The 144,179-nt window shown below is 48.2% G+C and overlaps 1 protein-coding gene across 1 annotated transcript; it reads right to left on the reverse strand.

Annotated features, from left to right (window-relative positions):
- Nucleotides 1–29,484: 29,484 nt before the first annotated feature.
- On the reverse strand, nucleotides 29,485–104,723 carry LOC147662738 (uncharacterized). The gene is made up of 2 exons (XM_086950937.1): nucleotides 104,545–104,723; nucleotides 29,485–32,797 (listed from the first exon to the last, which is right to left on the reverse strand). Exon 2 carries the CDS (start codon nucleotides 32,086–32,088, stop codon nucleotides 31,246–31,248), a length of 843 nt encoding a protein of 280 aa, XP_086807063.1. The 5' UTR covers nucleotides 32,089–32,797; nucleotides 104,545–104,723; the 3' UTR covers nucleotides 29,485–31,245.
- Nucleotides 104,724–144,179: the final 39,456 nt, after the last annotated feature.

The following is a 144,179-nucleotide window of genomic DNA, read 5'->3' on the forward strand; positions in this document are numbered from 1 at the left end:
AGGGGTTGAGGGTGAGTGAGGATGAGGGGTTGAGGGTGGGTGAGGGTGAGTGAGGGTGAGTGTGAGTGAGGGTGAGTGAGGGTGAGGGTGAGTGTTAGAGGGTGAGAATCATTTGAATGGATTTCATACCACTTCTCATTTTAGAGAGCTGCAACGAGACTGAAACGTATTAACCCGCAAATGTCCCATGCCGCCCTTGTTGACGCTGCTGGCTCTTGATGGTAGCTGATGTCGATTTAACAAGGAGCTGTGGTTTCTCATTGTGCATCGGTACTTGGCCGCATGTGGTATGGCCTCGTAGGTGCTAGGAATGCCAAAGCATTCAAAATGAGGTGGCACTCCTCTAGATCAGCAGTTAGCACAGGCTCACAAATTGCTGCATGTATGGGATGTGTAGGAAGGCTAATAGGGTATAGGCTTCAATCTGGGAATGGGGAATCCAAAAGCGTTACTTCTATTAAATCGCAAAATGATGGCTTTAAAGAGGAGACGTCTACTTCAAGACTTTAGACTAGCGTGATGCACCACGTTGGGTGGTTGGAAAATGACACGAAACATACTAGATCACTGGTTCACACTTCTCCATAAGCAGTGCTCTTCGCTATGCTTGGAAGACGATCAGAGTAAAGAAACAATGTCAAATATGACCCTGCACCCACTGTCATTTAAGCAAAGTTAGCTTCTTCAAATTTGTAGAGTGGGAAAGTTAAGACTGCCCAACTGCAGAAAAGGTTGCCAGCTTTAGAAGGTAGAAAATCTGGGCCATTTTCGCAAGTTTTTCAAAAACTGGTAAATGGTTCGCAAGTACTGAAGACAAGCCGGAGGGAAGAGAGGGGAGGGGGGAGGAGAAATGCGACACGGCGGGAAGGGGAGGGGGCGGAACGGGGGAGGGGGCATCGACAGGCGAGACCTAATAAAAACCTAATAATAAAAATTATATGTTAAAAAAATACTGAACTGTCTGAACAAGTACATTCGCTTCAGCAGAGAATGGGGGGCCCTTCACTACTGACTTGGGTTTGAGCTCTGGGTTGGATTCGAGTGCCTGGAGAAGAGATGCCTCTCCATGACAGCTCAAGGCCCACATCCAACAGTGGGAGTGTTTACCGCTGTTCTCGTCTAACCCTCTCTTTCATTGAAAGATGGATGCAGGCCCGCCTTTCACATTACGGATCTGCTGCTTGATCGGATTACCAGCCCAGGCTTGTACACAATTACAAGCGGCCTCGAACATTGTTCTGACATAAAAACGTTACCAGTGATTCAATACTTTCGGACTGTTACACATTTACAATTATGCAATCAGCTCCGATATAAATAAAAAAAAATAATAAATCAAAACTCAGCACCACTACCGAGTCATAACGCGGTCTTTCCATATCATACCGTATGATGTTAAAGCGAAAAATGTATTTTTAAGAGGTCTCCGCTTTCTAAAGAAACCCTCCGGCTGAAAGCAATTAATCATACATTCGGTTATCTAAATGTTAATCAAAACCGTATCTTTCAAAGAGTGTACGCTCAGGATCACAGGCGGCCTCAGCACAGAAAAGGAGAGGGCGGGTCGGCATGACAGCTGCTGGTATCATGCACCCAGATGACCCAGGTAACACAAGCTGGAGGGAAGAGAGGGGAGGGGGGAGGAGAAGTGCGACAGGGGAAAAGAGGGGAGGGGGGAGGAGAGCGAAAGGATCGGAGACACGGCGACACGGCGGGTAAAATAAACAAAAAAAAAGCCGGAGGGAAGAGAGGGGAGGGGGGAGGAGAAAAGCGACACGGCGGGAAGGGGAGGGGGCGGAGCGGGTCAAATAAACAAAAAACAAGCTGGAGGGAAGAGAGGGGAGGGGGGAGGAGAAGTGCGACAGGGGAAATGCGAGACGGCGGGAAGACGGACATGCACGCGCCCGTGACTTTTAAGGTCAATGCGCATGCGCATAAGCTTAATGCGCATGCGCATTGACCTTAAAAGTCACGGGCACTGCAAGGAATCGCCACGATTCCTTGCAGTGCAGATAAAGAGTGGATAACTCGCAATACTCTCGCCTTGCTTGATGCGCATGCGCATCGACAGGCGAGACCTAAAAACGAAGCAGCTAACCAAGATTGTTCCATCAAAGAGGATACTAACAGTTCTTGCCCGACACAGTGGGAGAAAGACTTACTAAGCAAAAATTGCTTGTCCAGCGCAGCAGATGAGTACAATAGCCCCGCGGCATTGGCCATAAAGAAACAAATAGCTTAAGGCAGACAGGCGGGGGCCCCCGGCCCCAGCGGCATTCCACCAATGCTGTTTAAACATGACCCAGAATGCTGGAGTAATTATTATTATTATTATTATTGCATTTTTATTGAGCGCACAGCTACCCGGAGGTTTCCCGGCGCTTACCTTGGGAACCCGTCCTGGCTTTTTCCCTGTGAGATAGCCCCTAGAGGGCATCCCCAAGGTGAAAGCCAGGCATCCCGCCGCAGGGGGGCCGTTGTGGAGATTAAGCAAGCTTAATGCCCAGAGTTGCAGAGTGAGGACCCATGATTAGAGCAGGCACCGAAGCGAGAATTATCAAGTCCATGGACATTTGAGCTCAAGACCCTGCCGCATCGGGAATTGAACCCTGGTCCCGGGTCTGACCTCAGCTTCCGGGTCTGCCTGCTCTACACCGTGAGCCACACTTCTCCACAGGACTGGTACCAGTCTTTAGATTTGCTTTAAGAGCTCACACGCTTCCACAATCATGGAAAGGCTTAATTATCAGCCCAATATATAAACATGGCGAGAGGTCCACCCCAAATAATTATCGGCTGATAGCCCTCATAGACACTGAGACCAAATACTATGCAGGGATCATCTTAAAAGAAATGGCCAATTGGGCCTCAGAAAACAAAATCATTCCCATAACGCAAACAGGATTTTGTCAAGGCCAAGGCACAACAACTAATATCATGGCCTTGACCATGCTTATGGATGCTGCAAAGGAGGGCAAATACCCTGTACCTTTGCTTCATAGATTAGCAGCAGCGTTCGACCATGTTGATCGCACCAAGCTCTGGCATAAGCTGGCCAGCCGGGGGATACCAACTTCTCTCTTAGATCAACTTAGATTCTTGTACACCAACACGTGGATCAGGATAAAAACCGAATCTCAAACAGAATTCCCACAACTAAGGGACTCAAACAAGGGTGCGTCCTAGCCCCACTGTTATTTAACCTTTTCCTAGTGGAACCTACCGGGGGAACTGGACAGTTGTTCATCACATGCACCGAGGCTAGGATGCACGACATTGACAAATCTGTTATATGCGGACGATCTAGTCCTGATCAGCCGAACCCCTATTGGTCTTCAACATCTCTTGGACGCGACCTGTAACTTTTCTCAACGGAATGCCTTAAAAATAAACCTTGCGAAAAGTACAATCATGATGGTAAACTTCCACAAAAAGATAAGCCCCAGCTGGTATCTTGACGGGAAATGCCTACAGCAAGTAACAAGTTATAAGTACCTGGGAATACTTTTAGACCATAACAACTCCTTCAAGCCCCAGCTGGAGTTGTTGCGAAGGAAAGGTGCAATGACTTACCTGGCACTTAAACCCTTGAAAAAGAAGTTGCCCGACTTGTCACTAGACCCCTTCTTAAAAGTCCTGCGGGCTAAATTGCATCCCACAATCACCTACGGGAGTGAGTCGATGAGAGGAAGAGATGGAGCAACTTTAAACAGCATAATAACAACTTCCTTCTGAGTGATATTTCAGCTCCCTAAATACGTTTCTCCGGCCCAAATGCGGTTGGAATTTGGCTTAGAAAATCAGGCGACAGAGAGAATGGGAACCTATGTAAAATGCTGGCATAAAATCAGAGCTGCCGAGATTGGTTCCCTAAATAAACATCTCTGGGTTGAACTAACGCCTACAGGGAAATCAACAGCTAACAAATACTTTTTGTCCTCCATCAAAGCTCTAGGTCTGACAGATCTTTGGAATACCCCGACGGCTCACTGTGTGTTCAACAAACTAGTCACAAAGTCAACAAGACTTAAATCTATTGTTGAGTATAAGGAAGTATTATCGAAGCGAGCACATGGTTGGGTAGTGCTCAACAATTACGAAGCCTGCAAACCCCAACCCTACCTTAATGCAGCAATAAAGTTAACAACTAAAGAAAATTTCTTAAAACTACGCCTGGGAGTTGGTTCAATTAACCCATTCTTACCACCTTGGGAAAGCAGAAGAGGTGATCAGCTATGCAGGCTTTGTGCCCGTGGAGTCGGGAACCTCATCCACATCATTTGTATTTGCGACAAACTAAAAGACATAAGGAAAACTTTATTAAAACCATCCTTTAATCAGCACGGCATCAGGTCCTGCAGGCAGGCGGTAATCCACTGCTTTAATCCAATCTCAGTACAGTTGAATTGCCGCTTCATAAAATTCCTTGCTCTCACTGACCAGAGACTGAAAAAATGCATCCTTGAAGGCAACGCCCTAGCTCTACAAGTTGAGCTCTAAGGGGATCCCATGGAGAAAAAGATAACAATCCACAGAATAAAAACGTTGACAAAGATTAGAAGGACTGACTGCGTAATAATGCAAAGTACTTGAGATCGATTTTTTACTTGATTAAAACATTGAAAGCGTTATACAGTTTTTATGTAAATCACAATGGTTAATCCCTTTTTTATAGGGAATTATTTTAGCACTGATTAACTCTTTTGTAGTAGTGGTTTTGATTTTAAATATCATTTAATGTATGCAACGGTTTTAATTAATCATGCATAATAAAAATTACCTTACCTTACCTCACTCTCATCCAATATACCTCACTCTGCTCCATCTTTCTAGACCACTCTCCCATGCCCTTGCCTCTCTTCAGTCTCTGTACCTACATCTATATCTATCACTCTTAATCCACGCTCCCTTACACAAATCTCTCTACCTCATCCCTATCGCTGTACCACACTTATTTTGTTTCTCTATGACATCCCTGTTAGAAATGGGGATCTCTGGTTGGCTAAGGCTTGCGCCAAAGCCAGGCAGAGACTCCACTCTAGTCAGGGCAAGGGAGTTACACGCCAAAGATAACCCCTGCCCCCCCCCTGGTAGATTGGCACAAGCAGTCAGGCTTGTCTGGGTGGTGATTTGCACAACACACACAGTAACAACCTGCTGGGCACACCACAAAAGGAAATCCACACAAGGTTATATATAAAAATAGCCTTAGTATTATCATAAAACACATTAGATGGTAATCACACAATATACACTGTGCCAACTGGCACGGGCAATATTTACAGGGGATTATTTACACATGACCGGGCCACGTGGGCAACCTTCAGAGGCATCACTTGATAAAGATTAGTAAAAGTCAGAACACACCATAATCTTAGAACACAACCAGGAATCACTGACAAGACACTATACTCAGCGTCAAACTGTAACATAAATCCTAACAGGCACAGAATCTTATAAGGCGAGATCTCTATTCTGTGCCAACCTCATAAGTCTGAATGTAGCAGACCTCAATCTCCTAAACATACCTTGCATTAGAAAATAAACGTAATTACATAACCTGAAATAGGGAATAAATCCAACCTAGACCACAGTAGAGAACCACAATAAAACCCAAGACAGTAGGTAAAACCTGACAAGCATTAAAAGCACATCTATAATCATAAATGAAGGTGCATAACACATACTATGAACATCACATTTCCTAGCACCTATATAACTCACACAAGGTAGGGCCTTACACCCTGTAAACCTAATAGTCCCCTGGGCCAACTGGCCATCTCTAAGGGGCTCAAATGCCCTCTGTCCAGAGTCAGGGCGCGCTGCCAATGCTGGCCCTTTAAGAAATGTGGCCTTTGCTGGAACCACACAGGGCTCTGAAAGTAATTTATGTGAACGTTGGAGCCATCTGGCTCTGGAGTAAATGATGCACCTGTTGGAGCCCTCCTGGCTCTAGAAGTCAACTATATCCCCTAGGCTATAAAGCATGGGTTCCTCTGGGCCTCGGAACATAATTATCGCTAAATGGTTGGAGCCACCTGGCTCTTACCAGGAATGAGCCATCACCATTGGGGCGGCCCGCTGCCAAGTGGGGCCGCCCGAGACACAATCAGGGACAACCCCGAGCCCCCTCCTTACCGGGCTGCTCTCTCTCTGCGGGGGCTGTCTCCTTTCCGAGAATAGCAGGCGAGACTCTGCTTCTGGGGCTCCCCTCACTCCTGGGATCCCGGCCATAAAACACCAGGAGCCAGGATGGGGCGCATCTTCACCCGGTCCCCCATATCGGGAACGGGACTTTGGAGATAGCGCCCGTGGGACACTGTGTGGCTTCTCCCCGGCCGCGGGGGGGAGCGTAAATGAAGTGCCCTAGGCCCGCCCCAGTCAGGCACGGCAGCCTGGCTTCCAGAACCGGCCAGCGCAACATCAGCGGCTTTGAAAGGGGTTAGAACGCGGCTCGGGCCGCGACGGTGAAATGTGTGGTGGGCACCCGCGTTAGAGATGAGGTCTGCAAGCAGCCATAAGCGGGGTGGGCACCCACGCTGCATCAATAAATGCGGGCAACGTCGCGGGGTAAGCACCCGTGCAACTCACATAGGGACAATCACGGTGACCATGCGGGGTGGACACCCGCAACGATCAAAAATAGAACTGCCATAACGCAGGGTGGGCACCTGCAGGAAAGACATAATTGAGTGGGGTGGGCACCTGCAATGAAGGGGCCACGGGGAACCAAAGCAGAGTGCTCACGGGGCGCTGGGAAGCACACGGAGTCCTGGGGCAAGAAAAATGGACCAGACAGCTCCCTGTAACAAGAGTCCCCCCCAGTCATCCTCAGGCCAGGCAGCAGGGTCCCAACAGAAAGAAGTCCCCCAGACATCCAGGGGCTGGGCAGGGCCCAGGGTGGCGAACCTTCCCCTGAGCCCCAGCAGCAGCACGCCCCTGGTAGATTCAAGTCCACAAACAAGAACATCCTTATGGGGTCACAGCCCCTTCTTTTATACAGCTAAATCCTTTGTTCTCAAACTTGCAGGCAAGAGGAGAACCAGATACAACTGGTTCTGGAGCACTTTGTTTTGCTCAGCTCCCCTCTCTATTCACAGGACAGGCCAGGGACATCAGACACACCACAGGGGGTGGAGCCAGCATTGTGGAGGGAAGGCCCAGCCCTACTCAGGTCCCAGGTGCAACTCCTCCCTCCCATCTACATGCAGATCTCCCTAATCACCACCGGGAAGACTCATCCTGGCTCCTGGAGCCAAGCACACCAGCCAGCCCCTGTCACTCACAAGCCAGACAGGCAATTCACATCCCACAGCACACAGAAATGCCAACTTCTAAAAGTGGCACTTCTCTACTAGGCACAATAAATCTACGCACACCATCGCGCAGCATTTATCCTCACGAGTTCACACATACCAAACTCGACCCTGCTCTCGCCACATATCAGGACCTACCATGGACACACATATCCCCCATGCATTCCTTTGGGAGGGCAGGCCACTCTCAGCACACGCACTCAGAGTGTGCACGCACTTTACACTGGGCCTCAGTGCTAACGTGCGCAGAGGCCTAAAATCGCTACCACCATGCCAGAGGCTAAGTGCAAAAAGTCTGGGGGTGAACCTGCAAAAAAAAAGGCCCTATCCAACAATCCCTGTATCTCTCCTCATTCCATTGCACTTCTCAGACAAACTCATCTGTCTGTAGCTTTACCTCACCTCCATCCTCTCTTCACGTCCTTTTACCTAACCTCTCTCGCCTTCTCTCTCATCCCTTTCTGTGCCTCATCATTCTCTCCTCCTTTCTAGTTCATTTCTCTCTGACTCACCTCTCTCTGCCCCATTCATCTCCTCACTCACTGAATACATTTTAGATTTAGGTCCTTATTAGTTCACTGCCTAATCTCTCCACCTCCCTTTCTCACCCACTACATCTGTTCCCTTTCCTTCACATCTCTAAATATCTTACTACTTTCTGGCTACCTCTATTGCTTTACCTCAACCATTAACTATTCTCTCTTTCTCTCTCCCTCACTCGATCTTTCACTCAGAAATACATCATTCTCTGGACCTCCTTCTCCATTTCACCTCACCCCCTCCATCTCAACTATCTCTCTCAAACTGTATCTGTACGGATCGCTCTACCTAACTGTCTCTTCCTCTTTAATTTTCCCACAACTCGATATCTCCATATTAACATCAACTCTCTTTCTCTTGTCCAGGGGTTCCCAAACTTTTGACTCCTGAGGACCCCCATTGACTCAACACTGGAGGCCAGGGACCCCCAGCAATTTGTATGTTAAATTTCAAACAATGAAAGAGTAAAAAATAAACACACATATGCACACAAAACGAACACTCGAATTACTAAGGATTTTTGCATTTTATATTGAAAGAGTTTGCAAAAAACTGAAAACTTTAATGGGAAGGTTGGTGCTGCATCTCCGTGATTAACTTTTAAAGGGTTCGTTTTATTTTGCAGCACAAGGCTCCTGCTCCTGCCAAGGCCAGAGTGGAAACCCAAAGCAGCCCTGGCAAATGTGTTCAGACCAGTCCCCATACAGTGCACCCCAAAGTGCAGTGAGTGAGCCTGACCACTACAGAGGGGGCTTTGGGAGGCTCTCTCCCCAAGAAAATTTAGGATACAATGGTGCATTCTAAAACACATGTATCATTATATATTGAATTGTATTATCTTTTATGGAATAGTAAAGGATGGCCTTACTATTCACCTGGGTACAAAAATCTTTGTTCGGGTTCTTCAATGATTCCCTTATTATCACCCTTCAACAGTGCCTCTCCTCTCTCCATATCCTCTCTGTCACATGTATTTCATTTGTTTTATAGCATCTCTCATACCATTGTATGATGTCAGAGCACTTTCATGGTGGGGGCGTGGCAGCAGTAATCCGGAAAAATTTACAACTCATTTCCACCTCCTCGCTTGCTCTCCCAGCAGTCGATAATCTTGTGATCAACTTGGGCACGAAAGAGGGTGCTGTCACGCTCATGGTGCTATATCGTCCCCCCCACCCCATGCCCCTCTTTCCCTCCTCCTTTGCTGAACAGCTGGCCAACCTCACCACTTCTTCCACCCGTGTGGCCATCTTTGGGGACTTTAATTATTGGTTCCAGCATAAGGATGCTGGCCCCCAGTTCACTGAGCTCTTCGAGGCCTTATCATCCCTCAACTTAAACCAACATATAGATGCCCCCACACATACTGGAGGTCACATTCTTGATCACATCTGGACCCACGGGGTCAAGCTTTCTCACCCAGTGATCACTCCCTGCATCTGGTCCGACCACTTTTTGGTCGAGGCCACCCTTACCATCACTGGCCATATCAGGGTTCCTCCCTCAGAGGGCGGCATGGCACGAAAATGGAGGGCTGTAGACACCCAGGGCTTTCTTGACCTCCTTTCAAAATCGCGTCCTCCCCTCACGCATGACCTCAGCACTGGCGAGCTGGCCAATGACATCTCCCACTGGCTGGTATCGGGCAGCGATACCCTGGCCCCTCTAACTAAATTCCCTCGGTCCCGGTACAGTCATTCCCACAAGTGGTACAATTCTAGCTTAAAACAGCAACACCTTGAACTTCGCCAACTCGAGCGCAGGTGGAGAAGAGACTATTGTACCACGAGTAGGGACATTTACCTGGCCGCGCGTAATAAATACAAGAAAGCTATCATCGCGGCCAAATCTGCACACATCACTGAAAGAATCCTCTCCGCACCTATTAAATCAAAGGAGATCTTTAAAGTCATTGGGGAACTCACCACTGACACCAGGACTCTTCCCACCCAGGCCCCCACTCAGGAATCTTGTAATGCCCTCAGTTCTTTTTTTGTGGACAAAATTGTTATGATTAAGGACTCCATCACTGCCTCCCTTCCTGACGCTAATATCACTCTTGTCCCCTACAATACTTCCTCACTCTCACACTTCCCTACCCTTGACTCTACCACCCTAAAGAAACTAGTCACCCGGGTCAAGTCTGGTTCCCCAGATGATTGTTGTCCCCCCTCTATTTTACGAAACATCTGCTTGACCCTCCCCGAATGTACCCTCCCTCTGCTTAATTCCTCTCTCTCCTCGGGTACGGTGCCTGGCTCTTTCAAGGAGGCCGTTCTTGTGCCTCTTCTGAAGAAGCCTGGGGCTGATCCTTCGGTCCCAGCTAACTACCGACCCATTTCCCTCCTCCCCTACCTTTCCAAAATTCTGGAAGCCCATGTCACTGCTAGCCCCTCACAGTTCGTCGAAAGCTCGAACTTCCTGGAGGCCAATCAGGCCGGCTTCAGACCCGGCCACTCCACGGAGGCAGTCATCTTGGCCGTGCTCGACACTCTGAGAGGCAATGCTGACAAGGGCATCCCCCAGGCCCTGGTACTGCTAGATCTGTCGGCTGCGTTCGACACGGTGGATCACAACATTCTTATCCGCCGTGTCGAACAAGCCGGCCTCCAGGGTCCGGCGCTGGCCTGGGTCCATTCCTTTCTGTCCGGCAGGTCTCAGTCGGTCAGTTTGGGCACCTTCCGTGGACCCAAAGTACCTTCCTCCTGTGGTGTCCCCCAAGGTTCCTCTTTGTCCCCCCTTCTTTTCAATCTTTATCTTCGCCCCCTCTTTCTTTCTCTGAGGCAGTGGGACGTCACCGTCTTCAACTACGCTGACGACCTACAACTCATCTTCCCTCTCTCTACCCCCTCCGCTGTCTCCAACTTTCACGCCGTCATGTCTCACATTCTCCTCTGGATGAGCCAAAACCAGCTCAAATTGAACCCTGGAAAGACGGAGCTCCTTCTTCCAGGCAAGAGCTCCATCCATTGGGGTCCACACTTCTGGCCCACAGGGCATGGCCCTCCCCCCGCCCCTGTTACATCCGTAAAGAGTCTGGGAGTCATCATCGACTCCGAACTCTCACTCAAAGCCCAGGTGGGGGCGGTGGTCTCCTCCTGCATGCACCAGCTCCGCAGGATCAGGAAGGTCGCTTATCTCCTGTCCCCCGAAGTTTTGCTCCAAGTCATCCTGGCCTTGGTCCTTTCCCGCTTGGACTTCTCAAATTCCTTATATCATGGTCTGCCCAAAACCTTGCTCTACAGGCTGCAGATCGCTCAGAACCAAGCAGCGCGACTGGTCTTCAGGATTCCAAAATGGCAGTCGGCCAAGCCTCTCCTTGCCAAACTGCATTGGCTCCCAGTCAATCTCAGGGCAGCCTTTAAGATCGGCTGCATAGTATTCAAATCCCTGACTTGCCCCTCCCCTAGGTTCCTGAAATCCCTTATCACTCCGTACTGCCCCCCTCGCAATCTTAGATCATCCCATCTTCATCTCCTTGCCACCCCCTCCTTCAAACTCGCGAGGGTTGGAGGTCGGAGTTTCTCATATCTTGCTCCTACACTTTGGAACTCTTTTCCCCTCTCTCTTAAATCTGTTAACTCACTCATCCGTTTCCGCAAATCTCTCAAAACTTGGCTCTTCCCCCAATCTGGTTAATCTCTATCTGCTATCTCACTGAATCCCAATCAGCGCCAGGAAACTCACGGTGTCAGTGCACTTTAAAAGAACCTCCTAACATAACATAACATAACTTTACATCACACACATATAGAGAAAATGAATCATACGGGAAAATTAATGTATAGAAAATGTTACATAAGGCAAAGGGGACTACAAAGTGTAGGATTCACATGTCATTCATAATGGTAGGCATTTTTAAAGAGTGCTTGGTCTGGAAAAGCACAAACTCAGAATTCAGAAATTAACACAGTGGTTAGCATTGACTTTAACAATAGAAATCTATTTCCACCAAATGAAACCCCTTTAGCAGCATCAGGATAATGAAAGACTGGGAAAAACGTAAGTTACTCACTTGTACCATGCAGTGTGTAAGCAGCTCTTCGATGGCAGTTTATAGGTCACTGTGCTAGAATATGTTTGTCTCTTATGAGCTGCATAGTAACACAAGAATATCTGTGACAAAAGAAGTAGCCCACTGACCTATGCACATAAAATACTGTTTTTTAAAATGCATGGTATGCGTTCTTTACAGCAGGCATATTAACCCTCTGTGCTACATTAGATAAGTCAAGCCTGCCACTGGAAAAAACTCTCATCGACCCAGCAGGTACATTAATCACTGGTGTTATCTTGACACTTTTATTGTTGCTCGAAAACTGCTAATTCTACAAGGAATTTTTCAGAGCTTTTAAAACTGCTGCCTGATGACCCCCTGGGAATGTGTCACAGATCACAGTTTGGGAAACACTGCTCTAGTTCATATATGTTTTCAAATTCCTCGTTTCTCTCTACAGCAGATTCCTCTTTCTACACTTCACCCCTCTCCGCTCTCGTTACCTGAAATGTTGGGCTCTACCTCTTCTCACTTTGCACACTCTATCGTGCATCGTCCACTTCTTGCTGCTTTTACCTCTCTCTAATTCACCTTTTATCTACATTGCTTCTCTCTCTTCACCTCCCCCTTGGAATACTGTCCTCTTCTGCTTCTCTACATCACCTTCTCCTACCTCACTCTAAACTCTACCTATTTCTCTACCTCTCTTTAACATCTTCCTCTATCTACCACTCTTCATCTTTCCATCCGGCTTCCTCATATTTTTCTATATTCTTTTCCTCTCCACCTCACATATCTTTCTACATGATTTCCGTCTCTCCCTTCCACTTCATGTCTCTCGCTCTACTGTTCTCTTTAAGTCTCTGTACATCTCCTGTGTCTCATTATCTTACTCAGGAGGCTCACAGGTACCTGCCAAGCTGGAAAGTTTCACATATATAGAAGTGAAGATGGACAAGGCAGGGGAAGAGAAATGAAGGGGAGTTATTAGATGAGACTGTAAAAATCCTCAGAGCAGTGCATTGATTTTTCGTTGCTGTAGCAGGAATGCCAATGGCAAAAGGGCTATATGTACGGTAACAAATTTTCTGCAACTAAAGCTACAATTTCAAGTGTTATATGCATTTGTCTTTTTATTGTAATATTATGCACTAGTCCACTAAACATAGCAGGTTTCACTGAAATAGGAATAACAAGCTGGCTGGATATCCACATAAAATGTTTTTGCATGTAAAAGATTTAGACACAAACTCAAAAATAAATATATCTTTATCAATGTTTGCTCAAGCTTTTTTTGATAGTACTTGGCTGGTGGACTCTAAGCAGCTTGGGCTTTTAGATGCTCTTGCCGGCTCCGGGTTGTGAAGGTTTAACATGATTAAATCTTTTTTCGGCATCACAGGGACTTCAATTGAACCTAAAAGTGGTAATAAATTCAAATGTATTCCTAATAGGGAGCCACAAATATGTGTTGCCCGGGGCTCTACAAACCCTTAATAGCTCAGTGAACTGTAAGTTATAGTTTCATATGCTGGTTTGAACAAGCGTCGTCAACGGAATGCAAAACAACTGCCTCAACACAGAAAAAACAGAAGAACTGATCTTCGGGAACACTGACTCTTGGGTGGTTTGCTGAACTAGGACCCTCACCCACTCCTACAGACCATGCCCGGAACCTCTACATCCTCCTGGACAAACTCAAACAAAAAAACACATCAACACAGTCTCCTCCGCCTGCTACTTCACTCTTTGCATGCTCTGAAAGATCTTCAAATGTCTCCCAATCAGCACCAGACGCACTATCACTCAAGCCCTCGTTACCAGCCGCCTGGACTACGGCAACACCCTATGCAGGAATTACCACACACACCCTGAAGAGACGGCAGACCATACAGAACTCAGCGGCCAAGCTCAGCGTCAACCTCCCCAGACATACCCACATTACCCCACACCTCAAGAAACTCCGCTGGCTCCTCGTCCACAAAAGGTGTCAATTCAGGACGCTGAACCCCAACTACAAAGCCCTGCAAAACCAAGGACTAGCTTATATCAACCACCACCTAAGGTTCCACCAAACCTTCAGACATCTGCGCTCCACCTCCCTGTCTCACACCGCTCCGCATCCACCGAAACAACCGTAAGGGATGCTCCTTCTCCTACCTCGCAGCGAAGTCCTGGAACAGCCTCCCCCTCCACCTCAGGCCTCAACCTCCATTCAGGGAGGGACTCACGACCTGGTTGTTGAATTGATCCACCGAAGCAGCATGGCTACCAGTGGCTGGATACCTTAGTGGGTAATTAGCTGGGCTTCATAAATCTGCTTCGATAAAACCCTCACAACTCTTTGGAGAAGAAGGTTTGGACATCAAAGAGTTTAATGTATAGAACTGTGAGCAAAAGAGCTTAGGAATGTATTAAAAAAGATGAAACTAATATTTTTCTGTCAAAATATACTTTTGTTTCCTCCTTGCACAACTGTTAATCCATTAGAATGATAATCTCCCCCAAATAAAAAATTAAAAAACAAGCATTTTTTGTGAAAATTAGTAAGAATCACAAATGGACCCATTCTGGAACCTTTCCCAATATAAAGGAGTTTAAACCCACACACTGAGACCAGATTGAATCTTTGATGTACTATAACAAGGTCACAAAGTGACCCCATTGCACAGTACACCTTAAGTCCTAACTTTTAGCAAGGAAACATAGCATTCTGGGACATGTAGTTTGGGTTTAAGCACTGTTAGTATGGGTGCAAAAATATCATAATGCAATGTGCTGTTAATGACCCATGGCTAACTGAAGGGAGTCATATATACCAGTGGGCCATGTAGACTCACAATTATTAAACATCACACAACCAAGTGAGCTGGGCACAAAATGAAAAGAGTCCTCCAATCACAAAAGGGCGCTGTCTGCCGCTACCTCGGGCTCTGAGTAAGGACAGCAATTTATTTAATCAAGACCAAAATGGGGAAGATTGCCCATTCATTTCTGCCCCAAACAAAGGGGCTGCAGAGGGTGCGTGTGCGCAAGGTTAAAGAGTGAACGATTCTGCATGAGAGAGCAGAGTAACGGTGATGATTTACTGAGAATATTTCAATTAGAACCAGAAAGTGCAGTTTAACCAAGTACAACCTGGACCAACATTTACACTAAGCACCCCAGAATCCCCAAACAGTAAGCAGTGCTGGGCAGCCCGGGGCCCAGATCCGTAGAGCCACATCCACGGTACTGACCGAAGCTAAAGGACTGAAGCATAGTGTGGGGTTGGGGGTCCGTTTCACTACGACTGCAGGATAGTTGACCCGTGGGATGAGACATCTGCAGACAGTGGCAAGGCTCAGTCTCCCACCCACAAGTCTTCCAATGATCCTGGCTCTTGCTGAATATAAAGAGCAGCACCCTGAGGAACTGAAAGAGAAGCACCCGGGGGAACTGAAAGAGAAGCACCTGGGGGAACCAAAAGAGAAGCACCCGGGGGAACCAAGAGAGAAGCACCCGGGGGAACCAAGAGAGAAGCACCCGGGGGAACCGAAAGAGAAGCAACCGGGGGAACTGAAAGAGAAGCACCCACGGGAACCAAAAGAGAAGCACCCAGGGGAACCAAAAGAGAAGCACCCAGGGGAACCAAAAGAGAAGCACCCCGGGGAACCAAAAGAGAAGCACCCGGAGGAACCGAAAGAGAAGCACCCGGGGGAACTGAAAGAGAAGCACCCGGGGGAACTGAAAGAGAATCACCCCGGGGGAACCGAAAGAGAAGCACCCGGGGGAACCGAAAGAGAAGCACCCAAGGGAACTGAAAGAGAAGCACCCAGGGGAACCAAAAGAGAAGCACCCGGGGGAACCAAAAGAGAAGCACCCCGGGGAACCAAAAGAGAAGCACCCGGAGGAACTGAAAGAGAAGCACCCGGGGGAACTGAAAGAGAATCACCCCGGGGGAACCGAAAGAGAAGCACCCGGGGGAACCGAAAGAGAAGCACCCAAGGCAACTGAAAGAGAAGCACCCAGGGGAACCAAAAGAGAAGCACCCGGGGGAACTGAAAGAGAAGCACCCGGGGGAACCGAAAGAGAAGCACCCAAGGGAACTGAAAGAGAAGCACCCAGGGGAACCAAAAGAGAAGCACCCGGGGGAACTGAAAGAGAAGCACCCGGGGGAACTGAAAGAGAAGCACCCAGGGAAACTGAAAGAGAAGCACCTGGGGGAACCGAAAGAGAAGCACCAGGGGAACAGAAAGAGAAGCATGCCAGCTCCCAACCTTATCATGGTAGTGCAGGCCTTCCGCATACAGAGGTGGGTGAACCTACTGGGACCATGGTGAATCATCCAAGCCACTTCTTGGAGCAGTGGAGATAGAGGCGAGTGGAGGAGATGAGCTATGTCCAGAGCAGATAAAACTTTGAAAGCGGGAGGGAAGTGCCTGGAGTAATGAGCTGGCTAGCTCTCGTCTGGTGTGGTAAAACTGTAGAGTGCTGGTCGACCCGACGGTTCACAGGGCTGGTCTGGATAAGACCTGTGGCCCCCCTGATGCATGTTCAGCCCCCACCAGTGAGCCTTGGGTGGCACACCCCTAAATGAACAGAGGGAGGGGCAGCAGGAGGGGGACAGAGAGCCTTTGACCCCAGAGATACTCCAAGGGCCGATAACCCCACAGTAAATACCCCTTCAGAGAGGGTTACTATGAGAGCTGGCACCACATGAACTGCGTTCACACTTCATAGATTGCACGATGAGTGTGAGAGGCTGATGGCATGCACACTACATCCAACGCCTTATTTACCCCGCTGTGGGTCGTACGACTGTGAGCATTATGTGCTACCCCCTGCATCTCACCCTGAGTCATAGCACTTCACATCTGTATGAGCTCATGTGCTGCACCCTGCATCTGACCCCGAGTCATAGCACTGCACATCTGTATGAGCTCATGTGCTGCCCCCTGCATCTGACCCGAGTCATAGCACTGCACATCTGTATGAGCTCATGTGCTGCACCCTGCAACTGACCCCGAGTCATAGCACTGCACCTCTGTATGAGCTCATGTGCTGCCCCCAGCATCTGACCCCGAGTCATAGCACTGCACATCTGTATGAGCTCATGTGCTGCACCCTGCATCTGACCCCGAGTCATAGCACTGCACATCTGTATGAGCTCATGTGCTGCCCCCTGCATCTGACCCCGAGTCATAGCACTGCACATCTGTATGAGCTCCTGTGCTGCCCCCTGCATCTGACCCCGAGTCATAGCACTGCACATCTGTATGAGCTCATGTGCTGCCCCCTGCATCTGACCCCGAGTCATAGCACTGCACATCTGTATGAGCTCCTGTGCTGCCCCCTGCATCTGACCCCGAGTCATAGCACTGCACATCTGTATGAGCTCATGTGCTGAGCCACTGCTGCAAACAGGGACTGCAGGAGACCTGGTGCTGCCCCCTGCTTTGCTGCTAAACTCTCTGCACCCACTGGTTTTTGTTTTTTAGTTTTGTATCGCGCCAACTAGGCCCGCCCCCTCCTCCTTCCTCTGCCTCTGGCCCCACCTCCCCCTCACCTCTGCCCTGGGCCCTCCTCATCCCTCTGCCCAAGCCGCCCTCATCCCTACTCTGCCCAGGGGCCTCTTCCCCTTTGCCTGGGCCCCTCCTCCCCCCTCTGCCCGGGCCCTCCTCCCCCCTTCTTGCCCGGGCCCCTCCTCCCCCCTCTGCCCAGGGCCCTCCTCCCCCCTCAGCCCCGGCCTCTCCCCCCTCTGGTCCGGGCCCCTTCCCCCCTCTGCCCCGGCCCCCCCATCCCACTTCTTCCCCGGGCCCCTCCTTTCCCGCTGCCTGGGCCCCTCCTCCCCCTCTTCTGCCCCGGCCCCTGCACTCCCCCTCTTCTTCCCTGGCCCCTCCTCCCCCTCTTCTTCCCCGGCCCCTCCTCCCCCTCTGCTCTGGCCCCTCCTCCCCTACCTCTGCACCAGGCCCACCTAAGTCTCATCCTTTCCCCTCCCCCCCTTCCTTGCCCCGGGCCCCTCCCCCCTTCTTCACCAGCCCTTCTTCTGCCCCAGCTCCTCCCCCCTCTTCTGCCCTGGCCCCGCCTCCCTCCTCTTTCCCCCACCTCTGCCCAGGTTCACCCAAGTCTCACCCTCTCTCCACTGCCCTGGGCCCTCCTCCCCCCTCCTCTGCCTCGGGCCCTCCTCTACCCTCTTCTGCCCTGTCCCTCCTCCCCAGGCCCTCCTCCCCCTCTGCCATGGACTCTCTTCCTCCTCCTCTGCCCTGGCACCTCCTCCTTCTGCCCCCTCCTCCGCCTCCTCTGCCCCTCCTCCCCTCTCCTCTGCCACCTTCCTCCCTCCACCTCTGCTTCTCCCCTCTCTGCCCCCCCTCCTCTGTTCCCCCCTCCCTCGGGCCCTCCTCTCCTCACCTTCCTCTGCTGTAAGAAACTGAACAGTTTCACTTCCGAGTCGGCACGCGCTGCTTCTCCCTGGCCTGTGAGAGTGTAGTAATCACTCCATCAGTAATACAGCCCCAGCAGGAGCAGCCAGCAAGGCGCTCAGCCCTTCTCCAACTGTGGTTTTCATACAACAACATTCCATGTTACATCATCCTCACAGGGCTCCACTGGTGGAGAGATGGACGATACAAACTACAGCGTAGCTAAGATATAATCCATGTTACATCATCCTTACAGGGCTCCACTGGTGGAGAGATGGACGATACAAACTACAGCGTAGCTAAGATATAATCCATGTGACATCATCCTCACAGGGTTCCACTGGTGGAGAGATGGATGATACAAACTACAACATAACTAAGATATAATCCATGTTACATCATCCTTACAGGGTTCCGCTGGTGGAGAGATGGATGATACAAACTACAACATAACTAAGATATAATCCATGTGACATCATCCTCACAGGGTTCCACTGGTGGAGAGATGGATGATACAAACTACAACATAACTAAGATATAATCCATGTTACATCATCCGTACAGGGTTTCACTGGTGGAGAGATGGATGATACAAACTACAACATAGCTAAAATGTAATCCATGTTATATCATCCTCACAGGGTTCCGCTGGTGGAGAGAAGGATGATACAAACTACAACATAGCTAAAATATAATCCATGTTACAGCATCCTTACAGGGCTCCATGGGAGAGATGGACGATACAAACTACAACATAGCTAAAATATAATCCATGTTACATCATCCTAACAGGAGTCCACTGGTGGAGAGATGGATGATACAAACTACAACATAACTAAGATATAATCCATTTTACATCATCCTTACAGGGTTCCGCTGGTGAAGAGATGGATGATACAACCTACAACATAACTAAGATATAATCCATGTTACATCATCCGTACAGGGTTTCACTGGTGGAGAGATGGATGATACAAACTGCAACATAGCTAAAATATAATCCATGTTACATCATCCTAACAGGAGTCCACTGGTGGAGAGATGGATGATACAAACTACAACATAACTAAGATATAATCCATTTTACATCATCCTTACAGGGTTCCGCTGGTGAAGAGATGGATGATACAACCTACAACATAACTAAGATATAATCCATGTTACATCATCCGTACAGGGTTTCACTGGTGGAGAGATGGATGATACAAACTGCAACATAGCTAAAATGTAATCCATGTTATATCATCCTCACAGGGTTCCGCTGGTGGAGAGAAGGATGATACAAACTACAACATAGCTAAAATATAATCCATGTTACATCATCCTAACAGGAGTCCACTGGTGGAGAGATGGATGATACAAACTACAACATAACTAAGATATAATCCATTTTACATCATCCTTACAGGGTTCCGCTGGTGAAGAGATGGATGATACAACCTACAACATAACTAAGATATAATCCATGTTACATCATCCGTACAGGGTTTCACTGGTGGAGAGATGGATGATACAAACTGCAACATAGCTAAAATGTAATCCATGTTATATCATCCTCACAGGGTTCCGCTGGTGGAGAGAAGGATGATACAAACTACAACATAGCTAAAATATAATCCATGTTACATCATCCTAACAGGAGTCCACTGGTGGAGAGATGGATGATACAAACTACAACATAACTAAGATATAATCCATTTTACATCATCCTTACAGGGTTCCGCTGGTGAAGAGATGGATGATACAACCTACAACATAACTAAGATATAATCCATGTTACATCATCCGTACAGGGTTTCACTGGTGGAGAGATGGAAGATACAAACTGCAACATAGCTAAAATGTAATCCATGTTACATCATCCTTACAGGGTTCCACTGGTGGAGAGATGGATGATACAAACTACAACATAGCTAAAATATAATCCATGTTACATCATCCTAACAGGAGTCCACTGGTGGAGAGATGGATGATACAAACTACAACATAACTAAGATATAATCCATTTTACATCATCCTTACAGGGTTCCGCTGGTGAAGAGATGGATGATACAACCTACAACATAACTAAGATATAATCCATGTTACATCATCCGTACAGGGTTTCACTGGTGGAGAGATGGATGATACAAACTGCAACATAGCTAAAATGTAATCCATGTTATATCATCCTCACAGGGTTCCGCTGGTGGAGAGAAGGATGATACAAACTACAACATAGCTAAAATATAATCCATGTTACATCATCCTAACAGGAGTCCACTGGTGGAGAGATGGATGATACAAACTACAACATAACTAAGATATAATCCATTTTACATCATCCTTACAGGGTTCCGCTGGTGAAGAGATGGATGATACAACCTACAACATAACTAAGATATAATCCATGTTACATCATCCGTACAGGGTTTCACTGGTGGAGAGATGGAAGATACAAACTGCAACATAGCTAAAATGTAATCCATGTTACATCATCCTTACAGGGTTCCACTGGTGGAGAGATGGATGATACAAACTACAACATAGCTAAAATATAATCCATGTTACATCATCCTCACAGGGTTCCACTGGTGAAGAGATGGATGATACAACCTACAACATAACTAAGATATAATCCATGTTACATCATCCTCACAGGGTTCCACTGGTGGAGAGATGGATGATACAAACTGCAACATAGCTAAAATGTAATCCATGTTACATCATCCTTACAGGGTTCCACTGGTGGAGAGATGGATGATACAAACTACAACATAGCTAAAATATAATCCATTTTAGATCATCCTTACAGGGTTCCGCTGGTGAAGAGATGGATGATACAAACTACAACATAGCTAAAATATAATCCATTTTACATCATCCTTACAGGGTTCCGCTGGTGAAGAGATGGATGATACAACCTACAACATAACTAAGATATAATCCATGTTACATCATCCTCACAGGGTTCCACTGGTGGAGAGATGGATGATACAAACTGCAACATAGCTCAAATGTAATCCATGTTACATCATCCTTACAGGGTTCCACTGGTGGAGAGATGGATGATACAAACTACAACATAGCTAAAATATAACAGAGAGTAATAAAGACAGAGTCTGCAAATGAAGAGTTTCACTTCCGGGTCAGCGGCGGCAGCGACAGATGAGCTCTCCTCAGGTCTGTGGGTGTGATAGTGTGGGGTCATTTGTGGCAGAGTCAGCACCAGCAGCGGAGGATGAGCTCCTCTCTTCCTGTCAGTGTCATCCTGTCCGGGTCAGAGGGGGCAAGAGTCAGCACCAGCAGTGAGTCCTGTTCTGTCCCAGCCTCCTGCAGGGGGAGGGGCCCCTGAGGGTCTGTGCCTCCTGCAGGGGGAGGGGCCCCTAAGAGCCTGTGCCTCCTGCAGGGGAGAAGGGCCCCTGAGGGCCTGTGCCTCCTGCAGGGGGAGGGGCCCCTGAGGGTCTGTGCCTCCTTCAGGGGAGAGGGCCCCTGAGGGTCTGTGCCTCCTGCAGGAGAGAGGGGCCCCTGAGGGGGGAGGGGCCCCTGAGGGTCTGTGCCTCCTGCAGGGGGGAGGGGCCCCTGAGGGTCTGTGCCTCCTGCAGGGGAGAGGGCCCCCAAGGGTCAGTGCCTCCTGCAGGGGAGAGGGGCCCCTGAGGATCTGTGCCTCCTGCAGGGGGGAGGGGTCCCTGAGGGTCTTTGCCTCCTGCAGGAGAGAGGGGCCCCTGAGGGTCTGCGCCTCCTGCAGGGGGGGGGGGGGCGGCCCATGAGGGTCTGTTCGTCCTGCAGGGGAGAAGGGTCCCTGAGGGTCTGTGCCTCCTGCAGGTTCTGTGCCTCCTGCAGGGGGAGGGGCCCCTAAGGGTCTGTACCTCCTGCAGGGAGAGGGGCCCCTGAGGGTCTGTGCCTCCTGTAGGGGGAGGGGCCCTGAGGGTCTGTGCCTCCTGAAGTGGAGAGGGGCTCCTGAGTTTCTGTGACTCCTGCAGGGGGAGGGGGCCCGAGGGTATGTCCCTCCTGCAAGGGGAGGGTCCCCTGAGGGTCAGTGCTTCCTGCAGTGGGAGGGACCCCTGAGGGTCTGTGCTTCCTGCAGTGGGGAGGGGACCCTGAGGGTTTGTGCCTCCTGCAGAGTGGAGGGGCCCCTGAGGGTCTGTGTCTCGTATATGTGAGAGGGGCCCCTGAGGGTCTGTGTCTTGTATATGTGAGAGGGGCCCCTGAGGGTCTGTGCCTCCTTCAGAGTGGAGGGGCCCCTGAGGGTCTGTGTCTCCTATATGTGAGAGGGGCCCCCGAGGGTCTGTGCAGGTATCTTCATTTTTAGACCCTCACAGACCTCAGATACTCCTCTCCCCATTCAGAGCCAGGAGGAGAGCATAAATGCCAACATTTCAGAACAAGAACTTAAGTGCCAGATTTAAAAAAGAAATCAGGAGAATGTATTTCCCCCATTGACGTCTATTGAAGCAGAAGCAATTTCAAGAGCGACGCAGCTAAAAAAAAAGGCACTTTGGCTTAGAAAATCTGGAGTCTCCCGCCTGAATCAGGTGTATTGCCATATATGCGACGGGATTTGTAGAGAGCATGGCGCCCCATAGGCATCGCAGCAGTAGTATGCGAGGAAGAAAGACTGGAAATGCCTGCACGGGGAGGAGACGGTTAGCACCTTCGGCTGTTTGTAAAAATAGACTGAATAATCCTGGAGCAAATCTATAAGTGTTGACCCCTGATCCTATTTCTTTGGCCCCACTTTCCATAGCCTGTCTCTCTTCCTCCCCTCTCCTCTGCCACCTTCCTCCCTCCACCTCTGCTTCTCCCCTCTCTGCCCCTCCTCCTCTAAGTGTTGACCCCTGATCCTATTTCTTTGGCCCCACTTTCCATAGCCTGACTCTCTTCCTCCTCCTTCTGCCCCCTCCTCCCCTCTCCTCTGCCACCTTCCTCCCTCCACCTCTGCTTCTCCCCTCTCTGCCCCTCCTCCTCTAAGTGTTGACCCCTGATCTTATTTCTTTGGCCCCACTTTCCATAGCCTGTCTCTCTTTCACTTATTTGCCTCTCTACAACATACATTTATTAAATTGATCTTTTTATTAACTGTTTAAACAACTGAGAGAAAAAGCGAGAAACTAAAAAGTGACATTTACATATATAAAGACAAATATTAGGAGTGAGAGCCAGAGTGCCGGGAAAATTATCGAACTTTGCATCGAACTTAATAAATCTGTCAGTTTCCAAAGTCAGCCTTAGAGGATTTCATTACCTCCAGTCCCTCTCGCTTATCTCCATTACGCAATGAGGCCCCTGTGCCTCGTAGACACACCCCCTACCAAAATAAAAAGGAAACGCCCCCTCCACAAGACCTGTTCTTTTGTGTCTGTAGACATGTTGGTTTGGGTGCGGCGCGCTCGCTCCAGGGTAGGTTTGTTGTTTTGGTTGGCGTTATCGTAGGCTGCCTTTTTGCTGTGCGGTGCGGCGTGCTTGTTCCGGCTGTGTTGTGTGTTCTGGGTTAGGGCACCCACTGTACGCATGCTCCGGTGTTCGTGATGGCTCTGTTTCTGGCCACACGGTGCTGGCGGTCATGGGGAAAGGCTTCCGCGTTCTCTTCTGGCTTGCTGGTGACCATGTCATTTCAGGTAAGGGGAGGAGTGGGTCTGCCTAAGGGCGGTGGATCGGGGCTCCTCCCTCGTTTCATTTCTTGCTGGGCCAGAGGTCTGCGCTGCTTGCCTCCGGCCAGCTTGAGGGCATGTACCAGTGCTAGGGAGTCTGTCTCCTCCTCTCTGTTGGGAGGCATTGCTGATGCTTTGACATATTCTCCCACGCTTTGGTTGCCTGCATATTTTCACTTTGACCGTAGGTCGATGGTGCTCACGTCCGGTTGGGGTGGGCCTGTGCTGTTGTCTGGGCTGATTTCTGCCAGGCGTAGGTTTGCTGTGCCTTTCTCCGGCCGGGGTGTGTGTCTGACTGTGTGACGGCTGCACGGTGGGCCGTTGGGGGCTCTTCCATTGCACATCCGTCAGCGTCCGCTTTACGGGGCCTACGGCCAGGGTGCAGTTCTCTCGAGTGCCGAATGTGTGCTTGTTGATCTGTGGCACCTCTCTGTTCCTGCTGTCGATGCTGTGGGGTCGGAAGCACGGTTTTGGCATCTCCCAGCCTGCTGGTTCCCTGTCAGGACGCGCGTGGAGGGGGTGCCTGTCCCCAATTTTTCTATAGCCAGGGGTGCTGTATTGTGTCTCCTGTGGCCCACGTGGGGGGGGGGGGGGTGTCTGCTTGTGGTGCGGCAGATTTCTTCCTGACTTTGTCCTGGTTTTGTTCTCCCAGCTGGAGGCCTGCTGTGCCTTTCTTCAGTGGGGCAATGTTGCTGGCTCTCGGCTTCCCTGTCAGTGGTGTTCTAGGGAGTGTTTCTGCCTGGCACCGGCTTATTTCTGTTTGGTGCGCCATGGTGGGATGCGTTTGTTTGCCTGCTAGCAATGCCGCAGCCTTGTGTGTTGCTTCTTTCCTCTGGTTTTCACCTGGCCGGTGGGCTGCAGTGCCTTCTCTGGCCTGAGTGGGCATTTGGGGCCTTGGCCCTCTGGTGTCTGCACTTTTTCCTGTGGTGCTTTTCTGTCTGCTATGTGTGGGCTCACTTGCAGCCCTCTGCTGTGGCTCCCTGTGTCTGGCTCATGTGTCCTTCAGGGGCTTGGTTTTTGTGCCGGGGGTCTCAGTCTTGCCACAGGGGTTTGGGTGGGCTTGCTCCTCAGCATCTGGTCTTTGGTGTCTGGCCTCTAGGGGTGGGTGCCTGGGCCTATGGTTGTTCCACCCCGAATCACCAGTTCTCAAATATTAAGCAGGGTCGGTCCTGGTTAGTACCTGAATGGTAGTCCCCCAGGAGAACCTGGTGCTGTAGGCTAAAAACGCTGGCTATGGATGGGGTTGCTTTGCTGCTTTTGGCCTTGGGTGTTGTCGGATCGTTTTTGTGGCATTGCTTTGTCCGCTTCTTCTGGATTTCAGCGCGTTCGTTCTTTGTGGGTGCTTGTCCCCTGGCCTAGGCTGCGGAGGATTCCCTGTATCCTGGTGGTCCAGTCTGTATGTGGGTTCGGCTGTGCAGTGCTTCCTGTGTTTTGGGGCCTCCTTAGCCTATGGTTGTCCCTGGGCTTGTTGCAGCACTTTGGAGCTGTGCTCTGGCGGTCGTTGTGACTAAATAAGCACCTCTGGGCAATTGCTGCTGGCTTTTTGGTCCTTCCGTGCTCCTTCCCGTTGGTAACTCAGTCCCTCTGGGTTGGACGACTTTTTTTCGTTTTGTGTATAGCTGTGCTATGTCTTTTGTTTTTGGGATGTTTCCTGACCTGTGGGCTCTCTTTTATCCCATTGACTGTAGGTTTTCCTGTGTTATGTCTCAGCGTTTGCATTGTGGTGCTCACAGGCCTGGTGCTGCCTTTTCGGGGGCGCCTCACAGGTTGATAGGTGCCCTTGATGAATGCCGGGTGGTGTTTTGTGCCTGCCCTTCTGCTATGTTTCTGTGCCTCCGCTGTTCTTGGCTTCCTTAGGGTTGTGGCGGTAGGTGCATTTTGTGGCGTGTGAGCTCCCGCCGGGTCTCCCTGTTTGGTGCATCTGTGTCTGTTTATGCTGGTGCGCCTCCTTCTGGGGGCTTCTCTGTTGTGAGGTTACTCCCCCTTAGATATGGTGATAGTGTCTGTGTTCGGCTTCCCCTGCAAGCTGGTTGGTGGGGTGTGTTTGTTGCTTCTTGCTGCCTGATTGTTCCATCATGGTTCCTGAGGAAAAGTGTTCTTCTCATCGGCATCATTTGTACCGGGACATCATTGCTTTTTCATTGCTTTTTCATTGCCATCTCGTGTCAAACACTTCCACACGACCCACCTGGTCTTTTTTGCTGATGCCTGAGGAAAATTCTAACTGACACGACAAAAACCATCTTGCAGCCTGTATTTCTGCCCAGGAACTGTCACACGCCCAACCCACCCTGTTCTCTGCAGTTCACCAGAAAGCCACGAGATACTCACACCCTGATTAAATGATTTATTTTCCATCTCCTGCTCCCAGTCTGGTAAACATCCTTGATATCGTGATCAGGTTATCTGGACAATGGTCTGACTGCTGCACCTTCATCAGGGTGCTTAAACAATGACTTGAAAGACCGGGCTTTGTTAAAGGCAATTGAACAATGACCTGAAAAGACTAAACCTTGATCAAAGCCGAGTGAACAATGATTTGTGTTTCAAGCCTTGACCAGGTCACCATCTACAAACGTCGTCTGGATCTGGTTATCAACTGCAAACACTGTCCTGATTAAACAATGAACTAACAGCCAACAGACTGGGATGAAAAAGTATAAAAGGCTTGTAAGCTACAGAGTGAAGTAGCAGCCTCCTCTGTATTGTCTCTGACTAGCTTGGGACTCTGTTCCATAGCCTGGGCTATTGAATAAATCTGGGTTCCTCCTGCAGATGAAGGCTCCTGTGTCTCCTTTTACTACGTATGAAGGGTATGGAAGATTTGGGCGGTTCCCCCGCCGTCGGGACCCAGTAAGTGGGTTATTCCGGTTCTTCAAATGGCGCACGAATAGGGACTCCACGAGCACGAAGGTCAGGCCTGGTGGATGTGAGGAGGTGCACAGAGAGACTCCGACGGAGGTACCCTACCCGAGAGATTCTTACAATCCGGTAAGCCGAACGACTCGCCCGCTGTTCCTCCCCACCCAGTCTGGGCCACTTGACCGCGTTCTCGCTGGAGTCCCCTAGTAAATAATTTCTGGAGCAGGACACAGCCCTATGTCTGCAGAAGAGAACTACCCCTGTAAGGTAAGGGTGGACTGATCACCCACCAAGTCTGTATGATTCTGTTATTGACTTTCGCAAAAGCCAAGCTGTTATTGACTTTTGCCAAAGCCAAGCAAGTGAGGTGAATATTTAAAAACCTGCTGGTGTCTGTCCTGTATGATTCTGTTGTTATTGACTTTTGCAAAAGCCAAGCAAGCGAGGTGAGTTTTAAAAACCCGCTGGTGTCTGTTCTCTGTTTTTTAAGCATGCCAGTCAGTAGTAAGTTCAAGAAATTATGTTGTTGTATGTGTACACAGGACTCCCAGCTGGAGGTGGCTTGTCCGCTTCCTCCAGAAGGGACCCCTGGCCGTACGATGTAGGTTAAACATGGCCCTTCTGCCATAATGTTTTCCTCGTTCAAGGTCAAATATACGAAACAAAGTGATGCGGAATTACAGTGGCTACATTATGGCTCCTTTAATTCCCAAGTTCCCAACAACTTAGAGGAACAATTAATGAAAAGAAAAACGCGCCCGTCTATGTTTGAATTTGTCCGATTTTGGAGGAAAGAGATAGAGCAGAGAGCCAGAAAGCAAAAGGCTCAAGAAAGAAAACAGGAACGTATGTCAATGGCCGACCACCGCAGAGAAAATTTACAAAATCAAATGACAAAGTTAATAGAAATAGCCGATAGGGAGCATGGGGCCCGGGTACAAAAATGTTATCCAGTTCGTGAAGAGAAAGGCAAGGGCCATATAGAAGGGGGAGAAGAAGGTGATTCTTTGTTTGATACCATGCTAGAAAACCCTCCTGCATATGCCCCAATGTACCTTGCCCTGAAGCCTCACACCCCGCATGTCCCCCCGCCACAGCCCACTCCTGCTCCCATTGCCCCTCTTATGGTTAAGCCATCTCTCCCAAAACACACAGACTGGCTTAATTCAGTATTAATTTGAATTTAAAGAGACTTATAAAGCGCACATACACTGAATCAGTTTCATGGCGAGGTCACTGAGTGAGAGCAAGAAGAGAGCTAGGAGCCGAAAGCCTGCTGGAATAGGAACGTTTTTAGTGACCTCCGGAACTCCGTATAGGAAGAGGAGAGTCTTAAAGATAGAGGGAGGTCATTCCAGTGGGTGGGTGCAAGGACAGCAAACTTCTGCCCTCCTGACCGTTTCTTTTTAAAGCGAGGCGTAGTTAACAAGGCCAGGCTAGAGGAGCGAAGGTCCCTGAGGGGAACATAGGAAGAGATTGCCGAGTTGATAAAAGCAGGGGCTGTGCCCGCTCTTGCTTGAAAAGTCAAACACCCCAACTTAAACCTGGCCCGTTGTTTTATCGGCAGCCAGTGTAGGCTTCTGAGCAGATGGGTCGAATGATAGGACCTGGATAAACCAAAAACCAGGCGGGCCGCCTGATTCTGTACCAACTGCAGACGTTGCAGGGCATAGGCAGGAGCTCTATTATAGATGATATTGCCATAGTCGATCTTTGACAAGACCATGGCCATTAAGATCAGCTTTAATGCAGAGGTGGTAAAAAACCTGGCAACTTTCCGAATGACTCGTAGTGTAAAAAAACAGGAGGAAACCACCGAATTGATATGTGAATGAAGAGTTAATTGATTGTTGAGCGTGATCCCAAGTGTTTTAACTGAAAAAGAAGAAAGAGGAGGGGACCCAAGCGAGAGGGGCCAAAAAGAGGGGGACCAGGGGTTGGCAGCACCGCCCGTCGCCACTAGTTCTGTTTTATCCGGATTAAGTTTTAACTGATTGATGTTCATCCAGTCTCGGATAAATAGCATGACGGACTGGAAACTGCCAACTCCTGAAGGGGAGGATAGGTCAAAAATGAGTTGTAGGTCATCTGCATAGTTGTATACAGTGACCTCCATGTTCTGTAAAGCAAACACCAGTGGAAGAATATAAAGATTAAATAATAAAGGGGAAAGAGCAGACCCCTGGGGAACACCACAGTTGACATTACACAGAGGAGCCGAGAAGGTGCCTAGGTGGACTGTCTGAGTGCGGTCCATCAGGAAGGACTCAACCCAAGCTAATGCCGGTCCCCTATTCCCGCCGCCCTGACACGTGACAAAAGAATGTCATGATCCACAGTGTCAAAGGGTATATAAGCTTGAAACTCAAAAGAAACACACAATGAAAAACTGATTCTGGAATTTGTGGGAAAGGTATAATTTACAAAATAACAGAGGGTCCAATGATTAAGGCAAAAAAAACAACGATGTCAAGCTAACTACTTGACCAGAGTAGTCATAATGACTAGCTTCCTCCACTGTTGAAAATCGTGACCTTTCGGTTTGGACAAAAGAAGGCCCCAAAAGGACAAGACCAGAAACTGTGTTTATCGGGACAAACTCGGGCCCCCGGCTTCCAAAGCTCTGAATAGACACTGGGGCCTTTGACTCCTCCTTACCTTCAGGGATTTTGCTCGATGAGGACTTTAAAAAACAAAAAACATCTCTTTCCATACAATCAGCAGTCAAATACCATGAATGCAAATACATTTTTTATTACATATCAAAAAACATACTTTTGTTAGTAATATGTAAAATCTAGTCATCATTGTGTACAATTCATAGCATCATGACTGTTCTTGCTGTATCATAATTTAGTTCATGTTAACGTTAAAAGTAAATTGAGTTTGATCCTGGTATACACCTCTATAGTGTGTTTTTTTAAGGCTCTTGGATGTCCATACATGGGTGGTGTTTGGATGTTTGGTTATGTATCATTAATATAGATTTATAAAGTATTGGGTTTCAAATGTATTATGCCACTAATGTCTATACAAACCACTTCTTCCTAAATATAATTTGTTCAGGTTAGAACTTGTTGCTGTTAATGTGAAAGTAAAGTGAGTTTGACCCAGGAGCAAATCCCTGTAGTGTGTTATGTATAAGGATGGGTGTGCTGAAGAGCAGTCTCGTTGCTGTTCCTCACTGGCTGTGTGGTGGTGATGATGATGGTCGGCAGCAGGAAGAACTTCCCGGACTCGGCACTTTGTTAAAATTACCTCGGTGGAAGGCAATGTTATCTTTTGTGTTCCCTTACTTCTGAATCCAGATTTATTTTCCAATGCCATGGTACAAGAAATGTAAAGCAGGGAGTCGATAGTTCAGGACTCTAAGAGCTGGAATTTTTTACTGCTCAAGATTCAATCTTTTCCTAACCCTCAAGCTTTCAGAAACCTATTCAGAACTAAACTTTTCAACAGCTCTCTCTCTGATCAATAATTTTGCCATCATGCACGGATTCTGTCCTTTCACCAATTAGGAGTTGGTTGGGTGATTCTCTGTAAATAAGAAACATCTAAAATATATTCATATGCAATTAATCTCACCGTGAATCATTTACATAGTCAGGGGGCGAGTCAGCAAATTTCCCAAGGGTCCAGCTTGATATTGGACACCTCTGGGGAAGTGCCGCTATGGTGGGTGCTTTTACATATGTATGTGATGATGGAAATGAGCATCATTTTTTCCTGCGTCAGAGCATTGGAGATAAATGTTGTGCACTGCAAGCATTTACTCTCAGAGTTACAGGTCACATTTTCCTACTTTGACTTCTTGTGCCTTTGGACATTGTTCTCTAGCAGCTGTCATTGAACCAGTTGTTGTACAAAACGACCGGACATCAAAACCAGCTACAAATATTCTCCAGTCTGTGCTTGTTAAACTTATTCAAGTGTGTTGTGTTTATAGGTTTAATCACTAATCCCTGTGTAAAGCTGAAAATCCTTTCCACAACTACTTCCAAATCCACTGCAATGGTATGGTTTCTCCCCTGTATGTTTTTGCTGATGTCTTCGTAGAATTGATAATCGACTAAAGCTCTTTGCACATTCAGTGTACTTGAATGGCTTTTCCCCTAAATGTGTTTGCTGATGATTTCCTAATGTTGAAGGGTCACTAAAACGACTTCCACATTTACTGCAGTGGTATGGTTTTTCCCCTGTGTGTGTATGTTGATGATTCCTTAATGCTGAGTAACGACTAAACCTACTTCCTCATTCACTGCAGTGGTAGGGTCTTTCACCTGTGTGTGTTCGTTGATGTCTTTGTAGGTCTGATAATTGACTAAAGCTCTTCACACACTCACTGCACTTGAATGGCTTTTCTCCAGTGTGTATTCGCTGATGATTCCTTAATTTTGAAGATTCCTTAAAACTACTTCCATATTCGCTACAATGGAATGGTTTCTCCCCTGTGTGCGATCGCTGATGTATTTTGAGATGTGATAAAAGACTGAAGTTCTTCACACATTCACTGGTTTCTCCACTATGTGTGTTCGCTGATGTCTTCGTAGGATTGATGATTGACTGAATTTCTTGTCACATTCATTGCAATGGTATGGTTTTTCCCCAGTGTGTGTTCGCTGATGTAGTTGTAGGTGTGATAACCGACAGAAGCTCTTCACACATTCAGTGCAATGGTATAGTTTTTCCCCTGTGTGTGTTCGCTGATGTTTTTGGAGACACGATAACTGACTGAATCTCATCACACATTCACTGCACTGGAATGGCTTTTCTCCTGTGTGTGTTCGGTGATGATTCCTGAGAGATGAGGAATCCCTAAAACTACTTCCACATTCATTGCAATGGTATGGTTTTTCCCCAGTGTGTGTTCGCAAATGTGTTTGTAGATTTGATAAGAGACTGAATTTCTTCAAACATTCACTGCAATTGTATGGTTTTTCCCCAGTGTGTGTTCGCAAATGTGTTTGTAGATTTGATAAGAGACTGAATTTCTTCACACATTCAGTGCAATGGTATGGTTTTTCCCCTGTGTGTGTTCGCTGATGAACTTGGAGTTGTGATAAATGACTGAAGCTCTTTACACATTCAGTGCAATGGTATGGTTTTTCCCCCATGTGTGTCCGCTGATGATCTTTTAGGAGTGCTAATTGGCTAAAGTTCTTTACACATTCATTGCAATTGCACGTTGCTTCTCCTGTGTGTGTTTGCTGATTGCTCTTTAGTGATGATAACAAACTAAACCTCTTGCTGCTTGGGTATGATTTTTCTTTCTTGGTTAGTGTCTCTGGGTCGGGTTCATATTTGTCTGCAACCCATGAGTGCGTTTCCTGAGGAGCTAACATGGTTGATAAATCACTTGTGTTATTCTCACACTCCTTGTATGTGTGTGGTATTTTGGATGGTTTATTTCAGATTTCACAACGAAATACAAGACTCACCAACTACATACATTATAATTGTGGCAAGTAAAGCTTCTTTGTATGTGGTTATTTCTTTAGGTTGCGGAATGGTTTTGCATATTTACAAGTGAATTTTAGTCTTCCTTCAGGTTGATGCAAATTGGGACAGTCTTGTAGATCAGAGACCCTCTTTTTCCTTTACCCTTCAGTTGTCTGGCTCCACTCCATTGTGCTTTTCTATTGCTCCTGTGGTTTAGCCAGAAATAGTTTACAATATACCTAGCACACTGAATGGTGGTCTGCCATCATTACAGGAAACAGAGCAATGCTGTATCCACCTCACACCGATTGAATGATCAAAGCTTGGAGACTTGTTTATACAGGCAGTGGTTAGTTATTATTGTTGCGTTAGTTTTGTCGAGGTCATTTCTTCGTCTTGTGGTGAGGAGGTACACAGCTCAGACTCTTACATCCACTGAATTGCTCTCGACTGCTTCTTCCAGGATCTATCAGTTTATGTTCAGGTTTCTCAGTCTCTGACTGTGCAGCTCTTTTCCTGAATATTGGAGCTCATTTTTTCCTGACGTTTTTTTTGCAGATTTACACGATTATTGTCATTATTCATAATCATTTGTGCATTCAAGGCTGGATCCTGTTGGATGTAAAGAGATGTATCACTAAATAGAAATGTAAGAGAATGTAAATACACAATATTTAACTATTTGTAAATGACATCTCTTTTTTACCATTTTTTAAAGTAACCAAGAGATATTTCACCATACAAAGATATGTAACTAAACGTTCTATTGAACATGCCGCATCTTAATTCAGAAAAGGAGGTGATAACTTAGTTAAGAAAGGGCACTCACGTAGCACCCATTCGCTAGAGGTATAGCTTTAAGAAGACGCACATAGTCAAGATTTCATTTAAACAAGAAGACATTGTGGAAAAAGAGATGGATCAGCTATATGCTACAGTCACTTCAGTTTTAACAACGGTAATTCTTCAGGAAGTAAATAACAAAGGAAACTCTTCAAGATGTATGTAATAAAGGTAACACTTCAGGAAGTATATAACAAATGCAGCTCCATTCACACTCTTCTTGACAATACTTTCCTGTTCACACTGGATCAGCTGAAGTTCTAACTCCTGTCTTTACTTTGCTGTTTGTTAAGTTATCTTTGCCGCATTCCTCGGGATGGTTCAAGCAATTGTTGGAAGATTGCAGCATTTATAATAGAGATTTCATCACAGCCAGTGATATACCTTCGATATCCCTGCCGCCAAGAAGTGTGCGCTTTTTGTCTTTTTCTACCTTACCATGGTATCTGACTTAATGTCTTACGTTTGCTTTAACTCATCTAAGAAGCTGTCAGACGGTCGCGCGCTGCTCCTGGAAGACATACGACTATTTTGTCATCACTGAATATTTAGTGAAGGCTCCCAACATGTGACTCCAACCAGCTGGTGGATGTCAATCGAGCCGATAGATGACACTTGTTACAAATGGGATTTCTGGTTGGCTAGGGCTTGAGCCTTATCTAGAAAGAAAGTACCACTCTAGTCAGGGCAAGGGAGTTACACGCCAAAGATAACCTCTGCTCACCCACTTGGTAGCTTGGAAAGAGCAGTCAGGCTTATCCCGGAGGCCATGTGTGAAGCATTTGCGCAACCCACACAGCAACAACATACTACGCACATCACAAAAGGATCTCCACACAAGGGTTTATCAAAAATAGCCTTTGTATTATCAAAACACACATTAGAATAGTAATCATACAATATACACTGTGCCAACTGGCACTGGGCAATATTTACAGGAGATTATATACACATGATAGGGCCACCTGGACCACTGTCAGAACCATCACTTAGTATAGATAGTAAATGGAGAACATATAATATGCATAGAACACAACCAGCAATTACTGGCAAACACTGAACTCAGCATCATCCTGTAACATAAATCATATTACGCACAGTATCACATTAGGCGTGAAATATATCCTGCGCCAACCTCATTAGCCTAAACATATTAGACCATAACCTCCTAAGCATAACTCACCTTAGGAAAAAATCTCACAAGCATAAACCACAATAGAGGATAACTTAAACATAAATACAGTATGCACAACCTCATAATCATAAACCACATTTAGCGGCATAAAACAGGGTGCATAAATCATACTACATAAATCACATTTCCTAGCACCACATGCATCACATTAGGGCCCTACAAACCTAACAGACCCCCTGCCAACCGGCCTTCTCAAAGGGGCTCAAAATGCCCCATGTTTAAAGTGTCAGGGCGGCTGCCAATGCAGCAGAATCCATGTGTGCAATTGCGCAGACCTGCTGCACAGCTGTGAAAGTACGGGGCTTAAAGGCGGGCACTCAGCGGCACAGCTCCTCAGGTGCAGCGACCCACAGCAATAGCAATGATTTTTGTAGTATTGCAAATGCGGGAAATCAGCGGCACAGCTCCTCAGCTGCAGCTGCCCACATTGGTGGTAGCGATGATTCACGTAGGATGGCAAATGCGAGCACTCAGCGGCACAGCACCTCAGCTGCAGCGGCCCACAATAGCGATAGCGATGATTCTCGTAGGACAGCAAAGGCGGGCACTCAGCGCCACAGCTCCCCATCTACGGCGGCCCACAATAGCGATAGCGATGACTTTGGTAACACAGGCAAATGCAGGCTCTCAGCGGCAACAGCTCCTCAGCTGCGGCGGCCCAAAATAGCGATATTGATGACTTTGGTAACACAGGCAAATGCGGGCTCTCAGCACCACAGCTCCCCATTTACAGCGGCCCACACCAGCGATATTGATGACTTTGGTAACACAGGCAAATGCGGGCTCTCAGCAGCAACAGCTCCTCAATTGCAGAGGCCCAAAAGAGCGATAATGAGGACTTTGAAGACACAGGCAGATGCGGGCTCTCAGCGGCAACAGCTCCTCAGCTGCAGCTGCCCACAATAGCGATAGCGATGATTCTCGTAGGACAGCAAAGGCGGGCACTCAGCGCCACAGCTCCCCATCTACGGCGGCCCACAATAGCGATAGCGATGACTTTGGTAACACAGGCAAATGCAGGCTCTCAGCGGCAACAGCTCCACAGCTGCGGTGGCCCAAAATAGCGATATTGATGACTTTGGTAACACAGGCAAATGCAGGCTCTCAGCAGCAACAGCTCCTCAGTTGCAGCGGCCCAAAAGAGCGATAATGAGGACTTTGAAGACACAGGCAGATGCGGGCTCTCAGCGGCAACGGCTCCTCAGCTGCGGTGGCCCAAAATTGCAATAACGATGTCTTTGGTAACACAGGCAAATGCAGGCTCTCTGCGGCAACAGCTCCTCAGCTGCGGCGGCCCACAATAGCGATAACGGTGACTTTCAGTCCGCGTTACCTGCAGTAGAACCAGAGGATCTGGAATTCTCAACAGAGGCCTCACCTGAGAGGCTGATGGGTGAAGTCTAATGTCCCTTCAGCAGGAGGCAAGCTCAATTCAGGCCCTTGGGTAGTTGCTTCAGCAAGATGGATGAAAGTTTCAAAGTCCTTTCCCTCTAGTTACATGGACAGAGGTTCGTCTTCGCATCCAGAAGTAACACGTTCTTCCTCCAGGAAAGAATTAAAATATAGCGCTCACCGAGCGCAGGGAGCCATAGCTCCAAAAGCAAAAGTCCTCAGCAATCAAGGGGGCAACGCAGGGCCCAGGGAGGCAAGCCCTCATGGCAGTTCCTCATGGGCAGCAGCATGCCCCAGCAAGATCAGGAGCAGCACATCATCCTAGAAGAGCACCATGGAACTGAAATATTTCATGGGGTCAAAGCCCCTTTACTTATACCACCAAAAGACTTTCAGCCAGATTCATGAAGGTGAATTGCGCTCGCAAAGGGCCAGATTCTCAGAATCTGGCCCTTTGCGAGCGCAATTTTTGCATTTGGGATTTATCATCCCAAATGCAAAAATCGGTAATAGCGAATTCGCAAATTTGCGAGGAATTACATTTAAGGAATCTCTATTTGAGATTCCTTAAATGCAATTCATCATCCAATTTCAAATTGCGAAATCGCAATTTCGGGCCGCTATTTACCGCGAGGTCAAACCTCGTGGTAAATAGCAAAAACGTAGGAAAATGCTTTTAAAAGCATTTTTCTAAGTTGCATGTTGCACACACACATGTCCTTTGGACATGTGTGTGCGCAACACCTGTTTAAATTTGCATTTAAGGGGTGCTACAGGGTGTTCTCTGGACACCCCTGGCACCCTTTAAATCGCTATCTTATTTGCGATTAGCTAATTGCTAATCGCAAATAAGGAATACTCCCCATTCATTCCTATGGGCCTTTTGGCCCAAAGGAATGAATGGGGAGTAATTCCTTATTTGCGATTAGCAATTTGCTAATCGCAAATAAGGAATGTGTAGGAATCGCATTTTATTTTGAGATTCCTACATGAATCCCGTTTTGTGAGTCTGTAATAGCGATTCCTTATGAATCGCTATTAAAGACTCGCAAAGCGGGTCTTTGATGAATCAGGCTGTTTGTTCTCAAAAGTCACAAGTCACTGAACCCAGCCAGCACCAGTTCGGTGTGGTCCTGGAGCACTTTGTTTACAAGGCTGCATCCTGCCTTTGAGGAAGAGGGGGTCTGCCATCAGCCGCACAGTGGGAGGTGGAGCCATCATTCACCTTGCCAGGCACAGCCTGCTCAGATCAAAGGGTCACCCCTTCCCATACCCCAACTACAGATCTCTCTATTCAACCCACTTCAGGCTCAGCCTGCCCTGTCCCACCAAAACCAGACATGAAATTCACATCAGGTAGGAGCACACATAGCACAAAGAAATGCCAACTTCTAAAAGTGGAATTTTTCACATAGTCATAATAAATCTGCGCACACCATTGCACAGCATTTATTCTCACAATTTCATACATACCATGCTTGACCATACTGCTACTCTCATAACAGGATTTACCACTGACACACACTGAGCAGGGAATCCCCCATGCATTCCTATAGGAGGGCAGGCCACTCTCACACCCACTAAATGTAACAGAGAGCGCACGCAGAATACACTGGACCACAGGGCTAAAGTGCCCAGCGGCCTTAAACCACTAACACTACACAGAGAAAAAGGCTGGAAGAAAAGCAAAACGTTTAGAGGTGAACCTGCAAAAAGGGCCAAGTCCAACACAAACACCTTCCAGTCAAAATGCAGGGTAGACCAATCACTACCTTGATGGGCTTCCCTGCTTCGGTCGATAGAACATGGACGCGGGCCTGCACTGCAGGGACACCCTCCAGTTCTACGACACTCTGAACCCACGTGGTTGCCTCTGAAAAAAAACTCTCAGGCCCAACTAGGCTACCCCACTGGTACTCCCTAGTTGTCCACGGCCAGGACCAGACCCTAGGCCATCCTAATGTCATTGGTCATTGCCAAAGCACAGAGTGGGGGCAGTAACCCCTGGCACATAATAGCCATTCTCCACTCTCCCTCTCAGTGTAGTTCTAAACTACCACCGATCTTTCAACCTAGGGTCGGCTCCCTCAGGCTGACCAAAGGTCACGGGCAAAGCGTTACCTCACCCTACCTCTCCTTCTGGGGTTCCGCACTCTCCCAGGAGAAGCACCCACAAGAACACTACTCTCCCACCAGTTCAGGACCTCTCTCCATTAATTATACCCTCCATTCTGAAGAGCAGGGTCCCTTCACTTAAGATGGGCCTATCTATTCTCAGGGTAGTACTACCACACTCAGCCAGGGACCCTAAAGATCCCGACTAGGCCTGCACCAACCCTCTGGAGTGGTACCCCTAGAAGGCAAACCGGTCAGGACACTGATTACAGTTGCCCTGACGTCCAGGTCAAAAAACACTTGCTTCTGGCTCCCCAACCCAGGGACGGTACCCTTTGGATAGATGCCCGGCGAACCAGGAGTTCATGGGGAGTACACCTTGTGAAAAGTTAGCCTGGTATATGATGTCCACTATTCTAGTGGGCACCTTGCAACAGTCTAAACGACCCTTATGGTGGTGGTTGTAAAGTCAACCTTATAGACAAGCTATCCTAGTGGTAGCATGGACCAGCAGTCTTAGGCTAAAACTTCAGAGAACATGGGAAGCCAGTTGTTTTACCATATATAATCCCTTGAATACCAAATGAAAGGACACCACACAAGGTATATATTTATTTAGTTATTTGATTAATTTTGACATTTCTAGAGCGCGAACAAAGGCCCATGGGCGTCTCGGCGCTGAGATATCTGTAATATTTAAGCTGAGAGGGGGGAGCTGAGTTTAATGATTAAAGAGCCAGGTCTTAAGTTGCTTACGAAAGGACCAGAGAGAAGGACTGGCTTTAATCGAGTGGGGCAGCGTGTTCCATAACTTTGGAGCTGACACCAGGAATCTTCTGTCACCCCATGAAACAGTTTTGGTACGAGGAACCACAAGGTCAATTAGACTTGAAGAACGTAGTGTTCTGGACGGACAATAGGGAATCAGATTTTGAACGAGATAAGCTGGTCCCAGGTTATGCAAGGCCTTGTACACAATACAGAGAGTTTTAAATTTTATTCGGTTTCTGATGGGTAACCAGTGTAACTCTCTGATGGTGTCGGAGGCGGATTGATATTTGGGAATTTTTCCCAGGAGCCTAGCAGCTGAATTTTGTATAATTTGCATTTTGTTTAGGACTCCTTCTTGTGCATTAAGGAATAAGGCATTGCAGTAATCCAGGGTGGAAAATACAAGGGAAGTGACCAGGGTTTTACCAGCTGTGTCAGGAAGGAAGGGGAGGATTTTTTTGATGAGTCTCAGTTTGTGGAAGGCTGAGGAGGTAATCTGGTTAGCATGTGGATGAAAAGTGAGGCGGTCATCGAAGATGACTCCCAAATTCTCACCTTGCTGACCGGCTCGGGAGGAGAGCCTATTGAAGATGGCCACCAATTGGATGACCATTCTGGAGTCAGCTGTCCGAAGATGACTACTTCCGTCTTGTCGGAATTTAATTTTAGACAATTGGAAGCCATCCAGCTCCCAATTGCTACCATGCCTGATTTGAGATCTTCAGCTATTTTATGGCCGTTGTTCTTAATGGCAAGGACCAACTGTGTGTCATCTGCATAGGAGGTAAGGCTCATCCCATGTGCACGAATGATATTGGCTAGGTCCGACACATAGATGTTAAAAAGTGTCGGACTTAGGGATGAGCCTTGAGGTACTGCACATGGCAGAGACAAGGTGGAAGAGTGAAAGGATCCCATTGTGACCACCTGGGTTCTGTCGGCCAGAAGTTTCCTGGCATTATTCTGGACATCCATGTTTTCCACACGGTCGATCAAAATAGCATGATCGACCGTGTCGAAAGCTGCCGATAAGTCAAGCAGTATCAAGACTGCTGCACCCCCAGCGTCGCGGATGGATCTAATATCATCCGCTCCTTTAATCAAAGCTGTCTCCGTCCCATGAAATTGGCGGAAGCCAAACTGGGATTCATCAAGTAAATGATGTTGCTCTATGAAGGCGGAGAGCTGTTGATTCAGAGCTTTTTCAGCTATTTTAGCCAGAACAGGTAGGCTAGCAATAGGCCGGTAGCTCTTTGGTACTTCCATGTCGAGATGTGGCTTCTTTAAGAGTGGTTTAATGAGGGTTTTTTTAAAAATATCAGGGTAGGTGCCTGTACTAAACATGGCGTTGCAGATAGAGGTGATGGCAGGAAGAATCACTTCGATAACAGGTAGTAGTACTTTAAATGGACAGGGGTCAAGTGCAGAGCCTGATCTAATGGTGGATATAATGTCCGCAATCTAGGAACTAGAGATTTCTGCAAACTGAGAGAGGATGGGTCCAGTATAAACGGCAGTCGACAAGTTAGAAGGGAATTTAGTATTTTTAGCAAAGGCAGAGTAGATGTCATTGACTTTACTAAAGAAGAAGCTAGCTAGGGCGTCACAAAGAGGTTGTGAGGGAGGTGGAGTCAAATTTGGAGAGTAGCCTGCTAGCTGCTTAGAGGTTTCGTACAAAGCCTTATTGGAATTTTTGGCCATTTCGATTCTGTCGCTAAAGAATATTTTCTTGGCCTCATCTATCATAGTTTTATATTTGGCTACCGTTTCTTTATACTTAATTTTGGCCTCTACCGAGTAGTCTTTTCGCCAGTGCCTCTCCTTATTCCTACACTGTTGTTTTTGTTTTCTTAAGGGCTCCGAATACCAGGGGGCCGACGGGGTAGATCTATTACGAGACCGTTGTTTAACTGGGGCCAGGGAGGATGCCGCTGAGCCCACCGACTCATAGAATTGAGTAGTGGCGGTGTTAGGGTCGGTTGATAGGGGGGGATGGAATTGGTTAAGAGAGTTTCCAGGCTGGAACTATCAATGTCATTCCACGCCTGGAAGGACTGGCGAATATTAGAGGGTAATGTGGAGGCACCAGTGTCATGTGTGGTTAGTGAAGCCAGGATAGCATGGTGGTCTGACCAGGTGACAGGAAGAATTTGAGAAACATGTAAATCCTGTGAGTTGGTGAAAATGCCATCCAGTATATGGCCCCCGTCATGTGTGGGTGATTTGACCAGCAGTGGGAGACCAAAGGTTGTCATATCCCCTAGAAGCGCAGCAGTGTCTTTGTCCTCCGTTTTATCAAAATGAAAGTTAAAGTCACCGAGGACAGTGAGAGAACTATCAAGGGCTGACGATTCCAGAACGGACCTAAAGTCGGAGATAAATCCGGTCCTTGATCCCGGTGGGCGGTACAAAAGGATCCCTTTAAAGTTATAGGAGGGAGTCAACTTGATAGAGAATTGCAGAGTTTCACAGGATGGTAGTGAGATCATGTTGGTTCTGACAGTGAAAGTGTCACGTACAATGACGGCAATCCCACCACCTTTCTTGCGTTGTCTGTCCAATCTGTGGATAGAAAAGCCTTTTGGTCTGCAATCACTATGTCTGGATCGGACGAGCTGTCCATCCAAGTTTCTGTCATAAATAGCAAGTCTAAACTATTGTCCTCCATCAAGTCAGCTATGTCCTGTCGGTGTTTCCCGAGCGAGCGGACATTAATAAGGGCAAGTGAAAAGGATTTGGGTGATTTAGACTTTGTGGTAGGGGGAGGATTTAGTTTGAGGGGTATCCGTGATTTACAACAGGAACAGAGTTGAGCAGAATCCCCATCAAGTAGCAGCGGGTCGAGTAGGAGACATGAGTGATGTTGGGGGGTCGCAGAAGCAGTAGCGCATTGGACGTATATGGTCCTCGTGGGACATGGGGATCTGGACCAGGGGGACTGGCCCTTGGCCCGGTCCAGGCGCGGACGGGCGCAGACGGGCTCGCCTTTGGCGCGCCCGCTGTGCCCGCCCGCTGCGCGCACGGGTGGGTCTGTTGTTTTTATCCATGGTCGGGGGTGGGAGGAGGGTGGGAGGAGCGATCAGCTAGACCGCCAGCCTTCCCCTGCCCAAGATGGCGGCTGAAGTGGCTGAAGTGAGTAACCAGCGCCTAATAGCGGCGGCGCAATGTCAGGTAGGCAGGTCGGGAAGCAGCCTTGGGCGACGCAAATCTCGCACCAAGGTGGGGGCTAAATTTAAGAACTGCAAGTTAAAATATTTACAACTTTTAAAAAATCTTTATTTTTGATCAATAACAGACGCGCTATTCTAATAAAGCACAAGAGAGCGCAGAGATCCCCCGGCTCCCGCCTCAGGAGTGAAATAGACAAATACCTCAATGATATCTGTATTTATTACTAACACAACCCATCTGCACTCTTTATGAGGTCAGAGATCAAAATACATTACAATTTACTTTAAGTTGCACAAATACAATTCTGCCCTGGGGCCTCACGAACCGTAAGTGGTATAAGCACCACTTCAAGAATAGTGAATAGGCCTAGGGCCTAGGGAATCGCTGGGGCTACACTACAGAACCAAAGGTTAGGAAGTAGGAGACCCACGGACAGCGCCTGCAGTGTCTAAACACTGGTGTGGGTTCTCATTGACTTTCAATGGAGAACGAAGAAGTCACAAAGTTACTGATTAAGTGCACTTCCGAGTGGACTACGACAAAACCCCTTTAAACTAGGACACTTGGATAGTCAATACCCACAGGAGCACCGGGGTACTCTAGTTACCTCACCCAGGGTGGCCGGGTGCATAGGAGTCTTTTTGTGTCGGGTTTCGTAGAGGCTTTCAATGGAGACCTGCAAAAGAAGTGCTGCAGGCAGCCGAAGGAAGAGTGTCCGGGCGGATCTTAGGGTGGATCGAAGAACTGAAGAACCTGAAAGCAGAGAGGACAGAGTCTGGATCACTAGCCAGTGACCAGGAAGGAACCAGGATGGAACCAGGTGATGTTGCGATGCAAACCGGTGAAGAGGTGAAGTTTGTCTCTGCAGGCACAAGGGCCAGGAGGCGTCGACGACAACCAGGAGCTGGATTCGAGCTGTCCCACGAAGGATCTAGTTGACTGCGGTGTTGGTATCCGGATTGGACCCAACAAGCCTTGGTAACCGCAACCCACGCAGGAAGTGAAGATTGGCTTCAGATCAGACCAGCAAGGTCAGAGGTGTTTCTCTTTTTGAGGGAAGCTAAAGCAAGCCCAGAGCAACCAGGCAAGCACTGGAAAATAAAAGGATCGTCTTCAGAGGGCTCACTAGCCAACGGGCTAGCAACCAGGAAGACGCGTCGAGCTGAAATGCAGGAGCGGGCCTCACGCGGCTCTCGTGGAGTGAGGAGGGCTGAGCTCTGGTGCAAATAATGCTCAGGTCTGGGGCTTCTCTTACCCCAATGCACAACTGCGAGGGTGCCTCAGTCGTTGCACAATTAGCAAAGTGCAGGTAGTCCAGGATAACCGGTCCCACGTCTCTCGTGTCCGCCATGGGTCTCAGCTCTGATGTGGATGTGGATCGAAGTTGGAGAAGTCTGGAAGTCCAGTTTCTGAGTCACTGAGTTGTCGGAGTCCCGCTGGAGCATCGACAAAGCAAACCGGCAAGTTACTGGTGGTGCTTGTTTGAACAGGGTGGTCACTCCTTGACCACAAGGGAGATATTCTTCAGTCTTCTAGTCAGCATAGAATGTCGAAGCCCATGAGTTCTATTTCGTAGTTTCTTTCCAGGATAATCTAATGTCTCAAGACAAAGCTCCTAACTTTTACTAAACTAAGGGTCTGGATTACCTGCTAGGTCCCTCCTATGGGTGGACCTGGGGAAGGGGGTGGTTACACCCCTTTCCCTTTGTCCAGTTTCGCGCCAGAGCTCGGGCTGGAGTACCCCAGCAGCTGGTTTGAACCGGGCTATGCATGGAGCACCTTGTGTGCCCCAGGCAGTGTCTGGAAAAGCATCTTTCCATTAAACCCACCCTGCCTCGATACACTACAGGCTGTCTGGGGACGTGCCAGCACCTTCCTCGACAGGAAACCTATTGTCCAGGCCTCCCTTGCTGGAGTTTTCCCCAGTTGCAGGAGGTCAGACTCGTGTCTGTGGCAGCAGCATCCATTTTGTGATGCTGAGGCTCTGTTTAACTTTAACCGAGTAAAGCAGTAACATACATGTCTTTTCCCTCTAGAAGGGTGGAATGCTACCCCCGCCGCCAGAATTGGCGGGGGTAGTATTCCAAAGCGTTTCACACCTTACACAACATGTTTTGATAAAGCCAAACCAAAGATAGCATTTAACCGCGAGGATTATAATGCACTTAAGAGTATATGGTATGGCTATATCATAGAACAGCTATAAGGACATGGTTCCAAAAGCTGCAGAGGGGCTCAGCTCATGCCAGAGCACCCTCTCACATAAAACCAAGCACTCAGCCTCCAGGATTGTCGAGGCCTGCCATAGGAGTGACTTATAGGTGCATATGTGTCTATATATAAGATTAGATATAGGAACACTATATCTAAGTAAGGGGTGATTACACCACCTTACCCAAGCTGAGTGATCAGCCTGTGGTGTCAGTTTGGATGGCCAGCCAGGGGTGGCATAATACATGCTGCAGCCCCTGGTAGGCCTGGGATGCACCTATGCCCGGTGTACCTATGGTACACTATACAGGGGCTCACAGAGGTGACCCAATACCCAATCAGGTATGTAATTAAAGTACATGGTATCAATTTAGAGAGAGAACAGTTGGGCTGATGGCCTGATTAGCAGGCCCACAGCCACACTAAAGTCGAAAATCCAATAAATCACAGCAAAAAGTGGGGGTGACCATAGGAAGCAGCCCCTACTCTCCTACACACCTACCCCTCCCCCCCTAGTGGGGCACATAACTAATGTGTTGTGTGACAGTCACCACCTGCACTGACCCCTGGACCTCCTCAAGCATAGCAGCAACCTAACGGAAGACATCAAGATCTTCAACAACTGGATCACCACCTGCACCAACACCCTGGCCCCCTTCAAGCATACAAGCAACCTAACAGAAGACATCAAGAACTTCAACAACTGGATCACCACCTGCACCAACACCCTTGCCCCCTTCAAGCATACAAGCAACCTAACAGAAGACATCAAGAACTTCAACAACTGGATCACCACCTACACCAACAACCTGGCCCGCCTCAAGCATACTACCAGCCTAACGGAAGACATCAAGAACTTCAATGAATGGATCACCACCTGCACCAACAACCTGGCACCCCTCAAGCATACCAGCAACCTAACGGAAGACATCAAGAACCTCAATGAGAGGAAGAGCTTAGCGCGCATCCAAGATGGTCGCGTGAGCACAGGGCTCCCCGGACCCTCGCCACCCTTCGCAATCTATCCTGAAGTTATCCTGATTTCTCAGACGGATTCTTTGAGATGAACCTCGGCTGAGTTCATAACTCTTTTCAGAACTTAAATCGGACTCGGGCAACCGAAACTGCGTCGATCTGAACTTCTTGGGCCCACCTGGAGGCGAGCCGGGGACTGGGCGACTTGTGGATCCGGGACGGAGTCGAACAACAACGGCAGTGGGGTCTCCTTGGTAGCCCCATCACCACTTTCGGTTTTGTTTCTGGATCCCGACACGGTTTGATCCCTCGGCTGGGGGCCAGTCCAGCCTCCATCTAATGCAAGCACTGCTTTAACTTCACAGCCTTTTGGATCACTTTCGTGATTTGGTTTTGGCCGTGCGAGCCGGCTTTTGTGGTCTGTTGGTGCCCTGCCTGTCGGCGGCCATTTTCACCAGGTCTCGCGGGCCCCTCCGGGGCGCATCTTCCAACATGGCTGGCAGGGGTGATGCTGAGAAGCGAAAGACAAAGACACCTCTTCGTGGGGGACTGGTCCAGACAAATGTTATAGATCGATACACTCAGCCCAAAGGATCCCCCGGACTCTCCAGTCGTACTCCAGAGGATGACAAAGAGGACCCATCCGCTCCTGTTGATCTGTCCCTGCAGGACATCATGGGCGCCATCTCCAATATGAAGGAGACCATCGGCCAGCAATATGAGACTCTGGCTCGTAAAATCGACACGGTCGCCATCGATGCCACCTTGATCAGGGCCGACCTGTCCAATACCAATGAGAAAGTGAAGTCATTGGATCTGAAGACTTCGAGCCCCACGGCCGATGTGTCGGAACTTAAAACAGAATATGGCAATCTGAAATCGGCCAATGACTTGATGTCCCACCGGCTGGAGGATTTTGAGAACAGGGCGCAACGCAACAACATTCGCGTCACAGGTGTTGCAGAAAATCCCGAGCCTCACTCGGCGGATCTCCTGGTCGAGGATCTCGTCCTGAACCATCTTTCCCCCTCTGGACTCAGCAAGTTTTTCGCAGTGGAGCGTGCACATCGTGTGCCGGGTGGTAAGCCCAAGCCGGGCGCTCCTCAGCGGCCCATCATTGCAAAACTCTTCCACTTCAGAGACCGAGATGCGATCCTGCAGGCATCGAGAGTGCATGGCCTGGTAAAATTTGAGAACTCCTCTATAATTTTTTTCCCGGACTTTACTCAACATGCCCAGAGACAAAGGATGGCTTTTCAGGGGGTAAAACGACATCTGCGGGACCTTGGTTTGAAGTATGCGATGCTTTTCCCTACTAGGCTTCGAGTGGAGTATGAGGAGCGGACCTTCTTTTTCGATCGGCTGGACAATGTTAGTGACTGGCTGGACTCCCTGCATGGCCGAGGCGATCGGACGGAGCACCCTGGCGGTGCCGAAGGTGGTGAGCCTACGCAGAAGTGACTTTTTGGTCCCTGACCTCCGAACATTGGACATTTCTCAGCTGGGTTCTATTTCTTTTTATAGTATGTTTCATTGCTGTCCACGTCTGGGTGGCGGGTGGCGACGGGCCTCTTTCCTCCTCCGGGGTCTTTTTGTAGAATGGGGTTGTTAGGGCGATAGGCACACTGCATGTTGGGGTGGCTTCTTAGTCTACTGCAGGGGTGCAGGGAGGGGGGAGTTGTAATGGGAGTTGGTTGGGGGGTGAGATGGGGTGTTTGGGTGTGTGTTTTTTTCTCTCAATGCGACATATTGGTTTTTTCCTTGCTTCAGGTGTCCGGCTCTTTGTGGGGTGACCTATGCATCACTTGTGGGGATGGGGGGATAGTGGGTTGAGGTTGGTATCATGGAACGTCAATGGATTGGGGGATCGTATAAAACGGGGTGTTGTACTGCAATATTTGCTTCGTTTATCTCCTGATGTGGTACTCTTACAGGAGACGCATTTGGTGGGAAACGTGTGTCATGCTTTAAATAGGTGGGGTTACCGACTGGTTGCTCACTCGGGGTTCACCACTGGTTCCAGAGGGGTTGGTATTTTGATCCGGTCTTCTCTCCCTATAGAGATTGATAATGTTATCCTTGATGACAGAGGGCGCTACGCCGCCCTCACTGGTAGGTGGGAGGGTAAGACTCTTTCCTTGGTTACAGTATACGTTCCCCCGGGTCTCCAGACCTCTACTTTCTCGGATGTTGGCCGGATGATGCTGGACCTCCCTGACAGTCTTCTCCTCATGGGCGGGGAATTTAATTCTGTGCTTTCAGGCAGTTTGGATCGCCACCCTCCCAGGACACTTCCCACTTCCCAATTTTGGCTCGGTGGGTTCATAGACACCTTTGGTCTGGTGGACTGCTGGAGGTTAATGCACCCGACGCAATGTCAGTATACCTTTCACTCCGGGGCTCATGGGAGTTATCCAGGCTCGATTATATCCTTCTGGCCGCTGTCCAGTCTTCCTACTTCAGGGAGATCAGACATTTGGCCCGAGGCATTTCGGATCATTCTCCTTTGTGGCTTAGTTTTGATACGGGGATACACGCTGCGGGGCGGATCGCCCCCTATCAATCCATGGTACTTGCGCAACCCCAAGACCCGTAGCAGCCTGATAAATTCCCTAGATTCCTACTTCCTGGAAAATGAGGGGTCCGTTTCGTCCTCTGTGTCCCTGTAGGAGGCCTTCAAAACTGTCATTCGTGGTCAGGCCCTATCCTTAATAGCTGAGACCAAGAAGGCCGGAAATGTGGAGGTTGAGAGTCTAGAGGCAGAAATACTTGAGTTGGAGGCTGATCTGGAATTAGGCGTCACCCGGGAGAAACTCCACGCCCTTAGTTTGAAGCAGTTTGATTATAAATCCCATGTTACGGATGCTGCCAAGAAAATGTTCAGGGAACAGCAGGGTAGATTGTACGATGTTGGGGACAAGGCGGGTAAATTGATCGCTTGGCTTGATAAAAAGGAAAGAGCGAATCGTGTGGTCCCTGTGATTCAGACTTCGAATGGTGTGTGCGTGACTGATCCTGGCGAGATTGTGGAATGTTTTACCGATTCTTTTCGTGTGGTCTACTCCCCGGTGTCCGACAGAGACGAAGATGACTCTCGTTTGCTGCTGAGGGACATTGCTTAGCCTTGTCTGTCTGAGGAGGACCGAGAGCGCATGAAGGCCCCATTGTCGGTCGATGAGATTGCTACCGCAATCCGTTCCCTCCGTTCTGGCAAGGCCATGGGCCCTAATGGCCTGCCTATCGAACTGTATAAACTGCGCCCGGACAAAGTTGCGCCCTATCTTCGCGCAATTTTCAGGGAGTCACGTGAGCTTGGCGCCCTCCCTTGTGACCAGCGTTTGGCTACTATAGTTGTGATTCCTAAGGAGGGCAAACCTCGTGATCGCTGTGCGTCGTATAGGCCTATTTCCCTACTGAATGCCGAGCCTAAGATCCTCGCCAAGGTCCTTGCCAATCGTGTACTCACTGTAATTTGTGACCTGATCCACCCAGATCAATCCGGTTTCATTCCGCACCGGAACACTGCTCTTACCTTGCGGCGCCTACACAGTGTTCTCGCTAGGACGGAGTCTCTATCGGAGCCGGCCATCTTGGCTTCCCTGGACGCCACGATGGCCTTTGACACGATTGAATGGCCATATCTTTGGGCCACTTTGGCGAAGTTTGGTTTCGTTGTGGACTTTATCAGTTGGGTTAGACTTTTATATTCGGATCCGTTAGCTCAGGTCGTCGTCAATGGCAGAGTGTCCCAGTCCTTTGCTCTCGGGAGTAGTATGCGGCAGGGATGCCCGCTGTCCCCCTTGCTTTTTGCTCTTGCTCTAGAACCGCTCGCAGCCTGGCTCCGATGGGAGCCGTCGATAAAGGGCATCCAGTGGTCCCCCGACGATTTTGAAGATCGTGTTTCGTTGTACGCCGACAATATCCTTTTATACCTTACCTCCCCTCGTAAATCTCTTAAAGTCCTGTTCGATGTTCTCACTTCTTTTGGCAAGAACTCCAGCCTGATTATTAATTGGTCCAAATCGTGTGTGTATATGTCATCTCGGGTGGCCTTCCCCCTTTACCGAGTAGGTTTCCCATTGAAATCTCGCAAGCCGGCTTCAAGTACTTGGGAGTCTGTATATCGTTGGACCCAGTTGCCCGCTACGAGCATAATCTCCTCCCTCATCTCCGACGACTAAAGTTGGACGTGGCTCGGTGGCGTAGACTGCCGTTGTCGCCACTTGGTCGAGCGGCACTTTTTAAAATGATGTCTCTGCCTCGCTTTCTCTATGCGCTTCAAAATTCTTTTGACGTTATTCCAGCGGCGTACTTTCGGGAAGTGGAAGGTTTGCAGAGGAGGCTCGTTTGGGACGGTCGTGCTCGCATCGCTCTTGCAAAGCTAACTCTCCCCTGGTATGACGGGGGCATTGCACTCCCGGACATCAGGAGGTATTACTGGGCCTTCCAGTTGTCCGCCATCAACCATGCTACGTATGAGCCCGGTCCGGCGCCTGCATTCGAGATGGACAAATATCAGTTGCCTGGTGGTAACTTCAATAGAGCACTCTACTCTCGGACGGCGGGGAGGAACCTAACGGGACCCACTAAGATTGCAGTGCGTGTGTGGAAAGATGAAATGCGGCGATGGGATGGAAGGATCGATTGACGTGAGCGACCCCATTGTATGCATCTGAACAATTGGGATGCCTCTGGACAACGAAAGGTTTTGAGAACTGGGACATGATTGGTATCAGCAGAGTGGGTGATCTTTGGGTGAAAGGCGCGGTGAAGACCTTTGCGATGCTTCAAAGTGAGTACGAGTTGAGGGATCGGGAGTTCTTCAGATATATGCAGGTTCGCCACGCTTTGCTGTCTGTCTTCACAGCTGGTGTTCCGGTTCCTGAATCCTCCCCACTTGAGGACCGTATACTTGACGGTCATCTGCCCGATAGTACGATCTCCTTGATCTATAAGAAACTAATTAACAACCGGGCAGATCTCCTTGTGCGTCTCAAAGAGGTTTGGACCGGAGACGGGTTGGAGTTGGACGACGAGGACTGGCAGGCTGCCTTATCCTCCCGAAAAGAGGTCGCCATTCCTGCCTGTCTCCGTCTCGTCCAGCTTAAGATTCTTCATCGTGTGTATGTTACGGGTCCTCGTTTGGATGCGATCGTATTTTCCTTGGATGGGTTGTGTAAGCGTGGATGTGGTATGAGTGCCACCTTTCTCCACATCCTCTGGGAGTGCCGGGAGGTGGCAGCGTATTGGCAGCGGGTGCATGCGGTCATGGAATGTGTAATCGGGGTTGCTCTGCTGCCTGAGGCTCGTAGATGTCTGTTGAATGTGTGGGAGCCGAATGATTACAACGTTGCCCAGGCCCGGTGGGTGGCACTGGGGAACATGATTGCAAAAAGAGATATTGCGCAGTTGTGGGGTTCCCCACGGCCCCCCACCGTGTCGGTATGGAAGGAGAATATGGACTGGTGCATGTTTCGAGAGAAGACAGTATATCTGGCCAGGGGCAAGCCTAGGGCGTGGAGCAAAATTTGGGGTCAGTGGAACGCCTACCGAGGGAACATCTGCACACCCCCCTTCGAAGACACTTTGGACATTCCACTTTCCCCCTGATCCGGAGGTTCCTGGAACGATTTATTCCTTTTTTTCCTATTGTCCGACTTCCCCACTGCCTCCCCCCCGACCATCTTTCATGCCCTCCTGATTCGTTATTTGGTACTGTGGGTCCCCCCCATCGGAGCTTGACACTGTCTATAACGCCTCTCGCCTTGAGTCTTTTTCCTTTGTTTTCCTTTTCGTTCTATTTCTAAAAAATTAAAAATGTCTTTATCCTGCCTACATTCTGTGTTGCCGAAAAGGTATCCTGTGTTAAGTTGGACCACTGGAGAGCGGTCGCTGCTTTGTGAATTTGCATAAATGCCTCACATGTTCTAGTGGCCAGCCCTTGTGGTTGTAGGCCCATACTTGTAATGCTATTTTTGCACAATAAAGTTTTTCACAAAAAAAAAACCTCAATGAATGGATCACGACATGCACCAACACCCTAGACCCCCTCAAGCATATCAGCAGCAACCTGACAGAAGAAATCAAGAACTTCAATGAATGGATCACTACCTGCACCCCCTCAAGTATAGCAACAACAACAAAAAATCAAGATCACAAAAGCAAGCCAGCTGGTACACAGAACTCAGGGTGGTAATGCAGCACTATTAGCAACTCTAAAGCAAGTTGAGAATGAGCAAAGACACTGCAGAGAACAACGTCTTCAAATCTGCCTAAACATGTGTCCACCATCATGTCTAAAATGCCAAGTGAACAGCCAATATCAACCGCATCGAAGCCTGCAACACCAGCACCAAATAAATCTTCTCCATAATCTGAGAATTTACAGTGCTGCAGCCACCAGCAGCAACACCCCCTTACAAAACCCATTGCAAAAATCTCTAACTTCTTTTGGAGGAAGATCATCCACATACGACAACGTCAACCTTCAACCTGACTCCAGCGACCTCGCAGCCAGTCTTCCAATCACAGCTGAAGAATGGACCTTGACCATGTAGAACGGCATCACCACAAACAAGACTGCCGCAACCATGAAGACCATCCACTGTGGGGTCCCATGAGACTCATGCCCCCACCATACTTTCAACCAAGGTCTAACCTCCATCAGTGAAGTCCTCACTCCCATCCTGAATGACTCCAACAATGCGGTCCTCTTTCCAGAAATGTGGAGGCAGGCAGCTGTCACAGCCCTGCAGAGGAAACCCTCTGAGTATCTCACCAAACTCTCCAACTACTGAACAATCTCCCTCTAATCATACATGGTAAAAAAGTCCTAGAGAAAACCATCAAGAAGTGTCTGACCAGCTACCTCATCAACCACCAGTTCCTCAAGGCCACCCTATCTCGATGCAGGCCCAACCAGAGGAAGGAAACAGAGCTCCTTGAACCTACCTACCCCATTTGCATGATCCTAAACAGAGGAGAGGGTAAGACCGTCATCCTATTGAACCTAATGGCGGTGGGTCACATGGTACCACATCCCATCCTCATCAGGGGCCTTCACAAGATCGAGATTCAAGAACCTGCACACAATTGATCTGCTACTTCCAGATTAATATAACTCTGATAGTCAACCTGACGTCATACCCCTTGGAAACCAGAAATCTCATCTGGCGAGCACCTCAAGGTTCACTCCTCAGCAGAACACTATTCAACACTTAAATAACCCCACTGGCTAACGTCAGCCATAGCCACTACATCAACATCCTTTCCTGCAATGACAACACACAATAGTGTCACTCTTGGGCAAAATCTACAACACAAGAAACAGGTTCACTACCTGCATTACGGAGGTAGAAACCAACACTGACAAGACATAAGTGTTGATCTTTGAAAACAACACCTGCCCATGGGACCCCACCTGACGGCCAATCCAACCTAGAACCTACTTCCACCCTCAACTCGCATGCCAGCAGCATAGGGATCATCATCTACAAAAAGCTGAACTTATTCGCCCAGGTCTATGATGTCACTGCTTCCACACCCTGCAGAAAAATGTATAATGGCTCACAAGAATCACCAGAAGACCGCCATCCACGCACACATCTCCAGTAGTTTCAACTATGTGAACACTCTATGTGTAGGAATCATCAAACAGTGACACGACAGCTGCAAACCACCCAAAATGCAGCAACCAGACGTCTCCTTAACTTCCCACTCAGAACAAATATCAGAGCTGCTTAGCTCCAGATGTATAAGCGCCCACATTTCAAGGCAGTAACCAACAAATCCCTGCCTACATTAACAACTGCATCTCCTTCCATCAACCCCCTATGCACCTATGTTCAGCCGGACTCATACTCAGACACAGCCCATGCATACACAGAAACGGATCCTGAGGCCAACTCTTCTCATACATCACTCCTAAAGCGTAGAACGACTTCCCTCAACACATCAGAGCCTCCTCCTCACTTCTTGAGCTAAGCAAGAAGCTGATGCCCTGCTCTTTGAATGACTCCTCCCTCTAGGCTAGACTTTCACATCTGCACAGCACCAGGATACCATCTCCGGTGATAATGTGCACTACAAATACACTTAACAAATGATTATGCATATCCCAACTTATTTTCCCCAGTCAAGGTAAAAAGCAGTTCCAGGTGCAGAGATTAAGTCTTCAGTGAAGGTCTCCACAAAGTGAAGTGCAGTGTAGGGGTTTCCTCTTCTGTTAGCACTGCATACAGTGTGAGTACAATGCAGTGCAATGGTCACAGACACCCGCATTTATTTAAACCCCCTCCGAGTGCCAGACATAAAAGATACAGTGTGTGAAAGTTTCCACAAAAAGTAAGTACCTCTCACAGTGTGGGCAATAATCAGTGCAGAGCACACATATTTCTTAAACTCTAAACACCATCTTACTGCGAGTGCTAGTCAGTGTACCTTACAGATTTGTACATACCCCTTACACGGGTTTGGAAATATTTTAAAACTCTGCTTGCCCAAAGGGCAGATTGAAACATGAATCAGATTGCCCTTCAGAGAAATCCGCAATCCAAATTGCTACCAAAATATTATTTGTTCCATTACAGACACCTTCATAGCTCCTTTTTGTGAGAAGTTGGCCTGATATGCAGTGCTCACTATTCTAGTGATCACTATGCATCAGTCCAAACGACCCTTATGGTGATTGGTTGTAAGTCAACCTTAGACCAGCTATCCTAGTAGCGTGGATACGAGCAGTCTTTGGGCTAAACTCTAGAGGGCGTGTTAAGCCAGCTGTTATACCATCACATACCCCTTGAACACCAAGTGAAAGGACACCACACAAGCGTTATGAAAATAAACAGTGTATTTATTAGAATCACAACAGCCCTGCACTCTTTATGAGGACAGGGTACTAAGCACACAACAAAACTCTTAGGAAAATACTTCAAGTGCACAATCTACACAAATGCCCGAGGGCACGGAAGGTTTAGTGTTCTCGGGCGAACCCGATAAGGTAAGTCGGAAGCAACAGTGACTCTGGACCCTTAGATAAGGAGGCTATGCGGGCACCGAAATGCCCGCATAGCCTCGAAGCCTAGAAGTTACCTAGCCCAGGGGCTGCGGCTGCATAAGTCTTGTACAGACGTCGGGAGTCCTCGCTGACGAACCAGGAGCCGGAAGGAAGGAGTTGCTGGCCGGCGACCAGTGGAGATAGTTCGTAGAGATCCAAGCCTGGATCAGAGTTGGATGACACCTGAAAACAGAGGGGACCAAGTTCGTAACTACTAGCCAGTAGTCAGAGGGTACCAAGAGGGCACCGGATGATCGTCACCTCGACTAGGTGAGTGGGCGACGCTAGGCTCTGCAGTCTCACGGACCAGGAGGCGTTGTCGGCGACCAGGATGGAGGTGTGAGCTGTCCCACGAAGGTTGATGCTGTCGGCGTCGCTGGGCCCAGGATTGGGGCAACAAGCCTTGGCAAATTCAGGGCCACGTGGTGGGCCTAAAATGGCGTCTTGGGTGGACCAGGAGGGTCCGGGGTGCTCCTCTCTCAGAAGGGAGCAAAGGCCAGTCTGGAGCAACCAGACCAGCAGCGTTGTTGTCGGGCGTCGTCGAGAAGGCCACAAGCCAGCGGGCTAGTAGCCAGACAACGTTTGGAGCAGCAAAAAGCAGAAGGGCCCCACACAGATCGTGGAGATGCTGGGAGACTGCACTTCGGTGCGGGAGCTGCTCAGGGTCGGGGCTTCTCGGACCCCAGAGCACTCACCAGAGGATCCCTCGGTGGTCGTGCTGGTTTAGAAATCGTGCAGGTTCTGATGATGGCCGGTCCCTCGAGGTCTTGTCGCACCCACGGATCTCAGCTGAGCTGACGATGTGGGTAGAGGTCAGAGGTGCCAGGGAAGCTGGTTCTCGTCGAGCTGGGCAGTCGGATTCCTGAGGAAGGACGTGCAGCAAACCGCAGAGTTCTTAGATGGTGCCTGCGGATGCAGGGTGACTACTCCTTAGCCACAAGGGAGAAATCTTGAGAAGAAGTCTTGATTTCCTTTCGTAGAAAGTAGTTTCAGGATTCAAAGATGATCTAATTTGGAAGGGTCCCCGCTCCTGCCTTTATCCTAAAGAAAGGGGTGGGTACGCGACTAGGTCCTGCCCTAAGGGTGGGACCAGGAAGGGGGGTGGTTACACCCCTCTCCCATGCCGGACTTTCCCCAGGCCAGGGCTGGTGTGCCCCTGGAACTGGTTCTAGCCGGCAGATGGGTAGTGAGCACCGGGGTGCCACTCAGCAGTCACCTTCCTGTAAAGCCCTGCCTACCCAGGATACACAAAACCCTGTCTGGGATGGTGCGAGCACCGCCCCGGACAGGAAACCCTTTGTCCAAGCTCTCCTCGCTGGAAGGACTCCCAGCAGCAGGAGGTCAGACTCGTGTCTGTGGTGGCAGCATCCATTTTGTGGAGCTGAGGCTTCAGTTAACTTTAACCGGGGTTCACAGTTACGTACATGTCGTGTCCCCCTAGAAGGGTGGAATGCTAACCCCATCGCCAGCATTGGTGAGGAGTCAGTATCCCGATTCGTATGACACCTACTCGACATGTCTGGATGACGAGATACCGAAGTTATCAATATGGTACGCGTTATCATGGAACAGCCATTGGGTCTTGGTTCCGCAAGCTGCAACCGGGCTCGGCTCGTGCCAGAGCCCAATTCACACGATTCCACGCACTCTGCCTTCAGGATTGTCAAGGCCTGCCATAGGAGTGGCTGGCAGGAATTCGGGTGTCCATTTGAGGGTTAGATATAGGTATACTATATCTAAAGCAAAGGGCGAGTACGCCACGTTGCCCCAGCTGTCGCGCAGCCAGTTGTGCCAGATTTAGATGGCCATCCAGGGGTGGCATAATACATGCTTCAGCCCTTGGTAGGCCCTGGGCACACCGATGCCCTGAGTTACAGGGTCTGACAAGGTGGCCCAGTTCCAATTGGGTAATGCACCTAAGGTACACATCAATTTAGCGAGAGAACAGCTAGGCTGTGGGTCTGATTGGCAGGCCCACAACCAGAGAAAGTCGTAAACCAGTGAAACAAAAGCAAAAAATCTGGGTGATCATAGGATTGCAAACCCTACTCTCCTACACTTTTTAACAGCAAAAACATGTCTAAGGTTCGGATAGCTTGAGGTGATGTTCTGTGCAAAATACGTGCAATTTAGGAGCATGTTTCCATTTACTTTTAGGTCGAGCTTGAGCAGTGCATGCGCTGCCCTGCGAGGCACGCTGTAATGTACACTGTGGCTTGAAGGCCCTCCTCTTTTTAGGTCGAACTATTTATAGCTCTGAACTATTGGAGTTGAAAGAAAATCTTTGACTAAGAGGATTCCAAGCTGGATTCCTCCCAATGCATGTTGTCTATTGAAGCGTGACGCTTCGCCAGGTGCGCGCTTTATCAAAGGCTGCTGCTTCCCCGCCCACCCACCCCCCACAGCAATGCCCATATGGTCGGCTCACTCCCCTGCTCCCCCACCCTCATCCGAATTGTTTTTCTTCCTAAGCCTTGGCCGCGCGTGCACGCAACTCCTGCTTCTCCCCATATCGCACCCGCTCGCGCCACCATTGCTTGTTTTAAAAGCGATGTAGCTCTGCGTTTTATACCAGCACTTGTGAACTGTTTTTTTATTTGATTTTATAGACCGAATGGCTTTTATTTTTTCAGCACAGCGCCCACTTCAATCAATCAATCAATCAGACAATTTATATAGCGCGCTACTCACCCAGAAGGGTCTCAAGGCACTGGGAGGGAGGGGTCCATTACTACTCGAAAAGCCAGGTCTTGAGTTGCTTCCTGAAGGAGAGATGGTCGTGGGTCAGCCATAGGTGGATGGGGAGGGAGTTCCATGTCTTGGCCGCCAGGTAGGAGAAGGATCTTCCACCGGTGGTGGCTCTGCGAATGCGTGATACTGTGGCGAGGGCGAGGCTGATCGAACGCAGCTGGCGGGTGGGCGTGTAGAAAGTGAGGCGGTTGTTGAGGTACTTGGGGCCCAGGTCGTGGAGAGCCTTGTGTGCGTGGGTGAGGAGTCTGAACGTGATCCTCTTGCTGACGGGGAGCCAGTGCAGGAGATGTGGTTGTGGCGGGGGATGTTCAGGATGAGTCGTGCGGAGGCGTTCTGTATGCGCTGGAGTCTTTTCTGTAGTTTGGCAGTGGTTCCTGCATAGAGGGTGTTCCCGTGGTCCAGTCGGCTGGTGACAGGTGCCTGGCTGACCGTCTTCTTGGGTTCGGTGGGGATCCATCGGAAGATCTTACGGAGCATGCGCAGGGTGTTGAAGCAGGATGACGAGACGGCGTCAACTTGTCTGGTCATCGAGAGGGAGGAGTCCAGGATGAAGTCCAGGTTATGTGCGTGGTCTGTTGGCTTGGGGGTGGTGCCCAGGGCAGGGGGCCACCAGGAGTGATCCCAGGTGGAGGGAGATGATCCCAGGATGAGGACTTCCGTCTTGTCTGAGTTCAGTTTCAGGCGGCTGTTTTTCATCCACTTGGCGACGTCTTTCATTCCTTCGTGTAGGCTGGCTCTGGTGGTGGCGGGGTCGTTGGTGAGGGAGAGGATCAGCTGCGTGTCAATAGCGTAGGAGATAATGTTAAGGTTGTGTTGGCGTGCAATGGCTGCGAGGGGGCTCATGTAGACGTTGAATAGGGTGGGGCGCCGCGCTTCATGTTTCCGATTATTGTTGTTTTTATTATTAGGAGGTAGCGTGTGTGCTTTTGGAGGGCACGCACCTTTTATTTTTTCTGCACCGCGCCCTCTTCACAGGCACCGTGCTTCATGTTTCAGTATGGCAGCCATGCGCCTAACTATTATCTACAGGGTGCACTCTTTTAATTCTGCTTACAGGATTCACCATAGACCGTCTTTTCAAAACAACCCAAAGATCTTCACACAATCCCAGTTTTCTGCAAACGCACAGTGTAATACCGTAATTTCCGGGCCCACCGGATGTGCATTGTGTTTGAAACACATTGCGTTTCACTAGCAGGACCAGGTTTCATGTTGGGGTTCAGCTGCAGTTACGCCAATGACTTGGAATGGAGGTGCTGTGTAATATTTAGTATCCTGTCAGGTTGGTAAAACTTACGCCCTTCAGCTATTTTTCCGCTTCCTTCCTCACTATCGGTGATGCCAACCTCAGCGCTACAGAGTTTGCAAAACTCTCTCCAAGCCCCACCTCTTACTGATAACAGTGTCTTAATCACGGGCCAGTGGAACAAACAGACCGGAGCAGACGTGGGTCCCTTGCTCACTTTGCCACTTGATTCGAGCTAGCCTGGCTGATGAAGGGTGTTACCCAGAAATCGGTTCCAGGATGCTTGTTTCCGGTTCAGGGAAGACCTGGCTTGGCATTTCGGGCTGGACTGTTTCCATGAGGCACAGGGTCAAGACCAATTTGCATATAGCTGGGTCTGAACTGAAGTGGCGAAGTGAGCTAGAGAATGATGATGAATTCAACTCAGATCTGTGACTGGGGGTGAGTGTCTGAAAAGTTTCAGCGCTCTGTCCGTCCTCTCCTTGTGTTTGCTGTGTTTGCCCTTGCAGGGTATGCCCAGACATGGGTCCCTTGCTCACTTTGCCACTATATTCAAGCTAGGTTGGCTGATGAAGGGTGTTACCCAGAAACCGGTCCCAGGATGCTTGATTCCGGTCCAGGAAAGACATGGCTTGGCAGTTCGGGCTGGACTGTTCCCATGAGGCACAGGGTCAAGACTGATTTGCATATGCTGCAACGTGGGATGCCTCCCTGACCTCTGTCCTATTCCCTGCGCGGCGAGCGGTGCCCGGCTCGGCCTGCTTGCCTGCCAAAGACAGTATTTTGCCTTCAAGTTATCAGAATAGCCGAGTTCAGCTCCTCGAAAACACATTCCAGTCTAGCAGAATAGATAAACATTTCCCCGGCTGCAGAGCAAAGGGCCCGGCCTCTCTGTCTACATGCAAGTAATTCATTGCTCCTGTTACCATGGTAGGCCCATGGCCCCTCGTATTTCATGCAGACACATAATCACATATGCACGCATTAATAGTCAGTATAGAGTAGCCTTTGCCCAAGAGACCTTTCCTACCAGATAATATAGTTCCCCAAACACAAGATATCAGATATGATTTAGGAACGAGTTGATCTGACATGCCAGACTTCTGTCTCTTTCCTCTGGTGCTAAATGTCAAGTCCCCTGCACCCTCCAGCCTCACGTCAGTCACACGTCATGCTGCTGCGCGCGCATCCTTGCCACAGATTTCTGCTGACACTGCAGGATTCCACTATGTCTCCACCCACTTGTGTCACTTTCATGTGACGTTTTCTAGCACACACCTCTGTGTACGCCCTAGTGCACGCCTTCTGATTACGTATTGCTACGCACATGTGTTCTTATCTCGTTTCTCTCAACTGTTACGCCTTCTGTATTGCTCGCCATTATGTGCATTAACTATAAAAGTTGTACTCTGTCAATAAAGTATGCTCTATCCCTTCCTGATCCTTTATGGTGAAAGGAACATGATACCCTGGTTCGAACCATTCCATTTTATGGAATAAAACCCCTTATAAACCAAGCTGCCACGGACTTTGTCTCTTTATTTCCGATTGAGTTATTTTATTGAACTTTACTGCATAGAAATTCAGCCGGTAAATATTTATTTACCACACCATGTCTGAACTGGGGTGGCTTGGTGAGCAAAATAACGATGGATTAAACCCAGATATGTGACCAATTTGCATATAGCTGGGGCTGAACTTAGGTGGCGTAGTGAGCTAAAGAATAATGATGGATTCAACCCAGATCTGTGACTGGGGGCGAGTGTCTGAAAAGTTGCAGCGCTCTGTCCATCATATTCTTGTGTTTGCTTTGTTCGCCCTAAGTTGGCAGGGTGTGCCAAGACGTAGGTCCATTGCTCGCTTTTGAGGTTCCGTGACGATTTGAACCCGTGTTTTCAACATTGTCGTAAATACATAATTTTGGTATCAGTGAACCGCAAATGATCCATTTAACATATCCTGGTGTTTTCGCTATGCTACGAGCAAGAGCACTCCTGTTATGAACACATTTCTGATCTACCCATGGCATCCATCTTAGATCACGGAAGCCATTTTGTGTTTCTTGCCCTCACGTAGACAATGGACACGCAGTGACCCCTTTTACCTAAGGACACGTAAGCTTTAGCCGGAGATTCACCTTGCTAGTGACACGTGCACCTTAGAACAGAACACGCCATGGCTGCATGACTCGACAGAAGCTGCCTCCTCTGCCCGAGGCCAGTCCTGCTATACTGGTTCTCGTATTCGTTGGCCTGATCATGATTAGGCGGCCGAAGCTGGTAGCCTTGCCCATTTACGACCCACAAACATCTCTTATCCTGCTTTTCTATCTTCTACACCTGGCTCTGCTCCTTTCCTTCTGGGCCTTTATTAGGGGGAGGTAACGAAATTTACGATGAGGCGGTCCGGGTCTTGAATGAAAAGTTGACATGGGATTATGATGGAAAAGTAGGAACCCCTCGTTCGTAATGTTTTGACATCAGATATTGTCGACGATTCCTGTGCAACGCCAAATATTTATTGTTTAGGACACAAAGGTTTGGGAATGTACTAACTCGTGGATAAAGACTTACAGCCTGTCACCGCTTCGAATCCCTTCATCTGCTGCTGTTCCCGCTACAGGAGTAGCAAAGCTGCCTGTCAACTGCGCTGCTGAGAGTTGAGAACGCGAGGCCGCAGAGGAGGACGAGGCGCCGGCCCCAGGACTGCGAGGACCAGCATTCACCATCAGCAGCTGGTCCTCTTCCTGCGAGAGCCGCGCCCCCTTCCAGTGCCCCGCCCCCAGTGAAGCGCTACAAAACCTCGCGGCACCCGCTGCGCGGGTGCCACTCGTGGATAAAGACTTACAGCCTGTCACCGCTTCGAATCCCTTCATCTGCCGCTGTTCCCGCTACAGGAGTAGCAAAGCTGCCTGTCAACTGCGCTGCTGAGAGTTGAGAACGCGAGGCCGCAGAGGAGGACGAGGCGCCGGCCCCAGGACTGCGAGGACCAGCATTCACCATCAGCAGCTGGTCCTCTTCCTGCAAGAGCCGCGCCCCCTTCCAGTGCCCCGCCCCCAGCGAAGCGCTACAAAACCTCGCGGCACCCGCTGCGCGGGTGCCACTCGTGGATAAAGACTTACAGCCTGTCACCGCTTCGAATCCCTTCATCTGCCGCTGTTCCCGCTACAGGAGTAGCAAAGCTGCCTGTCAACTGCGCTGCTGAGAGTTGAGAACGCGAGGCCGCAGAGGAGGACGAGGCGCCGGCCCCAGGACTGCGAGGACCAGCATTCACCATCAGCAGCTGGTCCTCTTCCTGCGAGAGCCGCGCCCCCTTCCAGTGCCCCGCCCCCAGCGAAGCGCTACAAAACCTCGCGGCAACCGCTGCGCGGGACGCAGCCCGGGGCGAAGCCCGGGCCAAGGACGGGCCCGTTGTTGCCCGTTAGTGCCCAATAGAGACCGGACCGGGCCATCTCTCTTTCAACAACGACCCAGCAGCAAACAATCATGCCGCCCAAAACGCGAAGTGCCTCCAAACCCAAATCCAAACACGCCCAGGAGGTAGCACAGGTAACAGGCCCCATTGACTTATTTATATCACGGGTCAATGACACGATAAACCAAAGTATAGCTCTAATGGAGAAGAGAGTTTCAATGGATCTCATGACCGCAAACGCGAAGCGCTCATCATTAGGCGCTATAGCAAATGCCGCCTCCCCAATCAACTTAAACACCCAAAACAGTTCTCTTCCTGTGACTCTTTCTGCCTCAGACCTAAACACCGTCCCATCAGTAGTTGACCTGTCGGTCACGCACTCCGAGTCGGATCCCTCAATAACAATGGACGACCTGGAAGCAACTCCCGACCTAGCTGGTTGCCAACCTGAAGGAGACATCCAATCCACCGATAACTTGTCCCAGCAAGGCGAGAAAGAAGGGGCAATACCAAAAACTCGATCGACAAACAATGATGAAGCACACAGCTCACCTTGCCAGGAACTTAAAACGACCCACCCAAACTCATCAACTTCAAACAGCATATTACATATCTCTGATTCAACTCTCCCACACAAGGCAATTCCGAATGATAACACGCCGGAGCAATGTAAGACCCGCAGAATCACTTCACAAGTTCTTACCACAACCAAGGACTTATTATATCAATATTTAAAACCTATCCAACTAAGTATCAGAAACCTCGAAGCACAACTAACAATAATCTCGGCTACCCTTTTAGATACGAATACCCGGATTGATGTAAGGGGCCAACGTAACACCTTGCACCCACCAAAAAAGCAAAACCAATCACACGCGCAGAAAACAGTTAACCATCCAAACGCAACATCCTTAGTACAAAAGAATTCAAAGCAATCATCCACCACATCCAAATCCACCGTAAGCACGCCCCTCCCCCAGCAGGAGAAACCACCACAATCAAAACCAAAAGCACAGCAAACAGTAATCGCAGGCAAAGCCACGGCAGACACTCCAGGCCCATCAGCCAATTCAGTCTCTAGTAGAATCACCACAGAAAAGTCTGACTCCCAGTTACCGAACCAACCGCTTCCCCAAAAAACACCTAAGAACACACCCGAAACCATGCCGAAAAAACCTCCTATAGTTAGACGTCCCGCTCATATGCCCCCGGAAGCTACTCCCTACACAATAGTTCTAACAGGAGTACCCGAGTTAACAGACGACACCCCAGAAACTGCATGGTCACTTAAAAACAAGGCCATGCAGTGGCTTAGCATAAACAGACCCCTCGAATCCCATCTCTCGGGAGGGATCACTACAGCCCGTAGGGTAGCCTGGATAGGCAAAACAAAGAAAACATTACGCGGTGATTGCATCATCGTAACATGTAGAGATCCCGCAACAGTAGATCACATTTGTGCTTGGCCCCAACTCGATAAAAAAGGGGGAATAGACGCCCGCCACCTCTCCTTCTTCTACCCCCCAGCGACACAACATCGCAACTTTCCACCATGGGAATGGCACCACTACCCCAAAGATCATTCAAAAGGTCTACGAAACCAAGACCCTTGGTGTCAAACACCATGGAATCAGAGGGAGTACACACGCGACTACTCAGACAGGGGAGGACCAAGAGGTAGACAAGTTGAGCACCAAATACCCTACTGGCAGGATAGACCTTACCAAACATATGAAGGATGGCAGGGCTTTCCGATCCAAAACCGATTTGAGTGCCTTGAAATGGTCGACTGACCTTTTATGGATAAACCTAATCACTATAAAGTAGACCCCGTACAGCATTCTATCTCTGACAAATACCTGACATCATTACCAGAGTCGCCCCACACACCAGAGTCAACATTGACTCATTTAAACAATCTCTCGATTCGCCCCCATCTAGTTGAAGCAGATACCAGTCAAAGATTAAACACCGAGCCTGATACAGCTATTGAAACCCACACCAACGTCACGACAGTATCTGCTATCACGGAAAATAAAGAGGTCATGAGCATAGGTATAGCCTATTGGAATGTTGCAGGCCTAACGGAAAAAATATTGTGCCCTCTATGGCTGAATACAGCAAGGAGCCACCAAATCTTGTGCCTACAAGAGACCTGGCGTACATCCCCTCTCCATCTAGTGGGTTACAAGACATTTTTCACTAAAGCAACGCCAAGTACAATGGGAAGACCAAAAGGCGGTCTCACGATTATTTTTCCAACACCTTACCACTTGCAGTAAAACTAATAAAGGAAACACCCACCTCCCAAATCATCCAATTTACTCATCAGATAGCAACATCAAGAAATCTATTCATAATCATAAACTACTACAATAACACAGGCACCCTGGATTGCTGCTCCTATTTAGATGAAATGGTAGCTCATATATCTTCATTACAAAACGTGAACTTAAATACGACAATAAACTATATCTGGGGAGGCGATTTCAACCAAACAATATGTCCTAATTACGAAAGTGGAATCTGTGGCCTACAGACCGAATCCGGAAATCCCATCCCACACTTTGCACATACCACGAATGGAAACAAGCTCAACGAAATTCTCTTCACCTTGGACCTAGACTTTGCCAATGAATTAGTCGACCCGGCCCAGAAATTTCTACCTACTTTTCATGGACGCGGCTGTATGTCAACCATTGACTTTATCCTAGATCAAATACCTGCAAAGGATTATTAAAAAATTATAAAGTAGGGTCCAGCCCGATTAGTGACCACTACCCCCTGAGTGTGGATCTTCTCATGGGAAAAGCGGGTCCCACCACAACAAAAGTCAGCTCTCTTGATCAACAATCACTAGTATTAAAGAAGAAAAATGGGTATGCCATTAAATGGTCAAAGATCGACCCCGAAGTTTCCTCACAAAGGATACTTGCAAAAACGCAACCATGGATTAGGGACTGTCTGTCCGCAGAGGCCTCCCCTGAACTAATCATCAACTCCTTTCATAATATCCAGGGAGCAATAAGGGACGAGTTATTTAAACACACTGCAAACAGACCAAAACCTCCAACGACGAGATGGTTTGATTCTGACTGCAGAAAGGCCCTCACGTCCCTCAAAGAAGCCCTCCGACAGAAACCCAGAGACGCCCAAAAAATCTCACTGCGGAGGAAAAACTACAACAATGCCCGGAAAACCCAAAGGCGCCAGATAAAGCAAGACCTATGGTGCCAACTCCATGAGAGTGCTCTAAAAAAAGACAGCACCACATTCTGGCAGACCATCAGATCGCCCCTTCTAGTTACCACCAAAGACCCACACCACCTAGATGTGGCAATAACTGAGAATGACTGGGTCCATCACTTTACAAAAATTTTTGGTTCGCTAACCGACTTTCCTCAACCAGAAGATCAAGCACAAGTAGGGACCAATTTCCACCCCATCAATCTGCGCTTTACAGTAAGCGAGGTTAGAAAGGCCATCAAAGCGTCAAAAACTGGTAAGGCTCCCGGCCCAGACGGGGTACCCATGGACTTGTTCCTATATAACAGCGAGTACTGGTCACTAATAATCACCCGGGTAATGACAGCCGTCACCGAAATTGGACTCCTTCCATCATGGTCAACTTCCACTCTCTTGCCAATATTCAAGAAAGGGGATCGTAACGATCCCGCGTGCTACCGGCCGATCTCCCTTCTGGATTCCACGGGCAAGATTGCAGGTCGACTACTCCTGGACCGACTACAATCTTGGGCCCGGGAGAACAGTATCATCACAGACCTGCAATACGGCTTCCAGAAGGGGCTCGGGACGGTGGATCAGGCCCTAAACCTGACCCTCCTGGCCGGAAAATACGCCCGCGCGAAAGGAGGCAAAATCCATCTGGTCTACGTAGACCTGAGCGCGGCTTTCGACTGCGTTCAGCACGCCAAGCTGTGGGAGACCATGACAAAACTCGGAGTGGATCCATCCATACTAGCCTTCCTTAAGGAACTCTATTCTAACGCGGAAGGCCGAGTTCGTTATGGCATCGCAGGCGAACTATCACGCCCCTTCAAAATAACACGAGGAGTAAGACAAGGGTGCGTACTGGCTCCCTTCCTGTTCAACCTATACACTAACGGGATTGAACAAGCAATGCTGGAAGGGAGCCAGGACCTTCCGCAGATAGCACGTCGCCCGATACCCATCCTCCTGTACGCTGACGACTCGGTCATTCTGGCCCGGACAGCTAATCAACTCCAGCGGCAGCTAAACAAATACGTGGCATTCATGGATTCCCTGGGTCTGAAAGTAAACATTAAAAAAACATTCACAATGACCATCGGACCAAAACATGGATCCTCAAAATCCATATATATCGATAAAAACAGGCTGGAAAAAACTTCGGTATACCCCTATTTGGGTATACTGGTGGATGACTCAATGACCTGGCGAAAGGCAATCGAAACCAGAAATCTTAACTTCCGCCGAGCAGTATCAGCTCTAAGTGCTTTCTCCAGAAAACTTGGCAAACCAGCTCCATCGGAACTGCTAACAATATACTACGCAAAATGCCACAGCGTGGCCACCTATGGAGCAGGCATTTGGGGCTACGGAAATATTGACCAACTCCAGGTAACGGAGAACGCTTTCATCAAATACGTTCTAGCCCTTCCCCAAAGCTCCCCGATCCTAGCATCGCATCGGGAGCTAGGGATGGAATATGTGACAGACACCATACGATGCCAGCCTCTCATACTCTGGCACCGCATATGGTGCAACCCTGAGAGTCACATAACGCGTTCCCTCATCACCGAATGCCTCGGCCTAACCCACTGGAAGAAAATACCTTGGCTCAATTACATCCACAAATTTCTCCAAGACCTTGATCGGGAGCAATATTTCCTTGAACCACCATCAATAGAAGACATTTCAAGGAAACAGCTGAAAGAACTATGCATGGGCCACTTAAGAGAACTCCGCAATCAGGCCGAGATTGTCAAAACACAAAACGGAAAAATCAGCTCACTACAGTTAGAGAAATCACTACAGCCTTACCTGTCGTTTTTTCTCTCGAACTATGAAAAGCTCCTACTGACAAGATTACGGTTCGACCTTTTCTTCCGAATGGTCTCATTTCCAGAACCGAACAACTGGTCCCGGAGCCTGTCATACTGTCCTTGTGACGGGGTTTCCAACCAATCAACGGTCCACGTTATCTTGTTCTGTAAGTACTACAGAGCAGCTAGGAAAAAATGGATCCTTCCCCTTCTTCGTCTAAGCGGACTCAGATGTACATACCCAGCTCTCACATATCTTCAGTCACCGAAAAACCCACATGAAGCCAAAATGATAGTGACCTTTTTAAAACTAGCAGCAAAAACTCGTCGAGAAATTGTCTTTTAAGTATAATATTTGTTTCATTGTATTAACTTCTGAATTTCATAAAACTGTACTTTTTATGATTATGCATTTTATAATCGAATAAAAGTTGATGAACTGAACTGAACTAACATGTAAAGAATTTGCCCGAAGCCCAATTTTTAGTATATAAGGAGCAACCCTTTCTGTACAAATCGAACAGGCTCCTAGATACTGCCCGTGTGTAGTTTCTGTGACTTCTGTGTCCCTGCAGTAATAAACCTTTGGTCTTTGACGCCACCATCGAGAAGCCCGTGTTTCTGTTTATTTGTGCACCGAGACAGGTAGAACTCCGGGGTCTTCGGGTGTTATCCCTGACACCTCTGGACGGAACCAAAAAGTCCAGAACTCCAATTGGCGCCCAATGTGGGGCGACGTCATTCGGTACCGGTCCAAAAGCCTGAAGAGTTCGAGAAGCTTCGTGTGAAGATTCCTGAGGGAGGCGCCCCACTTCATCGATCCCGGCATATCGCAAAAGTGGCCCGACGTTCTCTTCCACGAGGGTTCCCGTTCAGGACGGCTGCAGTGGTCCGTTGCCTTGACCGTCGCCCTGTCTTGGACCCGAGGTGCAGTCCTTAGTACGGCGAGACGTGACGGGTTTCTCCTTGGTGACGTCTTCAGTGCCTCAGTTAAGTATTAAGTGGTTGCTAGTTGGTTACTTCGTAAGGGTTGTTCCTGTTTGGATAAAATTCTTTTTAGTTCTTGGTTTGGTTTGGATTCGTAAGATTATCACTGGTTGTTCTAGTTACTAAAATCTATTGGTTTAGTTTGGGTATCGATACATTCGTTCGCTTTTGGTAGGCCTAAGTTCTTGGTTCGAGTGCACATCTCTGTTTGTGTTTTTGTCTGTTCTGTGTTCCGGATTATAAAATGGTAAGTCGGAAAAATTGTATGTTGTCGTGTTTTGGTTGCAACAGGAATTCCCGGTTGGAGGACTCATGTCTGGTTCCTCCGATCGGAACTCCTCTATATGACCTTTATTGTAAGCATGGTGTGGGTCCTATATCTTATAATGAGGTGTGGGTCCGATATACCGAGAAAGACGGTGTCCTTAGTTGGCCATTACATGGTAGTTTTGAACCCAAAGTCCTTGACAATTTAGAAGTGAAATTGTTTAAGAAGAAAGCCCGGCCGGCAATGTTTGATTCTTTCCGTTATTGGCGAAAAGAATCTAAACAGAGAGAAATTAAAAGGTTGAAGAAAGAACAGAAAGAGCAAGAGTTGACTTTAGAACAGGCTGCTAAGCAGCTGCAACTCAACGAGTCTGAGAAAGCAATGGAGGTGGCTGTTAGAGAGCGTAATTTAGCGATAGACAAGTGCTATCCAGCCTTGCCATCGAGTACAGCTAAGACGGTAGAGGACCCCGAAAACGATCCTCTGTTGTCTTACTTGTTACGGTCACCCCCACCGTATGCACAGGGTGCTACGGCTCCACCGTTACCGAATGTTCAATTGCCGGTTGCTGGACAACCCGGTATTCCTGCTCCCGCTCCCCCGAATCAAGCTCCTGCACCTCCTGTGGTCAATGTTAATGTTCCTTCGGCACCCCCTTTTCCAGGGTTGCCGGCTTCTTTGCCTATACCTGTACCGCTTACACCTATTGTTTCACAAGCTACTTTGCCTGGCACTCCTACTGTTCCTGTTCTATCTGTTCCAACTGCTACTGTGTTTTCTACTTCTGCTAGTATTATGACTCCGCTTTCTGTTCGTCGGAGAATCACTGATTCTGTCTCTAATATTCTGTCTCCCTTCTATAAAACTTTAATTAAGACTCCTGCCTCTGACTCTGTACAGAGACGTAGTCAGCTTCCAAGTACTGAAGAACGGGGAATATTAGATTCCACAGCTCTTAGATGGATTTCAAAAAGTAGAAGATATAGTACTAGGGATGTATTAGATACATTTATGCAATGGAAAGAACCGACACAACGATATGTGTTCGACGAGATGTGCTCTCTTTTACGTGAGGAATTAGAAGAAGATGATTCTGAACCAAATCTAGAAGAATTAATTAATGTTCAGAAAGAGTTTGCTGCTGGTACGATAGTTGGTCAGGATATAAAGGAAGCGATGGAACTAATTTTAAGCTATAGAAATGATCCATCCCTTCGTTCACCGAGAGAGTTAGAGAAACATAGCGCGAAGCAGAATCGCCAATATCCAATGAGGGAGGTTCCTCCAATTTGGCGCGAAGCTGTGCAAGCTGACGCAGTGAATGGTATTGCTGCTGCTCCGGCCCAATTCCAGAGAGTGTGGATACACATTCCGTGGAAGCGAGCTGAAGTGCTAGCAGTGAAACAGGCCTTGCCAGATCCGCGTAAAAATCCCGCCGGATATTATAAGGAGTTAGCACAGACAGTTGAGGCTTGTGTGATAAATTTAGCGGACATTGACATGTTATTTGGGAATGTAGTTCCGCAACCGATTTGGGCTAAAATTAGTAAAGAGAATCATCCCGTTGCCCTAGGTGGTGATTGGGCAGCTATAATTGCGGCAGATGGTCAGCAAAATAGGTGGTGCCAAACCCGAACCTCTAATTGCTAATTTGCCAGGTAGAATAATTGACTTAATGAAGACTCTGATGCCAGCATTGCGCGTTAACTGGGACAAGTTGTCCGCATGCAGGCAGAAGAAAGACGAAAGTGTCTCCGACTTTTTCACAAGGTTCGAAGAGACTTTTGTAGATCACAGTGGTCAGGATATGAGCACAGAAGGAGGACAGAGACTGTTTGTTGATAAATTTGTACACAATCTGCTGCCAGAGCTCAGTAATAAATTGAAAGATTCCGAGAGTGCGTGGGCTGTCTCTGCAACTGCGCAAATACTTGCAACTGCACAGTATTATGAAAATAGGGATAAAGAGGAGAAGGAAAAGTCAGAGAAGAAAACGAAAGATTTAAAAACTAAAGTTCTTTTACAGCAAGCATATCCGCCTCGCACGAGTCAGACTAATACACAGCAAGGGTCATATCGAAGGACAGAATATAGTTCGCCGAGGCCTCAATATCAGTGGAACCAGTGTGCCTACTGCAAAAAGGAAGGTCATTATAAGAATGACTGTCCGATCTTAGCGCAGAATAATGCTGCAGCAGCTCAGAGAGGTCGTGGTGGTTCCATGCAAAATTCTAGAGGTCGAGGACGAGGTGCTATGCCTCCACAAACGAATGATCGTCCTTCCAATCACTTTGATCAGCGAAATGGACAGTCTACCCAACAAAATAGATCTCAACAGTATCATGTTGAAGACTATTGTGAAACTGATGAAGGATTTCAACAAACTGAATACTAGGACAGCCATGGACAAAGAGAGGGAGTAGTATCAGTTCCAGTGGATCAGAGTGGGCCTTATGTCGCAGTAGCAACATCAGGTGTAGTCGAACCGTTTCTGTTGGATACTGGTGCAGCAAAAAGTTCTATCATTCATGCGAAACTCCCTGGCGCACCTTTGTCCGGCTTAACAAATGTTTCTGTAGGTTTCTCAGGCGCCCCTGTTTACAACCCCGTATCTGGTCCTTTGTCTATTTCTGTTGGACCGTGTCAATTGAAAGCACCTTTAATTTTGACAACCGGTTGTAATGAAAATCTGCTTGGTTTAGATTTGATAAAACGACTATATGCGACATTGTACTGTTCTCCGGAAGGAGTACAGCTTACATTGGGTAAAAGAATCACCTCTCCGATGTATTTGTCAATGGATGCACTCCCGCCAGAGCTGCGTTCACTCCCTGATACTCTTTGGGCGACTGGCCCTAACGATGTAGGCCTTTTGGAAATTCCACCATATGTAGTCACTTTGAAACCAAATGTCAAATTTCCACGAATTCCTCAATACAAGATTTCTAGTGAAGGTGAACGTGCACTTTTATTGATTGTGCAAGATTTGATTAAGAAAGGTGTGGTTGAGGAAACTAGAGGAAATGTCTGTAACAGTCCTGTATTGCCAATTTTGAAACGTACTGATCCTTCCAAGCCTCCAGTGTATAGGTTTGTAATCGATCTTAGGGAGGTCAATAAAATTGTGATTCCACAGTTTCCTGTGGTTCCAGACATTACTGCATTGTTAACGTTGATTCCTGCTACAGCCACATGGTTTTCAGTTATCGACTTGAAGAATGCCTTTTTCAGCATTCCGATAGCCGAAGAAAGCAGAGATATTTTCGGCTTCTGCCTAGGAGGTCGAAGCTTCAGGTTTAAACGTGATCCACAAGGCTATTGTGAGAGTCCATCCATTTACAGTCAGGCATTAAAAAGTCAGTTAGATTCCTTTGTACTTCCTCCTGGTTCTGCTTTAGTGCAGTATGTAGATGATCTTCTAGTGGCTGCAGATGACAAGGAAACTTGCAAAACAGCTACAATTTCGTTATTGCATCATTTGTCTAATTTGAATCACAAGGTGTCACCTTCGAAAATGCAATATTGTTGCCAAGAAGTGACCTACCTAGGTCATCTCTTGTCAAAGGAGGGAAGGAAGTTGACCCCAGAAAGAATAAAAGCAATTACGCAGATGAGTGTTCCCCGCACACAGAGAGAAGTACGTGCCTTTTTAGGTATTACCTCATACTGTAGGCAGTGGATCCCAAATTTTTCCCTTTTGGCAAAACCATTGGTAGCTTTGACTGGAAAAGGTATTCCGAGTGCAGTGCCATGGTCTGCTGAATGTCAGGAGAGTTTTTCTGAGTTACGAAATGCACTATGTTCAGCTCCTGTATTGGGTACACCCGATTACAGTAAGCCATTCACGCTCTATGTTCACGAGAGAGAAGGTTGCGCGTTGAGTGTTCTGACACAGAGATTTGGTGATAAACAACGCCCTTGTGCGTATTTTTCATCAACATTAGATCCAGTAGCTAGAGCGTTGCCTAGTTGTTTGAGAGCTACAGCAGCAGCTGCAGCTTCCATTCGACAATCTGCTGGTTTGGTGATGAACAACATGCTAGTGGTCATGGTTCCTCATGCCGTGGATACACTCATGAACAGAACAAAGACACAGCACCTTACCAGTGCTAGATTATCAGGCTATGAGCTGACACTGTTAGCGAGTCATATTCAGATCAAAAGATGCAATGTATTGAATCCAGCAACATTGTTGCCGACTAATCAGGAGTCGAGTGATTCTGAACCCCATGATTGCTGTTTTAGAACCGAGGAAGAGACTAAAGGACGAATTGATTTAAAAGACACTCCGTTGTCAGATCCAGATGGCACGTTGTATGTTGATGGGTCATGCTTTAAATTGGAGAATGGTGATGTGACTGCTGCTTACGCAGTAACGACTTTGAGTACGATTGTGGAGACTGCAAGAGTGAGTCAGAATTCTGCCCAAGCTGCAGAATTAATCGCTCTAACGAGAGCATGTGTTTTAGCTAAGGGAAAGAGAGTGAATGTGTTCACAGATAGTCAGTACGCGTTTGGCGTGGCCCATAGTTTTGGCCGTTTGTGGAAAGAGAGAGGTTTCATTACGTCCCATGGGACTAAGATTCAACATGGTCAGCTAGTTAACAACTTGTTGGAATCTCTAACCTTGCCGACTGAAGTTGCGATTGTGAAATGCAGTGCTCATAAAGCAATCACGGATGATGTTGGTCATGGGAATGCTTTTGCTGATGAGACCGCTAAACAGACAGCTAGGAATATGATGAGTAGAATGTATGTTGCTACGTCTGCAAGATGGATTTCGGACTCTGGAATGTGTGAGGACACAGTGGAAAGCGTGAAAGAGATTCAGAAAGAGGCGACTGAGGAGGAAAAGCTTGCATGGAAAGAGAGTACGGGTAAATTGGACTCGAGTGGGTGTTGGATTGATTTGTCGGAACAACAGCGTTGGATGTTGCCTGATGCGTACGTGCTTGCAGTGGTAACGATGGCGCATGGAGCAGCGCACATCAGTTCTAAAGGGATTTGTAAGATGTTGGCTCCAGTCTGGAAGAATGATGGGATTAGTAAGTGTGCAGAGAGAGTGGTGAAAAATTGTATGGTATGCCTGATGCATAATCCTGGCAAGGGAGTCCCCACACCCGCTGGTCACTTCGCTCCTCCTTCCTGCCCCTTTGAAGTGATCCAGTTAGACTTCATTCACATGGATCGTTGCAACAATCTAAAATACGTCCTAGTGGTAGTTTGTGCTTTCTCCAGATGGATCGAAGCATATCCACTGAAGGACAACACTGCCCTGTCCACTGCCAAAATTCTTCTCAAAGAATACTTCCCTAGGTATGGCATGCCACGGATTGTATGGTCAGATAACGGAAGTGAGTTTGTAGGGAAAGTTATGCAGAGAGTGTGTGCCGGTTTAGGAATCAAGCAGAAATTTCACAGTGCGAACCATCCCCAGTCTGCTGGTTTAGTTGAGGGTTACAATGGCACCCTCAAGCTGAAACTTGCTAAAATACAGGCATCCACGGGTTTGTCCGGGCCAGATGCACTGCCTTTGGCTCTGTTATCCACAAGAGCGACTGTACATTCTCGAGTAGGGCTTAGCCCTTATGAGATTGTATTCGGTCGTCCTGCCAATATTTGGGGGGTGCCTAGGCCAAAAGAGTTCAGACAGCTGGAATATCCAATGTTAATTGATTACCTTTTCGACTTGACTGCTAAATTGAGTCTTATTCACCAACAGGTTTTCGATGCATTGCCAAAGCCACCGGAGAGTCCAGGTCATCAGCTGAAACCTGGGGATCAAGTCGTCATCAGGAATTTTGCAAGAACGAAAAAATCTTCAGCCCAGATTCGTCGGCCCCTTCCAGGTGCTGCTAGCGACGAGAACTGCTATTCGTGTGGCCGGGAGGAAAAATTGGATACACACACGACACATGTCAAACGTGTGCCCCTGCCACTTCCTTACGATAACTGGGTGAAGAAGGGAATCGTTGCCTCTGAGTTTGAACGAACACCCAGATTTATCCCTTTCAGCGATGCCGAACTAATAACTGACACATCGAACCCTGGCTCTCCTCCTGAAACTGTTCCTTTGAACCCTGAACATTTGTCCTCTGCATCAGAAGAAACTTTGCCATCTGCGAACTTAAACATTGCAACCCCTGCTGAAAATACACTGTTTCCAGATCAAACAGCTCCTGCTAAACTGAGATACAATTTACGATCTCGCAATATGGACAAATAAAGCAGGAAACTGCCTATTTTACACATTTGAAATTTTGACACTTTGCCTCCAGCTAGGAAGTTTACTATTGTTTTATTGTTTTAAAATTGCCTTGCCGTCTGGGTAGCCGTAGGGTCGTGGCTGTGCGCCTAGTTGAATCTGCGGGGGTCAGACACAAGGTCGATCTTTCTGTTAGTTCTGGGAACTCCCAGGGCTGATAGAGGCATTTTCATCTACGTACACATCATCAGTGGTCGCGAGCGGATTGTAGAAGATGGAGCTTCCTGAGCTGCAACGAGAAAATGTAATTTATGTTCGCAGAAATAGACTGTACAGAATTCTTCACAGCAAATGCTTTCTAATGCAATGTGCCGTTACGTTTTTGATTGTTTTGATAACGTTGGTGGGTGGAATCGTTTTTGGTGTGCATTTAATTTTTATGCCAGTAACTACAGTACCTCCCCTTGATCTTGCTACTTCTACTGTTCCTTCTATGCATTCTTTTCACTCGTTTCCTGAACATGAGCAAGCTCAACGCTCAGAATTCATTAACAACACATTTGTACAGCTCCTACACCAACACCAACTGGTAGTTAACACTACAGACTGCTGGGTGTGTGGCTTGATACCCCACACTATGGATAAAGGCATTCCCTATCTGGTTTTGCCTTTTAGCTATAATGGATCATTTCAGGCCTTTCAGACCATTTTTGCCTATGCCCTTGAGACCTATCCTCCGCGTCCACCATGTTCCACTAAATACAACTCTGCCAATAAAGCTTTGGTCCAGGGAATTATTGACATGATTAGAGACGTCAATAATACTCCATCTTACCCTAGAGATGAATTACGGGTATATTTGAGTTGGAATTCTACAGAGAGAAAGCAAGCGTAAAAGCTCAACTCCAGTCTGGGTCGTACCTCACGAGGTCAGGTCTGTTTGCAAGGAAATGGGAGAAATCCGAGAGCTCAGCTAGGGAGGAGTGAGTGCGTTGAGACTTACGTGTTTCCGTCCAACTCTACCCCTGCCTTCCTTACTGCTAGGGGTACCTACTTCATCTGTCAAGACAGAGCGTATACATGGTTGCCTGCTGACTTTTCAGGTTCATGTTATGTTGCTCGATTGTTGCCTCCAACGTACACTGCTTCTCCAGACTATCACAAGACCAGAGTAGCAAGAGGTGTCTTCAGCAAGGAAGATACCGCTGGTCAGGAAGCTGGAGACTTCTTCAAAGGTTTCCTTCCGTTCTGGGGGCCTATGGCCAATAGTAGAAATATACGTCAGCTAACACGGGTAGTTGAATCTACTATTACCGAATCTGCTGGTGCCCTTAGCAACTTAACAGCTGAGCTTCAGGCGGATCGACTCATGACGTTGCAGAACCGTATGGTTCTAGACGTGATACTTGCAGATCGAGGTGGGGTATGCAGAATGAGCCAATCGAGCTGCTGTGTTTTTATTCCCAATAATGCTCCAACTGTCTATGAGGCGATCTCTAAGCTACATAAGATTTCCGACTCTATACACGTAGACAAGGGAAACTGGTCCTTCATGGAGTGGTTTTGGACTCTAATATCAGCGTGGGGATGGAAGGTTCTGATGGTCATTGGTGTCATCCTAGTATTTCTATTCTCATGCTGCCTGATTATCCAGTGTGGTCCCGCTTTGTGTAGTCTCTGTGCTGCAACATGTTTCAGAAAACCACCTGCGTTTGGAGAAAAGGCGCAAGAAAGAATGATGATGCAGCAACATGTCACTGACCTGATGAGCATAGAGATAGACTCGGACATAGGGTGATTGCCTACGTTAGGGCAAAAGGAGGGTCTGAGGTTCCGTGACGATTTGAACCCGTGTTTTCAACATTGTCGTAAATACATAATTTTGGTATCAGTGAACCGCAAATGATCCATTTAACATATCCTGGTGTTTTCGCTATGCTACGAGCAAGAGCACTCCTGTTATGAACACATTTCTGATCTACCCATGGCATCCATCTTAGATCACGGAAGCCATTTTGTGTTTCTTGCCCTCACGTAGACAATGGACACGCAGTGATCCCTTTTACCTAAGGACACGTAAGCTTTAGCCGGAGATTCACCTTGCTAGTGACACGTGCACCTTAGAACAGAACACGCCATGGCTGCATGACTCGACAGAAGCTGCCTCCTCTGCCCGAGGCCAGTCCTGCTATACTGGTTCTCGTATTCGTTGGCCTGATCATGATTAGGCGGCCGAAGCTGGTAGCCTTGCCCATTTACGACCCACAAACATCTCTTATCCTGCTTTTCTATCTTCTACACCTGGCTCTGCTCCTTTCCTTCTGGGCCTTTATTAGGGGGAGGTAACGAAATTTACGATGAGGCGGTCCGGGTCTTGAATGAAAAGTTGACATGGGATTATGATGGAAAAGTAGGAACCCCTCGTTCGTAATGTTTTGACATCAGATATTGTCGACGATTCCTGTGCAACGCCAAATATTTATTGTTTAGGACACAAAGGTTTGGGAGTGTACTAACATGTAAAGAATTTGCCCGAAGCCCAATTTTTAGTATATAAGGAGCAACCCTTTCTGTACAAATCGAACAGGCTCCTAGATACTGCCCGTGTGTAGTTTCTGTGACTTCTGTGTCCCTGCAGTAATAAACCTTTGGTCTTTGACGCCACCATCGAGAAGCCCGTGTTTCTGTTTATTTGTGCACCGAGACAGGTAGAACTCCGGGGTCTTAGGGTGTTATCCCTGACACCTCTGGACGGAACCAAAAAGTCCAGAACTCCACTTTGCCACTGGAGTCAAGCTAGCCTGGCTGATGAAGGGTGTTACCCAGAAACCGGTCCCAGGGAAGATCTGACTTGGCAGTTTGGGCTGGACTGTTCCCATGAGGCCCATGGTCAAGACTGATTTGCATATAGCTGGGTCTAAACTGAGGTGGCGGAGTGAGCTAAAGAATGATGATGGATTTCACCCAGATCTGTGACTGGGGGTGAGTGTCTGAAAAGTTTCAGCGCTCGGTCCATCATCTCCTTGTGTTTGCTTAGTTCGCCCTCTCTATCAGCAAGGCGCCTGCTTCACAGACGCTGCCCTTGCATTTTCCAAGGAGTATATTTTTATTATAAGCAGTACGAAGGCCTCAGCGCCAGTCATGTTTGTATTCTGTTGGGCATGAGCTCCCTGATCGCTGCTTTCCCGTTCATATTGACCCTCCCCCACCTCCTGCACGTCTTTCTATTTCAGCCTTCATTCTGATTTTTGAATTGCATGCGAATGTCGTGGAGACAGGGGCACTGCAGAACAGAGGTTCTTCAGGGTGGTGTGGGCTGCTGCTGGCACTGGCTTAAGCCCTGGCTTTTCAAAAGCCCTCTTACATTGGGACTGCAAATTTGAAGCTTTCAGTATGGGCTCTTGCTCCGTCTGGCTTACATGGAGTGGCACCGGAGAGCTGGGGCTGCATGCCCCCTCTGCCTCACAGAGGATCTGTCGGTGATGGGCGTTTTGTTGTATTTTGCATGCTGGTCTGTTTTTTACCCATCGTTTTTATCAAGCCACAACAACAAATAACACAAATCACTGAAGTGTTTAGGTGCTGTTAATGCTCGTCTCTTGAAAATATATACCTTTGCCCGCAACATCCAGGGTCACAGGAAGGCAGCTTTATTTCCTAGGTGTATGGATCGTGGCCCAATTGGACTACTGGCTTGTGACCGAGATGGCATGCACGTGGGCAGTTCATGTAGGTCACTTGGCCAAGACACTTTTGGATCATTACTCACTGCTCCTTGAGCTACGAAATCCAGACTGTGCGCGACCACCTTTTATGTGGAGATAATAGCAGGCTTCCCCGGCAGACCCCGTCTTTAAGAGCACTATAGCAAAATGCGATAAGAAACCAATATATAGAACATGAGGGCTCAGTAGACACTGCGGGCTGTTATGGGAAGTATTCAAAGTTACTCTACAGGGAGAATGCATAAGTGCACAGGCAGGTGTCTTGAAGGACTTAAGGTGCAGAATCAGCAAGCTGGCAACTGAGATCTATTGGAACGGGTGTAAGAGTAGAACCCTGAATCAGAAATACTTGCCAAAACAAGGCACCTTGTGACTTAGCACAACCAAACAGTAGATCAAGAATTGGTGCGCAGGTCTAGACGAAGCATAGAGAGGTATTATTGAGAGGGAGGCAGGCCCAGCCGTTCGTTGCCCCAGAAGATAGCTATGCCAAGGTGCTAGAAAAACATCACTGAAATGCTAGACAGGGATGGGGTGGCCCAACGCACTACACCAGAGATTAGCAGGACGGTGCTAATCTTTTACGCTGAACGGTATGGTGACATGGCACAGATGTCTGAAGCTGATATATGTGCAGACCTAGACAATGTCACACTCGGGTGGCTTTCAGAGGGCCAGAATGAGTACCTTACCAATCATTCATTTCAATCTTTATTTCGATCGATAAGATCATAAAAGATGTACAAAGGAGTTAAAAAACAGTTATGATTGATACAAATCCATAAATAAAATAGAAAACATTACAGTTTGTCTTAAAAGCATTTATCTGCAATGAAATTTACAAGTCAACAGTACATTCAACCTGGAGCGAATCTATGTCAGAATTCATGTAGCGGATGCGGGTATGCCACATCGAAGTTAAAAATTTCGCCACCACGAACAAAATCGATGGAGATGGATCCGTCTTTAGTATTCTGTAAGCCGGAAGGCAGTGCCTGAACCCCAAATTTTTACGAAGGGGTACAAGCCAATACTTTCTTGGTCTCTGATAGGCATTGCAAAAAAATATAACATGCAGTTCATTTTCCAAATGGTGTGAGCATGCCGGGCATTGTTCTGTTGTCGGGGGCTGGGACCAGCTGCTAGTAAATGACCTGAGAGGGAGAGTACCATATCTCCACTGCAAGAATAGTTTTCTAGTCAGTGCCGGGCTGATACCATCAAGTTCATGTTCCAAGCAATATGAGTCTTTAAATCGAATGAATAAGTGTGTCAAAGACCCCAGCTGAGGACTCCCTGTTTGGGAGTTCAATTTTGAATCATAGTAAACCTTTGATAAGAGTTTTCGTGAGACCCTACTGCAGGCTTTTATAGGATCTGACCATAATTCTGGCCTTCTAAGGCTCTCACATGTCCTTTTTATATATTTTAGCCAAGGAATGTTCTTTATGTTTGATAAGCATAGGATCTCTTTTAACTCCATCCTGTAACTCACGAGCTCTGGCATGCCCCAGATCTGACGCCAGAAAGTTATTGGCTTCAAGCCCAGCTCTTCTGCAATTGGTCGAAGGCCCAGATCTAATTTTAGCGGGAGAAGCGGGGTGCTTGGGGGTAAAGATACCAACTGCCTAATGAATTTGTTTTCCGTAGTCGTCAGGTTTTGGGCGGATGTATGTCCCCACAGTTCCCCTCCACTATGACTGCCCCCCTCCCCTGTATTTTGTAAATTTGGAGCACTGGTCCAAGGGGTTTATAGGTCAATCTATTTGATATCCTACAGATACCGCTCGTTATCTGCACCAATTTCATGTTGGCCTTTGTCCTGTGTGTGTCCCAGGTCATGTTTTGGTTAATGGTCACCCCTAAGTACTCAAAAGTGAGAACCGTCTCTAATCTCAACGTGCCTATAGTGGGGTTGGGACGTGTTGAGGGTGGGGGGCTGAGAATCATGTATTTGGCCTTCAGGGCATTGATCTCCAGCCCCCTCTCCACACAAAAGGTTGAAAACCCATCCAAGACACGTTGTATTCCCATGGGGGATTTTGACAACAGCAGGGTGTCGTCCGCGAACATAATCGCTGGCACCCTGCAGCCATTGAGCCTTGGGGCGTCAATGTCACCCATCCTGGTCAAATGGGCGATTACCCCGTTGACAAAGAGGCAGAACAGGAGAGGTGCAAGCACGCAACCCTGTCTCACCCCCCTGTCAAAGGGGAATCTTCCTGAAAGCGTCCCATTCTTGCCACACCGGACACGTGCAACATTTTCTTGGTGCAGTCTTATCAGAATGGAGAGAATGTCAGTGGGAATACCCAACTCCGCCAACACGGACCACAATCTAAATCTTGGCACCAGATCGAAGACGGCTAGTAGGTCCACAAAGACAGTGTAAAAACTGCCACCCTCGATGATTGCAGTTTTCCAGAACAAAAGATTCAGACGGAAGATCTGGTCCGTAGTTGAGACCTTCCTTCTGAATCCCGCCTGATAGGGGCTCAGAATGGAAAATTCTTCCATCCAATTTTGGAGGCGATCTAGTATCAGCCTGCCAAATAATTTTTGTGAGACATCTATGAGGCTGATGGGCCTGTAGTTGGCTGGGAGCAGAGGTGAACCCTTTTTAAATATAGGGACAATCTCTGCACCCATCCAAGTACAGGGCACCTCCATGCCCCTCAGGACGGCGTTGAATATCATCAGCAAGTATGGGGCCCAAACATCTGGCTCTAGTTTAAAGAGATCGCCCGGGAGCCCATCTAGACCAGGCGCTTTACCTGGTGCCAGTCTGGAAATGGCAGCTCGTACCTCCATCTCTGTAAAAAGATCCCCCTCTTGTTGCATGTCAGTAACAGGCAATGCATAAGTTGGGGCTCCATCTCCGTCCATATAGAGAGACTGAAAATGATCTTGCCAGACCTTGGCTGAAAAGTTAGGTTCGCTAGCCGAAGCTAACTCCTCGGCCCCCGTGTTTACTATTCACCAGAATTTACGGGAATCCCTAACAGCTAGTGAGGTGGTAAGGTTCTCCCATTTCTCGTGGTCCAATTCGATCTTAGCATGGGTGACAAGCCGCTTGTAAACCCTTCTCCTGGCCTGTATCACAACACTGTTTTTACCTTCCTTAATGGAAGTCAACAGATCTGATTTGGCCTTTCCGCATGCAGCATTATACCAGGTAGGGCGATTAAGGCGGCCACCCCTAGTCTTTCCTATAGAGAAGAGAACTTCGGCCATGGACTTGATAAGGTCCTCATGTGCCGACCACAATTGTTCATGTACTTCGGAAGCGTTGGGTTGCTCCACCAATACGCTCACCTTTTCAAGTATAGGGATGACACTGGCATACAGCACTGCGACCTTCTCTGGGTTAGTGGCTAGTTTTTCCCACTTCACTCTCCGTCTATTGTTCGCCATGGCCAGCCCTAGGACGGGCGCATCGGCACCATCCCCATTTTTATCTATTCCAGGGAGCGCAAATTCTTATTCAAGCACATTTTGATCGCAGTCCTCCCTGGGTATCACCCTGAAATCTTTAATGTACGACCAGGCGGACAATTGCACTAAGATGTAATCCAGTCTTGACTCCCTTCCCACTTTGTTGAATGTGTGTTTGCGGGGAATGTCAGAAGTCATGCGTCCATTACAAGCCCTCACACCGTGCTTCAGGGTTAGGGAAGTGATCTGTACAGCCAGGGGTGTCCATGCTCTGGGCGGAGGGGCCAGCGTAGGAGGTACTGACCACAGCGCATCCTCCTCTAGTGATAACCCGTCCAGTAGTCCTGGGAGGGGCTCGAAGTGACAATTCAAGTACCCACCAACCAAGAGAGGTATGCCCTGGGGTAGGTCACTGAGAAAGACGGAAAGTTCCTCAATGGTCTTCGATTCCCGGGTTATGTTTACCGGCCTAGAGTAAACATTTACCACAGCAAGTTTGCTAGAATTCGGCCAATTCAGCAGGACACATGAGATATCCCCTGAACCTGTGGGGAGGGGTGTGGCCTCACAGCCCAGGTGGGAAGCCACCCAGATTGCAAGACCTCCAGAAGGACGCCCCCTACCTCCCCAGCTGGCAAGAGTGGAAAATGCCGCAAAACCAAGGCGAGAGTATTCCTCTCTCACCCAGGTTTCTTGGAATAGGCAGATGTCTTTACAATCTATGAATGAACTCCAGCATTGGCAGTCCAGCTTGTTTCCCAAGCCAGCCAAGTTCCAAGATAGAATCTTTAGTGACGGTGGTCTGGAAATCCCTACGGAAGTTGCAATAATTCCCACGTCAGTTAAGCTAACCGGTGATGTAACATTTTGGTCTGGTTCCCCTAGATTGGGTGTGGATTCCCTATTGCTGGAAGGTGGGCCTCCTGTGGTCATTTGGTCCTCCTTTGTAAAGTGTTGTTCAGTATAGATTGCGATTCCCAGCATTTGATCAGTGCAGTGGCTAGAGGGAATAGCCCTTCCCACCATGTTGCCCATTGAGTGGTAATGAGCCACCCCCTCCTAGACAAGCGATGTCAATCGATCATATCCAGACAGCTGAACCTGTTGAATGTTGTAAAGTGGGCAGGCTGCTGCTGGACTCTATGATGGTAAGAGTCTCCGCCCTCTCTGCCTCGCCATCCACCCCCTCTCCTAGGGACTGTCTCCCAACCCTCCTCCTTACGTATATAACTCAGGGGTGGGTAGAAAAAAGATAGGGGTAGGGACTGGATAGAGGTCCCTTGATCACAGTACGACCATCCGTGTATGTAAGAGACGACCCTGGGTTCCCTGAAATTAATCAGGACGCAGTCCCCATTAATTGATTTCCTTGTGTTGCCCAACCAAGGAACTCCTCCTACAATAAGTACCTCACTCGTTATTCCTTGGGGGAGAGGTCTATTTATGGTAAGCCAGTTAACCACCTTGTTCTTTAAGGAGGCGACAGATTCTTTAGTGTCTGGTTTTAACTCCGGGACACCAGCCAAAATAACTATATATGAGCTCGCCTCAGGAGGCAAGTTTACAGACTTAAACTTTTTAGCGATGACTGGTACTCCCTGAGTAACTGCAACATTATTCTCAGGGTGAATGGGTGTAACATCGCCCTCGATAGACTGTGGAATTAAAGAGTGCGTTAAGGGCAGCTGTGATTGTTAAATATTAGGAGCTAAGCTTGCATCCTTCATTGGGGGAGCTGTTATACCCCTCTTGTTCTTAGGTTGAGCCCCACCACTATCAACCTTGTTGTCGGTATTAAGACCGTCAGCTAGACACACCGTTGAATTTTCTATAATCGATAGCCTAGCTTCGATCTTTATTAGGCGAGCTTCTAGGGGGCTTAACAATGACCTAATGAAAGCACCAATATTAGCGATAGTAAGGTCACCACCTATATTCAAACTGGGACTGGGATTTAACTGCTCTATAACCCGAACAGGTGGGTTCTCTAGGGGTAGTGTGTGGGTTTTTACAGGAAGGGTGGGTGCAAGATTACCTTTTTCTAAGCTATTAGCCTCTGCTAAGGGGTTGTGCTTTGCCACTTTTGCCTTGCCTCCCCCTAGATTTTGGGTCCCTCTTTTCCTTTTTGGTATGGCTCCTTCCCTATCAACTTGTTTTGAACGGCTATCTCTAACATTAGCGCTTTCAGTGTTAGCAACATTAGCAACAGGAGATGGTAAGCTAGATTGTATGTGAATCCCGGGTGGGGTTAATTGGCTTGACTCTATAGGTCCCCTAATTTCATTATCCCTTGTATAGGATACAGAATTAACAACATCAGACAAAACTACCCCCTCATTGTCCACGTTTTCACCTCTGTCTGACTCTATACAATCCAGTCTATTTTCAGGAGTCCTTGCTTGTGCTATAGCGCCCATGGAAGATCTTTTTACCCATTCTATTTCTTGGGATATACGCCTTTCCAGTACATTAATTTCATCAATCAGGAGAGCCCCAGCTTTAACAAAATATGTGTTCAAAGTACCTTTAGTTGGTCCGGCTGCCAGCATGCTTTTGCTCCTTGTTTCTCTGGTGGCCATAATCCTTACACTTAAGCAGAAAGAGGCTGGCTTGAAGGTAAGCGAGAGAAGCCAAAGGGGGTGGCCCGATCGCGATCTCTTCCGTTCTCGAACGGCCTCAAGCGGACCGCCCTTTGCCCGGGCTTCACCCCGTGCTCCGTCCTGCGCGCGTCCCGCGTTCCGCGAGGAAGGGCGTGAGTAAGTAGGGGGGAGTTGGGGGCGGGAAGAGACACCAGCTGCGCGGAGGTGGCTAAGCGCTGAGAATGCTGGGTCTCGCCCATGCGGGTGATGTTGCTTCGCCCCTGGTCAGCTTTTCCCCAGAGTCTTTAAAATCAGTCCGTGGATGGAGGCAAGGAAATCCCAGTAAACAGCTTCACAACGGCTTGCGAGCGGCACCCCTTACCAACCCTTTGACGTTGAAGATGTAAAAACTGCCACAATGTCCCTCCCCACATGTAAGTCAGCTGGCCTTGATGGGCTTCCGAACAAGTTCTATAAGCATATATAGAGGAATTGGAGCCTAGATTATTGGATGTCTTTGTGGAAGCGTACGAGACTGGGAGACTGCCCCCTTCTCTTAAGGAAGCCCTTATTGTTACGTTGCTGAAACCTGACAAAGTGGTAAACAGGTGTGAATCGCATAGAACTCTCTCCCTCATTAATATAAATGCCAAGATTTTGGCAAAAATTATCGCTAACTGGCTACAGCCTTTCATACCAAAAATGAATCCTCCCGGATCAGTCAGGGTTTGTCCCCAAGATATCAATGACACAAAACTTAAGTACTATCTCTGAAGCGTTGCACTACTTTGAGCCGGATTTTCAAGCAGTGGCTGAGCTGCTTGATGCGGCAAAGACATTCGACTCCCTGCGGTGGGAGTATATGTTTACTGTTTTACTTAGAATGGGTATGCCACTGTTTTTCCTTAAATAGGTCAAATTATTATTTAATGAGCCGGAGGCACAAGGGCGAAGGAATGGCTGGGTCTCAAATGCATTTTCAATTAGGAGAGGCACAAGGCAGGAATGCCCTTTGTCGCCGATCCGCTTTTCACTTGCATCGGAGCCCTTAGCTTGTAGAATTCGTCAAAAACATGCTCATGCAGCGTTACTATTCCGGCAGAGATCTCTTGGGGTCTCGCTCTACGCAGATGATATGATGCTGAGTGTACGTGAACATGCCGAAAATCCCCCGGCACTACTGAAGGAATATGTGAAATTTGAGAGATATTCCGGATTAGGGATAAAGTGGGAGAAGTCAACAGTCTTTCCGCTGATGGCAGAAACGAAAGAGGTAGAGCTGGATTTCCCCCAGCCGTGGTCTACTGACCCGATGAAATATTTAGAGATATGGCTGCATGAGACCCTGATACAGTACTCTCCATGAATTATAGTGGAGTCATTACCCGAATCACTGAGCATACAGAACGATGGGCTAAGCTGCCTCTTTCGCTGGCGGACAGGATCGCGGTGACAAAAATGACAGTATTGCCCAAACTCCTCTAATTGTTTATGAATATCCCCATCAGGCTCAATATTGCACTATTCAACACGCTTCAGGCGGCTCTACTGACCCTTGTGTGGGGCGGTCAGAAACAGAGATGCAGCTGGGACTTGCTTATGTAGCCATTTGATCGGGGAGGATTTGAAGCGCCGGATATGCGACTATACTGTCTATGTGCCCAAGTGCAATTTGTACACTATTGATACTTCCCGCAGTCAGCGGTTCCTGCCACATGTTGCGGTCGAAGCAGATACTGTGCCCCGATCCCCCTGCTGGCCTTGGCGCTGTCAGGAGAGAGGAAAGCCCTGAGATCTGAGATCAATTCTGTCAAATGCACTGCTCGGGCCTGGATGACTTTGGCTAAGTGGGCGCGACTGGATTATTTATATGCCCCGGCGCTACCGATTGCTACACATCCAGATATTACTGAGACCCAAGAACAGGCGGCAGGGGTCAGACAGATGGGGGATCTACAGAGGAATAGCTAGCTGGTTCCAATCGCTTTCAGACGTGCAGGCTGGGAGTGACCACAGCATAAATCTGGGCTTTACATATATTAGGGTGCGACAGAGGATCAGATCCATATTTCCTGACTTTCCAGCAGAGCCGAAAACACTGACAGTGTTGCAGGCGGTGCTGGCTGCGGAAGACAGTAGGGGTCTGGTAACAAAATTGTACAACGAGTCTATGAGAGAGACTGCAATTATTGTGCCTCCTTCACTTATCAAATGGAATGAGGTGCAAGAGTCCCAAATGCCACTGGAACAATTGCACTTCTGCTGCAAACTAACTGGCAGACTGACAGCAAACTGCAATCTCCGTGTTATTCATTTCAATTTCCTGCATCAGCTGTATTATACACCATGCCAATTGCCGAAGTTTGCTTGCAGGATACTGCGAGATGTATAAGATGTGGGCAGGATGATGAAGACTTTATGCATCTTACATGGAGCTGTGCTAAAACATATGCATTTTGGAATTAAGTTACAAGATTGATAACTGAGGTTGTGTTAGAAAATGTGGCATGTATTCCTGAAATGTGTCTGCTGGGGATGGTTAAGAACCTCAAGCTGTGCAACAGGTGTATTGTTGCTGTCTTGACCCTGTTCGCCAAGAAAGCAGTGGCTCAATGCTGGGGTGCCAGAGCTACCTCAACTGTTAAAAAGTGGGTTCGAGATTTCATTTACTGTAGGGAGCAGCTGGGAGTATATGTGGAAGAACTGCCTGAGACCTCTAGACCGGCAGACTTCTGGGCTCCATTGACCATGTACCTACGTGGGTACCCTGACTTGCAGCAGGTATAATACATAACTGCGAAAGTTGCTGTATAGGCCTGTCATTACTTGTGTAAGGTGCCATAATCATGACGTGTAAGCTGCTATGAGATCACCAATATGTACTGGAGCGTCTGGGAGGGTGGGGGTGCAGTTATGTTTGTTGTTGTACTTCTAAGAAATGGAAATTCTTGTATTACCATACAGATGCTAAATATCTGGATGGGTTCACTTATGGAACTATGCACTCATGCGTTGCAACCTGATCAATAAAAATACAAAAAAAGACATACACATTGGATATATACTTTAAAGTTATATGCAATTGTCAAACTCTTCCATTAGCAGAAGAACACCAATAACAAATATGTACTGGTCGTAGGTTTTCGCTTGCACAGTTATCCCCTCAACCTTGTAAGCAACATACACATGTGCGTACATCTCCAAGGTTTTCACAATCCAAGCAATTTCTCCCACATCAAAAGCGGCAGAAGGCTGTTCAAGCTATTTCATTTTCCCGCTAACGTATTAGTATAAACGACGACATTACCAATATCCAGTACCCCGTACAGTTGAAATTACAGGTTCTGACTATAATTCGTGACCCAGCCACTCAAACTACACCAGCCAACTTTGATCAATCTATTCAAAGTGTTGCCCCTGCTGGCAACACTTTGCCCCTGCTGGCAACACTTTGCTTAGATTGATGGGACCACCTAAAGCTATAGGAAACAATTATGTGTTTTCATTCATCCAGATTAGGTCCTGAGGCACCCAGCGGCTCCTACATGAGTGTGGGATCACTATCACCCGATGTAGAAAAAAACGATAACCCCTGTAAGTAAATGACTGACACCCGAAGTGGCATGCTTACAATTTGGAGAATGGTTTCCCCTTCGGCAGAGGTGTAAGCTGCAGCAGCTCCAGGCAGCCAGCTGAGGGTGCACCCAAGGCATGACGAGACCCCTCGGTCCAGTAACAATATCCTTAACAATAGGGTACCTTATGGCACAAAAAGAGATTGGTAACAGTTATATCTGAGCGCACTGCAAGTACAGGTAAATGTAAGTATTCAGAATAATATGAAAGGTGCTCAGGATGAAAGAGGTCCGTTACCACGACAACACATACAAACCACCGAGGTGATTCAAAGCTATACAAATTTCTTCAGAGCACTCAATTGTCCATAAATTACAGTCTTCCAAATAAGGAATTTTTCAATTTATTTTCTTCATTGAAAAGTTCATTTCTAATTTTACATAACGTTCTGACGCAGCCAACACGTGTTTCGTCTAGTCTGTATCGACCTTTGACTTCTTCAGGGCTGCAACCCAAATAATAAAAGATATACATATTCAAATAAACTATACATATGGAAATTCATCCAATTATATAGAGTGTCCATAGCAATAGTAAAAAGCAAAGACCAAATTCACACTCAAGACACCCAAAAGTGCTATAAACGTCTATATAGATAAAGTGTAAGTAGTCACCAAAGTGTAGTGTCATTCCAAGTTACTATCATAGTCATGAAGTGGTAACTCATGGCTATTAAAATTTATCATTAGATGTGGTCTGAGACGAGCTGCAACGTACCAATATAACGTTTTCTTAATCCAATAATGGTCCTAAGTAAGTATGTTCTAGTTCTTATGTTCCGTCTAAAAATACCCACAACAATATAAGTGTGATTATTTAAGCATATGTACTATAGTATATGTAGTTAAGGTCCTCTCTTAATAATAAGCTCACCCGTCTATGTAGTACTTCTGATTATGTACTTTTCATCATAGTTGGCAAATTCAATCTACAAAGAAAATTATCGATGTTAATCTGAACTACATGGTTTTCAAACATAACACAATGTTACGGACTCTTTTTAGTAATCCCTCACCTCAAATTTCGTGATTTATGTATTTATATAACTATGAGATTGTACCATCAATTGTGATAATAATATACATACGATGATTGTTGATGAATTTTCATAAGACATTATGATCAACTTTCACTTTCACTCCTAAACCTGGTTCTTTTGCTTTTTAATCTACTATATTCAGAAGATGTGGCCTTTTGAGAGTGCAATACACCATATATAACTAATAATAGATAGGTGAAATGATCAGTCAACATTTAATTATCTATTTGCTTATACTTTAAGAAATGTTACTTTAGAGAAAGATAGACATCCGCGAACAGAAGCTCACGCCTTATGATATAATTAACGTGGCAATTATCGTTACTACTGATTTGTATGTAGAATATTATATTATGAACAACAGGTGAAGTAACTTGTTAGCCCGTTGCAATTTTTCGTATGAGTATTAGATTATACATCAACTTTGAGATAGTGTATCAATATAATAGTCCGCTATCCAACTTTCCCTTGCGGCCCGACCTAAGAATGCGACTGTATTTTTCGAGTTAAAATGCTCTTACGAGTTAATTAATACATAGTAGTTAATGTCAGTAAATATAATTTTGAGAATTTATTAGGTGTGTAGCTAATTAATAGACATATAAATATTGTACGAACGTATACAATAAATGTAGATATTTCGGCAATTGCGTAATATATAATGAATTCTATAACAGTTAAACTAGTTATTTAACAAAGAAGTGTTAAAACGGAAACATTTACTTAAATAATTAGGTTATACTCTAAATTCGGTAATCCGAAGGTAAATTACTAAAATGGTGCATGCCTAGCTACCATATAAATAGGAGAAGTAAGATGGCACCGACGTAGAATGCTACGGATTTTCGAAAACATTACAAAAATCCAGGTAAGACGAAACTTCGAGCGCATAAATACAGGTTACGAAAAGACAATATTGGTGCACGATATTTACTTAGGATTTAACAGTGATAAATATTATTAATATTATAGGTGTCGTACTCGCACATTATCACGAAGGAACTATAAAATTGCAGAAGGAAAACGGCTACGAAATAATTCACGAAATTTGAGGTGAGGGATTACTAAAAAAGAGTCTGTCACATTGTGTTATGTTTGAAAACCATGTAGTTCAGATTAACATCGATAATTTTCTTTGTAGATTGAATTTGCCAACTATGATGAAAAGTACATAATCAAAAGTACTACATAGACGGGTGAGCTTATTATTAAGAGAGGACCTTAACTACATATACTATAGTACATATGCTTAAATAATCACACTTATATTGTTGTGGTTATTTTTAGATGGAACATAAGAACTAGAACATACTTACTTAGGACCATTATTGGATTAAGAAAACGTTATATTGGTATGTTGTAGATCATCTCAGACCACATCTAATGATACATTTTAATAGCCATGATTTACCACTTCATGACTATGATAGAAACTTAGAATGACACTACTCTTTGGTGACTACTTACACTTTATCTATATAGACGTTTTATAGCACTTTTGGGTGTCTTGAGTAAGAATTTGGTCTTTGCTTTTTACTATTGCTATGGACACTCTATGGCAAGAGGGTGTATTACTTCAAGATTTATAATGAACCTGTGATTATTAATGTAATTGGATGAATTTGAATATGTATAATTTATTTGAATATGTACATCTTTTATTATTTGGGTTGCAGCCCTGAAGAAGTCAAAGGTCGATACAGACCAGACGAAACACGTGTTAGCTGCGTCAGAACGTTATGGAAAATTAGAAATGAACTTTTTAAATAAGAAAATAAATTGAAAAATTCCATATTTGGAAGACTGTCAAACACAGGCGGCCTATCTTCGCAAGTGCAATCGCAACCTCGGATTAGCGAGTTTTTTATTAAAACCCCTGTCCAAAAGGGCTTCTCCTCTACCCAATCATCTCAGCAGGATACAGACTTAAAAGCTGACGACCAGACTGATAACCACCGCTCCCCCGGACTTGCCTACGTTAAAAACTCAACCCCAGGGAAACCCTCTCTACCCTCACCCGAATCTTCCACCACACATGAGACACTCCATGAGTCATTTTACAAGACACACCAGTTGCTCATCCTATCTCAGGAGGTTGCCGTCACGACTCATGACAGCTCTCTTCTCTCACTGAGCACCTTCTCTGCAGCTTCAGGAAATCCATCCTTATCAGCCCTCAGCTCAGACTCCACAAACATCATGACTTTAAACAACGCGACTAAGCTAGAAGTCCAAGCCCAAGTCCATGGCAGCGTTCTGTTTTCACCATTTGAATACACTGACAACTGTTCTATCGCAGACTTAACATCGAAGGCTCAATTACAACCCAGTCCAAGTGCATGCTCAGGGGCCCCTTCAACTAGCCGGAACGTCCTCCTACCTTCAAACAAGTGCCCAAAAAATGAAGGCCTCCCATTATCTCACAAACTATCCAACCGATTCCTGGCCTCCCTAGAAAGCCGAATTGAGGAATCCCTCGCCCACTCACCAGGCTTAAGTCCTTCCTCAAACTTCTTCAGAAACCCTCCAGAGGACCAGGAATCATCCGTGTTCACTCTGTCGGACCCCATAAACTCTATTTCGGTCTCACTGACATCCCTCCATGCCAAACAAGACGCAATTGCCAAGGCCACACTATGGCAGTCGCAGAAAATGGAGCTGCAGATCGATCTAATGCAAACTCTGGCATCAACACTGTCGGATCTGGGCTCCAGGATATGCACCCTCGAAGGCCTGGCAGGGACAATGGGCAATCGGAATTCTTGTCCCTGTAGCCCAATAATCAACAAACTCTCGTCCCTCCCCGAAATCATGGCCGTAATCCTGAACAGCGTTGAGTGCCACAGCTGCAGACAAGGAACATCTCAGCCTATGCCCATGCAAGAGTTTCAAATTCCATCTATCCTCGAAGACCCTTTGCGCTCCGCCTCACTAGCCGGCCCTTGCCCTGTGAGAAAAAATACACCCCCTCGTGCCGACAAAGCTATTAAAAGTTCGGCCAGCCTTTCATTAGGGACCAGCCCCGGCCCGCTCCAAGCGGGCTTGGAACTCACCGAAACCACATCGACGCAAGTATCAACCATGCGATCCGATCGCTCCGACAGCACCCATACGGGCCTGACTCACAGCGTTTCTAAGCCTCCAACAAAAACCTCACTGTCAAGGCGGGAAAGGAAAAAACTTAAAAAATAATCTAAAAAACAACGCTTATTGAAAAGAAGATCGGGTCTCGAAGGGTTAGCGGTACTCAGTCTACCAGTTACTAAACCAAGGGGTCTCCCCTACTTCCCCATTTTCAACCCACCTGTAAAACCCAAAATAAAATACATAGAGAAAAGTAAGCCCCCCCGCTGGCTCAATGGCCATCAGGGAACAGCCCGGGTCACAACCCTGGGCAGTTCCGGGATCACAAGAGCCCCAGAAGCACCCACCTCAACCACAGTAAACGTATTACAGCCAAACAAATCTACAGGAATAAGTACCAAAGACCACAGCGCTGGGAACCAGAATAACCCTGTACAGATCACTGAAGCAATAATGGAAGACCAGAATAGTCCACCTCAACCCCAGGGAATGGCAGAAATCAAGAACACAGATCTTCACAGCCCAATAGTGGGCACTGCCACAGACCGCAGTGCGCCCCATCAATTAGAAGACCTAACTAAAGCCTGTTGGGACTTCCATCCACAGCCGCAGAGCTACTCTTTGCCTCAAGTGCCACAAGTTTCGGGAATGACAAGTCAATTGGGGGGGTCTATTTACCCACCTGAAGCACGCTTCCAACCCCTGATGGCGACAGCTCCTTTACCTGGAACAGCCAGGAGCCAGGATCACCAGAGCCCGGAAAAGAGAGCAGAACTAGTATTTTATCCACACTACAACATTGCATGCTATAAAAATCAACGTATGATAAGCTGCAAGTTTAACTGCCCTGTCGCCCATGTCAACGACATGCGCTACGGAGACTTAGTCCCAGTGTCGTCAATTAACTTTGCCCAACAACAGCGATCCTCCTAACAAGAACACCAACTGGCCCGATTCCAAACTAACTATCACATCTTGGAACACGAGCGGGCTAAAGTCAACCCTTGCTTCAAAATCAGCCGTTGAATTCCTGAACAAAAGCGACCTAATTTGTTTTCAGGAGACCTGGTCTCTATCCCCATCGCCTTTGCTTGGTTATCATGAACTTTTTCAACCGTCCGCTAAGGTCAATTCTTACGGAAAACCCTCAGGGGGGCTCTCCATTTTCATCAGTCACAGGTGCAAGTTAACGGCTACCCCTGTCACTCGGAACCTGACGGCAGGGCAGACGGTTCTGATTACCGGTCTGTCTTTTTCAGGCAGGGCACGCTCTATCCTCCTAATTAACATTTATCATAATACTGCAAAAACTGCAAAATCAACTACAACGGATCTGATGATAAAACAACTGGAAGACCTTCTAGCAGAATTTGCATCCACGGAAGTATTACTACTAGGAGATTTCAACATCAAAGACCTCGCATCCAACGGTCTCTTAGCAAGGAAAAATAAAGAGCAAGAAGCGATGATCACTTTTCTAACAACCCATAACTTCCGCTCGGCTCAGCAAATCTCGCTGGAACTCCACCCTGACGCCCATTTCTTGCCAACATTCAGGAGAATCTCAACCATTGACTACATCTTTCTTTCCCCGCTTCTGGGTAATCGTCTGGCCAGGATGGAGATTCCCTATCATTTGGAGAGTGACCATAACCCCATAGTGGCCACACTGGACCTGCAAGTGCAAGTCGCCCTCGAAACGTCAGATGTGGGGCATTCAACGCAAGCCGAATTGCACACTATGGTTAGAAGAATCAAATGGGACTCACGGGGATTTGCCAAGGTGGGAACCTGGCTCAAGGGCGAAACGCGTAACTTCAGACATAGTGCCCCAACAGAATCACACCACCGGTGGGATAAGTCCATTGCTAAGCTACAGGATCTCCTGGCCGGGCCCGTGGTCCATCATAGAACATTCGGGCCACATCCAAAGCAAACACATGACCCATTGTTAGCCTCTTAGAGAAAGACCCTCAGGAAGGCCGTCTGCCAGCACAAACTGATTTGAACCGTGCTCACCGCCAAAAAGGTGGCACTACTGTGGAAAACCTACAAGAAATCCCTATGGGAGACCAAGAGACTCAAAGAACAGTCAGAGTGGGTAAACATTTTTGACCTTCTAAAGAGCAAAAGTCAGTCCCAGTTTTGGGATTATATGAACAAACTCCGCTCCACCAACAAGACGAGAGGAAATGCAGTCTGTGAAGAAGCCTGGGCCCTGCATGTGTCCGATCTTTATCGCAGTGACCCTGGCGACCCCGCAGTGATAGAACTAAGAGATCGTGCCGCTTCCATTCAAACAGAAACTTTAGAACTGACCACTGCAGCCGAGGTCACCAAGCAACTGCGAGCCATGAAAAAAGACGTTGCTCCAGGGCCCAACGGTCTCCCAGCCGGGTTATTTAAATGCGCCCCGGAAGAGTGGGCGGAAGAGTGGGCGGACCTTCTGACTCCCCTATTTAACAACGCTTTCGCGACAGGCCAGCTCCCAGACTCTTGGTTAGGTTCGACTCTATGCCCCATATTCAAGAAAGGTGACCCTGCGTCACCGGCTAACCATCGCCTCATTGCCCTATTAGACCTGGAGGCAAAGGCATACGCTCAATGTCTTCTTCGGTTGCTTGAAGAATGGGTCGAAGAAAATAACATAATAACATACTACCAAACTGGGTTCCGGGCATCGGCTTTCACAATAGACAACATCATTACTCTAGCCGCTCTGAGTCAAAAAGCAGCACAAAAAAACCATCTTCCACCATATTGCTGCTTTATAGACTACAGCGCAGCTTTTGATAAAGTGTATCAGAACATTTTGTGGAGGAAGCTGAACAAATGGGGGATTCCGCATGACCTACTAGGTGCACTAATTTGCCTGCATAAGAACACGTGGGTGCGAATTAAAACCAGCCCAAAAACACTTTCTTCAAGAATTGCCGTCGAAGATGGGCTAAAGCAAGGCTGTGTTCTTGCCCCGCTGCTGTTCAATCTCTACACAGCCGACCTTGGTACATTCGTGGAGAATAGTAACTTTCTCCTGCCAAAACTGGGACCCGCTAAAAAGCCTCTTCACATATTAGAATATGCAGATGATATTGTAATAATGGACCAAGCAAAATCGGGTCTCCAACGGGCATTAAGTATGCTTCATACATATAACTCCGCCAATGCCCTGGAAATCAACCAGGCAAAGACGAAGGTACTGGTATTTGGCAGATGTAAGAACAAGAAATGGTTGGCATGGAACATCGGGCCTGCCAGGATTAACACAACAGTAAAATATAATTACCTGGGAGTCTGGTTCGAGACGTCCAGGCCTACAGCTCACCTAGCCGCTTTGCAAAAGAGAGCAGGCGCAATTACATATTCCCTGACCTGGCTGAACCAAACTTTGAGCAGCCCCTCTGCAGAAGCCATCCTGAAGGTGGCTAAAGCTACTTTACTTCCTGCATTAACTTATGGACACCAGGCCTTTCCTGGAGCATGCTCCTCCAGTCTTGAGCTCGCCCAAATCGCCACCTACAACAAACGTTTCCATCTGCCAAGTTTTATTCAGCGGGCACGACTACGATTGGAGCTGGGCCTACAAAGACAATCTCTTCACTGCGAGGCCGATATCCTGAAATATTTTATTAGGACCCTAAAAGCAGGTGATAACACTCTTAAATTCCAGCTAAAAGGAATCCTGGCAATCCCTGGAATACCCAGATTATAAAGGCCATAAGAGTGTTAGAGATTGACGAGTCAACACTCCCCTCAGTCACTATCCCATACTCTGCCTGGAAAAGCACCATCAATAAGCAAGTCAAACTTATTTCTCAGTCCATGGATCTACAGGCTCTAAAGACATCAACCATTCTGCTCCCCTTGAACTCTTCGTATCTTCTTGGGCGTCCACAAGCATACTTGTTGCAATCAACTTTGTTCATGCCTTTCACATGAGAACTGTCTGCTGTGTTAGTTCTCTGCCTGTTGCTTGAGTTTAGTCTGAACATTGTGAACAAGGTCGACAAACAATGTCCCTTGCTATTCTGTTCTGGTGAGGCCCTGGCACCTAGACAAAACACACCAAAGCAGCTCTTGTTGGAAACTTGTACTTTGATATTATGGGGATACATGCATAGGGAACACACACTTGGAGAGGGACCTTTACAGGGTGAAGAGCATGAGAGCACCTACGATGTAGAACTACCATCTATAGTCGAAGGTATGGGGTCTGCAGACAAAGCCCAGAGTTCTTCTAATATATAATAATATTTCTTAATAGCAATGGGAGGGAGATTAGGCTCTACTGTCTTTTCATTATGTCATCTCCCTTCATGATATATGGACTAGCTGCTATGCTGACTATTTATATTATGCATTTTTCGGCTTGTTGTGGCACGTATACTGCATGTTAGGGCATTTTAGTTAAAATAAATATTGTAAAACTGTTTTTGTGTCTCTGTCAGATTTTATTGAGTACAGGTACAAGAGTTTGAGTGAAAGGGTCTGCGATTCCTGAGAGATCTGGGAGTGTTGTGTTCTGGGATGTTTCTGTGAGTGAGTAGGAGAGCAAGTGAGACACTATAGCTAATCCGTCGTGGGCTTATGGGTACTCAGGTGGAAGGATGACTCAGTCCTTACTCACTAAGAACCCATAATCCTATGAATAGCTCTGTTCTTGGGCAGAATCCCTGCAACAGGGCCCTCTCTAAATGTGTCCTGTCTGACATCCTACCCAGGGAGACTTGATCTGTATCTTTAGTTGGGTCACAACCCTGCCCCTTGGAATGCAGGTTCCAATTCTACCCCTTCTTAACCAACCCAAGAAGGCCCCTCAAAGTCAGAGGTCTGCAATTTCTTTTGATCCCCTAGATTATGGCTGTATTATTAGGAATGCACAAATGAAACTGTCCCCCCAGACACCAGCTGTGAATTGGAGACAGTCAGATAGGCACACAGAGCCATGAGCACAGAAATGCCCACTTTCTCAAAGTGGTATTTCCACAGTCATAATGTCGAAATCACTTGCACCACCGGAGCAGGTGGCATTATGAACTCATCAATATCAAACACTATACTGCCACACATCTGTATGCAAGAAATCTAGCTTCTGCGCCTTTCAACAGATCCCTCATATCAATCCAATGCGGGAAACATGCCCTACTGTACCGAACACACCACCTGGTGCCAATCATTACAAGTGCATGTAGCACAAACGCACACATGCCCTACCTCTTCCTGACACCGCACCCTGTCACTAGGAAGTACTCCGGTATAGCAAGAGAATTGCAGAATCTGTGCAACTAGCCTTTTAAATCCTAAGCCAAATAACAGTAACCTGCAAACACAGGCCCGTCATGGCAAACCTGCGCCACGTTTAAAGAGTTACATCCGTGGGTGGCACAACCAGTGCTGCAGGCCGTCGGAGGAGGTGTTGAGTTACATGCTCTAGATATATATCTCACCTCTAGACAAAGGATTTTCAGCTAACTCAATTCAGCCAATCATGTCTACACTAATCACCAGTATGTATATGACGAGCACAGCGTTTTGGCATTAAATGGCAGAGTCAAAAGTGCTCAAAATCCTAGGTCTAGCACATAGATCAGCGGAAAACCGGAAGGGAGAAAAGCAAAAAAAGTCCAGGAAAAGCACCATAGAAAGCGCCATTTCCAACAGAACTTATTAGGACTGGTATGTAGGATACAAATTACAGATCTGTGCAGCATGTGCATTAACCCACGTGGATGCTTAAGTTTGGCAATGAATCAACGTTATATGCTGAACTCACACTCTGCTCCAGTAACATCGGAGCCTCGAGTGAGCAACTAAGGTTTGCCAAAAGGGAGTAGCCTTGACGAAGCAAGTAGACGCGCTCTGCCAAACATCCCGTAAGCGATTTGTCACATCGTTTTAGACAGTATTCTAACTTCCGAGAATCTCTCATTTATTAACGTACCTTTAGTATTTGACTACAGGCGTCCCTTCAACTCCTCGAAGGACTAATGAGGCCCGGTCAAGGTCTCTGATCATGTATGTAACGAACCTCAATCACATTGGGAACACAGCGATGTGCCAGCAATTTATGCTTTTTAAATGTTTTGTAATGTCTTGTTAGTCCAATTATCACAGCATTTTCCCCCTTTATACGCACTGGTTTGGATTATTTTCACCACTATAACCACTGAATAAACCAATGATTTTTAACACATTGTAGACCAGAAGGTTGTGCATTTTTTTACCTTTTTCTTTCTCTTTGTAACTCTGCAGGACTTTTGAGATTTAAAGCAAACCAATTAGGTGCTGTATGTATTTTAATTTTTATTTTTGTTTATCACTTTAACTGAGCTAATAGTAGAATCAGGAGTGGGATCATCATTTCTCCTTTGTGGACCTAACTAAAAGCCTTGGGGTAGGGCCTGAAACGAGCCGACCAACTAGGGAAGCAGTAGGTAGTCACGCCTCTAGCATTTTCTGCTTGTCCCCAGATTTTAGTATATTAATTAGGGGTAGAAAAGAAAGTTGCTTCTGTCCCACTATTTTGATATTTTTAACGTTCACTTCCAAAACCCACTTCATTGGTATCGTATTTTTAAGGCTGAATTCTGCATCGCATTTCTTGCTGTTTTTCATCATTGTCAGGAATTCAAAGCTGCGCTGCGCTTTTGTCACGCTGCTGTGCCTTGCTGCCTAACAGAGTTGCTTGTCGAGTGTGATTAATTATTAGCCCTGCATAGCGCTTTGTAACCTCACCTGATATAGCGCTTTCCTCTCTCTGCTGGCCTCAGATAGTCTTGCCCTGCATAGCGCTCCAATTTCAGTGCGGCTTTTGTTGGCTGAGACGCTCGCAACATTTGTTTACCACACAGCCATTTTGTTGATTTGCTGACCGTCCCTGACCCTCCCTGGACCTCGCTCCCGCCTCCCTGCAGCCCCTCCCACCCACAGAGTTACAGGCTGCCCTCATCCTCGTAGAGAACTGTGACCGCCCTGCTAACACCAGAAACGGTCGCTCCCTCCCTCCTCTCCTCTCCTGGCTGGTATCGTATTTTTAAGGCTGAATTCTGCATCGCATTTCTTGCTGTTTTTCATCATTGTCAGGAATTCAAAGCTGCGCTGCGCTTTTGTCACGCTGCTGTGCCTTGCTGCCTAACAGAGTTGCTTGTCGAGTGTGATTAATTATTAGCCCTGCATAGCGCTTTGTAACCTCACCTGATATAGCGCTTTCCTCTCTCTGCTGGCCTCAGATAGTCTTGCCCTGCATAGCGCTCCAATTTCAGTGTGGCTTTTGTTGGCTGAGACGCTCGCAACATTTGTTTACCACACAGCCATTTTGTTGATTTGCTGACCGTCCCTGACCCTCCCTGGACCTCGCTCCCGCCTCCCTGCAGCCCCTCCCACCCACAGAGTTACAGGCTGCCCTCATCCTCGTAGAGAACTGTGACCGCCCTGCTAACACCAGAAACGGTCGCTCCCTCCCTCCTCTCCTCTCCTGGCTGGTATCGTATTTTTAAGGCTGAATTCTGCATCGCATTTCTTGCTGTTTTTCATCATTGTCAGGAATTCAAAGCTGCGCTGCGCTTTTGTCACGCTGCTGTGCCTTGCTGCCTAACAGAGTTGCTTGTCGAGTGTGATTAATTATTAGCCCTGCATAGCGCTTTGTAACCTCACCTGATATAGCGCTTTCCTCTCTCTGCTGGCCTCAGATAGTCTTGCCCTGCATAGCGCTCCAATTTCAGTGTGGCTTTTGTTGGCTGAGACACTCGCAACATTTGTTTACCACACAGCCATTTTGTTGATTTGCTGACCGTCCCTGACCCTCCCTGGACCTCGCTCCCGCCTCCCTGCAGCCCCTCCCACGCTCCGCCCCCTCCACCATCCATATATGACTAATGAATCAGCGCGCAGCGTTCACGCGCAGAGTTTTGCGCCCAATCGGCGCCGAAGGTGCGCCAAAGGTAAGCCCGTCTACGCCCGTCCGCGCCTGGACCGCGCCCAGCGCCAGTCCCCCCGCATTACCTACGATGCCGCCGCCCTCCTAGCCCTTAACCCCGGTCGCGCCCCCAACTGCGTCCAAGCCGCTCCTGGACGCACCCATGGACCGTTCTCCTGCCTCTCCTGCAAATTCACCGGCACCCTCAACAACTCCGCTCCGACCACACCACAGATTCCCGACCCCAACCACCTAGAATGCATCCTTCTCAACACCCGCTCGGTCCACAGGCACGCCATTGACCTTTGGAACCTACTAGACACCATCTCTCCAGACGTCGCATTCCTAACGGAAACATGGATGAACGCTTCCTCCGCCCCTGACATCGCCATCGCTATCCCTGATGACTATAAGATTACACGCAAAGACCGCACCGACCATTCAGGAGGAGGAATCGCTATCGTCCACAAGAAATCAATCCGCATCTCAACCAGCTCTGATGCCAACCTCGCCAACTCCGAACACCTTCACTTCCAGATCCACATCGACCCCAAGACCACACTCAGAGGCACCCTCCTCTACAGACCACCAGGACCCCGCGCAAAATTCAGTGAAGACATCACGGACTTCATCACCCCACACGCGATCCTCTCCAAAGACTACATCCTTCTGGGAGACCTCAACTTCCACCTTGAGAAAATCAACGACCGCAACACCGCCACCCTCTTGGACAACCTCGCCAACCTCGGACTTAAACAACTGGTCACTTCCCCCACCCACATCGCAGGTCACACACTCGACCCCATCTTCACCTCCAGCAACCATGTCTCTTTCAACCACACTACGGATCTCCTCTGGACTGACCACAGCTGCGTCCACTTCTCCTACAACAAGCCGAAACCCATCATCCACCTCCAACCAACTCTACAAAGAAACTGGAACAAAATCACCGCGGAGCAGATCTCCACTTCGCTCCTTCAAACCTCCCCAGCCCTCTCTTCTAACGCCAACAAAGCCGCCTCCAACCTCACCCTTTGGTTATCCAACACCGCCGACACCTTAGCACCACTGAAAAAACGCCACCACAAACTTGGCATCAAGAAGGCCTCATGGTTCAACGAAGACCTCAAGAAATCCAAGAAACTATGCCGCTCCCTTGAAAAGGCCTGGAAAAAAGACCCATCCACCAGCAACAAGGACGCCTACAAAAGCGCCATCCGTACTCACCACCAACTGATCCGAAAAGCCAAGAAAACAGCATTTAAGGATCGACTCGACAACAACGCCCACAACAGCAAGGAACTTTTCAACATCGTCAAGGAATTTTCCAACCTTCGGCCAACTCCAACGACATCACCCCCTCTCAAACCCTCTGCGACTCCCTAGCCTCTTTCTTCCACAACAAAATTACTGACATCCACAACAGCTTTGACAACCATCCCGGAAGCCAACCCACCCTACCATCAGCTGACTATCTTCCCCCCGTTAACACCCTTAACGCCTGGAACCCAATCTCCACTGAGGACACCATCCGCCTGATGAACTCCATCCACTCTGGATCCCCCACAGACCCATGCCCTCACCACATCTTCAACAAAGCAGACTCCGTCATAGCTCCGCACCTCCGAGACGTCATCAACTGCTCCTTCACCTCCGCTACCTTCCCAGAAGACTGGAAACACGCTGAACTCACCGCCCTTCTGAAAAAACCCACAGCTGACCCCACCGAACTCAAAAACTACCGCCCCATCTCGCTTCTTCCATTCCCGGCCAAAGTCATCGAGAAAGCTGTCAACAACCAGCTCACCGCCTTCCTCGAAGCCAACAAATCCCTCGACTCATCACAGTCCGGCTTCCGAGCAAAACACAGCACTGAGACCGCCCTCATCGCAGCAACAGACGACATTCGAACTCTACTGGACAATGGAGACACAGTCGCCCTCATCCTCCTCGACCTCTCTGCAGCCTTCGACACAGTCTGCCACAGCACCCTTTTACAACACCTCAGAAACATCGGCATCCAAGGAAAGGCACTGGAATGGATCACCTCATTCCTCTCCGGAAGAACCCAGAGAGTCCGCCTCCCACCATTCAAGTCCGAAGCCTCTGAAATCATCTGCGGCGTACCACAAGGATCCTCACTCAGCCCCACCCCCTTCAACGTATACATGAGCCCCCTCGCACACAAATCACTCTACGACATCGGACCAGATTGCCTCAACTCTCGACTGTCCTTCTACACCCCCTCCCGCCAACTTCGCTCTTCCAGCCAAGCACTCGCCACTGTCCCTCGCATCAACAAAACCACCATGGGAGGCAGATCCTTCTCATACCTGGCTGCCAAAACATGGAACTCACTCCCCGCTTACCTTCGCCTCACCCAGAATCACCTAGCGTTCAGAAAGCAACTTAAAACGTGGATATTTGACAAATAATCCTCCTCCCCTCCCTAAGCGCCTTGAAACCCTCTGGGTATGTAGTGCGCTATATAAATTTTATGACTTGACTTGACTTGACTTGACTTCATCTTCATAACAAGACCACATAGGTGTATAGGTGTATAGGTGTACAGGGACACCCTTATTTTTCATTTAAGTGCTCACGCATATTCTTCAGTAGCAGCACGCCCCTGTCCGTAGAGGGCAGGGATGGATCCTATGATGACGGATGCCACCGAGGGGAAACCTGGGGAAGGGGTAAGGGTTATTTGAAAGAAAACATTTTTTCTTTCTTTACAGTCCTAGCAAGAGGTGCACTTTCCTTCTGCAATACAAGGGACTTTCTTTTTGGTTATCTGACAAGTTTCGTGAAGGACGAGTCCCTATCTCTCCTACCTCTACTCCCCCCCCTTGTGATTTGACATTAACCTAATTATACAGGAGGAAAGGGCAAACCTAGGACCTCCTAGCTATCTCACTAGAGTTCAAATTGGTAACACGCAGGAAAATACATTGATTCCTCCATTTGGGTCCTTTCACACCGTTTGTTGATTGGGATTAAATCCCAGACCCATAGCTCTAAAGTTGGTTCAAGTATTGGTACCCCTAAACAGCACATTACACCTATAGACTCTTGAAAAATCACCTTCAGGTTCCACTTAAAATCACATTTTTTAATTCACAACATGTAATTCAACTTTTGGCAATTTCCACATAATGTTCATTACATTTCTTTTCCTGCCCTTCTTTGAGAACGCTCGTTTCCTCCCCTACAAACATATTTCTTTCATATATTGATCAATATCTATTAATTACTTTACTCCTCCCTTCATGTTACTCTCTGTGTCACTCTTATTTCTCTTTTCTGGCCTCTTCTAGCATGTTCTGCTTGTGCATTTTGTTGCATTTTGTGGAGAAGTGTGGCTCAATGGTTAGAGCAGGCAGACCTCGATGCAGCGCTCTGGCCAGGGACCAGGGTTCGATTCCTGCCCCGGCGGGTCTTGGGTTCATTAATTCCCCTGACCGGATATTCTCGCCTCAGTGCCTATTCTGATCATGGGTCCCACGCTGCAACTCTGGGCAATAGCTTGCTTAGTCTCCACAACGGCCCCCACAACGCGAGGGATGCCTGGTCTGCACCATGGGCGTGCCCAGGAGTGGACACTTCACAGGGAAAGCCAGGAAGGGTTCCCTTGCGGTATTCGTACAAGCGCCGGGAAACCCACTGCGGGTAGCTGTGCGCTATACAAGTACAAAAACATTTACATTTACATTTACATTCTCCCCTTCCTGATGAAGTGACAAGCAGAGCAGAATGGAATCCTTCACATAGACTCCTATATCATAGTACAATCCTCTTCAACACACCGTTGATGAGAGAGTGAAGCAACCCCTTATGGCATTGTCAAACAAGTAGCCTTGGGTGCTTGGTTCACTCACACAGTTGGAGGTTGTGCTAAAGTCTCACTCAAAGCTGCCAAATTCTACCAAACAATGGGGAAGAACTGCAGTGTGCGGAGTAGCACCCGACTATTCTGCACAGAGAAGACCCTCTTACATCCAGTGATCCTAAAGATTTCTGTACAGAGAGGAGAGGCCAAGAAGAGTTACTGTCAGTAGCCAACATCTGCTAAGACAGACAGCTTTTAAAAAGACACACTGTAGACTTGTCTCATACACTCACACAAAAAAACACAGTCTGCAAAGACAACGCTACCCTGTTCACATAAAACACACATCCAACCTGCAGAGACAAATCAAAAACACAGACATGTACATTCCACTGATTGGAAGGTCGCCTACCTGGGAGACCCAAGGTCAGTGCACACACACACAATCCCGGCAGCAGACACACAACCTCTGCAGCAGATAATGCTATAAGCCAACCTAAGCCGCTGGAAACTATGGCAATGACTGAGGTTTTACCTAGACTCGGATAGGAAAACGGGGGCATGGGGCAGTAGGGAACCCTTGACATTCAACTGCCTGGGGACATGCTTCTGACACAGGGGGCAAGTCAATAAACTAACAGCGAGAGCCGAGCAAAGAATGTGCACAGATTTCTCATAGAGCGCTAAGATGCAGTGTAATGTGAACAGATTTTTCAAAGTGCAGTAAGATGCAGTGCAGTGGCACAAATTCCTCAGTACAGTAAGTTGCATTGTGGTGACACTGATTCCTCATAGTACAGTAAAGTGCAGTGTGCACAGATCTGTCACAGTGCATTAAGATGCAGTGCAGCGTGCACAGATTCCTCATAGTGCAGTAAGATGCAGTGCAGCGTGCACAGATTCCTCATTGTGCAGTAAGATGCAGTGCACAGATTCCTCAGAGCGCAGTCAGAGACAGTGCAGTGTGCACAGATTTTTCACAGTGCAGTATATGGCAGTGCAGTGCATAGATTCTTCATAGTGCAGTAAGGTGCACTGCAGCATGTACAGATTCCTCACAATATAGTAAGATGAAGTGTAGTAACACAGATTTGTCATAGTGCAGTAAGATGCAGTGCAGTACACTGATTCCTCACAGTGCTGGAAGATGCAGTGCAGTGGTACAGGTTCTTCAGTGCAGTAAGATGCAGTGCAGTGACACAGATCCCTCATAGTGCAGTACGATGAGTGCAGCGTGCGTAGATTTCTCATAGTGCAGTACAATGCAGTGCAGCAAGCACAGATTTCTCAAAGTGCACTAAGATGCAAAGCACCGTGTACAGATATTAACCAAATGATGACCACAAACACCCACAGGGCCAGAAGGAAAGCCCCCCCCCTCCAAATATAAGAGCCCGGCTCCTGACAGAGATTTCCCCAGGATGATTCCCTCTATTTCTACAAACACAGCAGAAGGTGCTGACAATCTCCTACCTGAGCAGAAACCTGTGCAGACATTTCCAGGCTCTCTCCTCCTCCTAGGGCTGGGGTGGGGCTGGTGCAGATTTGGGGTCTGGGAGAGGTGGTGGGGGGGCTGTGAGGGTCTGATGATGAAGATAACTGCACAGACAGACAGGGCGTCCTTCCTCCTCTGCAGCAGGCTGGACACAGAGGGAGAGGCCGGAAATGATGTCAACATCTGCTTCTGGTGCTGTCTCTGCCACCGCTGACCTGGAAGATCAAACTCGTCCCTTTCATACAATGTGCTCAGTGGATTTCATCAGCAGGCGAGGAGCGTCCTCTGCTGGCCACTAACAGAACCTCCTTTCCTGTCTCCAGGAGTGAATACATTTCACACAAACAAACAATTTGTGGCGGGAAAGACCTGGGTTTTTAGATGCCACAGATATGGATGTTTTTAAGACACACAGTCCAAGTTACAGGGTCTCATTCTCGGTTGCTGCTGTAGAAAAGTATTTACAGCTTCTTTTTACATGAGCATCTTCAAAACACTGATGCAGAGGACTAAAGACTATTTACAGGAAGCTGTCAACTGGAAGCGAGACTTTGTATTTCATTAAATATATGAGAATATGTGTTAGTGGTGCAATTAAACTGGACAGCTTATTTCATTTTTCATTTTTTTAAACACTTTATCTGGTTTTTCAAATGCACAGCAGGGTATATAGCAACGTAAATAGAGAAAAATACCATAACGTTTTATTCACCAGATCAAATTCAGTTTGGCATAAGGCATGCTTTAATGCGGAAATTAAAAGAACAGCCTGTTGGATTCGTTACGGCAGTGCCAACACGTAAGTGTATTGTTTTGTTTGTGTTTGCTGGCTCTGCCCACAGCCCCGTACACACATTTAATTGATGACTAGACATGTGGCAGACGTTGAGCTCTGCAGGTGCATAAGGCCAGGGTATTTCAGGCCAGCTCAAGTCACTCTTCTTTCATTTCACACTGCGCCTCCTTATCTAACTTTCAGGACCAATTGCAGCAGGAGACGGCTAAGCGCTAGCCTCTGCCTCTCCACCCCCATCCTGCAGGCTTGAGCAGAGCCCACTATGAATCTGCTGAGCTTTTCATGCTGTCACCTCAGGTAGGGTTGACCCCTTTCAACAAGATAAATACAGACCAGTTTTTGTTGTTTTAAGGAATCTGAAAGGCCCGGGTATGACACCAAATAACACTTTAAACAAAATCAAATATATAAATTTGTAACATCACTTTTCTGCCTTAGTTTTCTCTTAATTCTTAATAAGGGTATCGTACTCCGTACTCCTAGGTTAATCAGGGTACTCAATATGTCCTTGTGCTGAAATGACACCGGTCTTAAGCCATTTTTCGCTCTCCTTACACACTTCAAAATTCACAACACTCACCATGATCTGATCATCCATGCAGGGTCACCAAAAATCCTGCCTTACCCGTTTTTTGTCATAGTTTTTCCTAAGTGCCCCTCACGATAATGTTTTTGTACCTCAAACCCTCAGGTGGTACAAACTTGTCATTTCTCATTAGAACTTTTGTGTCCCTCAGAGTTAGTTCATCCAGAATCTTAACAAATGGTCTCACAGAAGAACCAACCATGCTCTCCCTATGCTCACCATGCACTACCATTTGTTCAACACTCTTCAAGACTACGTCCCGATCCATGCACGAACGCCCAAGGCGTTAAGCGGGCCAGGTCCTGCCGGTGCTCACCGGCAGTTCTAAAAATCAAGTACTGAGATGGTTCCCTATCGGGCTCTCTATTTTTGACCTTACCCCCAGGGTAAAAACAATATCTTAACTCTGCATCAGTGCCACCCTTCACTGCCTTTCATGTAACTTCAAAGAGCCTTGTTTTAGTTCTTTCACAGTCTCATTTCAGAATGGAAGTATTTTCAATATTATATACAATAAAGCCATAGTTGTTGCTTATTTATCTTATGGAAATAACAGCCAATGACAAAGCCAATAGTCCTAGTTTGTTGTAGGTGTAATCTTATGTGATGTATTATATATGTGAATGCAATGACAGAAGCAGCAAAATCTTTGTCTGGTAGCACACTATGCTAAGCATAGGTTTTTAGCTTAGATGTTTTTAAGCCACACCCTTAACTACATCGACCACACCCCTCTGAGAGACCCCCCAATTTTCATCCTACTTAAGTCCCTGCAAACCCAATTCATTAGCAAAGACCCAGCCACCGCTACATTCTTCCACATCGCACAATGAAACCAAAGCCCCTTCCTGATCCCAGGCAGACCCACTGTGACCGTTTTCCCCAGGACACTCCAAAGACATACAAGAAGGCAGTCAGCGTGCACGTTCTTCCATTTTGATATGTGGGAAACGTTGTAACGATACTCCTAAAGTCTGGAAGCGAGTCTAGCTAGCCTAACTGAGCCCTTACCAGTACCACCAGGACTCAAAACTTTCACCAAGGGTTTGTGATCGGTGCGTATGCAAAAATGTAAACCCCATAAATAGGTCCTAAAATGCTCGACAGAGCAGGCAGCTGCTAGGGCCTCGAACTCTATAACTGAATAGTTGTTTTGACGATCCCTCAATGAGCATGAGGTAGAATCCACAGTTTTTTTGCGTACCCGTCCGCACCTGGGGTAATACTGCCCCCAAACCATGCGCACTGGTATCCACCATTAGAAATGTTTTAAAATGAGTGTCACAAGGTGCACGAATTCCCGCCTCACAAATGTCTCTCCTTACACGATCAAAAGCACTTTGCTGAGCATTGCCCTAACCCAATGAACACCCCTTCCGCAATAACACTCTAGATTCCTCAGTCCTGTTTGCAAAATTGAGAAAATTAATTGTATAGTATTCGACCAAGCCCATAAATGAACGTAACTGGTCTTTATCATGTCAAATAGGTGCAGACTTAATAGCATTCAAAAACGAAATTTTAGGTTGGATGCCCTGCCCCGAAATCGTACAGCCAATGTTTTCAATTTCCTCTACAAGGAACTTGCAGTTCTCCTTCCTTAGGGTAGGACCAGCCCCCTTAGCTGTACTTCTATTCTGAACCTCTCCTTTACCTCAGCGAGTGTACCATCTGCCTGGAAGCAAGCCTGGGTTTCACCCATTATCAAGAAACCCACCCTAGACCCATCTAAACCGGAGAATTTTCGACCAATCTCCCTGCTCCCATGGCTGTCCAAACTTGCTGAAGCACATGTTAACAGTACTCTATCCCAGCACATGGTCCAAAACATCATCCTAGACCCATCTCAAAATGGGTTCAGACCAGGCCATAGTACTGAGTCTGCTCTCCTGGCCACCACAGAGCACCTCCGAACGATTTTAGATGCCGGTCAAAGTGCTGCGCTGATTCTTCTTGACCTCAGTGCGGCCTTTGATACGGTATCCCATGACATCCTTCTTAATCGTCTGGAGACATTTGGAGTATCTGGCCATGCTTTGGAGTAGTTTCGATCTTTTCTCAAAGACAGATCCTTTCGGGTCTCTGCTCCCCCCTTTCTATCCAAACCCCGCCCCATTGCACAGGGAGTTCTGCAGGGCTCTGCGTTGAGCCCATCCCTTTTTAATATTTACGTACAGCCTCTGGCGGCAGTGACCAAAGAGTGGGGCCTGACATTAGTGTCGTACGCCGACGACACACAGCTGGCCATCGCTCTTACAGAAGGCCCTTCCATCCCATCCTCCAGTTTTAAAAACTGTCTCTCCGCGGTTGCCCAATGGATGACAAATAACTGTCTACAGCTCAATGCAGGTAAAACAGAGGTGCTACTCCTTGGCAAAAACACCAGCCTCTGGAATGAGCACTGGTGGCCGTCCTCCCTAGGCACCATCCCATCTCCCAAATCCCTAGTGAAAAACCTAGGAGTTTGAATGGATGCCTCACTCAACTTTCAGGCCCACACCAAAAAAGTTGCTGGCACCTGTATCGGCCTGCTGAGGAGTCTTAGCCACATACCAGGCTTCTTCGACGCCAAGACTCGCCAACTTATTATTCAAGCTACCATCCTTTCGCGTCTTGCATACGCCAATGTACTCCTTCTTGGCGCTAACAAAAGCGAGTTAGCACGACTCCAACGCGTGCAAAACTCTGCGGCTAGAACTCTAGTCGGCCTCCCCCGCAGATGTTCAGCCAGAGCTACTATCCAAAAACTACACTGGCTACCCGTTGACTCCAGAATCAAATTCAAGACTCTCATCATGGCCTTCAAAATCATCAAACTGGACACCCCCCCACTGCTTCGACCACTCCTTACCCCCTACGCCCCTTCACGTAACCTGCGATCCTCCAACCAAAACCTCCTATGCGTTCCACGCATAAAACTCTGCCGCATGGGCGGCCGCTCATTTAGGGTTCTTGGAGCCAAACTATGGAACAGTCTGCCACAACACATCCGCTCCATAGAAAGCCTGCCGGCGTTCCGGAAAGCAATTAAAACACACCTATTCCCTCTTCCATAATTCTCTTCCATTCCTTCTCGCTCAGGCCAGGATCTGTGGTTCTCTAGCGCCGGGACGCCTCATTGCTGGGGCAGCTGTTTTGCGCTCTACCAAAACAATAGAATAGAATAGAATAGCCTACCTTAGCCTTGCAGGGGCGCTAAGATGTTGTTGTGTTCCTGAATGGACTTTCCAAAAACCAGAACATTATATTGGAAAAACTTTAGGTTTTCAAGCTCTCTGAAAACCTCCACCATAATCCTCTGAAGCACAGTTCGATCCCCGACTCCGATGGCAGGAGTCTGCCCAGCACCATGTGACTCTGGGCGATAGCTCGCTTAATCTTCCCAACGGCCCCCAGCTCCTTGAAACCCTCGGGTAATTTTTCGCGCATTACAAATACTGGACATTTACATTTACATTAACAAAAGACACACAATTGATGGCTGGAATGCAGGACAAATCAGAACATTCACCCCCAGTCAAGAGATCCGGGTAAAGTCATCATTCTTTTGCTCACCATGCCACCCCAGTTTAGAACTGGCCATATGCAAATCAGTCTTGACCCCGTGCCTCATGGTAAGAGTCTAGCCGAACTGCCTAGCCAGGTCCTCTCTGGATCGGAAACAAGCATCCTGGGACCGGTTTCGGGGTTTCACCCCTCATCAACCAGGCTAGCTTGAATCCAGTGGCACAGTGAGCCCGGGACCCACATCTGGGCATACCTTACGCACTTAGGGTGAGACAGCAAAAGACACACTAATCAGCGCTGCAGGTAGGAGCAGTGGAGCCAGCTGGGAGAATTTAGAGAGACGAACACAAGGAAAAATTAAATGAATAATTCATTTTCCCTTGTGGTTGTCTCTCAAAATCCCCCCCTCCTCCCCAAGCCGGTCCAACTGCCCCGCCGCTCTTACCTCCAGCGGTTGCGACTGACAAAATTGACCGACGGAATGGCAAACAAATCAGAACATTCATCCCCAGTCAAGAGATCTGGGTTAAATCCATCATTCTTTTGCTCACCCATGCCACCCCAGTTTAGACATGGTCAGATGTAAATCAGTCTTGACCCTGTGCGAGAGAAAGCACTGGAGTGGATCATCTTGTTCCTCGCCAGAAGAACCCAGAGAGTCCGCCTCCCCCCGTTCAGATCCGAGGCCACCGAAGTCATCTGCGGCGTACCACAAGGATCTTCACTCAGTCCAACCCTCTTAACTGTCTACATGAGCCCCCTCGCAGCCATCGCACGCCAACACGACCTCAACATCATCTCCTACGCCGACGACACCCAGCTGATCCTCTCCCTCACCAAAGACCCCACCACCGCCAGAGCCAACCTACACGAAGGGATGAAAGACGTCGCCGACTGGATGAGGAACAGCCGCCTTAAACTGAACTCAGACAAGACGGAAGTCCTCATCCTGGGATCATCACCCTCCGCCTGGGACGACTCCTGGTGGCCCCCGGCCCTGGGCACCGCTCCCAAGCCAACGGACCACGCACGCAACCTGGGCTTCATCCTGGACTCCTCCCTGTCGATGACCAGACAAGTCAACGCCGTCTCATCTTCGTGCTTCAACACCCTGCGCATGCTCCGCAAGATCTTCAGATGGATCCCCACTGAAACCAGGAAGACCGTTACCCAGGCCCTCGTCACCAGCCGACTGGACTATGGGAACACCCTCTATGCCGGAACCACAGCCAAATTTCAAAAAAGACTCCAGCGCATCCAGAACGCCTCCGCACGACTCATCCTGGACATCCCCCGACACAGCCACATCACTGGACACCTGAGAGACCTGCACTGGCTCCCCGTCAGCAAGAGAATCATGTTCAGACTCCTCACCCAAGCACACAAGGCTCTCCACGACCTGGGCCCCAAGTACCTCAACGACCGCATGACCTTCTACACGCCCACCCGCCAGCTACGATTGGCCAGCCACGCCCTCACCACCGTACCACGCATCCGCAGAGCCACCGCCGGAGGAAGATCCTTCTCCTACCTGGCAGCCAAGACCTGGAACTCCCTCCCCACCCACCTTCGGCGAACCCAGGACCATCTCTCCTTCAGAAAGCAGCTCAAGACCTGGCTGTTCGAGAAGTAACATACCCCTTCCCCCAGCGCCTTGAGACCCCCCCGGGTGAGTAGTGCGCTTTATAAATGCAGTGATTGATTGATTGATTGATTGATTGATTGATTGATTGACTGTGCCTGATAGGAACAGTCCAGTCTGAACTGCCTTGTTAGGTCCTCCCTGGACTGGAAATAAGCATCCTCAGACCAGTTTCGGGATCTCACCCCCTCATCAGCCAGGCTAACTTGAATCCAGTGGTACAGTGAGCCCGGGACCCATTTTTGGGGGCATACCCGGCGCACTTAGGGCGAGAAAGCAAAAGACCAAGCAAAACCCCTTGTGCTAGGGTTAAAAACAGCAAGGAGAAAAAGAGGTATGGCAGGAACCATTAGATCAAGTTGTCCTCAACTTAAATCGACATGTTTAAGCCTATGACCTTGAAAGTATCATGTTTTTCTTCAGGATAGTGAGTGAGTGTGAAGGGTTGGTCCCTACATCGGGGGCACAACGGAGCGCTATGGACTCTTACCCCTCCGGAACTACTCCTCTCTCTGTCTTCCCACAGGCTCCACCGATAACTCCGAATCGGGACAGATTGGAAACGTCCCTCCATGACCCCGGAAGTTGGGTCACTAGCGAAGGACCGGAAGTGAACCCGCCTAACCCCGGAAGTCCTTCAACTGGATACAGGCAAGAGAGTAGAAAAGCCGACGACCCAAACGACTCGGGGTTCCCAACAGCGAGCTCGTGGCAGGAGTTAGCAGACCCCGGAGAACCAGCAGCGGAAAGACCGAAGGACCGGAACGAAGAAACAGACGAGGAAGACGTTTGGTGTGAGGACTGGTGGCGTCCTCAGGAGGTGGCTGGAGAGCGGCCGTAACTCACAGGAGAGTTACGGCGGGGCATGTGAGTAACTCGTTACCATTTTCCCCTATTTCCACTGGTAGAGGTGTACATAGTGTAAATAGCGCCCTGAAGCACTTTCACTGTATAAACGTGCACCGACCCTGTATAGTACTTCGCACTATTTCCCGTCTCGTTCACGCCTACGCTCACCCCTACCCTTTCACCTCTTCCCGCAACCCCAACCCCGTCACGTCCTATCCAATCCCTTCCATTCACGACCCAGGTGCTGGTGATAGAACTGAGAGAAGTTTTGTTACCTCTGAACTAACCGCCCTGTTTTCGTTCTCTTTTCCCTCCGAGGAACGCACCACTTCTACACGACGACGAAAAGACGACCACAGCCCAGCCGTAACCATCCCCACGGAACCCTCCCGGACCCCGGATACCTTATCTCTACGACCCCGGACCCTTTCATTCCACGACCTATGTTTCGTTTATGTGAACAATAAAGTTTTCGCTAATTATAGCGCACTTCATACGGCCTCCACGCCTGTTATTCCGGCCCGCCCTAAATCCCGCTCCACAGGTGGTGTCAGAAGTGGGATTGTCCGGAAGCATGGAGGCCGCGGTCAAACAACTGGCGGAGGGCCAGGAACACCTAGGAAAACTGATGGAACAATTCCTGAAAACCGCCGAAGACGACCGAGGACAATTGTATGATGTTCTAAAAGGCCAGGGTACTGCTCAGGATAAGACTCTTGAAAAACTTGCAACAGTCATGGGCCAACAAAAACCACTAGCCTCTCTTCCCTCTGTTGTACTACAGAAATACGTAGCTGGAGAAGACCCAGACTTCTTCTTCACAAACTTTGAACGCTTGGCTCAGGCCGCCGCATGGCCCGCTGACCGGTGGGGTCATTACCTTGGTCCCCTGCTCACTGGGGAGTTACAAGCAGCGTATCAACAGGCAAACATTCAGGGTGCGACCCCATACGACGATATTAAGACTTGTATACTAGAACGGCTTGGAATTGACGATGAGACGTATAGACTTCGTCTTCGTCAAGCTAAGGAAGGTCCACAAGAGAATCCCCGGGCGTTGTCTTTCCGAATAAAAGATTTGGCTAACCGTTGGCTAAAACCAGCCACGTCCAGTAAAGACGAGATAATGGCCAAAATTTTTTGGGAACAGTTCCTTACCTCCCTACACCCTGCTACACAAAAGTGGGTTCGGCAACACGCCCGACTTACCCTGGACACCGCAGTCGAAATTGCTAGTGCGTACAACCGAGCACAAGAATCTCAACGAGCAAAAGAAGAACATCCTGCCAGGCCGAGTCATGGCAACCATGTACGGCCACCAAGACCTTCACCTGTAACTCGTAAACCGGAGACGATACCTCCAATGCCATATCCCGTGATGCCGAGAGCGCCACCTCCCGGTCCACAGTGTTATCATTGTGGAGGGTACGGTCATATTGCTCGTATATGCCCCCAAAAAGAAGAGCCGATGGAAATAGGTGTGGCTAAAAACTATGTGTGTTTCAGTGCTGATTCCGCTCCCCCGCCCTTTCATTGTCCTGTACAAATCAATGGACACAAAATGATGGCACTTGCTGATACAGGATGCAGACATAGCGTATTAAGACCTCAAGATCTCCCTCACTCCCCGGAACCGGTGACAGGAACTGTAGCCATCAAGTGTGTCCACGGAGACACGAAATGCTATCCAACCGCCAAAGTATATGTACAACACCCCAGTAATAGTGGTAGCTCTTTGACTGTTGGTCTGGTTCCAAATCTTCCTGAGGAAGCGATATTAGGCAGTGATTATAGTGGTCTGCCTCACCTGTTACAGGATACCACGGACTCCCTAAAGAAGTGGTGGGCTGAAGCACCTTTTTCCGGAGTCTCCCCTGCTATCGAACAGTCAGGAAAACCTTTGAAGTCCAAAACCCAAAAGAAAAAAGAGAGAAGGGAATATTCCTTGGCTTGTCCTGCACAACCGGAAACCCACCCCTGGGAGACCGACAGAGAATTCCGGGCCGCTCAACAGGAAGATCCGGTTCTCCAAGATGCATGGGGTCGGGCTCTTCCCAACGAGGATCCATTACAAGTAGGTCCTTATTTTTTCATAAAGAATGGACTGCTGTATAGAAAAGGGGGTCCTCAGAAAAATGCCCAGTTAATCATTCCAGGACTATTTAGAGAGAAGGTACTCTTTTTGGCCCATAGTCATTTACTGGGAGGGCACTTCAGTGACGAGAAAACGGGGGAAGCTATTCTAGAGAAGTTTTATTGGCCTGGAGTATATGCCGAAATTAAAAGATACTGTAGGGAATGCCCGGTATGCCAAAAGACTAGTCGGTATCGACCCCCAAGAGTTCCTCTCCAACCCCTACCATTGATTGATGTTCCTTTCTCTAGAGTGGGAATGGATCTTATAGGACCCCTGTTGCCGTCCAAAAGTGGGTGCAGGTACGCTCTAGTGCTAGTGGACTACGCCACTCGCTTTCCCGAAGCAGTTCCCCTCAGACAACCCACAACACAGAATATAGCCAAAGCCCTTATTGCCATTTTTTCTAGAGTAGGTTTTCCCCGAGAGATTTTAACCGACCAGGGCACCCCCTTTGTTTCCTCGCTAATGCGCCAGGTCTGTTCTACCCTGGGAATCAAGCAGATAAGAACTTCGGCTTACCATCCACAAACCGACGGTTTAGTCGAGCGTTATAATGCCACCTTAAAAACCACTCTAAAAAAACTGTTGGGCTTAGAGAGTAAACGATGGGAGGAAATGCTGCCCCTTGCTCTTTTCGCTATTCGCTGTAAAGTACAAAGTAGTACAGGCTACTCCCCATATGAACTCTTGTATGGCAGGGCGCCCGAACGCTATTGGACATGGCTCGTGAAGCTTGGGAAGCCGAGCCGGATCGGACCCGCCCTCTTCCAGAGTACATTGAAAATTTAAAGACTCATTTGGGTGAGATCCGTGAAATTGTCAAACAGAATCTTGTAGCCGCACAGTCCACTCAGAAAACCCAGTACGATAAGGGGACCAAACCCAGAACGTTTGTCCCAGGAGACCAGGTACTCCTACTAATTCCCTCTTCAGACCATAAGCTATTAGGTCAGTGGCAGGGTCCGTTTACGGTACTGAGACAAGTGACCCCAGTCACTTACGAGGTGGAAACAGATGCCACTAGGGGAATCAATCAAATCTATCACATCAACCTCCTCAAGAAGTGGGAGGGACCGCGCCCTGTTTTAGCGGGTCACGAACCCTTCCTGCTTGAAGGTTGTTTCGATACTGGTTTGATGGAACGCCAAAAACGGGAACTTTGTCATTCACTTGTACCCCTACAATCAGTCTTTTCAACCCTGCCGGGGCATACCACTGTGGTGGAACACGCCATTCACACTGAGCCAGGGAAAACGGTCCGGCAACGACCGTACCGTATTCCAGAAGCCCGTAGGGCTGTCATCAAAGAAGAAACGAATCAAATGCTTAAAATGAATATCATTGAACCATCGAGTAGTAGCTGGAATTCGCCCATTGTTTTGGTCCCTAAACCCGATGGTTCTACACGATTTTGCATTGATTTCCGGGAGGTGAATAAGATCTCCGCCTTTGATTCCTATCCTCTTCCCCGTGTGGACGAGATGATTGAGCGTATAGGCAAAGCAAAGTACATTAGCACTCTTGACCTCTGCAAAGGCTATTGGCAGATCCCACTGAAAGCTGAGGACAAGCACAAGACCGCCTTCTCCACCCCTGAAGGCTTGTTTCAGTTCAAAGTAATGCCCTTCGGCTTACACGGCGCCCCGGCGACCTTTCAAAGGGCCATGAATCAAGTCCTACGTCCTCATGTTTCGTATGCGGGCGCCTATCTTGATGACATCGTCATTTATAGTGACACTTGGGAGCAACACCTTTCTCACTTATATTCAGTGGTCTCCTCTTTGGGCAAGTACGGGTTTACCATTAACCCAGCCAAAACCACATTAGCAGCACAGAGTGTTAAATATCTTGGTTATTTGTTGGGTGAAGGACATATTCGGCCCCAAGAGAGCAAAGTCAAAACAATACAGGCTATACCATTTCCAAAAACACGAAAAGATCTCTGTGCCTTCTTGGGTATGTTGGGCTATTACAGGAGGTTTATCCCCAACTTTTCCCAAGTAGCAGCTCCCCTTACAGACCTCCTCAAAAAGACTGCAAAAACAGAAGAAATCCTCCAACAACCGTCTCCTGTACTTCAGCAAGCCTTCAATGTTCTAAAGAATGCTTTGACTTCTGAGCCTGTATTGATGAGCCCCGACTATAGTCAGCCTTTTATTTTGCAAACTGATGCATCGGACCAAGGTTTAGGGGCTGTTCTGTCCCAAAAGGACTCGGAAGGTGCAGAGAAACCCATTCTGTATCTTAGCAGAAAGCTATTTCCCAGAGAAATCAACTACTCCGTTGTCGAAAAGGAAGCACTCGCTATCAAGTGGGCCGTGGAAAGCCTTCGCTACTACCTTGATGGTAGAGAATTCATTTTATATACTGATCACGCTCCCCTTGAATGGATGGCTCGCAATAGAGGACACAATGACCGAGTGCTTCGTTGGTTTCTTTCCCTCCAGCCTTTTCGTTTCCGAACACTACACCGGAAAGGCCTGGAACAGGGCAACGCAGACTATTTGTCCCGATGTCCGCCACCTACCAGCCCTACAAGAAACACTCCTAGGGGAAGGGAATGTGAAGGGTTGGTCCCTACATCGGGGGCACAACGGAGCGCTATGGACTCTTACCCCTCCGGAACTACTCCTCTCTCTGTCTTCCCACAGGCTCCACCGATAACTCCGAATCGGGACAGATTGGAAACGTCCCTCCATGACCCCGGAAGTTGGGTCACTAGCGAAGGACCGGAAGTGAACCCGCCTAACCCCGGAAGTCCTTCAACTGGATACAGGCAAGAGAGTAGAAAAGCCGACGACCCAAACGACTCGGGGTTCCCAACAGCGAGCTCGTGGCAGGAGTTAGCAGACCCCGGAGAACCAGCAGCGGAAAGACCGAAGGACCGGAACGAAGAAACAGACGAGGAAGACGTTTGGTGTGAGGACTGGTGGCGTCCTCAGGAGGTGGCTGGAGAGCGGCCGTAACTCACAGGAGAGTTACGGCGGGGCATGTGAGTAACTCGTTACCATTTTCCCCTATTTCCACTGGTAGAGGTGTACATAGTGTAAATAGCGCCCTGAAGCACTTTCACTGTATAAACGTGCACCGACCCTGTATAGTACTTCGCACTATTTCCCGTCTCGTTCACGCCTACGCTCACCCCTACCCTTTCACCTCTTCCCGCAACCCCAACCCCGTCACGTCCTATCCAATCCCTTCCATTCACGACCCAGGTGCTGGTGATAGAACTGAGAGAAGTTTTGTTACCTCTGAACTAACCGCCCTGTTTTCGTTCTCTTTTCCCTCCGAGGAACGCACCACTTCTACACGACGACGAAAAGACGACCACAGCCCAGCCGTAACCATCCCCACGGAACCCTCCCGGACCCCGGATACCTTATCTCTACGACCCCGGACCCTTTCATTCCACGACCTATGTTTCGTTTATGTGAACAATAAAGTTTTCGCTAATCATAGCGCACTTCATACGGCCTCCACGCCTGTTATTCCGGCCCGCCCTAAATCCCGCTCCACAGGGAGCTACTGCTGTAATAGTGAAAAGAAATAACAAGAACGGTAAGTGTTTCAGTAAACTGAATTTGATACTAGACCAGTGATCAAGGGGTAGCAAGATGGTGGATTCACTGGTGGTACCTGTAGGAGAACAAAAAACAACGGGCCTGATTCACAGAACTAACTTAAGACAAAATCCTAACTTCTGTGAATACCAAAAGTAGTACGTTTAGGATTTTGTCTTAAGTTAGTTCTGTGAATCGGGCCCAACATACTGAGCAATGTATGAGTAAGTATACAACTCGTAGTGAGTTGTATACTTACTCATGCACTGCCTGGTATGTTCTCCTTGCTGTTTTTAACCCTAGTATAAGGCAGCCAGAATAAAGGTATGCGGTAAATCTTGTAGCTATCTTTAATTCACCCTCATTAGCACTGTACCACTCACAACACTCTGCCAGCTCACATCGGGTCTTAATGAGAACCCCTCTGAGCTCTTCCCTCGCAGTGAGAGGGTTGTAGCCCGCACCATGACTAGGCTTAATTGTGCGAGCAGGATTCCTTACGATGAAGCATGCCACCTCTACTGGGAAACCGTCCTTTAAAGGGACACCTTCGACTTAGCCAGACTCTTACCTTTTTCGATCAATAACAATATGCAGGTCAAACTGATATCCCGACCCCAAAATAGTTGGCCCATCTTCAGCCACATAAGCTTTTCACACGACCTGTCGTGATTTGAACTCAACGGGAGATGAAAAATATCCCAACACTTCTATCTGTTCTCCCGGTAACCTCTAGGATTAATATCTTTGGGCAGAAGCGTAACATAAGGCCTCTCCTTTCTCCACATCTTCTTAGAGATGAGGTTCAATAAAGAGCTGGAGTCGATCCATCAGTTCTGGCCCTTGTGTCCAGAATCTGGAATGATGCCTTTGCAGTGGCGGCTGGACCTGGACCCGCCAGGTCCAGGATTTACGTTGTTCCTGGACCTGGCGGGTGTAGTCCGGGTACACGGACACCCAGGAATTTTTTAAGGTGAGGTCCGCCGTTTCCCTCACCGCCCTCAGGATACAGTCCCTGTCGCGATAGTTCAGGATTTTTGCTATGAGGGCCCGTGGCAGAACGCCAGGCTTCGGCAGCGGGACCAGCGCTCTATGGGCGCGCTCCATCACGAATACAACGGACAGTCCGGTAGGACAAAGCGTGGAGCTGATCCAGCGTTCCAGGAAGCACTCTGCATTCCCCATCTCCGCGCGTTCCGGAATGCCAAGAACTCTGATGTTGTTGCGGCGTGCCCTCCCTTCGGCATCCTCCGCTCTTCGCTCCAGTTCCCCCGTCGAGGCTGAGAGCAGCCATACAGTCTGTTTGAGAGGCACCACCTTCACTTGTAGCTGGACTATATTCCCCTCCGCCGCAGTGACTTTATCTGTTACCTTGCGGAGATCCGCCCTCAGGAGATTCACATCTATGGATACCGTCTCGATCTGTCTTTCCAAGGCAGTGTGGGACCCCTGTATTGCCTTCAGTAGCTCTGCCCGGGAGGGCTCGCCGGAACCTCCGGGGACGCCTCCCTTCTCTTCCTGACCGGATTGACGCGTGATGCGCTGCGAATGGAGCCGCTGCGTGGTGTACTGCGTGATGGTGTTTGGCTGTGAGGCTCGGGCCATTCTGTCCTTACGCATTATCAGAGTCTATGGGGACCCCCCCAGATGTCCGAACCAACAATGTGCCCCTCGACAATGCCCGGGGTTACAGAGGGTCCTCAGCAGTCCCCCAGGTCGTGCTCCGCCAAGGACACGTACAGTGCCAGGCCCCACTCACCTCCACACCAGCTGCGTAGTGTCCGTCCCAGGGCGAGGCTCCGCCCCTATGCCAGTCCTCTGGGACCGCTGCACTCGTCCAGGCCCAGCCCAGGGGCACCCCGGACCTCCCGCTGTCCAGTTGAGGCAATGATTCGGCCAGGGGGCAGCCAAGATCCCCGACCGCCAGTTGATTCCACAGCGAGGGGCAGTTGTCTCCTCACCCCCAGTCACAGAGGTGCCCCGCAGACAATAAGGACATGCCCACTGTCCCCATTCAAGAATGCTTGGGTTCCTGATTTCGGGTGGCAGCCAATGCCTCCCCCGCCGCCACTCACCAGGCCCAACGTGGAAATGCCTAGGGACACGACCAGTTCTCCGAGTCCGGCCGGCAGTCCATGCACAGCCGGCACCCCCCACCGGGTTAGACAAACTCCGAGGATCTCCGATGATGGAGGGCCTACAAGTCTAACCGGTTCAACCAAAGGATCGGGCCGATGGGAGCCCCGGACCCGGATCACTCCCCTCACCGCCGCACCACAATCCCCCTCTGGGGCGGTGCCGCTGCTCCGGTGGGCTCCGCCTGCAGATGGTCGCACTTTGGTCCCACACGGCACTCCCTCACGTCTCAGGCAGCCGGGTCGAGATCACCGACCGCCTCCTCCAGGAAACACAGGAGCCCCAAGACAGCGGGAGGTCCCCGATGGCAGTAGGGACCCCCCCAGCTATCAGCGCGACCAGGCCAGCCCAAGGGCTCCGATGCTGGGATCGCGGCGCGTCACTCCCGCCGCGGCTTCTCCGTGCGGCGGACTCCGTCGGGTCCCGGCCCCCCAGGGAGATCCCCTGCACCTCCGCTGATCTCCGGGGTCCGGGTGTTCACAGGCTCGACCTCCGCTCCCCCATAGATCGACGCCGCGGCCACAGAGAGCCTCGGCCGCCGGTAGACAGTCAAAATATCGAGTTGGAAATATCGACTTACCATAATATCGAGTCTGTAATATCGAAGGAGCATAATATCGAAGGCAAGAATATCGTAGGACAGAATATCGACCCAAGGTAAGTAATATCGAAATACTTAATATCGATGTAAGTAATATCGAAGTTAGTAATATCGATAGCATATATATCGATGTTAATAATTTCGATGACACTAATATCGATATTTGTATTATTTTATAGTTTTTTATTATGTATGTGTTATATGTTTAATTTAAGTATTTAAAATAATTACTATTATATGTGTATATATTTTCTATAATAATATAGAAATTTATAAGGAAATTTGATGTTTTAGTACCGGAGCGGGTTGTGGGTTTATAGGGGAATAGGGTGGGAAGTAATTTAATTATGGTAAGTTGATTAATAATTAGTAGGATTAATTAATTAATTATAATTATTTGCTAATTAATATTGATTAATTGGGAAATAATTAATTGATTAATTGATATATATTTTCTGTAGCGGGATGTGGGTTTATAGGGGAATAGGGTGGGGAGTAATTTAATAATAATTAATTAATTAATATATGTTTTTAAATATTTATAACTAATTAATTGGCAAATAATTAATATTAATTAGCTAATTAATTAATATAATTTGGTACATATTTTACATTAGTAATTAATTGGTAATTAAATAATATTAGTTAGTTAATTACATTATTAGAGTAATTTATTTATATATATAATTTTTAGTTACTGTTAATTAATTAATTGGGGAAAATGATATTAATTATTAAATTATATTAATTACAGCGTATGTGCTAATATATTTATTTTATTGTTATTGTTAATTAATTATTAATTGCTAATTAAATAATATTATTTACCTTTGGGTTAAGGAGTATTTTTAGGGTTCAGGGTCATTTTTGGGTTTTTGGGTAAAGGGGTATTTTTAGGGTTCAGGGTCAGTTTTCAGTTCATGGGTAAATGGGTATTTTTAGTGTTCAGGGTCAGTTTTCAGTTCATGGGTAAAGGGGTATTTTTAGGGTTCAGGGTCAGTTTTCAGTTTTTGGGTAAAGGGGTATTTTTAGGGTTCAGGGTCAGTTTTCAGTTCTTGGGTAAAGGGGTATTTTTAGGGTTCAGGGTCAGTTTTCTGTTGGTATTGTATTGCTGCATTGGAACCAAACAGTGTTATCTGCATAGCGCTTTGTAACCAAGTTGTATTATTTGCATAGCTCGAATTTTTTGTAAGCTTCGTTATTTCATAGCGCTATTATCCCACAGCGCTTAGATTGCTTTAATTGCATTGTTGTGTGGGATTTCCCCCGGCGCCCTGCTCTGACCTCCCCTCCATTTTGTTAGTGCTGTTGTTGTGTTCCCCTGAGCCCGCCACGCCTCCCAGCTGAGCCGCCCTCCCACAAGCACTGAAAAGCATTCCCCAAACCTCGCAGCGCTGTGATTCACTCGCTGCTCCAGCCTTGAGTGATCGCTCTCCTCGCTGCTCCTCACAGCGTGGTATTGTATTGCTGCATTGGAACCAAACAGTGTTATCTGCATAGCGCTTTGTAACCAAGTTGTATTATTTGCATAACTCGAATTTTTTTGTAAGCTTCGTTATTTCATAGCGCTATTATCCCACAGCGCTTAGATTGCTTTAATTGCATTGTTGTGTGGGATTTCCCCCGGCGCCCTGCTCTGACCTCCCCTCCATTTTGTTAGTGCTGTTGTTGTGTTCCCCTGAGCCCGCCACGCCTCCCAGCTGAGCCGCCCTCCCACAAGCACTGAAAAGCATTCCCCAAACCTCGCAGCGCTGTGATTCACTCGCTGCTCCAGCCTTGAGTGATCGCTCCCCTCGCTGCTCCTCACAGCGTGGTATTGTATTGCTGCATTGGAACCAAACAGTGTTATCTGCATAGCGCTTTGTAACCAAGTTGTATTATTTGCATAGCTCGAATTTTTTTGTAAGCTTCGTTATTTCATAGCGCTATTATCCCACAGCGCTTAGATTGCTTTAATTGCATTGTTGTGTGGGATTTCCCCCGGCGCCCTGCTCTGACCTCCCCTCCATTTTGTTAGTGCTGTTGTTGTGTTCACCTGAGCCCGCCACGCCTCCCAGCTGAGCCGCCCTCCCACAAGCACTGAAAAGCATTCCCCAAACCTCGCAGCGCTGTGATTCACTCGCTGCTCCAGCCTTGAGTGATCGCTCCCCTCGCTGCTCCTCACAGCGTGGTATTGTATTGCTGCATTGGAACCAAACAGTGTTATCTGCATAGCGCTTTGTAACCAAGTTGTATTATTTGCATAGCTCGAATTTTTTGTAAGCTTCGTTATTTCATAGCGCTATTATCCCACAGCGCTTAGATTGCTTTAATTGCATTGTTGTGTGGGATTTCCCCCGGCGCCCTGCTCTGACCTCCCCTCCATTTTGTTAGTGCTGTTGTTGTGTTCCCCTGAGCCCGCCACGCCTCCCAGCTGAGCCGCCCTCCCACAAGCACTGAAAAGCATTCCCCAAACCTCGCAGCGCTGTGATTCACTCGCTGCTCCAGCCTTGAGTGATCGCTCCCCTCACTGCTCCTCACAGCGTGGTATTGTATTGCTGCATTGGAACCAAACAGTGTTATCTGCATAGCGCTTTGTAACCAAGTTGTATTATTTGCATAGCTCGAATTTTTTTGTAAGCTTCGTTATTTCATAGCGCTATTATCCCACAGCGCTTAGATTGCTTTAATTGCATTGTTGTGTGGGATTTCCCCCGGCGCCCTGCTCTGACCTCCCCTCCATTTTGTTAGTGCTGTTGTTGTGTTCCCCTGAGCCCGCCACGCCTCCCAGCTGAGCCGCCCTCCCACAAGCACTGAAAAGCATTCCCCAAACCTCGCAGCGCTGTGATTCACTCGCTGCTCCAGCCTTGAGTGATCGCTCCCCTCGCTGCTCCTCACAGCGTGGTATTGTATTGCTGCATTGGAACCAAACAGTGTTATCTGCATAGCGCTTTGTAACCAAGTTGTATTATTTGCATAGCTCGAATTTTTTGTAAGCTTCGTTATTTCATAGCGCTATTATCCCACAGCGCTTAGATTGCTTTAATTGCATTGTTGTGTGGGATTTCCCCCGGCGCCCTGCTCTGACCTCCCCTCCATTTTGTTAGTGCTGTTGTTGTGTTCCCCTGAGCCCGCCACGCCTCCCAGCTGAGCCGCCCTCCCACAAGCACTGAAAAGCATTCCCCAAACCTCGCAGCGCTGTGATTCACTCGCTGCTCCAGCCTTGAGTGATCGCTCCCCTCGCTGCTCCTCACAGCGTGGTATTGTATTGCTAGATTGGAACCAAACAGTGTTATCTGCATAGCGCTTTGTAACCAAGTTGTATTATTTGCATAGCTCGAATTTTTTGTAAGCTTCGTTATTTCATAGCGCTATTATCCCACAGCGCTTAGATTGCTTTAATTGCATTGTTGTGTGGGATTTCCCTGCTCTGACCTCCCCTCCATTTTGTTAGTGCTGTTGTTGTGTTCCCCTGAGCCCGCCACGCCTCCCAGCTGAGCCGCCCTCGCCCCTCCCCCTCCACCATCCATATATGACAGGAGTTCCCGCGCGCAGCGTTCACGCGCAGCGACCGCGCCCAACCCGCGCCGAAGGTGCGCCAAAGGTAAGCCCGTCTACGCCCGTCCGCGCCTGGACCGCGCCCAGCGCCAGACCCCCTGCCCCTCGCGCTCCCCAGCCCCCCCGCACTACCTACGATGCCGCCACCCTCCTAGCCCTTAACCCTGGTCGCGCCCCCAACTGCGTCCAAGCCGCTCCTGGACGCACCCATGGACCGTTCTCCTGCTTCTCCTGCAAATTCAGCGGCACCAACAACATCTCCGCCACGACCACACCACAGATTCCAGACCCCAACCACCTAGAATGCATCCTTCTCAACACCCGCTCGGTCCACAGGCACGCCATTGACCTTTGGAACCTCCTAGACACCATCTCACCTGACGTCGCCTTCCTAACGGAAACATGGATGAACGCTTCCTCCGCCCCCGACATCGCCATCGCTATCCCTGATGACTATAAGATCACACGCAAGGACCGCACCGGCCATACAGGAGGAGGAATCGCTATCGTCCATAAGAAATCCATCCGCATCTCCACCAGCTCCGACGCCAACCTCGCTAACTCCGAACACCTTCACTTCCAGATCCACATCGACCCCAAGACAACTCTCAGAGGCACCCTCCTCTACAGACCACCAGGACCCCGCGCTAAATTCAGTGAAGACATCACAGACTTCATCACCCCACACGCGCTCCCCTCCAAAGACTACATCCTTCTGGGAGACCTCAACTTCCACCTTGAAAAGATCAACGACCGCAACACCGACACCCTCTTAGACAACCTCGCCAACCTCGGACTTAAACAACTGGTCACTTCCCCCACCCACATCGCAGGTCACACACTCGACCCCATCTTCACCTCCAGCGACCATGTCTCCTTCAGCCACACTACGGATCTCATCTGGACTGACCACAGCTGCGTTCACTTCACCTACAACAAGCCGAAACCCATCATCCACCTCCAACCAACTCTACAAAGAAACTGGAATAAAACCACCACGGATCAGATCTCCACATCGCTCCTTCGAACCTCCCCAGCCCTCTCTTCTAACGCCAACGAAGCCGCCTCCAACCTCACCCTTTGGTTATCCAACACCGCCGACACCTTAGCACCACTGAAAAAACGTCAACACAAACTTGGCAACAAGAAGGCCTCATGGTTCAACGATGATCTCAAGAAGTCCAAGAAACTGTGCCGCTCCCTTGAAAAGGCCTGGAAAAAAGACCCATCCACCAGCAACAAGGACGCCTTCAAAAGCGCCACCCGTACTCACCACCAACTGATCCGAAAAGCCAAGAAAACAGCATTCAAGGATCGACTTGACAACAACGCCCACAACAGCAAGGAACTTTTCAACATCGTCAAGGAATTTTCCAACCCCTCGGCCAACTCCAACGACATCACCCCCTCTCAAGCCCTCTGCGACTCCCTAGCCTCTTTTTTCCACAACAAGATTGCTGACATCCACAACAGCTTTGACAACCAACCCGGAAGCCAACCCGCCCTACCATCAGCTGACCATCTTCCCCCCGTAAACACCCTTAACGCCTGGAACCCAATCTCCACTGAAGACACCATCCGCCTGATGAATTCCATCCACTCTGGATCCCCCACAGACCCATGCCCTCACCACATCTTCAACAAAGCAGACTCCATCATAGCCCCTCACCTCCGAGACGTCATCAACTGCTCCTTCAACTCCGCTACCTTCCCAGAAGACTGGAAACACGCTGAACTCACCGCCCTTCTGAAAAAACCAACAGCAGACCCCACCGAACTTAAAAACTACCGCCCCATCTCGCTTCTTCCATTCCCGGCCAAAGTCATCGAGAAAGCCGTCAACATCCAGCTCGCCGCATTCCTCGAAACCAACAAATCCCTCGACTCCTCACAATCCGGCTTCCGTGCCAAGCACAGCACCGAAACCGCCCTCATCGCAGCAACAGACGACATTCGAACTCTACTGGACAATGGAGACACAGCCGCCCTCATCCTCCTCGACCTCTCTGCAGCCTTCGACACAGTTTGCCACAGCACCCTTTTACAACGCCTCAGAAACATCGGAATCCAAGGAAAAGCACTGGAATGGATCACCTCGTTCCTCACCGGAAGAACCCAGAGAGTCCGCCTCCCACCATTCAAGTCCGAGGCCTCTGAAATCATTTGCGGCGTACCTCAAGGATCTTCACTCAGTCCCACCTTCTTCAACGTATACATGAGCCCCCTAGCGACCATCGCCCGCCAACACAACCTCAACATCATCTCCTACGCGGACGACACTCAACTGATCCTTTCCCTCACCAAGGACCCCAGCACCGCCAAAACTAACCTACACGAAGGAATGAAAGAAGTCGCCGAATGGATGAAACAAAGCCGTCTGAAACTGAATTCAGACAAAACAGAAGTCCTCATCTTAGGTACATCCCCCTCCGCATGGGACGACTCCTGGTGGCCGGAAGCCCTCGGAAAAGCACCCATCCCAACAGACCACGCACGGAACCTTGGCGTCATCCTGGATTCTTCACTCTCCATGAACAGACAAGTCAACGCCGTATCCTCTTCCTGCTTTAACATTCTTCGCATGCTCAGAAAAACATTTCGCTGGATCCCCTCCGAAACAAGGAAAACAGTCACCCACGCTCTAGTCACGAGCCGACTGGACTACGGAAACACCCTATACGCAGGCACCACCGCTAAACTCCAGAAGAAACTACAACGAATCCAAAACGCCTCAGCCAGGCTCATACTAGACATCCCACGCAACAAACACATTTCTGGGCACCTGAAAGACCTCCACTGGCTACCCGTCAATAAGAGGATCACTTTCCGACTGCTTACCCACGCACACAAATCACTCTACGACATCGGACCAGATTGCCTCAACTCTCGACTGTCCTTCTACACCCCCTCTCGCCAACTTCGCTCTTCCAGCCAAGCCTTCGCCACTGTACCTCGCATCAACAAGACCACCATGGGAGGCAGATCCTTTTCATACCTGGCTGCCAAAACATGGAACTCACTCCCCGCTTACCTCCGCCTCACCCAGAATCACCTAGCGTTCAGAAAGCAGCTTAAAACGTGGATATTTGACAAATAATCCCCTCCCCCTCCTAAGCGCCTTGAAACCCTCTGGGTATGTAGTGCGCTATACAAATTTTATGACTTGACTTTTCAGTTTTTGGGTAAAGGGGTATTTTTAGGGTTCAGGGTCAGTTTTCAGTTCATGGGTAAAGGGGTATTTTTTAGGGTTCAGGGTCAGTTTTCAGTTCATGGGGAAAGGGGTATTTTTAGGGTTCAGGGTCAGTTTTCAGTTCATGGGGAAAGGGGTATTTTTAGGGTTCAGGGTCAGTTTTCAGTTCATGGGTAAAGGGGTATTTTTAGGGTTCAGGGTCAGTTTTCAGTTCATGGGGAAAGGGGTATTTTTAGGGTTCAGGGTCAGTTTTCAGTTCATGGGTAAAGGGGTATTTTTAGGGTTCAGGGTCAGTTTTCAGTTTTTGGGTAAAGGGGTATTTTTAGGGTTCAGGGTCAGTTTTCAGTTCTTGGGTAAAGGGGTATTTTTAGGGTTCAGGGTCAGTTTTCAGTTCTTGGGTAATGGGGTATTTTTAGTAAATTAATTATTAATACTTATTGTTCAGTACATATATATTATATCTTTACTGTATATATTTTTATTTATTAATTTTAAACATTATTAGATACTTTTAAATATGTATATTTTATTTATTAGTGTTATATACTTACTTTTACATTTATATATATTAAAAAAAAATCGATATTTTTAACATCGATATTTTTTACAACGATATTATTTTTTCGATATTTTTGTACTTACCATGTTGTAGATAGGATGTCGATATTTTTGCCCTCGATATTGTTGACTCGATATTCTTGTAGGTCGATATTTTTGTAGTCGATATTCTGTCATAGATCCTCGGCCGCCAGGCCGCGAGTAGGCTGCGAGTAGGCTGCGAGTAGGCCGCGAGTAGGCCGCAGCACCGGCCTCGCGTAGCTTCAGCGCCGGCGGTCAACAGGCCATCCACCTCTCCTTGACACCCAATGGAGCCCCAGGCAAACGAGTCTCCCAACCCACAACGTTTTCGGTCCGAGCACACCAGGATCTGCTAATAATCAGGATTAGTAAGCTGGGCCGGCCAGGAGCTAATGGAGCTCATGTCCTGTCGGCCATGCTGCTTGGCCAAGCCCCCGAAATGATAACGTTTTTAACTTTTTTTTTATGCAGTGGAGTAATGTTTGCATATCACTATAAATGAAAGCAATCATGGCACATATCATACAGTACCAATGATTATGTACGTAACAATAGTAGAAATGATAGCACCAGTAGGCACTCTGTGACGGAGGTTGAGTTTCAAGTAAGCACAGGTGCCCTCAAAGGAGCATTGAGGCATATTAACCTCTGTGTGGGGAAATGGTGCAACGTTAAACTATAGCTGAGTATAGTGGGTGACAATTTGAAACATGGAAAGACTCTAACCAACATAAAACGGAGCAGCAGCAACAAGTTGTCCGGGGAGTCAATCAGGGCGGCTCAAGAAGATAAACTCACCAACCTGAAAACAGACCAAATGGGGCAAGGTGATTAATTGGAATTGGAACCCCTGACGAGGTGCTGAAGCGCTTTCGACAAGTAGCACGCTACTCCGGAACCCAAGGTGGAATAGAGGTGGATTAGTATAGGGAAATGTAAGTTGGAGCGGTGGGCATGTGAGTCTGTTAGTTGGATTGAATAGGATAAAGGAGGGACAGAGGAGGGAGGAGCTTATAAAGGGTTAGTAGGGCGATCATAGTAGTAAAATAAGGTTTGGTATGAGTCAAAGGAGGGATAGAGGAGGGAAGGGTCTAGTATTGGTTAGTTGGGCGATCATAGTAGTAAAATGAGGTTTGGTATGAGTCAAAGGAGGGATAGAGGAGGGAACAGCTTATAAAGGGTTAGTAGGGCGATCATAGTAGTAAAATGAGGTTTGGTATGAGTCAAAGGAGGGATAGAGGAGGGAAGAGTCTAGAATTGGTTAGTTGGGCGATCATAGTAGTAAAATGAGGTTTGGTATGAGTCAAAGGAGGGATAGAGGAGGGAGGAGCTTATAAAGGGTTAGTAGGGCGATCATAGTAGTAAAATAAGGTTTGGTATGAGTCAAAGGAGGGATAGAGGAGGGAAGAGTCTAGAATTGGTTAGTTGGGCGATCATAGTAGTAAAATGAGGTTTGGTATGAGTCAAAGGAGGGATAGAGGAGGGAGGAGCTTATAAAGGGTTAGTAGGGCGATCATAGTAGTAAAATGAGGTTTGGTATGAGTCAAAGGAGGGATAGAGGAGGGAAGAGTCTAGAATTGGTTAGTTGGGCGATCATAGTAGTAAAATGAGGTTTGGGATGAGTCAAATGAGGGAAGAGTCCAGATAGAGGTACTTGGGAGATCATAGTAGTAAAATGAGGGGAGGGAGAACGGGCGACGGCACTTCTTGGTGAAGAGAAATGAATGGAACGTTCCTGGACAGCTGCCCCTCGCTACAGCAGGAAATTGGAGCGGGGGTGGGGAGAGCAGAGAGGGACGGATTCTGTTGTTGCAGTCACTAGAGGAAATCCGACGGAGAGTATTAATGTAAGGCGAGGGGCAGGACTTACTAGCGAGCATGGGGAGTCAGGACCGCGAACGCCAGAATAGGGGAAGGTGAAAGCGGCGAAGGTGTGTCCCTCAATGAAATTACCGCGCATGTGTGCAGCAAGTCCGACGAAAAAAGCAAAAAAAGGAAAATGAAAGAACATGGACAAGGGCGACCATGTTGGAGAGGTTTAAAAGTCACCCGAGATAAAGCACACAGGTCTGAATAAGGCAGTAATAAGCAGAAATCATCAATTAAGACATGACACTGCAGACACAGCTTATTAATTATCAACCCTAATTAAAAAGTAAACAGTGCAGCGCTCAAAGCACGCAAGCAAAAGGGTTTTCTAACTTGTGGAAAAAGATGGGCTTATCCTGGTCTTACCTGTTCCTGCAAACGTAAGCAGAGCAGAACTGCACCATCTTCACGCTGAGCACTAAGACTGCTGCACCTTTTTAAGGGAGCTACCATTTAATAGCATCTTAATTCATTTTGGCCATTCCCAATGCTGGATATGGAAACGTTATCAGAAGCCACGAGAGACAAAAACAAGCCTGATCCCCCTTAAAAAAAGAAGCCCAAACAAAGTAATATCCTACCAAAAAATGGCCAACTGATGGTAGACATTGAATATGGCAGAAAGGCTAAAACAATACAACCAATGGAGCGGCAGGGATGGAGTGGGAGGCCTAACACACTAACACAACTGTAGCATTAAGAGGAGGTCGCAGGGAGAAATTCTATAGTTAAATCTAAGCAGCTATGGTACCAAAGCTGAACACAGGCAAACAGTGACAGAGCAGGAAAGCAAGAAAAATAGCCTCCCAAACAACATATAAAGAATGATGGCGTAATGAGACAGTACTTAGTCCCGGCTGTGTGGGAGGAATGGAAGATAAAAAGGAGGGACAAAGAGGCAGGACTAACCACTAGCAATCAAGGATTTTTAAGGACACTGAAACAAACAAATCAAAAGCAGGGGGGGGGTTGGCTTTCATCCCACAAGAGAAGTTACAGGTCTTGAATACTCAACCTAAAAAAATGGGACTTCTATGTGGATTTGTTCTAGATCTTGCAGCAGCATTGGATAATATCAGCCTCTTGGTCCCAAGGGCGTGTCTTAGTTAGTCAAAAAGTGCACGGAGATCATGTAAAAGCAAGTTTTTGATTCTTTCAACAGAACTCTGCATGCCTAAGATTTGTGAAATCGGGACAATGCACTTTGCTTTTCAGAGTTGATAAAGAGTTATGTACTTGCACCCCTGATTTACTTAATATCTTTAAAAATGACTTGCTTATGACATAGACCTGGTCAACTGTAAATGTCCCCAGACTAGACCTGCGGTTCTTAACGTGTGGTCCGTGGACCCCTGGGGGTCTGCAATGTCAACAAAATGGACTCGGAAACTGTTTAGCTAGTAAAATACCATTATTACTTTAATAAAGTGCTTATGCATAAAAAAGCAGACTGTAAACTTAAAAAAATCAAAAACTCTCTTTAATGTGAAAGAATGTGAGATTGGACTTGAACATTAGGTTGGTCTCCTTAGCTTTATTCATGGGAGCCGCACAAGTACAGCAAACAGTAGTATGGACGATTGGTGGCCTCAACGTAAGCACTAGTTGGTGCTGAGAAAAAGAAAGGATGCTTTAGAAGCAACAAAGAAAAAGTCACATGTGAGTTTCTAGTATAATGATTTATCTTTTAGAAATAAAACATTTCTGAAAAGCTCCAACCTTTCCATTAAAATAAAATTTTCGACTTTGCATGTTTTTTCATTTGTGAATTTTAGAACGTATATCACAATCTTTGTATTTATTTGATGTACACTTGTTTTCATAATTTTGTATATTTTTTCTGAGGTTAAGATTATAGCATTCGCTTATGCTTCTAATAGTTATTTGGTGGGAGGGTCCACACAGGCCAAAAGGTTAAAGACCAGTGGTCTCCACAGTGTCGCAATCTCAGTTCTGCTCTGCGCTGATGGTATAAGTTCTTATCGTATGAAACACATAGCACCACTTTCCATCTCTGGAGCACCTTGTAAATTAAAGCATGGGAATGGAATACTTGGTAATGAAAAGTAGCAACCCCTGGCAAAGGAATGTCTTCCTTAAAGGAACAAAGCTAGAAGCAAAGTTTGATTATTTTGGACTGCACTTTTGCAGGAAGGGGTACTAGTCCCAATAAGCCAGAACATTTTTTAGATTCCCTCCAACACATCACATAATATATTGACCTATAATTTAAAAACATTGATGACTCTTCACCACTAAAGACTTTTCTGGCCAAGATTTTTTCTTGTCTTCACTTCCATTAGATGTGGTACTGGCAGCTAAAGAATCTCTGATAAGAAACAGCGCTTTCCAGATCTACGTGAGACGGACACTGTCGAGGACTTTTTTGCGGAACCGGAATCACTTCATCCGGGACACTGTTTCTTATCAGAGATTCTTTAGCTGCCAATACCACATCTAATGTACAAGGAAGTGCACTAACTTAAAATTAAAAAAATCACCAATTATGAACATATGAGAGATTATCAATTTGAATACTCTGTATTTACATTTCAAGCCCTGAAGAAGTCCCTGGAAGGGACGAAACGCGTTGGCGGTTTCAAAAGTGGCGGTTTCAAAAGTTTTCAAAGACTGAAAAATAAAGAATGAACTGAAATCGAACATCGACTCATCTTTGGAACAATTTCCTTTGAACTGATTTTGAATTTGTAACATTTGTGTACAGAGTGTGCCGGGCTATTATGCGTTTGGATCCAGTGCAGGAGCGGTTAGGAGCGAACCCCCCTGCTGAGCCTGTGGGTATGGAGAGTCTCCCTGGGCTGCGACAGTGAGGGAAGCATTCCCCTGAAGGAAGAAGGGAGGAGAAAAGGCCTAATTGGACTGAGCTGCTACCCCCACCGCCGCCCTCCTGGAGGCGGACTTGTGGAGGCAGCGAGGGCTGCAATCTGAAACCTGCCGTGGCCCTGACTGTGAGGAAGGATCCGGTTTGTGATGTGCCTGGCTGGACCGGGAGGGCGGGCTGCCTGGGCCCGATCACCAGAGGAAGTCAAGATTATTATTATTATTATTATTTAGCGATTTGTAAAGCGCCTGGTGACCCGAGGGCATCCCCGCGCTATGAGAGATTTGAGTCCAGCTGAGAGGGAGAAGTACAGAGGGTTTATTTGGGAAATAGATGGGTTTTAAGATTTTTTCTGAAACTCAGATAGCTGGGTTCCAGTCTGAGGGAACGTGGGAGGGAGTTCCATCCAGTGGACGCTTTTACAGAGAAGCGTCGGCCTCCGGTACGTGTCCTCTTGAATTTGGGGATGTTGGCTAGGTGCTCGTTCTCGGACTGTAGAGCTCTGGGAGCTTTGTATGGAGTAACCAGGCCGCTGAGAATCGTAGGTCCCGAACCGTTGATCAGTTTATAGGCCGTGCACATGGCTTTAAATTCCACCCTTTGGCGAATTGGGAGCCAGTGCAGCGCCTTGATAGCAGGCTTGGCGGACACTCTAGAGGGAACGTTCATAAGTAGACGGGCTGCTGCATTCTGGGTTCGTTGCAGTCTCGCTAGGGTAGTCTCCGGTGCTCCCAGATAGACCATATTACTGTAGTCCAGCCGTGACAGTATGAGCCCTTGGACTAGTAATTTCCTGGACGCGGGTGGAAGTAAGGGGAGGATTCTGCGGGTAGTCCGCATAAGCCCAAAACAGGTACCTGCAGTTTTGGCCGCTTGTGTCTTCATTGAGAGGTTGGGTTCTAGCCAGACTCCGAGGGTCTTGATTTCGTGTTTCGGGGTGGGGATTTCCCCGAACACGTCCGGCCAGACCGCTGGGGGGATGGTCGCCCATTGTTTACCCATGAGCATCACTTCGGTTTTTGATCCGTTTAGTTTTAATGATGATTCACACATCCAACCGTGGATTTCGGTGAGACAGTTTGTCAGGTTGTCTGGGTGGTCGTCTAGTTGGGAAAGGGAGACGACCAGTTGTGTGTTATCAGCGTAGCTCACTATTTTTATACCAAATGGTATCACTACGTCTTCAAGGGGGGCCATATATGCGTTAAAAAGCGTGGGGCTCAGGGAGGAGCCCTGAGGGACCCCGCTCGTAAGAGGGAGGGTGGATGAATGGTAGATTCCGTCCCACACCTGGAACGTGCGTCCGGTAAGGAAAGACTCTATCCAACTGAGTGCCGTCCCGGTGAGCCCTGCTGTCGCCAGCCGATGGAGGAGGACACGGTGATTGACTGTGTCGAAGGCAGCGCTGAGATCCAGGAGGACCACTGCCACTGACCCTCCTGAATCAAGGATGCGCCTTGCCTCCTCGATGACGGCAAGAAGGACGGTATCTGTGCCATGCCCTGGACGGAACCCGGTTTGCGATTGCCGTAGGATGTTGTTAGTTTCGAGGAATTGGGATAGTTGGCTGTTGACCAATTTCTCGGTTACCTTGCTAATTCCAGGGAGGAGGGGTATTGGCCGGTAGTTTGCCATGTCTGTTGGATCGAGCTGGGGTTTTTTAAGGAGTGCTTTCACCACCGCGCTTTTCCAGCTGTCGGGGACCGATCCCTGTGCGAGTGAGCTGTTAATAAGCTCCGTGAGCGTGGGGGTGATGACGGGAGCTACGTTTTTGAGGAATCTCATGGGTGCAGGGTCCATGGGAGACCCGCTTTTCATTTTATTCAATGTTACTTCTACCTCGTTCGGCGTGACTGGCCTAAATGTCGCAAGTTGGGGGCGTGTTCCAGTCTGACAGGGGGGTGAATTGTTGTTCCTATGGTGGGAGGGACATGGGGGGGGGAGGGATGTAAGGATACGGGCAATTTTATCATTGAAGTATGTGGCTAAATCATTGCTTCTGTCTACCTGGGGGGTGGTGGAGGAGGAGGAAATGGGCACTTTCAATAGCTCCTTTACGATGAGGAAGGATTCCCTGGAGGAATTAGATGCTTCCTTTATGCGAGTATCGTAGTGGGAGGCTTTGGAGCGCTTGATAGCAGTTTTATAGAGTTTAACTGAAGTGTGATAGGCCTCTTTGCTAGCGTTTTGCCAGTCTTTTCTCCATAGCCGTTCGGCTCTCTTACAGTTTTTACGGAGCTGTCGAAGTTCCGGGGTATACCACGGTGCGGATCCCGTTTTGCTGGTTTTGTCTTCCCGCGTTCTGAGTGGGAGTACGGAGTCAAGGGAGGTCGTGATCCACTTTCTGAAATTGCTATCGGCGATGGCCGGGTCTTCTTCGTGGGCTGGGGCGGTTGATTTAAGGGTCTTGGCCCATTCTTCGGTGGGGAGTCTGGACCAGGTCCTATCTCTGGTGTAGGTAGGCAGTTTTTGAGGTTTCCTAAGAGTTCCTGGGAATTGGAAGGGGACTAAGAAGTGGTCAGTCCAAGGTAAGGGGAGGGAGTCTCTCCCTTGCATCGTGGGGGTGCTAGTGAACACTGGGTCCAGCAGGTGGCCTTTAATGTGAGTGGCACCTGAGTTGAGGAGACGGATGTCCAGGGCCGCCAGCTCAGTGATTAGGTCGGCTGCTCCAGAGTCTGAAGGGTCGTTGAAGTGAATATTCAAGTCTCCCAGTAACATGAAATTCGTGATTGAGTGAGCCTGTGTAGCCACTGTATCCAAGAGGGCGCTGGTGAAAGAACCCGGATGCCCGGGGGGGGGGAGGGGTGGGGGCGGTATACTAGGATTCCTGAAAGTGAACTAGTTGGATCCAGTTTGATTGTAAAATGTAGGCTTTCAGAGTCGGGAATCTGTGCGTCGTTAGATTTGCAAGTGAAACAGTCCCGGTAAATGATGGCGACACCACCACCTCTACCCAATGGGCGAGGGAGCGATTGGATGAGGAAACCCGGAGGGGTGGCTAATACCATGTCTGAATCAGAGTGTGGGGTGAGCCACGTTTCCGTCAGGAAGAGGATGTCGATCTCACGATCTTCTATGAGGTGGTTAATCAGTGTCGCATGTTTGGGGAGAGAGCGGCAATTCAGCGAAGCGCATTTGAGGGCTACAGGCTTAGTCGCACGCGTCGGGAGTCTAAGCTGGGCTGGCTGGCAGTGAGTACAGCTGGTGAAAAGTCCATTCATGTCGTGAACATATTCACATGAGGCAGCGATGGGAGGTCTGAGACTTAGGAGGTCTCGACGGGAGTAAGTTACCTTAGTGGCAGCTTTATCTACCAGGGGGTCTGGCCCTAGGCCCGGCCGTGCGCGGACAGGCGCAGACGGGCTTGCATTAGGCGCTCCCGCTGCGCTCGTCCGCTGCGCTGGAGTGGCCGGCACATTTGTAGTGAGTATTATGGGCGTGGCCTCGCAGTGGGCGTGGCTTCGCCTTTGACCGCGCTGGCGGTGTGGGCGTTTTCCCCCTCTAACAGCTGAGAACTCGCTGTATCTGGAGGGTCAGGGAGGGCAGGCTTAGCGCGTAATAGCGGCGCTTTAAGACAGGTGAGCTTCGTTAGTCTTTCTAGTTTAAAAACAACAACAAGTGACAGGTTTTAAAATCAATATACAGCGTGCAATACCTCCGGCTTTCCGCCTCAGAGGGAGTTTAAATCAAGTGAATCGTTGCGCTTTCAAAGCGTTTATGTAGCCTGACTGGTGGGCGTGGCCTCGCAGTGGGCGTGGCTTCGCCTTTGACCGCGCTGGCGGTGTGGGCGTTTTCCCCCTCTAACAGCTGAGAACTCGCTGTATCTGGAGGGTCAGGGAGGACAGGCTTAGCGCGTAATAGCGGCGCTTTAAGACAGGTGAGCTTCGTTAGTCTTTCTAGTTTAAAAACAACAAGTGACAGGTTTTAAAATCAATATACAGCATGCAATACCTCCGGCTTTCCGCCTCAGAGGGAGTTTAAATCAAGTGAATCGTTGCGCTTTCAAAGCGTTTATGTAGTCTGACTGGTGGGCGTGGCCTCGCAGTGGGCGTGGCTTCACCTTTGACCGCGCTGGCGGTGTGGGCGTTTTCCCCCTCTAACAGCTGAGAACTCGCTGTAGCTGGAGGGTCAGGGAGGACAGGCTTAGCGCGTAATAGCGGCGCTTTAAGACAGGTGAGCTTCGTTAGTCTTTCTAGTTTAAAAACAACAACAAGTGACAGGTTTTAAAATCAATATACAGCGTGCAATACCTCCGGCTTTCCGCCTCAGAGGGAGTTTAAATCAAGTGAATCGTTGCGCTTTCAAAGCGTTTATGTAGCCTGACTGGTGGGCGTGTTAGTCGCTTAGTAACAAGAAGTAAGTGGTGGGGGGCCCAAGGGCAGAGAGGTTTGCTGCTGCCCCCCCCCTTGTCTGGACAGTGCAGGGAGACCAGTTTGGAAAAAAAGCAGCAGAGCGAACCAGCAGGGTTCTGTGCCTCAACAGGTAGAGGATCTGTGGAGGCGTGGCGAGGCCCAGTGAGGGGCAATCTGGCCATTTGAGTATAGGAGGAATTCCCCTGAGGAAGCCTGTATTCAGTGAGTGCGAAGAAGCCCATGGGGAGGCAGTGGAGCGGGGTTCTCACCCCCCACGCAAGGAGGAGGAGTGGGCTTCGCTGCAGCCGGAGAGCTGCCTGAGGTACAGGCCTCTTGGCAGTGGACTTGGTGGTTTCGTCTCAATGGCGTCAGCCCGCGCAAAGAAAGGAGGCACCCTCAAAGACATGTTCACAAAATCCGATGGCTGCCGGAAGAGGGACTTCTCTGCCCGGAGAGGATCTAGAGGCGCTAGTCACACGCTCCTATATGGAGACTCTGTTCTCGTCCCTAAGAAAGGGCCTGCAACACATCAAGGGAGACCGAACTAGCGAATTACAGGCAATAAGGAAGGAGGTGACAGACACTGATGATCGAATGGATGCTTTGGAGGGTCATGAGAGAGCATGGGATGAGTAAATAGAGAAACTGCAGCTGGAGATAATACGGCCCACGGACCAGCAATTGGACCTGCAGGCCCATGCGGAGGACCTCGAAAACCGCTCCAGGTGGAACAACATTCGCATCAGAGGGGCCCCACAGTAGAAAGGGGATGTTGAAGTCTATGTGGGAGATCTGTTTGCCCAGATACTGGGAGACAAGTCAGGAACTGAGATACACCTTGACAGAACCCAGAGAGTGTGCCGTGGGGTTCCTGGACAGCCACAGGCATAGGACAACTTAACTTGTGTGCATCGCTTTCCCCTGAAGGAGCGGATCTTGCGGGTGGCCAGGTCGTCAATGCAATTGTGTTCAGAAGAAAAACCCTACAGTTATTTCACGACCTTGCGACATCTACGCTCCAGAAGAGGAGGGAGTTTCGCCTGGTAACAGCCTTCCTGGGGACAAGATCTCCTACTCATGGGGGCATCCCTTCAGACTGACTTTTCACTGGCCAGATCAACATCATCATCTACACTCCTTGGCGGAGCCATGTAAACTCCTACAGATAGATGCTCATGATCTGGATTGCTCAGTACCCGAGAAGAGGAAAAGTCGAGCAAGTGGACGCCAGAGGTAGAGGTGGGTGGCTACTGGTCTGGGGGGCTCGGAGATCATCGCGCCAGAGAGGAGAGCTCTGCTGGACAAGCTGTCAGAGGACTCTGTGGCTCAGGGTCCCATCTGAAGATAAGCTATTTGATGTTTGGAGTGGCTGAGTAAGAGTTGAGGAGGATGGCCATGTTCCCCATCTACACTTTTTTTTCTAGGGTTGGACTTCTCCCCCCCACTCCCCGAACCAGGGACAATGGCTGTTTACTGTTTTTGAATTGGGGGTTTGTTTCTGGCTGCTCATCACAAAGTCACATATTTTGCAATCAAAGACATAGTGGTAAGGGAGATCCCGTAGGGGGTGGCCAGGAGAGGAAGGTTCAGGAGGGCTAGGGGCTAGGAGCGGGGGGACAGGCGAGGGACACTTCCTATGGCATCCATGACGGGGACTTGAGTATTTTGACCTTCAATGTGAAAGGACTTAACAATCCAGTTAAGAGACAGGCTATTCTTTCATACCTGGAGCAATTCCTGCGCTGATGCTTGCTTACTTCAGGAAACTCACCAACCAGCTAGCGATTGGCATAGACTTAAATCCAGATTGTTCCCTCAGTAGTTTTTCTCTTCTCTGCCATGTAAGGCAGCTGGGGCGGCACTGCTCTTCTTACGCTCCTTTCGAAGGAAGGTGGGGACAAAAATCACTGATATAACTGGCCCCCTACTGGGGTATCAAATTCACTTTAGTCAGCACTCTCTGGTCATAGGCGCCATCTATGACCCCAATGAGGGTCAGGAACAGTTTTTGCAAAGGGCGGTAGCAGACATTATGTTGACACAGGATGATCTTTAATTTAGTTTTCCACAATGAGTTAGATCGCTCATTGCAACATCAGGGGGCAGCGGGAGTCACATCCACGGGGTCCTTTGGCTTCAAGAGATGGGTCTGCGGGACGTATGGAGAGAAAGACACCCTGCTACATGTGATTACACTTTCTATGCCCATGCACATAAATCCCATGCCCATCTCGACCATTTCTTGGGCTCCTGCGAGTACAGGATGGGACCACATTGGTAGAGATAGAGCCTGGTGCTCTGTCTGACCACTCTCTGGTCCTCTTAGATCCTTCCTTCCCATGATACACAACCTCTACTTGCAACTAGAGATTGCAAGAGACTCTCTTTCTCAGACCGGAAGTGGTTGGTCAGAGAGGAAGAACAAATGAGAACTATCTGAAAGTCAATGACACTCCAGATGTACAAATTTCAACGATCTGGGACACAATGAAGGCAGTGTTAAGGAGGAAATGTATCACCATCTCGGCAGCTGTTAATAAGATCAAGAGGGATAAGCACACAGCTTCAGCAACAGGTGCTAGAGCTTGAACATATCCACCTAGTATGGAGAGAACTTGAGGCCGCTAGAAAGCAATTCGTGGGGAATACCCACTCTTACGCTTTAAACACGCCTTCTATGAACGCAAGGGTCAGATCACTAGGTTATATGATGCGTCACAGTGGGAGAGGGAGCCAGGGGACCACCCTTCATATCTTAAGTGGAACACTACGCTGGTGTATGAGTTACCTCTAGATCACTGGAAATTTTGCTGAGAGTTGCTGGGCGCTTCATGGCGAACTATAATTTACGCATCATTCATTTAAAATTTTTGCACCAGTTATATTATACAGTGCAATTACGTAGATTCGGCCTGCGGGACACAGCTAATTATGTACGGTGCGGACAGGCTGACACCTATTTTTTACACCTGGCATGGCAGTGAAATGGGACAGCTGCGTTCTGGGCCAAGGTTGCGAGTTGTGATGGAGCATGCGGTGTGTACCGGAGGTATGCCTAATGGGTAGTGTGAAGTATCTTAAGCCCTGCAACAGGCGGGTACTCCCTGTCTCGCCCCTGCTGGATAAGCGTACTGTGGCGCAATGCTGGGGTGAAAAATCCACGCCTACTGTGAAGAAATGGATCCGAGACTGAATATATTGTAGGGAACAACTGGAGGCATACACGGAAGAGCTGTCTGAGGCCTCACGAACCAAAGACTTTTGGGCTCCACTGACTGTGTACTTATTGAGCCCCCCTGACGTGTAACGTGCCTTACGTATTTACCTGATCTCTTCCCTCATGTGTCTGGCCAGGACTTATTGGACTTGGAACTACCTTTTTTGTGCTATCACTCAAGTGTGTTCACATAGCTTTTGGATCCGACAATTGTATGATGCAAAACTATTTCAGTGCCGGGAGAGGTGGGGGTGGGTCAGTTATTTTTTGCATTTTGTATGTTAAAAACGAAAATTGGCTTGTATCGACACATGTGAGGATGACATTGATGCACCCCAGCCTTGGGGTGTTGTGTATACTTGTGGCAAGCATTTGAATAAACAAAAATAAAAAATATAAAATGGTTGACAGAACTGCACTGTTAGGCCAGATCTAAAGGAACACCCCCTTGCTTTAAACTGTATGGTGTTACCACCAGCTTTGTTGCAGAAGTATTTGAAAGAGTTGATATGAGATGAGGAACATGAATGAGGAAAAACTGCCATATTGTACTATTCCATTCAAAATAGTTTGGAACGCTGACTGCTTGTTGAGGAGTAAAAAAAGATACACAGAAAAAAAAGAAGAATGTTCTGGTATTGCACACGTTTAGAAAGCCATGGCACCCCTACAGGAATGACCGCATGAAACAGGTTCCATCAATGCCAGATTGTTTCATGGACCATGTAACACATCTGGAAAGAGTAGCAGAGGATACAGGACAATGACGTTTCCTAAAGTGAAGATGGATTTGAGAATCAAGCACTCAGAGACTGTAGGAACTGGGGTCACCAGTTCCCCGGGGGTAGCCTGGCACGAGCAGGTAGGCACCCGAAAGCTTAGGTGTTAAGTGACTACACAGCACACGCATCCACTGAGACAATAAACGCACATGCAATGACGGAGACCACACCAGCAAGTTTTATTAAAACAATCAAATAATTGTATCTAGAGCAGAGTCAGGGTAATCAAAAATCACAGTATCAATTTGTTTCATCAGAGGGGAGTAAAGGGAACAGTTAAAAAATCAATGTAGCGTCTTGCAATAACTATTTCATAAAGAGATTAGCATTTCATTACTCTACTATAAACCAGGGTACATTTCATTAGACATTAAATACCAAGGAACCCCGCGACGGTGGGCCTCGCATTAAACATGGACAACCAGCTCACCAGGCAAGGATGAGCATATCCTGTAGCAAGAGTCCACGTCTCACCAGGTAAGGAACCTGTTCAGTAGGCAAACCAATTAACCTCTCACCAAGCAAGGGTGAACATTTCATTAAACTACTTAGCAGGAATAAACGTGTTATTACTCAGCAGTAAACATGTCATGGAATAACTGTAGGCTTTCACTTAGCATTTCCGTTGGCAGGAGTATAGGACCTTCCATTAAATATCAGGCAAAGCCCCCATTTCAGGAGGTCAGTATAACCCTTGCATTTAACTGGGCGTCAACATTTCCTTAGGCCTAGGTAAAACATTTCCTTACTCTGTCATAGGCAGTTCCTTAGATAACTGGATGCCTTGAGTCAACAGCTTCTTTTGCAGGCCTAAACACGTTAGTGAAAACCAGGCAACATTTCATCATGAAAGAACAGGCATCTCATTAGGTAGGAATAACTTTTCCTTAAATGTTGAACAGTCAATTAACCGAGGTAAAACCTTTCAGTAGGTAAGGACAACCATTTCAAAAGATACCTGCAGGCATTTAGGGATTGCAGCACTAAACAGGAGCTTACACATTTCATTAAAGGTAAAACATTCAATTAGCAGAAGTAAACATTTCCTTAATCAGGAATACCCTGTTAGCAGGTGAGAGCAAACCTTTCAGTACTCAGCCCTACACATTTTAATTAAGCATCAAGCGAAGGTGAGCCTCTCACTAGACCAGGGTAACCCATGCTTCAGGCTAAGGTGCTCTTGTCATTAGGGCTGGAATAGACATGGCTTTAAGCACGAATGAACATTTCATTAATCCAGAGCAAACCAGGCCTGAGGCTAAAAATAAACATTTAACTTTACCCTAGGCAGGGGTTAACTCGACTAGCTCCATGCCCCCAAGCGTGTCTTTTGGGGCCTTGGCCCAGTTCCAGCACTTACATGGGCCGATGGGGGGCCAACGGGGCCCAACTACAGTTTCCCCCGGGGTGGGGGCGGTCTCAGGCCTTCCGCCCGCCCACCCGGGGTATTACCTCAGTCTTCAGCCTACCGGGCCCTTGCGGTGGCTTCTCTGGGGATGGGGGGGGGGGCTCAGACTCTCTCGGAGCCCTCCCCGACGATGCAAGGCTGTTCCCGGGCCTTCTGCAGCCTCCCCGGCCCGGGAACCAATCGGTATGCGGTGCAGGAGGGACTTGACCTCAGCGGACAATGGCGGAGCAGCTCCTGGGGGCGTGACACTTGCAGCCAATGGCTGCGCGGCTATGGACGGGGGCGCGGCCGATGACACGGCTGGCATCCCCCGTCACGTGATGGGGGGTATTCTTGCTTCAGGGCCTAACGTGGCCCGCTACGACACTGCAGCAGCTCCCTCCTGACATCGTGGGGCTGCCGCGACGATGCTGGCAGTGGCAGGAAGGCCCTCCTGGGATCTGGGCTGACGGCGGTGATAGCGGCCCCTGGGTGCGCCAGAGGTCGGCGTCTTCTACCCCCCCCCCCCCACTCTTCCGGGCCTGGCGCGGCCCTCAGCACACGGCGGCGGCCCTCTCCTGACGGGGGCCGCCGAGGGGGCAGATGGCCGCAGTGTCGGCTCAGCAGGCGGTCCCACGAGCAGCGGTGATGTGTTGGGGACAGCGCCGATAAGGGGCCGCGCTGCCAGGACGCTCACAGTGCTCAGCCTGCGCAGCGCCTTGTAGGCCAAAGGAGCGCTTAGAAGTTCCTCACAGGATTCGGCAGGTGAGCGCTTGAGGCACAATTATAGCGCTGGGTAGATATAGCGCTTGGGACGAAATGCAGCGCTTCTTGGGGGACACACAGCGCCTGAAGGCCAGTTGGCGCTTGGCAATGGTAGCGCTAGGACGGCCACAGCACCCCTGAAAGTCCAACGCTTGAGGGGAAAACCCAGCGCTTGAGGGGAAAACCCAGCGCTCTTCTGGCAGATCAGTAGGAGAGAGCTGGAAAGGCAGCTAAGACCAGTGAGGCAGTTCAGGGGGCTAGCGCTTAGCAAGCAGTTTATTCAGCAGTTCACACAGGACAGGCCACATGACAGTGGCAGGATTGCGCATAGACCCAGGTCAGGACAAAGGGGCAGAAGGAGCACAGCCCAATACCTGGTGGATCCCCAGTGGTCCTGGTTAGTGGAGTTAGACTTCTTCTTCTTGGCGCTTGATTGTTTTGGCGCCCTTGTGGATAGTTCCTCGTTTCTTGAAGGGGGGTTGAGTTGAGGGCTGCTGACAGGATTCCTCAGCAGGTCACTGCAGGTGGTCCCTGGGTTCCCCTCCCGTCGGGCCAGATCAGTGGGCTAGTTCAGGGTTCCTCACTCAACTTGAAAGGCAGCACATAAGCCCTGTCACTCCCAGTGGCATAGGTCCTTGTCTAGGCCCTACCGCCTAAGTCTCGTGCGTGGGTCCCCCAGGTCAGTGATGCCACAACTGACTGGAAAGTTTCCCTCCCTTTATATTGGCCCAGGTCAGGTGACCACCCTCTAAGGTGGCAAAAATAGGCTCCGCCCCTATTCTAGAAGGTGCTAGGAGCTTCCCTATTCTAACTGTGGGCAGGCAAGGCAGGCTGGAATGGCAACAATGTTTGGGGTCCCAGCCAGCTCCTGGTAACTAGAATGCGCCTGAAAAGACCATGCTGCAGTAGCAGGGGTCAGCGGCAGCCATGTTGGGGGTAGAGAGCACCTGCACCTAGCATTGATTTTAATAATACACAGGGCATCTCAACCTATACAATTTTATTACAATGGGGGGACATACAGAATTTGGGGAGCGAAAAGCAAAAAATCTCCGGGAAAAGGGCCAAGTCCAACAGAGACCCAATGTTCAAGCTTCCTATTCTTTAACACATCAAGCAACACAGAGATTTGGTCGCTCTGGAAAGGCAAGATAATCCACTGCTGTTAAAAATGATTTGTACAGCTGGAAATAGAGAACAGAATTCCAAGAGAACACTGCCCAGCCAAAACATCCATAGGATGTCTGTCTGAAACGCAAAATCATGGTCAATTAAACTC

Source organism: Lissotriton vulgaris, unplaced genomic scaffold (genome assembly GCF_964263255.1).
Source record: "Lissotriton vulgaris unplaced genomic scaffold, aLisVul1.2 SCAFFOLD_211, whole genome shotgun sequence".
Taxonomy (NCBI): domain Eukaryota; kingdom Metazoa; phylum Chordata; class Amphibia; order Caudata; family Salamandridae; genus Lissotriton; species Lissotriton vulgaris.

Bases quoted from the DNA above. Each gene is read 5' to 3' on its own strand.
- LOC147662738 (XM_086950937.1), bottom strand. From the start codon at position 32,088: ATGTTAGCTCCTCAGGAAACGCACTCATGGGTTGCAGACAAATATGAA.